Source organism: Anolis carolinensis, chromosome 3 (genome assembly GCF_035594765.1).
Source record: "Anolis carolinensis isolate JA03-04 chromosome 3, rAnoCar3.1.pri, whole genome shotgun sequence".
In the NCBI taxonomy this organism is placed as follows: Eukaryota; Metazoa; Chordata; class Lepidosauria; order Squamata; family Dactyloidae; genus Anolis; species Anolis carolinensis.
Window position 1 is genome coordinate 107,208,258 of NC_085843.1, and position 144,179 is coordinate 107,352,436.

General features: G+C 40.5%; 1 protein-coding gene across 3 annotated transcripts; it reads left to right on the forward strand.

Annotated features, from left to right (window-relative positions):
• The first annotated feature begins 69,509 nt into the window (after positions 1-69,509).
• On the forward strand, positions 69,510-105,421 carry mxra5 (matrix remodeling associated 5). 3 transcript variants are annotated; one of them, XM_016992365.2, is made up of 7 exons: positions 69,510-69,942; positions 83,791-84,006; positions 85,535-85,664; positions 86,226-86,616; positions 88,667-93,355; positions 94,782-95,682; positions 102,016-105,421. In XM_016992365.2, exons 1-7 carry the CDS (start codon positions 69,857-69,859, stop codon positions 103,922-103,924), a joined length of 8,322 nt encoding a protein of 2,773 aa, XP_016847854.2. In that variant the 5' UTR covers positions 69,510-69,856; the 3' UTR covers positions 103,925-105,421. The 3 variants fall into 3 exon arrangements, with proteins under 3 accessions (XP_016847854.2, XP_003218874.3, XP_008105373.2); XM_003218826.4 differs by having other exon boundaries at positions 69,510-69,938; XM_008107166.3 differs by having other exon boundaries at positions 69,510-69,895.
• The last annotated feature ends 38,758 nt before the right edge of the window (positions 105,422-144,179 follow it).

Below are 144,179 nucleotides of genomic sequence, written 5' to 3' on the forward strand. Positions count from 1 at the left end.
TTCGAGGCAACAAGAAGCAAGAAGCAAGAACAGGGTCCGTGGCGAGGTCCGGGGAACAAGGCAGGCTTGGAACTAGAACAAGGTCCTGGAAACAAGGAACTGGAGTAGCGTAGTCCACACACGATCTCACTCCTGAAGCTGACGAATTGACTCCGCAAGGATCTCCTTGCGGGTAAACACCTATATAGGATCTTGTTTTCCCGCCAAGGAACACTTTCCCTGGGGAACAAGAAGTGAAACCCAGACTGTGTCCAGATGCATGACTCCTTAAGATTTCCCAAGGGAAACAGGCTTAATCAGCTAATTGTCTGGCAGCGATTCTGGCGCTTCGGCGATTCGCCTCCCTAGCGCCTCTATCTCTATTATAATTATCCTTACGAGAGAACGGGGGAGAATTCTGCCCAAGGCTTGTTTGGCTGACTTCTTGAGGGCAAACATCCTGCAGGTGCAGGGACTCCAATTCTGACTGAATCGGTGGGAAACCCAAGTTTTCCTCTTCGTCTGCCACAATAGTACTAGGAACGGGACTACATGGCCCATGAGACATCACAATATTTTTGGTTTATATTTGCTCATTTTTTGTCATAACTGGTGATTTCTGTCCCAACCCTGTGCACTACATTGAACAATAATAAAGGCTAATGGAAGCACTTCATCATACCACACATTTGAGCAAATGTGGAAGACAGAACCAAGGGCTGGGTTACTCCACCACTATCAGTCAGAATACGGTTTGAGCTCAACCTAAGTATAAGTGAACCAGCTTGCCACAAGAATATGTAAGGGCAGCTGGACCAGATCTGTGATTCTAGGTTTTACAATAAAACTTTTCATAACTAATCTTGTTAAAAGATTAGTTATTTTTAAAAATGATTGCTAATAAATTTTGTGGAATGTTCTATTTCAACATGGATATCTGGCTATCTATAGACACTATAACATATGCCCACTTACTTGGGACAAAGTAATTGACAATTCATGCACAGCACTTTCTTTCTGAATTAACAAGCACAGTTAATCTATGACAAAAATCGTATCATTAGTGGCAGCTAGAGTACTGTTAATCGCTCATACCCATGGATTCCACATCCAGGGTTTCAACCATGCATTACTTGAAAATATCCTCCTCACAAAAAAAAAAAAGAAATCCAAGAAGCAAACCTTGCCTTTGCAATTTTATATAAGGGACACCATTTTACTACACCATTGTATATAATGGAACTTTAGCATCAACAGATTCTGATAACCATTCAGAGTCCTGGAACCAAACCTCAACAGATACTGAGGGCCCACTGCAGAGACTTTTAATCAATTGGATTTAGCTACGTTTTAACTTACTATCCAGAAGTTGATTCAGTGGTTCTATTGTAGTGTTAACAAGCAAAATTTGAGTCTATTCCTTTTGCAACAGATCAAAGTATGGCCAAGTTAGTTGTAGAATTGTGTGAGAAATTAGAGAACTTTGAGAGCTGCAGTGATATTTGAGATTTCCATATTTGTAATACTTTTAAAACTAACACATAGGTCAAAACATTACTGTTCAACAAGTTCATTTTCAATATGAAGTTTATATTCACCAAGAAGAGAATAGTTCAGATACTAAGGTAATTTCTTACAAAAATTATAATGGGTTTTTGAACCATCTTTGTTATTTTTTCACTTTTAATTAACATTTCTTCCTCAGCCTAAAATCATAACATGTTTTTTCCCTTTTTCCTTCTGACAAAAATATGGTTCTCCCTCCTTGCCCTCATTATCAAGATTTTATGTGGTATTTGGGAGGCAGGGAATCTTTTATAAAGTTATTTCACGCTAAATACTACTTCTTTAGATAATATAGTTCATTTTTTGTGCCATAATCTCCAGACGCACAGTCTAATGTGGAGACATTCCTGGCATAATTAGCAGCTTTTTTCTGAATTTCCATTTTTCAAAATAGATGTTATGATTCCAGAGTTGCTTTTGATCTCTTTGAGCCTCCTTGACTTCAATTAAAGACAAAAAAAATAGATATTTTTGACAATGAGCTGGCTACATAATGTACACTTTCTTAATTGTTCAGGCTTTTCTAGAAGTAAACATTTGTTTTGTGCTTTGTGAACCATTTTATCTGCTTCATCTTCCTTGTTACTGTGTTCCCATCTAAACATTGCAGTTTCTTTTTCCTGATTCCAGAATGTAGTATGACCCACAAGCTGTACTAGAAGTGTACTTTTTATGCCCAGTTTCTTGTTCTACCTAACCTTCCTGTTTTCTGTTGCCATTTTAAAAGTATGAGTTGCTTCTCTTTTTTACCTAGTTTCCTTATCATCTGATATAATATAATCTATAATAAATTTATCTAGCCGTATGGGTAGGCACTGTTGTTCCAGTGCTGTGGGCATTAGTTTGTAACAACAGATGTCTTATTCAAGAGAAAGTGTGCAAAGCTTCTAAGGGATTTGCTTCAGGAGGAAGGCAAAGTGAGCATTGATCAAATAACACCCCATGTTGGGTGTATCCAACACTATAGATAACATAGGATGCTATGTTGTAATGAGGGAAAACCTGGTCTACCTTGGTTCATATTGTTTAACCTAACCAACAGTAATTCTTCATATTTTCGGGCAGGGCTGTCCTAGCCCTATCTAAAGATGCCAATGGATTTTATTAAGGTGTTTTTGTACATGAATCTTGGACTCTGCTAATGAGCTATGGTCCTATCATTCCAAGTCCTTTAGAGTAGAAATGCCCCATCTATATTACATTTATAGCCAGCAACACTATCTCAAAAAAAATACTGAAGAATCCCAGAAGGAATTAGGAATTAGGAGATCCAATTTTGATGCTGTCCTCTATCCATTTAATCCACCCTTTGAAGTCAAACTCTGCCCTTTTCAGATAAGATCCACCACTTCCTGGGAGGTGCTCTATCATCTCCATAGGTAGGGAAAGGTTTTCCCCTGACATTAAGTCTAGTCGTGTCCGACTCTGGGGTGTGGGGCTCATCTCCATTTCTAAGCTGAAGAGCCAGTGTTATCCAAGGTCATGTGGCCAGCATGACTGCATGGAGCGCCGTTACCTTCCTGCTGGAGCGGTACCTATTGATCTACTCAGATTTGCATGTTTTCGAACTGCTAGGTTGGCAGAAGCTGAGGCTAACAGTGGGAGTGTATCCCACTCCCTGGATTCGAACCGCCGACTTTTCAGTCTGCAAGTTCAGCAGGTCAGTGGTTTAATCCGCTGTGCCACCGGGGTCTCCATAGAAGAGCAGAAATGTACCAGGAAGAGGTTCTTGCATTGCTATGCAATGCAGGACCTTTATTTTCAAGTTCAAGCCTATCAAGACCACCTTATACATAAGGGGTAATGTACTACTACTTCTGTAGTGTACTACTAAGACGTAATGAAACATGCTGGTTTTCCCAGTTCCCCCTGTAATATATAATGAGGAGAGGGGTGAGGTTGTTTTTAATGTAAGTGTGGGAGACAATGTTTCCAAGCTATGGTAAATATCCAATACAAGACATTTTACATTACATCTTACAAAATGTTAACCTTTACATTGGAAGGGTCAAATAAGCCTTTGGGAATTTTTATCCACTTGGCACCAAAGTCACAACTGTAACTGTTGGGTGACAGTACAGTTGGCACCTATGTAGCCACCCTAGAGGCAGAAATCACATGTTTTTTAGAGTTATAATGCACTTAGGAACAGAAGTGAATTGCATTTCCTATGAATATTTTCCAATAAAAATTATTAGGATTGACTTGTTAAGACACCATGAATTTTACATTAAATGTGAGGTGTTGGTTGGCCCTCATTGTTTCATGCCTGGAATTCCCCTGTCTTCTGAGTGTTGTTCTTTATTTCTTGTCCTGGTTTTAGAGATTTTTAATACTGGTAGCCAGATTTTGTTCATTTTCATGGTTTCCTCCTTTTTGTTGAAATTGTCCACATGCTTGTGGATTCCAATGGCTTCTCTGTGTAGTCTGACATGATAGTTGTTAGAATGATCCAGCATTTCTGTGTTATCAAATAATATTCTGGGTCCAGGTTGTTTCATCAAGTGCTCTGCTATGGCTGACTTCTGTGGCTGAGTTAGTCTGTAGTAGTTTTCATGTTCCTTAATTCGTGTTTGGGCGCTGCTGCATTTGATGGTCCATATTTAGACTTGTCTACAACTGCATGGTATACGGTAGACTCCTGCAGTTAGTGAGAGGATCCCTCTTATCCTTTGCTGAATGTAGCATTTGTTGGATTTTCTTAGTGGGTCTAGAGGTATTTACAGTAATGTGTTCCATGTAGGCACAAAACTTTCCTAGTTCAAATATTTAGCTTTTAAAAAAATCATAGTACTTTCAACATTGCTCCCACAGACATTGTGTAGGGTCCAGCAAAGTGAGCAAAGTTATTTTAATCATGGTGGTGATCTGAAAGGTACTGTATTATCTTTAGAAAGTGAGAAGAAGCTTAATCCTTCAGCTTAAGGAAACTCCAGGTTCTTGGCACTTCTTTTCCAAGAGCTCAGCTTGTTTTCCGCAACAAGGCTGAATTAAACTGTCAAGCCATCTCAAAGTACAAAAATAGGAACAGAAAACAGAAAATGCCTTGAAACTTACTGAGTTCTGCTTCCAGATCATTTTAGCCTTAAGGCAAAGTTACATGATACACTTAACAGTTACTAGATTCTGCTTCAGAGTGTAGTGGTAATAACGTTGGAATAGACTTGGGAAATCAAGATTGTATTCTACAAAACCATGAAACTTTGTGGGTAACCTTGGGGACATTCCTTCTCTACTCTTTACTTACCTCACTTGATTAAAAGGATTACATGATGAGAAGGGAGAGCCACATATACCATCATGAGCCCACTGAATAAAAACATGGATCATAATGATAGCAAATTAAAAAATCACACATTTGAAAGTAACCACAGGTTCTGTTTTTTACCAACCTATTCTAGGTGCTAACATATCATTCACATGGCAATTATTTAATAGTTTGTTACAATTATATGGTATAATCAGCAAAATTCACATAATTAACACACCCAACCATTTGGCATTATTCTTGCTACAACTACCATCATCTACAGCTACCACATAGAAATTATGGTTCCCTCTATTGGCTTGATGGGATTGGCGACTGTTTGTCTCTGCCTGACTCTGTTTTTGTCGCAGTAATTATATATATATATATATATATATATATATATATATATATATATGAGCAGGGAAGTCCATTAACTGCATGTATGTGCTATAGACTCAGACAATCCCTTGCTTTGGGCATCATCACATCTGCTTCCCATCTTTATCTGGACTGGAAGAAAGTCAAATTAAAGATGTCATAAATAAACCAAAAGAAAAAACAGAAGAACCTGCAGGCAGTGTAGCACACCCAAATACATGGAATACTTTTGAGGATAGCACATAGTGTGGTGAGGAAACTTCAAAGAAAACTGGTTACTTATTCAGAAAGAAAAGAAGATAAAATTTCATTTTTTCCTAGCTCTATGTTGTTATATGAAACTGGTGTTAAAGATTTACAATGCATTTATCTCTTCAAACAGGCAGCAATGCTTCAAAGTCAAAGTGTTATTGCCACCCTTATCTTTTTAAATGGATTTTAGGGCCCGTCCAGACAGTACCTTTATCCCAGGAGCTTCCACAGCAAAATGGAGGGTGGACAGAAGCCATTCCCTCAAAATGCGGGAGGAGGTGCTATGAAAGGCAAAAACCACAAGATTTTCAGGTGCGGGAATATCCTGGTTCTAAGCCGAAAATCTGCATCTTCGAATGTCTGAATGTCCCTGCCATCAGAAAACACAGGATTTTTTATATGGGTTTCTTTTTATAATAACTTCTTGGGGATTATATTTCTGCTGTAACAGTCAATAATTTATATCGATGAAGAGAATGATTAATTCATTTCCAATTCTCTGTTTACTTAAATAAACTTCAATTTTCATTGATATCAGTGAGAGGTAAGATTTCCAGTGAGAGGTAACATTGAGTATTTTAGCTCAATTGCAGTGTCAATTGTGCATTCACATCTCCTTCACAGAATACTAATTAAGAGAAATTGATTGTGCTTTAATAGCAAACCTGCTTTTCAGAAGAAATGCAGATGGTCTGAAAACAAATTACATTACCCCGAGTTTTCAAGGTACAGGCATGATTCCACAAACACACATTATTCTATTCACGGTTAAATGCACATTGTAAGAAAAAGTATTAAGATTTTTTCTCTATAATAGAAAATCATGCTCTGCTTTACTGGAGCACTAATAACAGTTGGCCTCAAGGGCATAAAGATTGCTTGGCTGAAATGTTAACCAGATGCAGTGATATCAGGTCCAGAAAATATAATAGACTACTTTTGCCAAAGTACTTAACAATAGATTTTAGGTAATGCAATATATATACAGTATGTTTTAAATGTTGGAGTCTGTAAGATGTAAGTATCATCTAGGCACTTTGAAGAAGTGATAAGATGATATCTAATTGAATTAGAGACATTGCATAGAACAACAATTGGAAAAACTGTTTTTATTCACAAAGACAGAGTCATAGAGTCTTGCTTAATCAACTATGTGATATATTGTATTACATTTCCTCTAGAATAGTTTAATAGATCACTTACGTTGAAGACACAGAGCCAGTAGGTCCAGATGGTCCAAGGCCCCTTTTACACAGCTCTATAAAATCCACATTGAACTACACTATATGGCAGTGTGGACTCAGATAACCAAGTTCAAAGCAAATATTGTGGATTATCTGCCTTGATGTTCTGGGTTATATGGTTGTGTGGAAGGGTCCTGGCTTTCTCTACCAATTCCTGAAGAAGACTGATAGATTAGTCCACATTCTCCATTATTCCTTATCAATCATGTTCCCTCATTGATTGCAGTAAAGTAGTCCATTCTTGTGATAAACAGGATTTTCAGGCACCACATATAGCCCACATTTTGGTCCATGATCATTTGAGGGCCTTTATTTATTTATTTGAATCTATTTTTATCCTGCTTTTGTCCTGCACCAAGGTGAGACTCAGGGCCCTTCCACACAGCCATATAACCCAAAATATCAAGGCAGAAAATCCCATAATATCTCCTTGGAACTAAGTTATCTGAGTCCACAGTGCCATATACAGTATTCCAGTTCAAAGCAGAAAATGTGGGATCTTATTCAGTTGTGTGGAAGGGGCCTCAAAGTGGCTATATAACCCAGAATATCAAGGCAAATAATCCACAATATCTGCTTTGAACTTAATTGAGTTCACATTGCCATATAATCCAGTTCAATATGGATTTTATACAGCTGGGTGGTAGGGGCCAAACTCATATTTCTAAGAATTACAGTGGAAAAATAAACTGATGACTTGCAGTGAATAAGTATTTTGTAGACAATCCTACATTTGGAATAGTTAGTTTGGAAAAGCAGGAAAAGAGTGTAAAATAGAATAACTATCATCATGTATTTGTATAGCTTCTGATAATATTATCACAAGGCACATTTTTGGCAGTACATTGTATTCAAATCATTTCATATTTTTCAAAGAAACCTAATTATATTTTACAATGTAACTTTTAAAAAATTAGTTACTTGCCCTTTAAAACATATTAAACTTTTAAACAAACATATGGCATATATCAAAATTAAGAATAATGTGGCTTTCCAAATGTTGCATCACAACTCCCCACAGCCCTAATCAGATACTGGGACCCACAGTTCCTAAAATCCGGACATGCTGAGAAATGCCAATATTTTTCAATTAAAAGGTCACTACGCAAAAGAAATAAGAGAAGCAGTATTTTAAAGGGAAATGTTGTTTTCGGGAAATAAAATATCAAAGATTGGAGCTTAAAACAATTCTTGATATTAGTTTTTAAATATTCCCTATCATCTTTGAATTCCCAGGTTGGCAGTTGATTGATATTTTTCAGATCAGTATGTGTGGATAAAATTTGTTGTAGATTTTTCATTAGAGTTACCATAAAAACATACATTTGTAGTGAGAAAAATTAAGATTGTATCTTGCTATTGTGCAATCATCTGCCACCCACAGTGAAATATTGTTGATGCAAAATATGCATTGCCGCTCTCCTCCTAATAATATATCTTCAGATTGCCTTGTGTTGCTACCTATAAGAACTGAAATAAGAAAGTTTTAATTACTGGGACAGGCCCCAGAGGCAAAATGGGTTTCCTTTCACAACCCTAAACACAGTTTTTAATTAAAACTAGATTTTTCAATAAAAAAGAGCAAATAATCTTAACTGCAGATGTCATTGTTTTGTATTTTCAATTTCTTACTGGATCAGAAGAACAACCAATAACTTCTTTTGAAACCTGACACCACACTGGCATCCAAATGAACAAAATGAACGACCATAATCTGAATGGGTTGAATGGGTCAGAACTCAGCTATGTATTATATGAAATAAACTGCATACATAGGTTGCTGCTGGAGCAGCTGTTGTGGCTTCTTCACACTGCAATGAATCTAGTTATATTTGATTCAGGTCCAGGCTATTTGGCTGACCGCATCCCCTTGTACAAACCTGCCCAGGCTCTTCTCTTAGTCCCACCTCCATCCCAAGCTCAGTTGGTGGGAACGAGAGGGCGGGCCTTCCTTCTCAGTGGCTGCCCCTCGACTCTGGAACTTCCTGCTTCCCAGGGAAGCCAGAATAGCCCCCTCCCTGCTGTCCTTCAGATGGCAGGCTAAAACATTTTTATTCAGGGAGGCTTTTAAAGAAGAAGAAGAAGAAGAAGATCAGTTTGTTCCAGGAAATGTGGAGCCGCAGTTTCTCCCAGGGAATGTTGACTCAGAAAAGCAGGTGGATTTGGGAGCTGAGGATGGCTTGGGAAAAAAGACGGAAGGGAATGTGGAAAGTTCTCAGTCGAGCAAAGATAAGGATGACCTTCTACAGGAGTCTGAAAATTGTCAACAGAGCTCGGATGGGAGTGAGGGGGATGAATGCTTGTTAGATTGAGATTCCAGATTAAAGTTGAGATCAGGCCTCTGTCATAGTGTGAGAATTGCAGGCAAACACGGAGAAACAAGAGTGCACAGGACTGTGTTTATGTCTTGTAAGGAGGGTTAAGAGATGTAATTTGAGAAAGATTCCAGTCAGAGCAGCCTCGCTTTTGGAGAATCAACTCTTGCCTTGTTCAAGCCTCATCTCATGCCTAGAATCTGTGTTTGGATTACTTTTGAAGCTCATGTATTCATGTCATCTTGGATTTACTGTGCAATTTTTGGAATTTTGGACTAATTTATGCGAAATCATTGAACGGTGTTTAAGGATTGCACTTGCAATTGGTTTTTACTTATTTTTCTGCTTTTTAATAAGTTTTGCTATCTTTCTTCATTAAACTGAAAAGACTCAAGCCTGCTGGGGTGGAGTTTGTGTGTTGGAGCAAGGTGAACCAGTGTGGAGGTGTGACAGTATGTGTAACAGCCTTTGCGCTTCTCAAAAATCTTTAAAATTATATATAATTTGGAGTCAATATGATGTGGTGGCTTGAGTGCTGTAGCAAAACACTGGGATACAATGTTTCAAATGCCTGTTCAGCCATGGAAATCCACTGGGTGACCTTGCGCAAGTGACACTCTCTAAGCTTCAGAGGAAGCAATGCCAATTCCCCTCTTAACAAATAATGCTAAGAAAAGGCTTTGATAGGTTCATCGTAGGGTCACCATAAATCAGAAATGACTTGAGCAGAAATGACACTCTGCAACAAATATATGAATTGTATCAGAAAGATTTTTGCAAAAAAAAAGTGTTCCATGTAGCTGTAGAGAATTTTGAATGTATATATAGCATATGTCTGAATGGTACTAGAGACAGTGAAATAACCCAAAAGTAGTAAATGAAGGCATGAGGTGAATAATGAGTGACTGAATGAGGAAACCATCTTGTAGAATGAAAGACAGGAATTTTTCTATTTTCATTGAGTTAATCTTCTAAACATATGGCTGGTGGCAGAGACGTAGAGAACATTGGCTATCCTTATCCTTACAAAAACTCACTGTTAATTTAATCATGAATTATTTTTCTGCAGGTAAGTCTGCATGAATAAATGGTCCTTGATGGTAAGCACAAAAATCAAAGTGAAAATTGAAACTTTATTGAAGCCTTTAATCTGATTTCTTAAATCAAAATGGAAAACACCCAACCAATGAGCCATATAAATCCCAAACTCCTTTATCTACCCCCACCATCTCATCATGATATCAATTTTGGATAATAAATTGTGTTGCTGAATTTAATTGGAAAACCAAGAAATCTGCATTTAAAACAAGTCTTTTTCTTGCTTTAAACAACTAGTAGTTGCTTGCCAACAACTTTTAGTGGCAAACTGGGAGATACCCCATTTAGAGCAAGCAACTTAATTTAATTAAAATTTTCCTGGGATTTGCCACAGAAATTCAGTGATGTGATTTTTTTTTTCTGGAGATCATTGGCATAGCAGTTGAATGCAGCTCACAGCAGGTCCTGGGGAAGAGACTTGTCCCTAAACCCAATGTACTGATCCAACTCTTCCCCAAATTAATACCAATGCAGTAGTTCCTCCACTTTTACAGGTTAAGCATGTGAGATTTAATTATTTACTACCTCCACTGGTGCCCTACAGCTGACCCAAAATATGTTCTCTCTGGGCATTTTTAGGTCTGTTAGTATAGTTCTGTGGTTAAATTTCTCCAAATGTTGAGAGATTACAGATTGCCTAGATGAGTGTTTTTTAAGAAAAAATAGCTCTCACAAGTTTTATTGATATTATGTTTCTTCCACTTTCATGGGGACCCTGTTCTCCTAAACCTCCACAATGTGAAATGAGTATTGTATTTTGTTTTTCTGAAAGAGCACATTCCTTATGGAATGGCCCAAGGTATGATACTGTCTGAAGAAAATTGCACTGTATGGTGTCTCTTCTTTTCCCATCCATGTATAGAAGCTGATTTAATAGAAACTTGATTCATACAGAATAGCTGTACAGAGCTAATTCATTGGCTGCTAGGCATACTAAAGCACATATATTTCTTCCATATAGCTAAAAAGAATGGCAGTAAGAAGTTAGAAGGAAGAATAGATGTACTGCTGCCACTACTGTCCCCAAGCACCTGCTACCTAAGGAGTTGATTCAGGCCTTTTCCAGACTGGCCCAACGTCTTGGAAATCAGCATGAATTGTAGCTGTACTTATATGAGGGTCCATAGAGCATCTCTTCTGTTGGGATCTTTTTCTCATAATTTTCCAATACTAAGCACCACTTTTTCAACTCATGACAGGAAGTCAGAAGGTTTCTGTCCCAGGGATTTCTGTTACAGTGTAGGGGAATATCTGTTGTCTTTGTTCCTCCTGTTGTACTTTTGAAAGGTTCCACTGATGATTATTGAATGTATGCTTTACTTGTATCAGGAAATTCTTTTTTTTTTCTACTGACCATTGTTCCCTTACTACATTTCCAAACATGAGAACAATCAAATGTCTCTTTTTCCCCTTCTTTTTACAGTCCTAAAGTGGAAGGGCATTCTACCAATTTAGGATTATATCTATAACAGTTTTTCCAGAATATGGAAAATAGTGAATATTGAAACTTGGGGAGGGCTCTGGGATGTGTTAAGTTCATGAACAGGAGGACAATGGTGGAAGGAAATCAGGTGTAGTGGTGGGAGGTGAAATTGCAGTTGAAAACAAATATACAGATTGGGAGTAGTACTAAAATCTGCTACAACCAGAAACAAAATAGGGCCCAAACCCTGGTATATTTAACCTAGCTGGAAATGGGAGTGGAAACAACCATAGCAAGGTGTTACCAGATATGAAGTATTGAAACAGGGGACTTCAAAATTTGATTCAACTACTGGCCATCTGAAAGAACTCTCACACTTTCTTAAGGTAGGGCTGATCCTATAACTTTTATTCAGCTGAACCTCTAAGCTGAGTATGGCAAAAAGACATCTAGAGAAACTTGAAGTCAGTATATGGTGATAAAGACTTAGACAACAGTATTCTTCCTTCAGTCCTTGGCACATTGTGCAATACAGTGATTCTGTCACTTTTTCTTGCAGAATCCCCACTCTAGCTATGTAAGGAAGAATTTATGTTTCAGCCCAAGCAGCTACCAAAAGTATGGTGAAAGGCAATTAAAGATCTCTACACCAAGAACAGTTTTCTCCTTGATATACAGCCAGCTGGCATGAAAGCTCTGAGACAAACTCATAATTTGACTCCTTTCCCTCAAGCTACAAAAATATTATTGACTATCAAAATAATATGTCAATTTTGCAGGTGTTTTAAGAAGTACACAAAATACATTTTTTGCTGTTGTGTTCACAGGGAGGTTCAGGTTTGCTTGCTGAATGAGATATGTCTATTCCACCTGGGATCATTACTGAACTAGTGATGGAGAAATGGATAAAAGGTTTGTTTAGCAGACTATGTGATGGTTTTGCACTGGGATTAACTCAATTGATTAGAAATTAAGGAAGGATATTTCAAAGATAAGGATGAGTATATATCCAGGTCTATCTTTATTTCCCTGCCCATAAGGAAACAAAGAACTTGGGCATTTACATTTTTCAAGTGTGGGAGAATAGAAAACCAACAGATTTTCCCATGTCTTGAAAGCTTTGCTTTCCAACATCTGGATTTGAATCTACTGTTGTTTCAGGTACTGTAAACCAGTGTCGTCACCTAGCTCTTCATGCTCATCTACAATGGGAAGTCTACATAAAGTTAAAGTTTAGAAAGAAACATGTGAAACTGATCCCTCTATTCCTATTCAAAACTAAGGTTGAGATACAGATCTCTAGTTCTTACCTAACTCCCCATGCTCCCTGTTTCCTGTCCAAAAATGTTCAAGAAATCATGGTACCTCTGTCTTTGCTCTTCTCAATTAAAAAGCAAATTGAGAAGCAACTCCTTTTTACCTCAATTTTCTGAACTGATTTTAATGGGTTTAGAAAGTACGTTTTCTAAATGCACAACTTAGGGCAAGGGAAGCAGCAAACTACCTGCAGAAACTGGATGAAAGCTTGAAAACCATTAATAGATCCTTGTCTATTCTAGAGACTCTGAAATGTCATTATATTTATTTAGAGAGAATTTGCCACTGCTTTTCTTTAAGGCCGAAAGAGTATGATTCACGCATAGTTCCCCAATGGATTTCCATGGCTAGTAGGGATTTGAACTCTGGCCTCCCAGTGTCCTAAGGGTTTAACCCATTGTGCCACTGCAATGGGTTAAATCCTTGAGCTGGCTGAACTCCTAACCTGAAAACATGTACATCAGTGATTCAAATCTGAGAGACAGGGTGAGCTCCCATCTGTCAGTCCCAGCTTTCCATGTAGAGACATGAGAGAATCTTCCCACAGAATGGTAACACATCCGGGCATCCTCTGGGCAGCGTCTTTGTAGACAGCCGATTCTCTCACACCAGAAACAACTTGCAATATATTCACAATTCACTTCTGACAAGATAAAAAAGATTCAGCACTCAAACCACTTTCCTATGTTATCACACTTTGGAATAGTGTATCATATATATTACTTACCTAAAATCCACGCTTGTACGGATATGGCTAGAACACTACAATTTTTATTGTCTTGTTCTTTTTATTTAACTTAAATATTTATATTCCATTCTTCAGCCAAAAAGACTTTCAGAGCAGTTTAAATAAGAGCAATAAAATAAGGAGTATCCCCGCTCAATGCTTGCATCTAAAAGACACAACACAAAAGGGAAAGAGGAGCAGGAAAGAAAAAGAAAACAAGGAAATTCAAGCACCAGTTTATGAAACATCTGCCTGGATGGCCCATGAGATCTATTCCAACTCTATGATTCTATGATTCTAACCTAGCTTTAAGAAAATCATTTTTGTGATCATTTGCCTTTGTTAGTACTAAAATCATATTGATAGGAGATCCTTTTTCCTTCAATCACTCCCTTTCCCGGAAAAAAAAAGCTTCCAAAGCTTTTATCCTTTTAAGGAAAAATTGGCAGATATATTAGGTACTGCACTTTCTTCTTTTAATCTTTGATTTATGTGCACATGTCTGAGGAAAATAAAGTTTAGTAGCCAGGAGAATGTATTTGCCATCACTGTAATTAAAGTATTTTGCAAAATAGAAACAACATCCCATCAAACTAAAGACAAACACTGAAGCATGAACAATGAAACCTGAATCTGGTTCATACAGCAGTAGCCATATACTAGTCCTATGTATACTGTACTACAAAGCAACATAGCACTCAGTCTATAAATATAAGTGATAAATTCCCTTACTGAATAGGAATATCTGCATGTTTATTTTATTTTAAAGAAATCTTAAGAAGCTAAAACAAGAGCTTCTAAAATATTATGAGCAGTAAGCACTGGTTGTAAGCCACTGAGGTATATAATATTTATATATAACCTTCCAGCTCACAAGGATCCCTGAGGGGCTTCACAAGTAAATAAATTGAAATGATAAAGAAATACAAAGTTTAGAAAATAAATTAAAATATTACTATTTAGAACTTCAAAAACAAACTAAAATACTTATTAAAATAATTTAAAAACAAAACTGTGGTTTTTCAGTACCAAATGTCATGCTGAACAAAGATCACTTTAACTGCCCACTAGATATGCAAATCTGATGGGCCAGCCTAATTTCCCTTGGAAGAGAAGTCCACAATTGTGGTGCTGGCACAAAGAAAGTCCAGCCATGGGCACACACCAATCTAGCCTCATGCATGTTAGGACTTGCAACAGGGCCTCTCTTGAAGACCTCAAACTGTAGGGAGTCTCTTATGGGAAAAGGTGCCCTTTCCAATTTCCTGGCTCCAAGTTGTTTAAAACTTTGTAGATCAGAAACAGTACCTTGAATAGAGCTTGGAAGCTACCTGGTAGCCATTGCAGTTCTTCTAAGACTGAGCAAATTCAACTCATTCTATTTGAACTCACACCTAAACTCACAACTTTCATTTTGAAGAAAAAACAGCTATGTGGGGACCCACTCTAGATCATGCTTTTAATCCAAACAAATGCTCCACCCATTTTTCCCTCTTCAAAATACAAATGGCCAGCTTAACCACATTTGTATTTTCACTCTTCAGCTGTAGAGAGAGGAGTGTCTTCTTAATGCTTCTCTCTGCTGCCAGAACGGAGTCCCATGGAGACCATCACATGACACAGGACAACAGTGGGACTCCATGGGTGGCTGTTTCAGCAGTGGAGGAAATAGAGCCCAGAATGCCCCTGGAGGAGTCAGGTAACACCCATCTCTGACTGACTGTAATATTTTTACATATTTCATGTAACCATTCTCTAACATATATTGTATATATGTAAGTATATGTTTGTAAATTTTAGTCAAATAAACTGATCATCTAAACAAGGGTCAACTTACCCACAGGTCAATACTTTAATAATAATAAAAAGGAACCATTCCTTTCTCTGTAGAAGGTAAAAGGCAAGAGCTTAGTCCCTCCTAGGGAGACCTGACTGCCACAATGCTGCTTCTGGTCTTTTTGATAGATGCAGCACTAATAATTATAAATTTACAACAAAGAACTGATAGACTTGGACTGAGACTCGGAATGTGCCTTTAAATGTTTTAATGGATGTTTTAATCTAATTAATTTAATGTATTATTACTGTTATATTGTAACTGTTTTATATTGGTTGTAAGCCGCCCTGAGTCCCCCTTCAGGGATGCGAAGGGCAGGATATAAATGCTGTAATAAATAAATAAATAAATTTAGAATGGATCTACACTGACTAAATAATGCAGTTTGAATTCCATTACATGGTCGGTGTAGACCCATGTTTTGAGTGCATTAAACTACATTAATGGGTCTACACCAACCACATAATGCCGTTACATTATTTGGTAATGTAGATCCAGCCTTTGAATGCCTTGATGAGAAAATGGCAACAACAGTTATTTAGCATTTCCCTTGAAAAATACACTGAGCGAGTAGAGGGGCTTTGTGTTGCCGTAGGCTTTCATGGCCGGGATCACAGAGTTGTTGTATGTTTTCCGGGCTGTATGGCCATGTTCCAGAGGTATTCCTGACGTTTCGCCCACATCTATGGCAGGCATCCTTGGAGGCTGTGAGGTATGAGGGACTTTGTCTAATTGCTTCAAGCAGAAAGAGAAAGGTCTGGTTTTCTGGTGTCAATTTATGGTCTAGCCTACACACACACACACACAATGACCTTTGCACAAGGGAATCTCTTTCAAATGTGATGGTATATATTCCAGTCAACTTGTAGCTATCAGCAGTTGTATTTTCCACACCTTTTGGAAAACCAGCATCTCCAAAGTGTGACCCTTTTTGGAGATTAATTGGCATTCACACTATTTGGAATAATCATAACCCTTTTGAAAGGCATGACCTTCTTGAGAAGAGTTAAAAACTTATTGGTAAATATTCACTTAAAATATATAGCAGATCTTCAGAAGTGTTATTTCAGTTGGCCCAAAAATATCTACTCTCCCATAAAATATATTGCTTTCAAATCATGCTCTCTCCTTTTAACAAAGTCGACTTTGTTAAAAGTTAACATAGTTGATTTATTTACAAACTTCATGTATTCAGCATACAGGTACATTTCGTATTGGTTAAGATTTTAAACAGTAAGTTCTCTAAGCATTCTGTTTCAGTCTTTTCTCTGTTACATGCAGACTAACACTCTCTTCAGTCTAATATATTACTGAACATTGACTCAACATAAACTGACTCCTCACTGCAGCATGGTGACACTATTTCTAAACCGTACTCTTCTGAGGCAAACTCTAACACATACTGTACTGTACTGACTTCTAAAATGCAGTCTCAGTCTAAATAGTCTCAGATCTAATGGCTTGTACCGTGTTTCCCTGAAAATAAGACAGTGTCTTATATTAATTTTTGCTCCCAAAGATGTGCTAGGTCTTATTTTCAGGGGATGTCTTATTTTTCTATGAAGAAGAATTCACATTTATTGTTGAACCAAAAAATGAACATTTATTATATACTGTACAGTAGTTGTCATCACAAACCAGCATAACCAGATAAACTGTAAATCCTATCAAGAATTTCTTGTTACTACCATTATTTCCATGTACAGCACTCTATGATACGTACATTTCCCAATCTTGCATGCTCTGGTGTTCTGTTTGGCAGGTATGCTTCCAAACAAAAACTTGGCTAGGTCTTACTTTTGGGGGAGGCCTTATATTTAGCAATTCAGCAAAACCTCTACTAGGTCTTATTTTCTGGGGATGTCTTATTTTAGGGGAAACAGGGTAGTACTTCCCACAACCTCAAACAACATAGAGTTAAGGGGAAATTGCAAACCAATATATACATACAATATAGTAATCAATCCCAGTTATATACATAACAAATAACTAGCATAAGAAGCTTGTAGAAGGTTGCTATTTCCAACAACACCTACCCATTAAATGAAATTTCTGATTAAATATATATTTGATTACTCTTGTCATGTCTTTTCCTTTATGACTCATAGTTTGAATATTCCGAGGATACATGACTGTGTTTGTTATGATTGAGCCTCATGGCTCTGTTACTGACAGACGTGGGCGTAAGACTCCTCGAGAGTCAGATACTCTCGAGGAGCGAGAGAGAAAAAGACTGCGAGACATATTTGCAGCACCATCTGACGAAGAGTCTTTCGAGGGGTTTACGGAGAGAATGGAGGAGGGGCTGGTTAGCTCAGAGGAGGATGAGATGGATTGGACTCGGGTAAGGGAGGAATTGGGTGCCACTGGCCATGATGGGATAGAAGATGAATGGGGACCTTCAGGATTAGACCCATGGCTTAGCTGGAGGGATGGGACGGGATCCACAGCTGGAGATGCTGTTGGGCGTAGTCAGAGGTGTTCCAGCTCTGACGAGGAAAGTGATGAGGAAACGCCCGGGTTAAGGAGGACAGCTGACAGTGATGAGGATTTGTAACTGGCATAAAATGGGGCTTGGGAGCAATTGCAAATTGCGTTGGGCAAGGTAATCTGGACAAACGCTTGGGATCTGTGTGTGTGGGACGCTTTCCTGAAGACTGGTGTGTTTTCCTGTGCTGAGACGTAAGTGGTTTTGGAATTCAGGGTCAGACGGCGGGAGGAATTGTGTGGGCATTTGTTTGTGCAAACCTGTGCTTACTCTTATTAGCTTGACCTTCCGTCGTCTTCTTGACGGACGCCATCTCCTGCTTTGAGAACTCGGACTGAACTGACCACGGCTTGTCTTCCCCCCCCTTCTTGGACTTGGAAAACTACAAACGGCTGCTTCTGGCTTTGATCTACGGAACGGAACTGGTCTACTCTTCTGCTACAATCCTTGGCTGATCTGCTCGTGTTGGAAATCCTGTCTGCTGTGTGTGTGTGGGAGCAACGCAAGTTACTCTAAGCACAGTGTTGGCAGCAGAGAGGAATCTGCTGCCAATTAGTTGCATTCTTTGTATCTTTTGTTCCTTGGCTTTCGTTTTGTTTACCTCCAGGCTGAAGCAAGCAGTTTGTTTTTACCCGGATTAAACTCCGGTTTAATCCGGTTTATCTTTTGAACATTTACTTTTGTCCCTTTTTGCTCCTAAAGGCAAATACAGCCTGGCCCTTGTGTTTTACGGGCATTTTTTGAGTTCTGTAATCTAATAAACTCTGTTACTTTGAATCTTGTGGCGTTCTGTCCTTGACAGATTGCCCAACGCCCATAAAAAGTTTATTGCAGCAATAAACCCGTCAGGAAGACGATGGATGAGTTAAGGGCCAGATTTGACCAATTGCAAACGGCTTTTACCGTTAGCCAAACAGCTCATGCTGTGAAAGGACATGTTTTGACTCCTGAACGCTTTGACGGAACCAGGTGCAAGTTGCCAACCTTTTTGGCACAAGTGGAGCTTTATTTTTCTCAGCTCAGTGCTCATGCTTTTCCTACAGACACTAGCAAGGTGGCCTTTATTCTGAGTTTGTTGACCGGTCCCGCAGGACAATGGGCCACTAATTTAATTTTGGGAAATGACCCAGTCAAAGACAATTTGAATAATTTCAAAAAGTTGTTAACTGATACTTTTGGGGATCCTCTCCGCACGGAGAATGCTGGGTGGGCTCTGTATCGGTTGAAACAGGGAAAGGGGACTGTTTTGGATTACTTAAATAAGTTTAACCTGTATCGCCACCAGCTGGATTGGGGGGAAAATGCATTGATGCTTTTATTTACTGCCGGGTTAAGTGATATGCTCCAGGATGAATTAGCACGCTTGGAGCCGGCTGAAAGTTGGGACGCCTTAGTGGCTAAGGTGCTGCGTTTAGACGCAAGGTTCGAGGCTCGTAAACACTCAAAAGCAATGTGTGCGCCACCCATGCATGTAACCAGGGCACCTGTGGTGATGGGGGAAGAGCCTATGGAGCTTGGGGTCTTTAAAAAGCTGTCTACAGAGGAAAAGAGCCGTAGGAGGCAGCTGGGCTTGTGTTTGTACTGTGGGAATGCTGGGCATTTTGCCAAGAATTGTAATGTGAAACCTTCCCAGCTTTCGGGAAAAGGCCAGCCCTAGTGCGACGTGAGTCCAACGCACTAGGGCTCCTCAAGCAGTCAACTGAGGGGAGGAAGCATGTTTTCGTACCCATTACATTATCTGTTGGGGGAAGGGAACTTGTTTCTACTTTGGCACTGCTGGACTCAGGGGCTACGGTCTCTTATGTAGATATTGAGTTTGCTAAGAAGCATGGCATTCCTAGAGTGAGCAAGGCATGCGACGTGTGGGTGGAAGGAGCAGATGGGAGACTGCTGGAGACTGGGGTGGTTAACCATGAAACCTCAGCAGTAATGTGGGAGGTGCAGGGAGTAACGGGAACGTTTGTGTGGGATATTACGAGCTTGCCTAGATATGATGTGATCCTGGGGATGGATTGGCTAGCTGTAGTAAACCCACAAGTAGATTGGGCGACACGTAAAGTGATCTTAAAGAGGCAGGATTGTTGCACTCTAAATGTTACTCATTCTGATATGGAGGGAGTGCCTGCTGAGTATGGGGAGTTCTCTGATGTATTTTGTAAAAGAGAAGCGGACAAATTACCACCGCACAGGCCATATGATTGCGCCATCAAGTTGGCAGAAGGTGCGAAATTGCCAGCAGGGAGGCTGTATGCCTTGACTGTACCGGAAAGGCAAGCTTTGCGGGAGTTTCTAGATGAAAATTTAGCCAAGGGGTTTATTCGCCCATCTAGTTCTCCAACTGCGGCACCAGTATTCTTTGTAGCCAAAAAGACTGGGGAACTTAGGCTGGTCTGCGACTATCGGATCCTAAACAAATACACCATTCGGGATAGGTACCCGCTCCCTTTAATCTCGGAACTGTTATCAAGGGTGCAAGGGGCTAAGGTCTTTACCAAGCTTGACCTGCGGGGGGCCTATAACTTAATCCGTATACGGGAAGGGGATGAATGGAAGACGGCATTTAACACGTGTTTCGGATGCCACGAGTTCCGAGTCATGCCTTTTGGGCTTTGTAATGCTCCTGCGGTCTTCCAGAGGTTCATGAACGATGTGTTCAGGGACCTAATTGACCAATTTTTAGTGATTTATTTGGATGATATCTTGATTTTTTCTAAGGACGAGGAAGAACATCGTCAACATGTCAAGCAGGTTCTGCACCGACTGCGGGCTAATGGGCTTTTCGCCAAGGCTTCCAAGTGCGTCTTTCATGTGCCTGAAGTGGAGTTCCTAGGTCATGTAGTGTCAGGTAGGGAACTTAAAATGGACCCACATAAGGTTGACGCCGTCAACTCATGGCAGGAGCTGAAGACTAAGAAGGATGTACAAAGGTTCTTAGGTTTTGCTAATTACTACCGGGAATTTATTCCGAATTTTGCAAAGCTCACGGTACCTTTGACGCAGCTTCTGCGCAAGAAACAGCCATTTGTGTGGGGGCGGGAAGCTCACGAGGCGTTTCTACAACTTAAGTCTAGTTTTCAATCGGACAACATACTAACCCATCCTGATGTTGACAAACCGTTCGTGGTAGAAGCGGACGCTTCTAGCTACGCGTTGGGGGCTGTATTGTCTCAGAAGGATTCCTCAGGGACCTTGCGTCCCTGTGGATTTTACTCGCGGCAACTAACACCCTTCGAGCAGAACTATACCATATGGGAGAAGGAGTTGTTGGCGATTAAGGTGGCGTTTGAGGTGTGGCGGCACTGGCTTGAAGGGGCACGGCACCAGATCGTGGTCAGATCTGATCACAAGAACTTAGAGCACTTGCAAACAGCAAAGAAGTTAAACCAGCGTCAAATCCGATGGGCTTTGTTTTTCTCCAGGTTTAACTTCAAGGTGCAGTTCGTGGAGGGGAAGGCAAACTTGCGGGCCGATGCTTTATCCCGCAAGCCGGAGTTTAAGACCAATGAGCAGGTAGTATGTCAGACCATCTTGCCTACTGCCTCTCTGTGTGTTGTAGATAATGAGCTTGGGTTACATGACCAGATCCTTGAGGCTCAGAGGGATGATGTGTGGACTCAGGAGCAACTGATGCTGCTCTCAGCAGGTAACCGTACCATACTGCCGCATCTACAAGATCAAGACGGAGTATTGGTACGCAGGGGGCAGGTCTACGTACCAGTGGGGGCCCTCAGGTTGGAGGTGATTAGAGCCCACCATGACGAACCCATGGCTGGGCACTTTGGCAGGTTCAAGACCGTACAGCTTATCACCAGGAGCTACTGGTGGCCAAAGATGCGGCAAGACATTCTGCGCTTTTGTGACAGCTGCGCCGTTTGCCAGCAGAGTAAGACGCCTGTTGGGCGCCCTAGAGGGTTGTTGTCGTCTCTACCTGTTCCGGAGAGGCCATGGCAAATCATTTCCATGGATTTTATTTCAGATTTGCCTAAGTCTGGGGGTTATACTTGTATTTGGGTGGTGGTGGATTTATTTAGTAAACTGGCTCATTTTATTCCTTGTTCAACCATTCCGGCGGCCCCTACGTTGGCCTTACTATTTACTAAGCACATCTATCGTTTGCACGGAGCACCCGAGGTGATTATTTCAGATAGGGCTCCGCAATTTGTGTCACGCTTTTGGAAACACTTCCATGAGTGCTTGGGGACTAAGTTAAACGTTTCTTCAGCCTTTCATCCGCAAACGGATGGACAGTCGGAACGGGTTAATGGGCTCTTAGAGCAGTATTTGCGTTGTTTTTGTTTAGATCAACCCACGGCTTGGGTGAAGTGGTTACCGGTGGCGGAATTTGCTTACAACAATGCGGTGCACACGTCTAGTCAGCATACGCCATTTGAGTTAACTTATGGTTTTCACCCACGGGGAGGTGTGGCGCCGTCGACCAATGTGGTCTCTTCGGACCCTGTGTACCGCTCTACGGAAATGGCTGCATTGCATGATGTTGCCCGTCGCTTACTGTTGGAAGCTAAGGCAACGCAGAAGACTCAGGCTGACCGCCACAGGCAGGCAGGGGAGGAGTTGGAGGAAGGGGATTTGGTGTGGTTATCTTCCAAACATATTAAACAGGCTGGGGGAAAGTTTGCGCCTCGGTATTTGGGTCCCTTTCCTATCGTTAAAAAGATTTCTTCCGTTGCGTTTCGTTTGCGTTTACCGTCTAGTTTAAAGGTCCATCCAGTCTTTCATCGTTCGCTGTTGAAACTTGATACCTCTAGTCGTCGTGGTGCTATAGCGGAGGGTATCACTGCCACTTCTCCGCCATCGGGGGAGGAGGCCTTTGTGAGAGGGGATAGTGTTATGATTGAGCCTCATGGCTCTGTTACTGACAGACGTGGGCGTAAGACTCCTCGAGAGTCAGATACTCTCGAGGAGCGAGAGAGAAAAAGACTGCGAGACATATTTGCAGCACCATCTGACGAAGAGTCTTTCGAGGGGTTTACGGAGAGAATGGAGGAGGGGCTGGTTAGCTCAGAGGAGGATGAGATGGATTGGACTCGGGTAAGGGAGGAATTGGGTGCCACTGGCCATGATGGGATAGAAGATGAATGGGGACCTTCAGGATTAGACCCATGGCTTAGCTGGAGGGATGGGACGGGATCCACAGCTGGAGATGCTGTTGGGCGTAGTCAGAGGTGTTCCAGCTCTGACGAGGAAAGTGATGAGGAAACGCCCGGGTTAAGGAGGACAGCTGACAGTGATGAGGATTTGTAACTGGCATAAAATGGGGCTTGGGAGCAATTGCAAATTGCGTTGGGCAAGGTAATCTGGACAAACGCTTGGGATCTGTGTGTGTGGGACGCTTTCCTGAAGACTGGTGTGTTTTCCTGTGCTGAGACGTAAGTGGTTTTGGAATTCAGGGTCAGACGGCGGGAGGAATTGTGTGGGCATTTGTTTGTGCAAACCTGTGCTTACTCTTATTAGCTTGACCTTCCGTCGTCTTCTTGACGGACGCCATCTCCTGCTTTGAGAACTCGGACTGAACTGACCACGGCTTGTCTTCCCCCCCCTTCTTGGACTTGGAAAACTACAAACGGCTGCTTCTGGCTTTGATCTACGGAACGGAACTGGTCTACTCTTCTGCTACAATCCTTGGCTGATCTGCTCGTGTTGGAAATCCTGTCTGCTGTGTGTGTGTGGGAGCAACGCAAGTTACTCTAAGCACAGTGTTGGCAGCAGAGAGGAATCTGCTGCCAATTAGTTGCATTCTTTGTATCTTTTGTTCCTTGGCTTTCGTTTTGTTTACCTCCAGGCTGAAGCAAGCAGTTTGTTTTTACCCGGATTAAACTCCGGTTTAATCCGGTTTATCTTTTGAACATTTACTTTTGTCCCTTTTTGCTCCTAAAGGCAAATACAGCCTGGCCCTTGTGTTTTACGGGCATTTTTTGAGTTCTGTAATCTAATAAACTCTGTTACTTTGAATCTTGTGGCGTTCTGTCCTTGACAGTGTTTCTCATTTGAGATCATTATCTGTGCTCAAATGTAGAAAAACCTTTGATGGTTTGAATATGTGTGGCTAGAAGCAATGTTATGCAACCTATGAATTCAAAATGTGTTTTTTAAAGCAAAGATCCTGCATTTGCATTTTGTGTGAAAGCAAATCTCTTGCAAATATGCTTTTTAAAATGTAACTTTTGTACGTATGTTTGTTATTTCTCTAGAAATTTCTGTTATTTCTGCAAGAGATACAGAAAATGAATTTATCTTTCTTTTATCCATGACAGTATTAATTTATTAGTAGACTATCAAATAGGTAGTGCTGGCTAACACAGATTTTTATACCCCAAAACTGATTCGAAAAATGGCACCAGTTTCCCCAGTTTTTGAAATACAAAATATACTAGTCACCATCTTCTCACTCACAGATACTATGATGACTATGTATTAAAAAAAATAGAACTATCCAATGTAATTATCTGAATCAGCACTTCAAAGAACCCCAGGAACAGGCCTAAAAACTAAGACACCAATAAAAAAAAAATTGTGGGACTTCCTGATCTTACAAACTATTGCTCAACAATTTTAATTCTTCCCAATACTTACAGTACACATTTTATGTGTATATATTCTGCCTTGAATTTGGTGTACTATGTGGTATATACAATTGACTAAAGGTCAGACTTATGTAAAGGTAAAGGTTTCCCCTGACGTTAAGTCCAATCGCGACTGACTCTGGGGGTTGGTGCTCATCTCCATTTCTAAGCTGAAGAGCCAGCGTTGTCCACAGAAATCTCCAGGCCATGTGGCCAGCATGACTGCATGGAGCGCCGTTATGTACTCCTTATGTACTGCTTCTTAATAGCCTTCAAAGAAAACCCCAAGAACATTACATGGCAATAATCCAATTTGAATGTTGCTAGAGCATGGGAAATAGTTGCAAGGATAGCTTTGCCCAGAATGGTAATATAACACTAGAACTTTTTGCATTTATTATATGTGTTCTCTAACATTGTAAATTCAAGCTTTTAAACTATAAGTATACAATGTCAAGATTTCCCCTACTATTCTGGTCACATTAACATTTGGACAAAACAAAGAACTCAAAACCTACACTGCTGCAAGTGGCAACATGACAGGCAGGAAACTTTTTCTCTTCCAGTAGGATGAAGTTCCTCCTACACCTTAGGCAATATTGTCTGTACAAGTTATAGAAGGACAGAGATGAGATTTAAGGATAACAAACTGTCAACTGAGATGCTGCACAGACATCTTTTTGTCCACTTCAAAAAGTAAAACTTCTGTTTCCATTCTAAAGGTGCAAAGAGGTTAATGTACGGATTCACTGTAATCTAATTATATATATTTGATCTGCTATTTCTAGAGGATGAAAGGTACACTCATTATTCAAAGACATTCTGCCTCTGAATACCAGTTGCTCTGTTTCTGTGTGTTTGTGTGTGTGTGTTTTGGGAGTAATGTCCCATTTCTGGGTGCCCTGGTGGCTAGGGAAGAGACTCTGTCAAGTACAAATGGAAACTCTGACACTATAATCCAGTTTGGAACCAGTTTGAAAGGAACCGGTTTCACTGTGGGTGATTAGACTGACAGGGGCCTGTTTTAGGCCAGGAAGGGGATTGCTTTGAACATTAGTTGTTTGTTTTTTGCAAGAAGCATCATTTTATCTGCAGAAAAGAATACTTCTTGCACAAGATATGATATTTTCTATCCAAAACAAGCACATGCTCACAATTCAATTTGCCTTATCTTTTTATTGGGAAAATATTTATTTATTGATCTATGTGGTTGCACATCTCATGTTTGTTATGTTTCATATCAAGAAATGCAGTCAAGCAAAGTTCATCTGTCTCCTTGACTAAATTCCAAAACCCATGCCAAACCAAACGTGGTTATAAGCTCTGACTATACAACATATTCTGCCACACAGAAGGTGTGACATATCACTAAGCTCACAAAGAGAGTGATCATTCATACCAAGGTTGTTGGGTATGAGATTCCCAATAACCTGATATGCAGGAATTTATTACCACAGTTGACCATAAGTACAGAAGCTATATCAACTCTTGATGCTCAGAAATGACATAATTGTATTGTTGAAGGCATTCATGGCTGGAATCACCCAATGACATAATTATCCAGGTAATCACATGCTATCTGTACACATTGAAGAAACATAAGTATATTGTTATTATATACTGAAGCTCTGTCCCTGATTCCCAACACTAGACAAAACTTTGGCTAGATTTGGCTAGACATAGAATAGTATATGAAGAAGCATTGTTATATGAAGAGGTTTAATTTCTTCACATAAGGGATGACAGTGGTCAATAAAAATTCTAGGTCTCTAAATACATCAATATGCATGTATACCCTTCCACTGTCCCAATTTGGCAAGGACAGTACTGATTAATTCTGTTTCCTGGCTCTTTCAGCTGCTTTTAAAATATCCCAGTTTCCCTCATTTTTTCACACTTTTCCTCTTTGTCTTCAGCTTACTCCAATTGCCATAAACTGAATGTAACATGCAAAAATAGTTTGCACTAAATTAACTCAGCAGAATGGGAGAGGAAGATGGATCATCTTGCTCTTCCAAATAGGCTCTGGAGAAACACAACTGTTCCAACATGTCCTAGCTTGGTTTATTAACTTCTGCTATTTTGACATCATTCTGATGTTGCTGGGCCACACACATCCTGGTTTTCATCTGTGAAATGTTGGTGGGTATGAGGGCATAGAGACTTTTCCTCCATTTGTGAAATGTATGGGTAATGGGAAGAAGAGGCTATCACATGCAATAAGGACAGAGCTTAACTGCACATCATGCATTCTTCCAGCACATAGAGATGGTGCAAATGCCTGTATTAGCAATGGATGGAGCCTTCTTATCTGTGTACTAGAAAACACATCCCAGGTGTTAGTCGAAATATCAACAAAGGAATTCCTTTGGAGATTCCAGTTCAGCACCTGGATAGTTCATTTTAATTGTTGACTTAAACTCAGAGAAGGTTTGCACACATACACATATACATACTCCAAAGTAGATATCAACACCACTTCCCTACCATCTAGTTGTACATCTTTCCTTCTTACAAATAAAAACCTTACAGCTATATACTATAGGAACATGTTAGAGTATTTGGTACAGCAGTCTGTGAGAAACATAAAACAGAGCAGAATATTCCAGTAACCATTAATGATGATTGTGCTAGTGGGAAAAATGTGTAAACCAATATTTAATCCCATGCATCACAAAAGTGTAATCAGACTTGCCATGCAATTTGAATTGGTTTGTCCAGTAAACTTGTTGTGTGGTTTAAGCACTGTACATGACTATAAACACACCCATTCAAGTACTGGAAAAAGATTTCTTTTGATGTGCTGCCAAGTTTTCTATTTACTACCAGCTTTGGTTTACTAGCTTTTTTTTAAAAGATAAATAAATCCAGACATAAATGGTATTTTGATGAAGCTTGCAGATGGGGAGCAAAGATAGCAATGGCATAGAAATGAAAATTTCAGCTTTCAGAAGATAAATAAGCAATGTCAGAAAACTATCTAATACAAATTGTATTAGAACAAAGGCCATTAAAGGAAGAAAACATTGAACTTAATCTGCTAAAACAGTTCTATGCTAAGTGTTTCTCCATGTAAATGTTTGGGATTAATTTTCTTAAGAAATATAATAGATACATGTGGTCAAACCAGATAATACATTTTGTTCAGTGCTCCTTGGAGTCTATGAGTACCCCATGAACATGTTTCCTGGCACTTTATAAGTAAAAGAACAACAGAAACAAGTGGAATACTATCTGTCCATCTGCCTCTGTTTTTATGCACACACATAAACACACAGGGATATTGAAAATATAAATGTATGCAATACAATTGGATAAACATTGTCCAGACAGAAAAACAGAAAGCAATGTGGCATAACATAAAGTAAATTGACAAATACATATAACCAAAATATACGTTATAAAACAATATAAGACTAAAAATTATCTTGGTATAGGTAATCCTCAGGTTACAAACAAGACAGGTTCTGTAGGTTTGTTCTTAAGTTGAATTTGTTTGTAAATCAGAACAGGTACATTTTTCAGTATAACTCCAGACAAATCTATCTATCTATCTATCTATCTATCTATCTATCTATCTATCTATCTATCTATCTATCTATCTCTTTATCTGTCTAGCTTTGGATAGCATGGGGTTGAGGTGAAGGTTTTCCCCTGACATTAAGTCCAGTCCTGTCTGACTTTGGGGGTTGGTGCTCATCTCCATTTCTAAGCCAAAGAGCCGGCGTTATCCACAGACACCTCCAAGGTCATGTGGCCAGCAGGACTGCATGGAGTGCTGTCACCTTCCAGCTGGAGCGGTACCTATCGATCTACTCACATTTGCATGTTTCGAACTGCTAGGTTGGCAGAAGCTGAGGCTAATAGTGGGAGCTCACTCCTCTCCCTGGATGTGAACCTGGCAACTTTATGGTCAGCAAGTTCAGCAGCTCAGCGGTTTAACCCTCTGCACCATCAAGGGCTCCTTGGATAGCATAGGGAAGGGTTAACGCCCCTATGGTGTTTGTTTTGCTTGCCCCCTGTGCCCCCTGTGCCCCCTGTGCCCCCTGTTCAAAAGATTTGACTCACTTTTTGTCCCTGTGATAATTGGATTTTGAAAAATGTGGCTTGTTGTGGAAACAAGGATTGGGGATAAAGCTTCAGTGCAGACAATTTCTCCCCATGATAACTCTGTCAAGAGCAAATTTCCATTCCTAGGAGTAGATTTCTCTCACTTCTTATTGTCTGATCTCCATTCTTAACTATGAATTGTTTATAAGTCAGATGTTTATAACTCAGGGACTCCCTGTACACTAAGACAGTGTGGACAGTGAAAGAAGGTGGCAGGTACGACAACAATGAAGGTAGTAAGATACTGGAGAAATAGGCTGCTTGGCTCTTGCAGATTTTGCTTATTTTCGCTTTACACTGTGGAGGCACCCTGAGAAAAGCATAACTGCTAGCATAGTACACCAACTCATATGGGTGTATGTACCTCCAAGCTACCTGTTGACTTACAGCAACTCCAAGAATTTTGTAGAATTTTCATACGCAAGGAATACGCAGAGGTGATTTTGTCAATTCCATCTTCTGAAATATAGTCCACAACACCTGTTGTTCATTGGTGATCACTTGTGTAAGCATTAACCAGGAATGACCCTACTTAGTTTCCAATATCAAATGAGATCTGGTGCTATTAAGATCATTGGAGAAAGCTGTAATTCTGTACACATTAACATGGAAACTGCCATGCTATAGTGGCTTTGGTGCTAAAAAGAATATAGGAAAATCAAGGTTCTATGGTTTATTAGCCATAAAAACCACTGAGGGATCCTGGGCAAGCCATATTCTCTTAGCTAAGGCCTTGGCAGAACACATCTGAACAAATTCCAAAAGATTCTGGGATATGTTCACCTTAGAATCACGATAAGACAGAAATCATTTTAAGGCACAAAATAGCAACAAAGTCCTTATCCACAATACTTCAGGAAGTACTTTATAAGGTATTTTCATGAAACCATAGAATCATAGAGTAGAACGTATTTCAGAATAAACTAATACATTCTTGTGATACAAATTCTTAGTAGATAATGCATGTGATTTTTTTGAAGATTTCACAGAAGTGGTTGGACTACTCTTGTATTAATTAGGAGAAGTTGAGCCTGTCTTTTAGTATGGGCATAAGGATTATTCCCTTTCCTTGGCATGTGAACTATATAAAGACATTCAGCCCAAGTCAAAGGGATCATTAAACAGTTTCTTTGTAGTCTGTACCAAGTTGTTATAGCATTTTTTCTTTGATATCCATTCTTTCCAAAGCTACACACCATGTGCTGATAGAATGAAATGTAATTTCCTTATAAGTTTCTTCCTTTGCTTTCAAGATGTAAAGGGAAAATATTTTAAAGCTCCTAAAACAGTACTGGAAAAGACTATGACATCATCTGGGACATTGTACAAGATTGTGAATATGGCACTATAAGTTATGTATATGTTGATCTTACAGATGGTGTTTGCAGAAGATGCTGACACTAAGTTTGTATGGCATTTTTGAAGAAATGCTTTTGGAGAAAGAAGAAATGGCAAACATCTTACTAATATGGGAATGGATAATGTTGTCTATTGGACTTGATTACTTATTTTCAGGGTTATGAAGAGGCAGTCCCAGTCCTGTCTAGCAACTCTGGCAGCAACCAGGATTTTAAATATCAACCAGGCCTCAAAGTGTTTTGTAAAACTCTCCAGCCCAATCTGGTTGGATGCAATTGGCTAGTTAGTCTCACTCATTAGTTTTTCATTAAAAGAATAGAAAAAAACCTAACTTTTAACAAGGCAGATCATTAATTCATGGAGCTTTCAGCTGTTTATACTAATTGACTGCACCTTTCTGCAACATCAAACAAGACTCCTCCCTAACCATATCAAAAGATGGCAGAGTCAACCTAGAATGCAAAGCATGTGTTCTGCTCTGTAAAGAAGGATCTATAACTAGCTGCAGAGATTAAGAAGGCTTGGAAAGGACCAAAATTCCAGAAGGCAAAAGCAAGTTTCTATTCAAGAATTCATTCTTGTTTCTGTTTTTTGCATTTACTCAGAAGAGCCATATGGAATTGCACCAGGAGTGGGCTCCTTATTTCTTCGACATACCTCAGAGCGGTGGCATTTCTTCTTGGATGCAAGTAATCAGTCATAACTGACACAAGAAAAAGACTCTGCTGAGTAAGATAAATTTATCCATAGTTGTTGTTCTTTATTCTTTCAGTCGCTTCCAACTCTTTGTGATCTCATGGACAAGCCCACGCCAAAGCTCCCTATCAGCCATTGCCACCCCCAGCTCCTTCAAGGTCAAGCAAGTCACTTCAAGGATGCCATTCCTACATCTTGCCCTTGGTCGGCCCTTCTTCCTTTTTCCTTCCATTTTCTTCAGCATCATTATCTTCTCCAAGCTTTCCTGTCTTCCCATTATGTGCCTCTAATATCCCTAACTCCAGTAAGCAGTCGGGCATTATTTCCTGGAGGATGGACTGGTTTGATCTTGGTCCAAGGCACTCTCAGAATTTTCCTCCACCACAGTTCAAAAACATCTATCTTCCTTCGCTCAGCCTTCCTTATGGTTCAGCTCCCGCATCCATAGGTTACTACAGGTTGCTTTAACTATGTGGAACTTCATTGCCAATGTGATGTCTCTACTCTTCACTATTTTATCGAGGTTGGTCATTGCTCTCCTCCCAAGAAGTAAACGTCTTCTGATTTCCTGGCTGCAGTCTGTGTCTGCAGTAATCATTCTGCCTAGAAATACAAAGTCTGCCACTGCCTCCACGTTTTCTCCCTGTATTTGCCAGTTATCAATCAGTCTGGTTGCCATAATCTTGGTTTTCTTGATGTTTAACTGCAACCCAGCTTTTGAACTTTCTTTATTCATAGTACTTAAAGAAGTACTTTATAAGGTATTGTCATGAAACCATAGAATCATAGAATTGTCAGGGACCACAAGATCCATTTAGTCAAACTTACTGTTATGCAAAAATACAAAATCACAACACTCCTGTAAGATAACAATCCAGTTTCTGTTTAAAGGCCTCCAAATAAGGAGAGTCAAGTCAACCCAAAGCTAATCAATTCCAATGTCAATAAGGGCATCTCTTCCAAGAAAAACCCAAAAAACAAAAAACAGTGTGGTGTATATGCCCTTTATAAACACCCCCAAATTTTAAAAGCTTAAACTAGCGATGGGAATGTACAGCCCAGGCTCCATATTTCACCTACAACCAAACTTTTGTGGCCCCTAAATTCTGCCCACTATGTTGTCCCAAGTCTCTTGATCCCCTAAAATGTATTTTTCTGCACTAAATATACTGAAAGTTCTCCCCCACTTCCTGAACTGCCATCCCTTCATTTTCTATGTTTCCTCTTCAAAATGGTGTGACTGGTGAAGACTGGGAGAAGAAAAATAGACCCCAGCTCCTACATAGTTGTCCACCCCATTTTTATGAAAACTCCCTGCATCTCTTCTTTAGAAACATGGTTGACTTGATCTCAGAAGAAGCAACTTTCTCTGCAGATTTTATCTAATACTTCTAAGATTATTTTAAAATTCCCCAAGATTTTGAAGTTCGCAGTTCCCTTAAATTATTTGAAGGTACACAGACAAAAAAGCCAACAACTACCCACCTATTTGTGTGAGGATTTGTAGTTTTTATTCCTTTCTAAAGATCTTATCACACACCCTGGAGGAAATGCCTTCAGGCATTAAACCCATTGTTTAAGAAGGCTCAATAGCAAGTGAATACATATGCATCCCTTCACACCTGGATCCCCCCTTCCTATATCCAATAAAATAATGTGCCTTTGGCTTCTCACAGGGAAGAAGGATGACTCTTCCCAATCTATGGAATGTTGCCCCATGTCACTATTTCTATCCCCCACCCCAACTTTTTTTGGCAGATTTTGCACAGCCACGCAAGTTCGTGACCTCCATCCAAAAAGAGAAATGCAACTCCACAATTAAAAAAAAAAAACCTCAATCTGCTAAATCATTTTTTTCAATGTGAGAACTACAATCTGCTAAACCACTTCTGGTCATTCAAACACGATGATTGGTTAATTCACTTCTTTCAGTTGGAAATCTAAGATCTGTTAACAGAGGGCGAGCTACCGACAACTTGCAGGCAGGTGTACAATCACACTCCAAATTCTGCACCTCTGATGCATTCAGAGAAATTAAAGACAAGTTGAGTCCATTTCCACCCATCTTACAAAATGTACTGTCAGCAGACCCTTTATGTATGGGTTCTTACAAGTTATCTATTAAACTGACCATGCATCATGTGATGGGACCTGTAGGAATCAGCATTCAAAGGTTAATTTATTGTGCGATAAGGTTGTAAGACATTGTTATGCCTTCACATTTCATCTAAAATATTTTTAACCTCCTCCTCCTATGGTCAATGGGAGATTTTTAGTCTCTCTCTATGGCCAATGGATCTGGACCTGAATTAAATTGGATGATCTCCAAATCAGTCTGAGTGAAAACTGAGTAATATTAGTTTGCACTTTCAAATCACTTAATTAGATGTCAAGTCAAAATCTTGTAGTCAGTGCACATCTCCATTTTACTATTCTATGTATGCTACTAAAATGGAAAAAAAATGGAAACATCTTCACAAGCTTCACAATTTGATCATACACACTCTCAGTGCATTCCTTCACATATTTACTCAAAAGTATTCTGAGTTAAATGGGGCTGCGAAATGTTGTTTTTAGGAAATTACAACACTCAGAGTTGTGGAGGAGATCTTTCACTATGGGCAACATAATAACTTTTCCAAGATCGGGCACTGAATTCAGTGGGACCTCTTCCCATGTACAGTACAAGTCAAGAAAGTTAAGATCATCCGGGGAGGCCCTACTCTCGATCCCACCTGCCTCATAAGCGTGGCTGGTGGGGACGAGAGACAGGGCTTTCTCAGTGATGGCTCCTCGGCTGTGGAACTCCCTCCCCAGTGACATCTGGCAGGCTCCATCCCTTCTGGGGTTCAGGAAGAAGCTGAAGACCTGGCTATGCGCACAAGCGTTTAATGAATGAACTCAGTTAGCATTGACATGGATCGGATTAAGGCTCTTGCACAAGGTCTGATGGATGATTGGCACAAATATTCTGTGCTGCACTGTGTTAAATCTTTTATATATTGTATATTGCTATGTTATTTAACTATTTTTTACTGTTTTAATTCTTATTTTATTGTATTATGATGTACTAGTAGTGATCCTGTCAGTTATGTAAGCTGCCCTGAATCCCCTTGGGGAGAAGGGCGGGGTAGAAATATCGGAAATAAATAAATAAATACTCCTGCAGCTAAATAGATATGTATACAATTTTACAGTTATTGCTGATGATGAAAATAGAAATAACTTAAGTAGCTTCATTTCTCTATATCTTGCAGTTCAGTTTGATTATATACATATATTCCTGCAAGCTGTTCCAGACACTTCTGTTTTCTGACAGAATTTCCAGAGATCCAGAACAGGAACTATCTAAATGGAGGAGTTGTGCATTCAAAGTTATTGGCAAGGTTAGCTAAAACATTCCGAAGATTATTTTTAATATTCAGTCTCACTCACTTCTGGAAAGTACCCCTTTTTATATAACAAGGTATCACTGCGGTTTGGCCATAGTATCAGGGAACTGAAAAAAAGAAACCATTATTCCATTGCTTGAGTCTAAGCAGATTCTCCAAACACTGAATGATTCTTTTAAGAACAACACATTAGTTATTTATACTTTAATGTTCTGACAAAGAAGTATTTTCTGTCATTGACATATATCATCAAGCTGTGAAGTAATATAAAGACCCATCTTTACTAAGCTTTTGATAGCGTTGTTAGAACACATGCAATACAATCTTAGGGTGTTTCCAAATCAGGATAGCATGAAGCTACCCGAAGCCCCTAATTTTGCCCCTAAAACTTAACCAAAATGAGCTGGCAGCTATGGAGCATCTTCCTGACTGTAGCGTTCTCCTATCCAGAGGAAATGGTGACTAAGAAGATGGGGGGAGGGAATCCCAGAGGAAGGTTTTGACCTGCTTGCAGAAGGCCCTAAGAAAACCATGTGAAAAAATTGTATACAAACTGATATCTAGACTATTCATAAGGGCCCATCTATATATATAAAAGGGTAATGAAATTTCGGCCTAGGACAAAACAACAAAACTACACATCCCAGAAACACAAAACTTGGCAGCACAACCCCTCATCTATGCCTCTACGTTCATACAACAAAAAGAAAAGAAAAATTTAGTCCTAATTAGAGGGAGAGGGAGAATTGCCAGTTAGAAGGCTAAGCTCCGCCCACTTGGTCTCCTAGCAACCCACTCAGCCCAGGGGACAGGCAGAGTTAGGCCTCACTTAGGCCTCTTCCACACTGCCTATAAAATACAGATTATCTGATTTGAACTGGATTATATGGCAGTGTAAACTCAAGGCCCTTCCACACAGCTATATAACCCATTTATAATGGACTTAATGTAAGGTAAAACCTTTACCCTTTACCTTAACTACCACCAATTCCTCAATACTTTTATTTCCCATACCACCATACTTCGCCACAGCAACGCGTGGCCAGGCACAGCTAGTATAATATATAGCATTATCCAGATCGTAGTGCACATTTTCAGAAAAACAGATGATGATGTTTGTGTTCACAGGCAATAATAGCTACGTTCCAGACAGGATGTTGGATGCACATGAATATTTGGGAGGAATTCCAAATGTCAGCCCAATGTATTGTCCTTTAATGCTGAAACATTTTAATGGAGGTGATATAAGTAAAAATTATGCTCCTTCCAAAAATAAAATATGTACTTCCAGTTGTTGAGCTTTTGTGCTGTGAGAGAAAAAACTGATCAAAATGATAGCCAAAAAAGATTATGATTACGGCCCTGATTTCCATCCTACTTTCTCCCTCACCTCCCACCCCCTTCAAATTCACGGTTGCATACTCATTAAAAGACCACAAGTAAAAGCATATAAAAAGTTACATTATAAGTGAATTAAACTAAGAATCATATTAAAACATTCCTTTAATGCAAAAGTGCCCCACAAAATGGGTCCTACCAGGATAACGGGGTGAGTAGAGAAGGAAGGGGGAGAGGAGGTCTGTTACCACCAAATGGATCCTACTGAGGCAATAGGGTGAACAGGGAATTTGGGGGCGGGGGGGGGGGGAGAGAGAGAGAGAAGTCGTAAACCACAACATAGGTTCTACCAGGGTGACAAGGTGAGCAGGGAATTGAGGGGGAGAGGAGGAGGCAATTCCACTTCTCCCTCTCCCTCATTGACCTTCCCAATGTCACTTCAGGTTAGCTGAAGACCACTGTGACACAGGAAATGAGAGAGGACAGTAAGTACAGCTGCTGGGCAGTCAGGACTCCTTCCCAGCTCCACAGTGGCCTGGGGGCAGGGGGTACCTGTGTAACCCATCCCAGAGGCAATCCAGTATACACCACACCAGGTCACCCCTGGGATAGTGGGTCAGTGTAAATCCACCCTAGAAAATTTTAAGATATTACAATAAACATGTAAAATAATGCAACATTTACAGCCCCCTTTCAATTCTAAAAGCCTGTTCAGATAAAAAAAATTAGGCCTGCTGATAGAAGGAAAGTGAGGAGGGTGTCATTCTCAATAACCTTGGAAGGGACAGCCACTGAGAAGGTCCTCTCTCATGTTCCCAGTGGTCATACTTGTGAAGATAGTGGGACTGGAGAAGGTCCTTTCCTGTGTATGGGCAGGCATATAGTCTAAACCATATAAACAGGGCTTTATATGTTATAACTAGCACCTTGAAAATATACCATGACTATCTTTAGATATACAGTAGAGTCTCACTTATCCGACATTCACTTATCCAACGTTCTGGATTATCCAACGCATTTTTGTAGTCAATGTTTACAATACATCATGATATTTTGGTACTAAATTCGTAAATACAGTAGTTACTACATAGCATTACTGCGTATTAAACTACTTTTTCTGTCAAATTTGTTGTCTAACATGATGTTTTGGTGCTTCATTTGTAAAATCATGATCTAACTTGATGTTTAATAGGCTTTTCCTTAATCCTTCCTCATTATCCAACATATTTGCTTATACAACATTCTGCTGGCCCTTTTATGTTGAATAAGTGAGACTCTACTGTATTAAGATATACCCTGAGGAACATAACACATTATTGCTTCCTCTTTTAGTATGTGTTTCACTCATTTGAACAATGGGACTAATATCAAGCAGAAAACTACAATTCCTATTAAAATCAAATATTACCATTTGGGATTTGTTACCATTTAACATATCCCAAACCTTCATTTATTGATTGGACTTGTAAAATATATGAAAATAGATGGAAACAAATGTATCTTGTGCTCAGCTGGCTACTTTTAGTTTACTACTTATTCATCAGGAGCCAGATTTGTCTTGAGGCGATGTCTATTCCAATTGAAGAATCCATAAAATTTATTGCTGCCAAGCAGCGACTTGCTCTATTTTTAAAACTGCTTGCTTTGCACTATTTAACATGCTACACCCAGACTTCACATTAGAGAGTTTCATTGTTAAATTAGACAACTCCCTCACTTTGGTAAACCAGGTTTTCTGTTGAGCCATACTCTTGGCATTTCCTGTGCTTTTTATATGGAAAGTATTGTCAGGGCTGGACTGCTTGTTTGCTCAATTATTAGATTTCCATGGGAGGACAATGTTGCATACAAATTCAGTTACCTAGCACATTTAATGATCCTAATGCATTAACTTCCTCTCAGCAATCTCTATTCAGTTTTGCCTTGATTTAGAATGCAGGCTCACCTGAGTTCCTTAAGATATGAGCTGTAGCCTCCTAGCAACCCCTATAAAATCAAGCAGAAAGAAGCCAACGTTGGCAGATCGGTCAACAATCTGGAGTTTTTTGGCTGTACTCATTGCCTTTCCTTGCCATTTAAGCCAAGACTTCTCTGTGCTTAAAGTTTTTAAAATGACTTTATACCATAGCCTTTCTTATATGTTGTCTTTTGCCTAATATCTTTTCCAAAGTGGGCTTTGGATGCATTTTTCTCCAGGGGATCTGTTTTTGTTGTCAAACATATAGTATGTGGGCCCAGAACTGACAACTGATACAGAAGTAATACATAAAATGACAGTGTTTGTTATCGGTTTGTAGATTATTTCATGTGGTACTCTATTCTCCTTGGAAGCTCATTTGCAGTGGGGTAATCAATAATAATAATTATATATATATATATATATATATATATATATATATATATATATATATATATATGTTCTGACAATTTCTGCCTTATAGTAAACAGTGAAACTAAACACCCAAAACCCACGAAACTTGGCCACAAAAGACATGGTCATCCCCACTGTGTTTAGACATTAAAAAAACAAGAAAAATAAAGTCCTAATTAGAGGGAGAGGAATAATTGTTTTTTTCCCATTGCTGACAGAAGGCTAAGCTCCTCCAACTTGGTCTCCTAGCAACCCAATAAAAAATAATAAAAAACACTAAAAAATAATTTAAAACACTAAAAAATTAATATAATAAAATACTATAATAACAGAAAATAACTAAAAATAATACAAGAAAATAATAAAATATAATAAATAAAAAGATAACTTACAATAAAATTAATTTTAAAAATACAAATAACGTCAAATAAAAATTACACAACAATTTTTAACCAATACCACCAGCACTTTGCCACAGCAATGCGTGGCCAGGAACAGCTAGTAATCTTATATTATCTGCTTTGAACTGGATTATCTTGAGTTCACACTGCCATATAATCCACTTCAGTGTTCATTTTATACAGCTGTGTAGAAGGAGCCTCATATAATCCAGTTCTAAGCAGATTATATTAGATTATAAATATACAGTAGAGACTCACTTATCCAACATAAACACCCTGGCAGAATGTTGGATAAGCTAATATGTTGGATAATAAGAAGGGAATTCCAGAAAGGAAACAATCAGGGCCAGCTAACACTTTCCAACAAAGGATTCCCTCAGGCAGGAAGCAAAAGGCTTTGAAGCTGCAAGGCCATTAAATGCTAATCAAGGTGCCTAATTGCAGCATTCATACCTGCCACACCGAGACTTTCATTGCTATTCAAACTGGCCAACCAAAGATTCCGCAAGGTAGAAAGTGGCCAGGCTTGCAACCAGCAAGGCTATTCAGTGCTATTCAACCTGGCCAACAAAGATTTCCCATAGATAGAAAGCCCCCAAGCTCTGAAGCCACGAGGCTACTCTGTCCCATACAACCAGGCCTAGAAAGGATTCCCTATGTAGAAAGCGGCCAGGCTTTTAAGCTGCAAGACTATTTGGTGCAGTTCAAGCTGGCCAAACAAGGATTCCCCTACTAAGGAAGGTGCCAGGCTTCAAAGCGGCTCTTTGATTGAGGGTGCTACTCCAGAAAACGGCCAGGCTTTGAGGCTGCAAGACTATTCACTGCTATTCCACCTGGCCAACAAATGATTCCCATAGGGCCCGGGCTGTGGCGCAGGCTGGAGAGCAAGCCAGCTGAAACTAGCTGCAATGAATCACTATGACCAGGAGGTCATGAGTTCGAGGCCCGCTCGGAGCCTATGTTTGTCTTGTCTTTGTTCTATGTCAAAAGGCATTAAATGTTTGCCTATATGTGTAATGTGATCCGCCCTGAGTCCCCTTCAGGGAGAGAAGGGCGGAATATAAACGCTGTAAATAAATAATAAATAAATAAGCCACAGCAATGCATGGCTGGGCAAAGCTAATAATAATAATAATAATAATAATAATAATAATAATAATAATAATAATAATACCCATCTCTCCTTGCAGCTCAATGGCTGAAAATTTTTAAAGGGTTTTTCTACAAAGTGATCAATGGAATTCACAACCAAAATGTTGCAGTAATGTATAGGCCTATTCAGTGTTTTCATTAGTCAGACACAATCTGTGGTTTTTTTGCCCACATACTGCAAGTGACATCACATATACAGTAGAGTCTCACTTATCCAACATAAACGGGCCAGCAGAATGTTGGATAAGCAAATATGTTGGATAATAAGGAGGCATTAAGGAAAAGCCTATTAAACATCAAATTAGGTTATGATTTTACAATTTAAGCACCAAAACATCATGTTATGCAACACATTTGACAGAAAAAGTAGTTCAATACGCTGTAATGCTATGTAGTAATTACTGTATTTATGAATTTAGCACCAAAATATCACGATGTTTTTAAAACACTGACTACAAAAATGCGTTGGCTAATCCAGAACGTTGGATAAGCGAGTGTTGGATAAGTGAGACTCTACTGTACTTGCATTCAGTCACATCAATAAAACTGCAGGTGATATGTTGTTTAATATAGCATGTCCTGTGTGATGACTCATGGGCCTTGTAGTCCCACTCCTAGTGTCCCTGTGGCAGATGAGGATGAAAACATGGGGTTTTCTCCGGATCAACAACAGCCGGAATCCTTTCAGATGCCCGATGTTGATGTTTTTGCCCAAGAAGCAATTAAAAAAGACCTTGAGCAATCCTCGCCTCCTTTTGCCAGGAGACAGTCCTATACTGCGGAAAGGAGAGAAAGGGAGCAGATTCGCAGGAGTCTGAGAATCGCAGCTAAACAAGACACTGATTAGCCATGCTTCCCTTGGGAAAATCTAGGGAGTCTCACATCTGGAGAAAACTGGGTTTCGTTTTCCGTTCTCTAGGGAAAGAGAACGCTGGACACCTGTTTGGCGGGAAAACGAGACCCAGATATAGGTGCCTGGCACGGTTGGATCTGTGTGGAGTCAACAGAGCAGCTTCAGGAGTGATTTGGTGTTCCAGCCTAGTGTGGACTTCGCAAGTCCGCAACCCCAGCTTCCTTGCCTTGCCAATCCAAGTATTCAAGAACTGCCTTGTCTTTCCAAGTATTCAAGAACTGCCTTGTCTTTCCAAGTATTCAAGAATTGCCTCGCTTTGCTTCTAGCCACGGACCTTGCTCCAAGAATCAGGTCTTGCCCTCGTACCTTGTTGTGGATTTTTACCTTGGACCCTGAAAGACCCTGGACGTTTCCCCACACTATTGCTTGGCAATAGTGTGTGTTTCGGTTTGGGATTTAACTTTGAACTCTAATATCATTTATTGGACAAAACATTTCTGGACTATATTTGACCTCATTTGATAGGTCTGCTTCTGGACTACATTTTCTACTTGTTTTTATTATTCTTATATATTTCCTTAATAAAGATATTAGATAGTTATTGGCCTCCGTGTTTGGTTCTTGGTGCTCCGTAGCCTTGGGCGTGACATCCTGTGAGTCACTGTGTTCATAAAAATGACAGCCTGGTTAAGGTATTGATGTGTAGGCTTGGGCCCGAATCAATCTGAACAAAAATGATTTGTAGTTTCCGGTGGGCCATTTTGTATAATTCCTGAAAACAGAATGGTAAGAAGGGAGATGAAAAACCCAGCAAAATGGATCAAGGGAGCCAGATTTTATCGCTTAGTACTGGAGGATAGAATTAAGTCTGCATGCAATGTACCTGAGGCAGGGATGTGCGCATCTTTTCTCCCTCCTCTCCCTGGCAGCAGCAACAGTATCCACTTCCTCCTCCAGAGAGGGCCAGTGGGAACCTACTTTCCCAGCAGCACTTGCATAGGATGGACATTGAATAGTCTCTGAATCCCTCTTGGAGTTGACGTTCTCTCTCTCTGTTCTCAACCAATAAAAAGCCTGGTGGTGCCCATGCTCTGATTGGGTGAGAATGGGCATAGCTGGTGACTACAATTCCTAGAATCCTGTCTTGCAGTTTGTCTTATTTTAAAAAATGTTATAGTTAAAACTTAAAATAATTCTAAAACATTAGAAGATGGGTGAATTGTTTTGAAACCTTGCAGGCCTGCAGTTGTAAATGGGGTCTAAAGCTGAGGTAAGTTTCATGCAGATGGGCCTTAAAATGGCTGAACATTCAGCCTTTAAAATTTCCCATTGTAGCCAATGGGCAGAATCTTTGCCAGATAAAAACAGCAAAACCCCTCCCCTTTTGAGTAACTTCCCAATAAACACAATGAGAGGTCAGCCGACAATGGAACCCAAAAAGCATGCCTTTTGGCCAAATTGCACACCTCTATTTATGGATGATGTGATACTTTGAATCACAAAGGTGCAACCCTTGGTTCCTGACTGGTATTTTCAGGAAATCCTTTACCAGCAATCTCCTTAGGCCCTGGCAGAATGTTATATTGCTGATGGCTCTGGAAAGACGTTCAGAATTTGTTAGCAATGGAATGGCTTTCTCTAATTATCAGATGGTAATTAGAAGATGTTGAATGAAAATGTACTACAAATGGAATATGTTGTTGGTTACTTGACTCATGTTTTTGTGGAGATTTTCTCTCAACATGATGTGCTCTCCTGATGTTGTCATCAATTATATGAGGAAGATATCCTCACTGAAACAGATGTTGCTTGAGTGTTACAGATGCTGTATATGTTATATATCTTCAGTGATTATCCTGAGGGTGCATCTTCAGTGCAGCATTAATACAATGGACACCATCATAACTGCCATGGCTCAATGCTATGGAATCATAGGAGTTGTAGTTTTGCAAGGTCTTTAGCCTTTTCTAATGAAGAGTGCTACAACTTCCATGAAACCATAGAATTGAGAAATGGCAGTTAAATCTAGCATATTCTGTTTAGTTAAATCATGCAATCACTATCTCTCAGAAACAGAGTTGACAAATGAGCCATGGCAGTTGAAGTGGCATTAATTGTATAATGTAGATGCACCTTGGGAATCTAGGACAAACTTTGGAAGGGTAAAGTTGGTTTGCTATCATCTATCAATCATCTGCCTCTCTATCTCTCTGTCTCTGTCTGGTTCATAGAATCATAGAATCTTAGAATCATAGAATAGTAGAGTTGGAAGAGACCACATGGGCCATCCAGTCCAACCCCCTGCTAAGAAGCAGGAAATCGCATTCAAAGCACCCCCGACAGATGGCCATCCAGCCTCTGCTTAAAAGCCTCCAAAGAAGGAGCCTCCACCACGGCCCCGGGGAGAGAGTTCCACTGCAGAACAGCTCTCACAGTGAGGAAGTTCTTCCTGATGTTCAGGTGGAATCTCCTTTCCTGTAGTTTGAAGCCATTGTTCCGTGTCCTAGTCTGCAGGGCAGCAGAAAACAAGCTTGCTATACTAGTGCTATACTAGTATGGTGCTATACTAGTAACACTGGTAAGATTCATGGAATTCATGAATATGAGGGCAATAAAAAGTGACAGCCAAAAAGGGAATTCAATGATGACATGCAGGAAAGTGCTGTAGAAGGAATGGTGTGGAAGAATCAAGAAAGAGAACATGAAGCCTCAGAACATACAACTTTGTTAAATATGTCCTAAGAATTTACAGCTATTAATAGCAATAAAAGATATCTATGAGTTAATAATCTTTCTCCAATGTGTTGATAGACTCCTTTCATTTGTCCACTCTGTTGCGGAGATATAGTGATGATGAGATTAAACAAAACAGAATATGCTGTATTTAACTGCCATTTCTTGTTGCTATGGTTTCATGGAAGTTGTAGTTTGATAAAACACCAACACTCCATCAGAAAAGGCTAAAGACCTTGCAAAACTACAACTCCCACAATTCCACAGCATTGAGCCATGAAAGTTAAAGTGGTGTCAAACGGCATTAATTTTATACCCTAGGTGCAGTCTTAGGCTCATCCAGACAGGCCCCTAAGGTGGGGCCTGTCCTGGGTTTACTTGAAGCATCTCAATTATGCATCAGGTAAACCTGAATTAATTTGTAATAAATTGGGATTTCCCAGTTTACTCTGGATTAATAAAGCATCCGGAAAGATCCAATCTTAATGTAAAGTCTGGATCTTTCCAGGTATTGACCCTATGTGAATTGACTCTCAGGACCACTTTCGCGATTCTGGGAGTCAATCCCCCCAGTGATTTTGGTTCTTCAGGCTCCTGGAGCCTGAAGGTGCAGGATGGCACCCCACTCTCCCCTCCCAGCTCCCCATTTCACCCCAAAACTTAATGAAGAGCTTAGCTGCATGCTTAGGCCCCTCTGTGGAAAGCTCTTGGCACGTTAAAAGGACACATGGAAAGATTGGGCGCCGGGGGAGGGGTATGTAGCCACCCCCCCAGAGAAAGCTGGAGGTTTGGGTTGGGACTGATGTATAATATCCCAGTTCCTCCCAGGATTTAGTCATGCGTAGAAGGACCCTTTGATTCACTTATAAAAGTTCCCTTAGATCCCACCTGTTATAAGTAGCATTCAATACCCATTTTAATATACTGCAGAAAGTCAATGCTCACTAAATACTGGTAATTAAACATTTTCCAGGAAAATATGAAATGTGTTTTTTAATCATTACCATCACAGTGACAGTCTTTAATGGTATCATTGTGAGTCCGGGTATTCCAACAGGCCAACCACTGTTCTTATAGCCTCAAATGATATACACAGATGTGGTTCCAGCCCTGCAAGTTCCGTATTAGTCAACCAAAAAAATGTTCTTATTTACAGGAAGTACATTTTATTCAGTAAAGCAACAGGGAATAAAAGAACGTTCCAAAGTTCAGCATTATGAAATGGGAGGAGACATGCAGTGGTTGTTTGTGGAGGATAAACTGAGATGAAGAGGTAAATATTTCCAGGGGAGGCTGTTTCTCTTCTTCTGAGAACTAAGAGCCATTGTTTCCTAGTTATCTGAATAAATTACCTATGACTGTACAGGAAAGGTACAGACAACTAGCTCATTGCCTCTTGGGATTTTCTTCTCTCGTGCCTTTTAACCAAATGAACATGTGGCAACAGCATAAAAGAGTTAGTGTGAATTCCAGAGATGCTGTTAAACCAACTGATCCACTCAGAGAGTCTGGAAAGGGTCCAAGCTGACAGATGAGTTCCAAAACAACGGTTTTTAATTTGATTAATTAGAAAACTTTTTTAAAAGGACAATATGGTTGTTCATGTTAATTTCCTGAGTCTCATACTCTGCTTCTGAATAAATGAGGATCAGTATGGCAATAGATGGATACAGGCAGTCCCCAAGTTACAAAGATAGATTATGTAGGTTTGTTGTTAAGTTGAATTTGTCTGTAAGTCAGAACAGTCACATTTTAAGTGTAACTGCAGCCATATCTATCTAAGCTTTTGATAGCATAGGGAAGGGTTAGCACTCCTGTGGTGTTTGTTTTGCTGTCTGTGCCCCTGTTCAGAAGATTTCACCTCACTTTCTGTCCCTGTGATAATTGGATTTTGAAAAATTTGGCTTGCTGTGGAAACACAGGTTGATGATAAAACTTCAGTGGAACCACTCTTTTCCCATGATAACTCTTACAGGAGAGAATTTCCCTTTTGAGGGGTAGATTCCTTTCACTTCTTATTGTCTCACACCTGTTCCTAACTGTGAATTGTTTGTAAAATGGATGTTTATAACACAGGGATTGCCTGTACCAGGCCCATAGCCAGGATTTTGTTTTGGGAGGGGCTGGGATTTTGGTTCGGGGGGGCGGGGGCTGAATCTGAGAGGGAGAGGGTCTACCCTAGCAAACTTTTTGTATCGTTATCCCAATACCCCATGCATATGGGATATATTGAGCATGGTGATCAGATCATGATATGAATAAACATAACAGTTTAAATCATAAATGTGAGGCCTTCTTGCGGACCACCCTGAGAATTTGGGGGGGGGCGAAGCCCCTCAAGCCCCCCCCCTTCCCGGCTACATGCCTGGCCTGTACAGTACGACTGTACTGTTATGCCTGAAATTGTGGATAATAGTGAATCCTTTATTTTGACTATACTTGGAGCAGAAGGATATCATAAAACTAAAGGACCTAGAGGAGCCTACATGACTTCTTGGGAAAATAGTTTTCAAAGCATGGATAAGTGAAACCAGGGACGCTGAATCTATAAATAAGAATGCCATACTGTATAGGTGAATCTGATGGAATATTATAGCCAAAAATACTGGTTCAAATGAAGGATGTATTAGATCAGGAGGCATTTAGCCAACCTCACATGAGGTTGGTTCAGCTTCTCCCAAACGGAATGTCTTATAACTGTGTACTTCATTTACAGTGCAGTTTATTCACCTGCATAAAGTAAAGATCTAGGTGTACACCCTTAACACCAATAACCTGTAATTCAACTTACAATAGGTTTTTAAGTACAATTTAAAAGAATATTGTAAATATTGTCAGACCTCTTTGCAAATTGAGACCGTAGCCCCATACCAAGCAGAAAGCACTACTAAATGTAATAGGACATATATCAGAGTGATCACACACAAGATTGTGATCAAAGAATTATTTTAGTTAATGACAGCTCTAAGAATAGCAATCCATCATACATATCAAATACATATCTAAAACAGTGGCACAAACTCTGCAATTCTGAATTGGGGCCCAGTATTTAGGGACATTAATTTTTTTTCACCATAAATGCAGCAGAGTTAGATTTTCCCTGTTATAAAGTTTAATTAGGACAATCTGGAGTGTTGACACAATTGGCATTCACCAGTGTTACTAGCATATAACCCCCATGCCAGAGTAAATTAGGAAAGAATAGGAAGACGGTTGAAAAATATTATTGTGCTTCTGAAAGATCATTTATGTGTGACTACTACACAGACTTCTCATTTGGAATCCATGTCCTCCTGGCAAACAGAAGGCCACCCCTAAAGCAGATGGTGCAATGGCTCAGGCTAGATAATTTCAGATCTCCTTCACTTAAATATCTACAGAAATGAGCAGAAAGGCATAAGGAGAAAGGAGGACATCTCTTACATCTCCCTCCCCACCACACCCTTAAGAAAAGAACTGCACAGAGCATACTTGCCCTGGGGTTGGTTTTCCTACCGTCATTTAGTGTTCTGCAAGTAAAATGTGTAATAACAACATCAGCAGCAAGATTAAAAACATTAAAGGTCACTGATGGTGAAAGGGATGATAATGTGCCTGGTTTTGTCCTCTGTCTCTATCCACCACCGGTGCTTGTAGACAAGGCAGTTCAGCACCTGTGAAAAGTACTTTGCAGTAATCCAGCATTCTATCTTATACTAAAGGAACTCTGGAGGTTGAGAATGAGAAAACACATTTCTTTATGTTCTAAAATGGAATAGCCTTTTGCACTTATGTAAGCATTGAGCTGTCATCATATTCAAAACTTTTAATTTTGAAGCATTCCTTCATTTCACCCCTTATGGCAATTTTACACTATCTATCTTTGTTGTTGACAAGTCAGCTAGAAGGCATTTATTTAAAATAGGAAGCAATTATAAAATAATAACTGCATTTCCTAATAGTTATTTCATGGGTAATCTCAGAAGTACATTCATCAGATAAATACAATGTCTTATTAGGAAAACTGAAACATTTCTTGTAATATTATTTTAAACACCTGTTTCTAGAAGACCCCATTTTTTTCATAGAAAAATGTGTTGCCACAAGTTTCAGCATTTGCAAAAGTCTAATAAAAGTGTATTAAGATTTAGACTTCTGCCATTAACATACCCAAAACCTTGGCATGCCCAGTGGGATTCATGACTTTCCTTTCCTTTAAATAGCAGAACTCCTCCCCATGTGCCATACCACAAAGTCCTTTGGAAAGTTCCCTTCCCTTCTGATTCCAAAACTAATACACTATGTGGCATGTGTGAGGCATGATTCACCACCCAAAGTCCATGGCCTTGATGAACCAGTTGGTTTAATCTTGGCCAATGATGTTTTTGTTTTTTTTCGCCAAAAAGAATTGGGAGAAAACATCCATTTTACACATTACTGGAGTCCAATCTTATCTCTGTTACTGAAGCAAGGCAACCATCATAGGTAGTAGATGCCGGGTTGGTCCAACATTTTCTTGGCTCCCAAACCATTCTTCTTTATTATAGAGTCATAGAATCACGGAGCTGGATGGGGCCCCATGGGTCATCGATTCCTACCCCCTGCTCAATGCAGGATCTCCACCAAAACATTTCCAGTAGGTAGCTATACAGCCTCTTTTTCAAGAAGTCTAAAGAATTAGAGCCCACCACCTCTCAAGGCAATTGGTTCAATTGCCAAACTGCTCTTAGTGTCAGGGAGTTCCTTCTAATGTTCAGTCAAAGTCTACTTCCCTGTAACGTCAAACCATTAAATCTGGGCCTCCTCTCTGTTACACTCCACAGCTATAATCATGTTACTTTCAGACTTCTCTTCACAAAACTGAACATATCCAATGCCTTCAACTTTCTTAATATGTTTTTTTCTCCAAATCATTCTTGTTTCCCTTCTCTGAATCTGCTTCAATTTATCTATACTCTTCTTAAAATTAGTGGCTCAGAACTGAATGAGGTCTGATTAGTGCAGAATATAGATAGACTATTACTTTTCCTTGAATTGGAAATTATACTTCTGTTAATGAATAATGTTCCATTTATGATCAACAAAACCACAGGTACTTTTCACATGTAATTCTGCTGTGCAACGTAGCCCTAACTTATACCTGTTCATTTGGCTTTAGCAGTGTAAATGTAACATTTTGAATTTCCATCTATTGAATTTCATTGTATTAATTTCTGCCCTATTTTGTAGTTTATTCTGAATTCTGTTTGTATCTTCCAATGTGTTAGCCATCTCTTCTAGCTTTGTGTCTTCTGCAAACATGGTAAAGATCCCCTTCTTCATTAGATATATGGCACATGCATCCTGTCCTGCATCAAATAAACTAGTGGCATTCAGTGAAGGATTCTACGTCATCAGCAACAGGAAAATCAGATCCATCTACCAGTCCAGTTGGCTTCTGTAGAAAGAATAAGAAAAGGATTCCATGTTGTCTTTCACCTCAGGCAGTAAACTGGCTTGGGTCAGTCCGACTGAGATACTTCTATGAAGATTGAATAGCACTAGCATTATTATAGTGCCATGTGATTGAGTAGAAAGAATTGCTAATGAAATGTGTTTTGGATATTAATATTTAAAAAGGAAAATGTATCCCTCATACAAAATATATACACATAGAGGCACAATATTGTATTTGATTCAGAAATCTGCTAACATGGGTAAATAATGAATGACATTTTTAATGGGGCAATGACAGAGTTTACCAGATTAAGAGCCTTTTTCCCCTACAAGATTTATGACTTCAATAATCTTTCATCAAAATATTTGCACACAACTTCACATATAGGGATGCTGATCAATAACAATATGCTCTAGCTGCAATCATAATCCAAAGAGTTAATTGGTCCATGGGCTTTGGTGATAAAATCAGTTAATTCAAAAACTATATGTTAACGAAAAGTGTTAACATTGCCAGTTGTTGAGGTATTTTCCAACTTTAAATGGAAACACTGTTCTCAGAATGTTTTAAAATAGTATACATTATATTTTCCTCAGCAAGAAAGGAAATATTCTCGTTAAGCACTGAGGCATCCTAGCTTGCTGTTTACAGACACAGACAAAAATAGTATTTAATTCCATCTAGACCATCTAGCTGTTGCTATTCTGACTAGCAGCATTTTACCAAGGCTCTAACCAGACATTTTTTCCAGCATTGCTTCCCCAGTCCTTTGCAATTGCAAAGGCATATAGCATCATCTTGTCCAGATTTTGTGGTAGGTTCTGGAATCAAAGTGCAGAAAGCAATTCTAGAGGAATGTTAACCATAATAAATTAAAAACAAGGTGTCTGTTTTGGTCCAAGAGCAAGGGAAAGAGAAGTACCATAGTTGCTAATACAAATTGTCCTGAGATACAACTATCTGGGGAGGGAGGGAAAATGAGGGCATTGTCCCTCCAAAGGAAAATTCAATGGCTAGTTGAATGCTAGTTGAGTGCTAGTTATGAGCCATTTAGAGGATGTTCAGAAATGCAGATACTTGGTTGACCCTCTTTCCTAAACAACAATTCCTTGACAAATCTCAAAGGTTTTACCTAGGGGTCCTCAAACTTTTAAAGCAGAGGGCTGCTCCACAATCCTTCAGACTGTGGAGGGGCCGAATTATCATTTGGGGGAAAAAAACGAACAAATTCATATGCACACTGCACATGTCTTATTTGTAGTGCAAAACAACAACAACAATGAAAGCACAATACAATATTTAAAAATGAAAACAATTGTAACCAACATAAATCTATCAGGATTTCAATGGGAAGTGAGGGCCTGCTTCTGGCCAATGAGATAGTCAAGTTAATTAGGATTGTTGTTGTTGTGTGCCTTCAAGTTATTTCAGACTTTGGGCGAGCCTAAGTCTAAAATTATTTATTTATTCATTTACTACATTTATTTATTACATTTATATCCCACCCTTCTCACCCTGAAGGGGACTCAGAGCAGCTGTATGCACATCTATCTATCTATCTATCTATCTATCTATCTATCTATCTATCTATCTATCTATCTATCTATCTATCTATCTAATTATCTATCTATCTAAGAGTGATGGCATCATGGCAGCGGACAAAACAACAAAAGTAAACACCCCACAACCTCGAAAATTGACAGCACAACCCCTCATCCGTGCCTCTAGGTTGATACAACAAAAAGAAAAGAAAAATAAAGTCCCAATTAGAGGGAGAGGAATAATTGTTTTTATCCAATTGCTGCCAGTTAGAAGGCTAAGCTCCGCTCACTTGGTCTCCTAGCAACCCACTCAGCCCAGGGAATCCTTTACCTTAACTACCACCAATTCCTCAGTACTTTATTTCCCATACCACCATACTTTGCCACAGCAACGCGTGGCCGGGCACAGCTAGTACAATATATTATATTATTAGCACAGCACAATATTAGCATTATATATTACTATATTGAACTATACCACTATACTGTAATATTATATGTAATATATATCATATAATTAATATTATTATATGGTATTATTAGTATTATATAACATTATATTATTATCAATATTATATGTATATACAATATATTATATTATTTAAAATGATATAAAATATTATATTATAAAACTGAGGGCGGGGGCCAGGTAAATGACCTTGGAGGGCCGCATTCGGCCCCCGGGCCTTAGTTTGGGGACCCCTGGTTTTACCCATTGTAGAGACCCTCTGGCATCTTGGATATATTTTCTAGTTCTGCTGTGGAAATCTGCCTTCATGACAGATGAAAGGAGAACACTCCCGTAACTTATCTTTTGTTTAATGTGACATCATTCTGTTATATAACACCAAGTCCAAAAAATCTGTAATAGCTTCCTTTGCATTTGTTTAATTCATTCATTCATTTATCTTTCCACCTTTCACCCAACTAAAGAATCAGGACAGTGCACAACCCTTTAAACAAAGTACAACTAAGAAACAACTTGGAAGTTAAACAAGATTAAACCATAGTTGTGTTTAAAAACACCAAAGCAGTCTAAAAACCATTTTAAAACAACCACAAAATACAGATACAACATGCCTCACAAAAGCTCCATCTGTTGCAACAAGTTAAAAATCAAAAGCCTGTCTAAATAGAGCCTACAGTGGGAACTTCTCTCCCTCCTCCCAGGGGATGTGGGGTGCCAATCATGCTGAACTGGGCCGAGCAATAGAAACACTTTTGCTGCACAAAGACAACTGAAGAAGTCCCTTTCAAGCAACCAAGCAGGCTTGAAACAGCTTGTTCAAAAAAAGGATAATGGAATTAGCTAATGTAGTTGGGTCCATGGAGGATAATTTTTAGGATAGATCTACATAGACCAATCAATGTAGCTCTCAAGCCTGCCCTAAACTGCAGTGGCTAGAAAATGTACACTGCCAAAGCATGCTGTGGCACAAATTGAAGGGTTTTATTCTCTATTGATTTTTTTTTAAAAAAAATCCTTGCTTCTTTTAATATTGTTGCTATTTATTACTCCAGTTTGTCCCACTTTGAATGTTAAATAGAAAGGAAACCTAGAAGTGAATTTGTTGTTGTCATTTATTCCTTCAGTCACTTCAGACTCTTCGTGACCTCATGACCAGTGTTGTAGTTGGGCCAAGGGGCAGTAATGGTTCTATGGGTGAAACAGCTGGAAGGAGAAAAAGGGCTAATAGAGAGCAGGTGCTTGATGAAGAACAACAAGTAAAGAGGGGCCGGGAAATACTTATGGCGCCTTCAGAGGATGAGACGTTTTATGGGTTTTCTAGTGATGAGGAGTCCATGCTGGAGGATGATGGTTTCACAGAGAGTAGAGGAACTAAAAGGTCTACTCGAGAGCAGGAGTCGGATGAGAAAAGAGAAAGGAAAAAGATCCGGGATATACTCACTGCTCCCACGGATGAGGAGACATTTGAGGGGTTCCGAGTTGTTGGGGAGCTCCTCCACCCTTCTCAGGGTGGGGGGGGGGGCACCTGACTCCTCGGCAACTCGGCGTAGCAAGTTCACTCACCATTTTGCAGACAAAGTCGCTCAGATTCGTTCTGACTTGGACGCCAGTCTTGATGCATTGTCAGGTGAGGTAACCGAGGCATCTGTCTGTTCGATCTTGTGGGATTTGTTTCAGTTTGTGCAACCTGATGATGTGGACAAGATTCTTGGAGCGGTGAGGGCGACTACCTGTGCCCTAGATCCCTGCCCATCTTGGCTTTTAAAACAGGCCAGTGGTGGGTTAGTTGATTGGTTTGTGGCAATAATTAATGCCTCTTTGGGGCAGGGCAAATTTCCATCTAGCCTAAAACAAGCAGTGGTAAGGCCTATTCTGAAGAAGGCCTCATTGGATCCGGCCAATCCTTGTAACTACAGGCCAATATCTAACCTACCATTCTTGGGCAAGGTCTTGGAGTGGGTGGTTGCCTCTCAGCTCCAGGGATTCTTGGAAGATACGGATTTTCTGGACCAATCGCAGTCTGGCTTCAGGCCTGGGTTCAGTACTGAGACGGCTTTGGTCGCCTTGGTGGATGACCTCCGCAGGGAACTGGACAGGGGGAGTGTGACCCTGCTGGTTCTCTTGGACATCTCAGCGGCTTTCGATACCATCGACCATGGTGTCCTTCTGGGGTGGCTCTCTGGGATGGGCCTTGGGGGTACTGCACTCCAGTGGCTCCAGTCCTTTCTGGAGGGTCATTCCCAGTTGGTGAAGCTGGGGGACACCTGCTCGGACCCCTGGCCATTGACCTGTGGGGTCCCGCAAGGTTCTATTTTGTCCCCCATGCTTTTTAACATCTACATGAAACCGCTGGGAGAGGTCATCCGGAGTTTTGGAGTACGGTGCCATCTCTACGCAGATGACACCCAACTCTACTACTCTTTTCCACCTAAATCCAAGGAAGCCCCTTGGATTCTGGACCAGTGTCTGGCCGCTGTGTTGGCCTGGATGAGGGTGAACAAACTGAGACTTAATAAATAATCTTGACAAGACAGAGGTCCTCCAGGTCAGTCGTACATCTGATCGGGGTATTGGGTGGCAACCTGTGCTTGACAGGGTCGCACTCCCCCTGAAGGCACAGGTCCGCAGCTTGGGGGTCCTCCTGGATTCGGGGCAGACGCTTGAGGCTCAGGTGTTGGCCGTGGCCGGGAGGGCCTTTGCACAATTAAAACTTGTGCGCCAGCTGCGACCATACCTCGAGAAGTCTGATCTGACCATGGTGGTCCATGCCTTAGTTACCTCTAGACTGGACTATTGCAATGCGCTCTACGTGGGGCTGCCTTTGAAGATGGCCCGGAAATTACAACTAGTACAGTGTTTGGCAGCCAGGCTTCTAACCGGAGCGAATTACAGGGCGCATTCAACGCCTCTGTTTAAGGAGCTTCACTGGCTGCCATTTACTTTCCGGGCCCAATTCAAGGTGCAGGTTATCACCTACAAAGCCCTAAACGGTTTGGGACCCACCTACCTTAGAGACCGCATCTCCCCCTACGAACCCGCACGTTCTCTTTGCTCGTCGGGGGAGGCCCTTCTCTTACTCCCACCACCCTCGCAGTCGCGGTTGGTGGGGACGAGAGAGACGGCCTTCTCCGTCGTGGCCCCCCGGCTTTGGAACTCGCTCCCTAGAGAGATCAGGCAGGCCCCTACCCTCCTCTCCTTCCATAGGAGCTTAAAAACCTGGCTTTTTCAAAAGGCCTTTGATACTTAATTTGGTGTCGGACTGATCTATCTGCCCAATTTATAATAGCCCCATTCTCGAGGTGTTGCCAATGCTATATTGCACTTTGTCAATTTCAACTGTGAAATTACCCTCCCCATTTCAGCCCATTTCGGCACATGTTGCACTTTGCCTGGGTTCTATGAAGTAGTCTCCAGTGTTAATATTGTATGTTTCATGTTGATTTTAACGATTGTTTTTACTGTAATTGATGTTTTTATTGGATAACTGTTTTATTGCTGTGTTTTGATATTTGATTGTTTTATCGGGCAAGGCCCCATGTATGCTGCCCCGAGTCCCTTCGGGGAGTTGGGGCGGGGTATAAAAATAAAGTTATTATTATTATTATTATTCTCTGGGAATGATGGGTCTGGGAGTGAGATGGAGAATGTTGATTGGACTCAAGTAAATGTGGATGATGAGCCAGCTCATGGGGCTGCATCAGGGGATTGGCAAGCCTCTCATACTCCTGGGACATGGGGAGATCTAAGTCTTGAACGAAGATGGAGGGACTGGAGGGATGAGAGGCGAGGTCCACAAATGAGATCAAGATCAGCTGTGGATGATGAGGACAGGGTGGAGGCCTCATCAGCATTGGACTCCGATGAGTAAGTTAAAAGTGGAGTTTCAAGAGCTATTGCCTTGCAGAAGGCAAGGTGTTGTTTTGGGGACATTGCTTTGTCGCTGCCTATTCACCTTGGGTCCTGGCTGTACAGCTTCCTGATAATCTGGATTGAATCCTGCTTCGGTGTTCCTGGCTTCTGACTCCTGTTTGGCTCCTGACTACAACGTTTCCAGTTTGGCGTTTCCAGTTTGGCATTTGCTTTGGCGTTCCTGCTCAGGCGGTTCCAGTTTGGCGTTTACTTTGGTGTTCCTGCTCCGACGTTTCCAGTTTGGCGTTGGCTTTGGCATTCCTGCTCCAGCGTTTCCAGTTTGGTGTTTGCATTGGCTTTCCTGCTCTAGCGCTTCCAGTTTGGCATTCGCTTCAGTGAGCCTGCTTCGGCGTTTCCAGTTTGGTGCTTGCCTCGGCGTCCCTGCTTTGGCGCCCTTGCTTTGGCGTTTCTACCTCAGCATTTCTGGCTACTGAACCCGGTCTGACTCCTGACTACGTCTGTGCTTGCTCCTGGCTTGGCGTCTCTAGTTTCCTCCTTTGGTCTTTGAAACTCAGCCTGGCTTTTGGCTACGCTTCTGTTTGCTGCCTTTTGGGAGCGTTTAGCTCCTCTTTAGCCCTTTGAGCCACAGCATTACGTGGCGTCAGCTTTGGTGGCGTTTGTGTTATATTTGATGCAGATTATCAAGCCAGATAATCCGGATTATCCTTTTGCTCTTGCTTTTTGACTTCTTTTGAACTAAGACTTTTACCTTTTAAAAGGAACACTGCAGTTAAGTGTTTTTTGAGTTTAAAACATCATTTAATAAACATTTAAGAACTTTTATTGTGTGTGTGGCTCTTTAAGAGGCAGCTGTATCATGACAACCAGCCCACGCCAGAGCTCCCTGTCAGCGTTGCCAACCTCAACTTCTTCAAGTTCAAGCCAGCCACGTCAAGGATACAATCCATCCATCTTGCCCTTGATCGGCCCTTCTTCCTTTTTCCTTCCATTTCCCCCAGCATCATTATCTTCTCCACGCTTTCCTGTCTTCTCATTATGTGGCCAAAGTACTTATCTTTGCCTTTAATATCCTTCCTTCCAATGAACAGTCAGGCATTATTTCCTGGAGTATGGACTGGTTGGATGTTCTTGCGGTCCAAAGCACTCTCTGAGTTTTCAGCCGTCAAAGTGGTATCATCTGTCTATCTAAGGTTGTTAATGTTTATTCCAGCAATTTTTACTCCAGCCTAGGATTCGTCATGCCCTGCACATCGCATGAATAGATAGGGTGAGAGTATACAGGGTAGACAGAGTATACAGAGAGTAGACAATGAATACATTAATTTAAATCATTATATAAATGTTCAGAATAGAATATGATCTAAATAAAAAATAAGTCATTTGGCTCTCCAAATGTCTCAAACTTCACCTCGCCAAAGGTTTTAAACAGCAAGGTCCATGATGAGGAAATATACCCAAGGTCCCCCTATATTTATAAAATTCATCCAATCTGTGCTTATCTGAAGCCTAGTTGTATTTATTTTGGAAAAATACCTCTGGCTGCCAAAGTTAGCCAATACCATTGATATTTGAATTTGAGCTGCTAGCCCAGAAAAGGAACACTTCCTTCACTTAACTTTGCAGGTCTGAATTTTTTTTCTTCCCATAGTTTGCTTTTAGAAAATAAAGTTCTGTGAATATGTGGCAAACATATATATATATCTTCTTCTTCTTCATTCACATAGTCGTTTCCGACTCTTTGTGACCTCATGGACCAGTCCACGCCAGAGCTCCCATCGGCCGTCGCCGCCCTCAGTTCCTTCAGGTTCATGCCAGTCACTTCAAGGATACAGTCCATCCATCTCGCCCTTGGTCGGTCTCTCTTCCTTTTTTCCTTCCATTTTCCACAGCATCAGGATCTTTTCCAAGCTTTCTTGTCTCCTCATGATGTGGCCAAAATACTTCATCTTTGCCTCTAATATCTTTCCCTCCAGTGAGCAGTCGGGCATTGTTTGCTGGAGGATGGACTGGTTGGATCTTCTTGCAGTCCAAGACACTCTCAGGATTTTCCTCCAGCACCAAAGTTCAAAAGCCTCAATCTTCCTTTGCTCAGCCTTCCTTATGGTCCAGCTCTCGCAACCATAGGTTACTATGGGGAATACCATTGCTTTCTCTATGCTGACCTTCGTTGCCAGTGTGATGTCTCTACTCTTCACTATTTTATTGAGGTAGGCCGTTGCTCTCCTCCCAAGAAGTAAACATCTTCTGATTTCCTGGCTGCAGTCTGCATCTGCAGTGATCTTCATGCCTAGAAATATAAAGTCTGTCACTGCCTCCACGTTTTCTCTCTCTATTTGCCAGTTATCAATAGGTGTGGTTGCCATTATCTTGGTTTTCTTGATGTTTAACTGCAGCCTGGCTTTTGCATTTTCTTCTTTCACCTTGATAATAAGGCTCCTCAGCTCCTCTTCCTTTCAGCCATCAGGGTGGTATCATCTGCATACTTAAGGTTATTAATGTTTCTTCCAGCAATTTTAACTCCGGCCTTGGATTTGTCAAGCCCCGCACGTCGCATGATGTGTTCTGCGTACATTATGCGTTCTGTGAATATGTGGCAAATATATATATATATATATATATATATATATATATATATATATATAATGCACTTAATTCTTTATTTTACTATTTCCATAGTAAAATTCATATCTCTTCTTTAGTTTTATTTTTAAAATATCTTTCCAATAATCTTTTCTGGTAATTATACTAATTACAGGAGGAGAGAAAAAACTACAGTACCTGGACAATAAATGAGATCCGGAATATTTCAAATTACTTTGTCAATGTCATTTTGTTTTATTTTAATTTGAATTAGTTATTAATCAATACGGATATGAACTCCACTGTAAGTTTACTGTAATTGTAAAGTAACACTTGGATTTAGACCTTCCCTAAACATCCTCTATCTGCTAATGTGTTATTGTTTACGTCATTCTGCAATATCTAAATAGACATGAAAATAGATACATATAGTTATTAAAACAAACATTTTAGTCAACTCATGTAAAGCTAGCCAGGTGATAGATTCAGGAATTTGATCAATTTAAATAAAGATAAGTGCAACAATTGGAGCCTTTAACAATTTTCCTTTTTTATCACATATGTTAACAATCACATATTACGTGATATTATGTGATTGTTAACTAGTCCGGTTTGAAAACGTTACATTTTGGATTATAGGTCTCAGAATCCTCTACTTAAAATGATTTTCAGAGGGTTCTGGAGATAGTTGTACTGAACTATAACTTTTTCCCATCTAGGCCCCATCTACACTGCCATATAATCCGGATTATCAAAGTAGATAATCCGCATTATCTGCTTTGAACTGGATTGAGTCTACACTGCCATATAATCCAGTTCAAAGCAGATAATCTGGATTTTACATGTCAGTGGAGAAGAGGCCACAGTCTCCCAAACAGGCCACTCATTAGCATTCTCCTTTTGACATCAGTGAAGTGGCTACTTCATCTGCCCTCAGATCTTCCTTTTCTCGCTTATTGAACTTGCAGAGTCTTAAAAGCTATAGGAACTGGCTGACTACTTCTTCCAAGTTGTAAAAGAATCAAGGGGAAAAGATTTTTCAAATAGCTGCCTATCCCAAATGTATTATTAGAGCATGTTATGTCCCTTTATTTAAATTCTCTCAATTTTACAAAAATCATTTCCAAAAATGAAAAGTATGTGTCACCATGGATTACTTTTGCTATCAAACTTTTCCCAGTTCTGAACAGTTTTTATGGATGCAGAATCAACTTCCAATTTCCCTGGAAGTGAATGTGGAAAGACTGCATTATTTCTGTCCTATACAGTAGAACCCCCAATATCCATGGTGGATATGTTCCAAGGCCAACACCACAACCCCAAGGATACTCAAAAACATGCGTAATATGCCCATATTTAACTATACCTGGGCAGGAAGCATGCCATAGCATCACACTGGAAGATCTAAAAGGGGGGGGGGGTACCTTTTGAAACTTGGGTCATGAAACCATGGGTATCAAATCCATTGATAAGGGGGTTTTACTGTATTATCAGTTTGGAAAAGTTACTTGCTATTCCATGATCTGAACCACCCTCTACCAGCTTTAAGGAATAGCTAGAAGAACCCCTCCTCTTGCTTGACAGCTATCGAGTCATGGCAGAACCCAGAACTGCATGCACAGAGGTAGATGCACATGTAGGATCTCAACCAGATATCGAGGATTATGTGGGGGAGAAAAATAGGAAAACATGCAGAGAAGGAACCAATTCTTCCCTTCCTACATTTTTAACATTGGTATGTATTTGGAATTGCACTGCAACAATATGAGGATGTTCTTTCCAAACAAAAAGAAAGAGATAATAATCCCATAAAAGAATGGAAAGAGGGACAATTTCTTCTAATTCCCAGCATCTCATCATGCCATGTTCAACAGTATTCTTTTCTAAAGAGTCCCTAGCCATTTGTAATAGATTTTCAGGGTCTACAAAAGAAAAAAAGGGATCAACACAAATTATCTCCCCATGAGTGGACTTCCACTTACAAAATAATCTCTGGAGACATGCCAATCTGACAGTGCCAACCATCTGTTTGGCAGAAACAGAGTGTACAGAAACTTCCAACATGCATGAAGTATCTAATTTAAAGAAATGGGCCAGGTAGGGATTGCAGTTTATTAATTTAGAGAAGCAGTGCATAAGCAGAAGGCAATATAAAATGTCCCTTTGTGAATGAGATTGGTATAATGGTCATTTCAAGAAATATTCTTAATGCCACAAACCTGAAATCTAGAACATTTCCTATTATCTACTTTCTCATCTAAACAAGAATGTTATAAAATTAATTGCATGAACACAAAATAGACAGCGGACTTTCTTCTTTGTTGAATACTTTAGAAGAGATAGAAATATTTATCAGTCTCAACTTTCCAGTACCTGTATGCATATGTCTCAGTGTAGGTGTTAGTTAGCTAGTTAATACATGTCTGTCATTGCAGAATAATAGGTGAGAGACAGATTTGTAAAACCTGGTTGGATTTTAATTGTTCATCAGATTTTCCAATATGAAAGCACTGTCGTCACACATAACAGAGTCATCACAAAGGAATAAGAGCTCAGTAAAAGGATCAGTGGACAAAAACATCAAAAATTGATCTACTGATAAGTTTGAACTTGTCTTTCATATCTGAGCTTCATTCCATCCTGAGAAGGACTAGGATACAAAGCATGGTCTGGAAACTATTGTCACTGATGAAGAAATCCCATGGGAAAAAAGTCACACAGTCAATATGACCCTGGACCAGACACAGCCAGCCTCTTAAAAAAATATCTATGCCTGTGGGAAAAATACTGCATAAACCTATTACCTATGAAAATGAGGATATGACAGGAATTTATGCAATTAGTGATGGGAAGTGAATGACAGAATGTTCAACACAATAATGTGTCTCTCTAGATGCAGGGCACATTTTACTGGATTTACTGGGGAAGAATTTATAAGTTGCCTTCCATTGGTTCATCTAATGTAATATCTCCAAACCAAGTAGAAGTAGTTCTCCATGATATGGGAGAGAGAAGAACAGAGTATTTAAATTACTCATTCAAATTGCTTGAAAATCAGGAGGGGGTGTTACATGTTGGGAAATCCTGGTGAGAAGAATCTTTATGAGCATTTTTACAGTACAGGGCATATTTTGCACAAAATTCACATACTGCTCAATTCAGCTTTATATATACAAAAAAAACCCAGAAAATTATTTTGTTACAGAAAGGTAATATTTAATGCAGAAATTTCCTCCACAGAAAATACTGTGGTTGGGGGTGTATTATGTGCAAAATGTGGGCATAATGTCTGTGCAGGAAACCACTTTTTTGTGCAGTATGACCCTAAATCTGCTGGGGAAACATTCCTGAACTTACTGTGGAAACAGGAAACCATGGATGATAGCAAACCTTACTGAAATGAACACCTTCTGTTGGAAGTAATCAGAGTCACCCCGGGTCCCTGGAGGACATAGAAAATCCCTAGAGAACATATTTTGTCAAATGCAGGTAGGTAAAATCATGAGTACCAGTCTTCTGGGTATGGAGTTCATAATGTAAACACAGGTTTTCACACAAACATGTTTTAAAAGAAAATAGCCCTGAATATGAAACATATAGCAGCACCTGGCCAGTTTCTCAATGGGAGCTTTCATGTGCTGGAACACCCTCTCACTGAGTATGAGCATATATACACATTCACATGTCCCTTCTATAGATGCCAGAGATTTAGCCAGGGACCTTTTCAATGGAATACATGTGCTTTACCATTGAATTTTGCTCCTTTCCATAAGATGAGAAATATTGTTCTGAGGATCTCCATCTTTATCTTAAATATTTTTTTCTGTAACTGCGTGGCAAAAGCACAATAACAAGACAGTCTTTCTCTTGCTGTTTTTGACACACCAATAAAAAGCCAGCTTTGTCATTTAACTGAGCCACAAATATCTACTTTCAAATTGAAACATTATGAAACAGGCATACCATAATTTAGCATTAATTGACACATCTTTGAAAAATTAACTAAGTTATTTAGCAATACTTAAAGACATAACTAAATGGGAGCCAGATAGTAGACAATAATGAAATGGCATAGGGATGAAAACAACAGATCGTCTGTCTTGGATGGCTAACACACACATCATAAAATTATAGTAGAAATGAACCAATAACTGGCAATTACAAGGAAGAAGATGTTTGTAGTGTCAGGTCTCTTCTGAATTTGAAGAGACAGTAAGGATTCTTCTGCTGAAATAACAGGTACACTCATACTTGTCCAAGGATAAATTTAAGCTGTTGTTTTGTTTTTCTCTTCTGGGGATAAGACTGAATCTTTTTCTGAATTGTTCACTAGAGAGCCAAATATGACACTTGGAAATATCAGCCCTCTTCAACCTTCACTCACACCTGCTTCTTAGCAAAGCCATCCCAGGCAGTTGAAGGATATATAGGAATACTAATGCTCAACCAAATGTTTTTTTAAAGGTGTAGAGGCAGAATTTGATGGGGTGGGTGTGTTCATCACTGCTCTCAACATATTCCCAAAACTTGTTCTGATAGTCTTGAAATGACAGTTGCCATTTTTCTCCCAAACAGTTTTCCCCTCTCTCCCTTTATCCAGATATGTGGTGCAATAAGATTACTGACTTAACAATTGCAGAGACGCTATTCACAGGAGGAATAAGATGAACTTTTTGCATCACACATATTTTTGTATATTGTATATCCATGGGGGATACATTCCTGGATTTTCTATGAAAACAACAAATTATGGATAATGATGAAAATTATTTAAATGAACAACTTCCACCAGACGTTACCATAGAGTTATGAAAATAACTTGCTCTGTAAATAACTTTCCATTTTATCAGACAAACATAGATCCATGCAGTCTCTACTTACACTGGTTCATGAGGTCCAACTCTTCGTGACCTCATGTACCAGCCCACGCCAGAGCTCCCTGTCACCCGTTGCCACCCCCAGCTCCTTCAGGGTCAAGCCAGTCACTTAAAGGATACCATCCATCCATCTTGCCCTTGATCGGCCCTTCTTCCTTTTTCCTTCCATTTCCCCCAGCATCATTATCTTCTCCAAGCTTTCCTGTTTTCTCATTATGTGGCCAAAGTACTTCATCTTTGCCTTTAATATCCTTTCTTCCAGTGAGCAGTCGGGCATTATTTCCTGGAGTATGGACTAGTTTGATCTTCTTGCGGTCCAAGGCTCTCTCTGAATTTTCCTCCAACACCACAGTTCAAAAGCATCTATCTTCCTTCACTCAGCCTTCCTTGTGATCTAGCACATCCATAGATTACTATGGGGAATAACATTGCTTTAACCATGCAAACCTTTACTCTTCACTATTTTATCGAGATTGGTCATTGCTTGCTTCCCAAGAAGTAAACGTCTTCTGATTTCCTGGCTGCAGTCTGTGTCTGCAGTAATCTTCACACCTAGAACACAAAGTCTGTCACTGCTTCCACGTTTTCTCCCTCTATTGCCAGTTGTCAGTCAGTCTGACTGCCATAATCTTGGTTTATTTTTATGCTTAACTTCAACCCAGCTCTTGCACTTTTTTCTTCCACCTTGGTGATAAGGCTCCTCAGCTCCTCCTCGCTTTCAGCCATCAAAGTGGTATCATCTGCATATCTAAACCTTCTGGTATGTTTGTTTAAAGTGCCATTAAGAAGGGGAAATGAGGTGGAAGAAACAACATGGGGATGTTTCAGATGTTCATTGTGCAAACTGATTTGCTCTATAAAAAAAAAACCCACCCCACCCTTACACGCACACACACAAACATGCACACACACATGGGAATACAGGCACTTTTTTGTTTCTACATCTCAAAATGTTCCAGAATTCATCACACAATATAAAGGAGAGCCTGTTTTTTTTTTTTTTTTTTTTTTTTAAACCCTTATGGGTATGTTCCCAGCTCTTTTAAAATAGTGCCTAGGAGCCAAAATGGTGTTCTGAGGGGAGTTCTTTTTTGGGAAGCCACTCTTCATGGACACAAGGCCTTAGGCAACCTTCCAAACCATGGAGCCATTAAAAACATTCCATAGTGCATTTCTTCAAAGGCAGTGGCCCCTTCAGCAGAGGCATTCCACAAATGTAAACCCTGTATGAACTGAACTGTGCATTACCTCATATAAAGTCAAAGAAGAAGGCACCACAGTTGAAGGGAGATGTTGACAAGCTGGAATGCGTCCAGGGGAGGGCAACTAAAATTATCAAAGGTCTGGAGAACAAGTCCTATGAGGAGAGGCTTAAAGAACTGGGCATGTTTAGCCTGCAGAAGAGAAGGCTAAAAGGAGACATGATAGCCATGTACAAATATGTGAGGGGAAGTCATAAGGAGGGAGCAAGCTTGTTTTCTGCTGCCCTGGAGACTAGGACACGGAACAATGGCTTCAAACTACAGGAAAGGAGATTCCACCTGAACATCAGGAAAAACTTCCTCACAGTGAGGGCTGTTCGGCAGTGGAACTCTCTGCCCCGGACAGTGGTGGAGGCTCCTTCTTTGGAGGCTTTTAAGCAGAGGCTGGATGGCCATCTGTCACCTGCTTCTTGGCAGGGGGTTGGACTGGATGGCCCATGAGGTCTCTTCCAACTCTACTATTCTATGATTCTATGATTCCAAGGGTGATGATCTCAATGTGGTACACCTCCCTTAAACAGCTATTACAAAAGAAGTGATTTTGTAAGTTTCCTAGAAGAAAAGTTGGGCTAAGAGCGTCATAGTGCAGATGCCAAGCCCTATTCCCTAGGTAGAGCATTCCACAGATGAGATAGCTTAGCCAAGAACAGCATCTTACCAGTAGTCAACCACCTCACTTCAAATAAGGGAAAAGTGCCTGACAGCAATTAGAGCCATAGAGTGATGAGATGTATTCATGCAATAAAAATATTGTTCCTTTATACCACTTGGTCAGTTTGCAAATGGGTTCATCCTATAGGATCCTAGGTTTGTAGTTTGGTGAGCCACTGGAGTGTTCTGACTGAGAATTCTAAATACTTTTCCCTAAAAGGTAAATCCCAGGATTTCACAAGATGGAATCACATGTATACTTCTCTAATGCGAATAAGCATCTAATTTCATAGAATCATAGTCAGAAGTGATTCCAGGGTCATTAATCCAACCTATGTAGTGAAAGCATTAGAGACAGATGGCCATCCATGCTCTATTTAAAAGAGGACTTCTTTAAACACCCATTCAGTTATAATCCTCACTAGATGACTTCAGAGCAGCTGTTCACTGTCTCTCAGGACAGAGGACAGAGCCGGCCCTAGGTATTTTTCAAGTGTAGGCGAACAGAATTTTGGTGCCCCCCCCCAAACCAATCACTGAAAAATAAAAGCGTTGGATAAGTGAAAATGTTGGATAATAAGGAGGGATTAAGGAAAAGCCTATTAAACATCAAATTACATTAAGATTTTACAAATTAAGCACCAAAACATCATGTTTTACAAGAAATCAACAGAAAAAGCAGTCTCAACTGCGCCCTCGTATGTTTTGCGCCCCAAGCGACCGCTTAATTCGCCTCATTGTTGGACTGGCTCTGAATGAGGAGAAAGAAGAGGAAACTAGGATTCGCTTCCCAAGTTTTTCATGGGAAGGGTGAGGTATGCACATAACAAATCAACATTCATCATTTGTGAGACATGGGCATTGTTTGCCATTTCCCCAAAATGCTATTCACTTCTTTTATTTTTTCCCCCAGCATTTGAGTTTTGTTTGCTCAACACCTTTTCTCTCCTCTCTCCTTAAACAGGTTTGCTCTGCAAATCAAAGCCAATTCAATGTGCCACTAGTTTAAACCAAGTTTTAACTTTGCAATATTGCATGCCTTACTTTTGCATGCAATATTGGCATACAGGCAAATGTGTCACAAAGCATCCTAGGGTGTTAACACCATACATGACCACTCTATTGTTTAAGTTTCTTCAAGCTTCCATCTGTGATAGCTGTCAGTCAGAAGAGATTAACTGCTCCACCCTTCCAGGTTTTAGACTGAGATTGGAGCTATCCAGGGTGCTGAATTACTTCCTCAAAATAATTCCAACACCCTGGATACCTCCTTTACAGTTCAGACCAAAACTAAGGGCGGATTCACTCTCTCACTACCCTGCAAAAAAACTTGGGATCTGGCCTGTTGTTGCCACCTTAAAAATTGCTCAAGGTCAGGATGTGACCCAGTGGGAGTGGGAATCCCAAGATTTGAGAGAGGGGCTGGGAAAAATGAAATACAACGTTTTTAGTCTACAATACAGTTGTTTGGGACTGGGCTTGGCCCCATGTAAGCCGCCCCGAGTCCCTTCGGGGAGATGGGGTGGGGTATAAGAATAAAATTATTATTATTATTATTATTATTATTATTATTATTATTATTATTATTATTGGTTTGGGAACCAATTTGTGGGATCAGAAGAAAAGATGGTGTTGCCTGTCCTGCTTGGAGGCTCCCTCCTGAAAAAGATCTAGAGTCACAGAATCATAGAGTTGAAAGGTGGGGGGTATCTAGTCCAACCTCCTGCCATGTGGGGTATCTAGTCCAACCTCCTGCCATGAAGGAAAAGCACAATCAAAGCACCCCTGACAGATAGCCATCCAGCCTCTGTTTAAAAGCCAAAGAAGGAGCCTTCACCACACTCTGAGACAGAGAGTTCCACTTTTGAACAGTTCTTACAGTCTTCCAAATGTTCAGGTGGAATCTCCTTTCCTGTAATTTGAATCCATTTCTTCCAGTCCTACTTTCTAAGATAGCAGAAAACAAGCCTGTTCTCTCTTACTTATGGCATCCATTCACATATTGTCAGGACCCTGGCTGCAGAGCACCAATAACCTTACACAGAGGCCAGTCTCTGTCTAATATCTTTATTTAAGAAATATATAAAATCAATAAAAACAAGTGAAGAATATAGTTCAGAATCAGACCTTTCAGATGAGGTCAAATATAGTCCAGAAATGTATTGTCCAATATAAGATATTAGAGATCAAAGTTTTAATCCACTTGACCGAAATACACACTTTGCCAAGCAATAGTGTGGGGAAATAACAGAGTCTTTAAAGTCCAATGAAGCTTGACAACAAGGCTGAAATAAACTTGATTCTTGGCTAGATCCGTGACTGAAGACGAGGCAAACATGAAGCATGAAACAGAGTCCGTGGTAAAACCATGAGACAGGGCAAGGCTTGAAGCTTGATCCGGGAAGCAAGGAACTGGGATTACGAAGTCCACACACGATCTCTCTCCTCAAGCTGATCAATTGACTCCGCAAAGAATCCCTCGCGCCAAACACCTATATTGGGTCTCGTTTTCCCGCCAACAGAACTCTTTCCCTAGAGAACGAGAAGCGAAACCCAACTCTGTCCAGATGCATGACTCCTTAGAATTTTCCAAGGGAAGCAGACCTAATCAGCCATTTGTTTGGCAGCGATTCTCAGGCTTCTCCGATTAGCCTCCCTGACTCCCCTATCTTTAGAATAATTTTCCCTCCTGGAAAACGGGGGGGAGTTCTGCCCAAGGCCTGTTTGGCTGAATTCTTGAGGGCAAACATCAACATCCTGCAGGTGAAGAGACTCCGGCTCTTGCTGAACCGGCGAAAACCCCATGTTTTCCTCTTCGTCTGCCACAATAGTACTAGGAACAGGACTACAAGGCCCATGAGTCATCATACATATTTATACCTGGCTACACGTCTCCTCTCAACTTTCTCTTCTGCAGACAAAACATCCTCAGCTCCTTAAGACACTCCTCATAGGGCATGGTCTCCAGACCTTTATCATTTTAGTCACCCTCCTCTGGACACATTCCAGCTTGTCAATATTCTTTCTTTCTTCATTTAGAGCATTTATATTTCACCCTTCTCACCCCAAAGGGGACTCAGGGCAGATCACACAACATATGTCGCAAACATTCAATTCTGTTTACACACTGACAAGACAGACAATTGTACATAGAGGTATATATAGGCTTTCCCCATCTTCAGCATCTTTGAGGCTTGTGCTCAATTCTGGTAATGGGGGAGGGGGGTTGCTCCATCTGTCTGCTGAAGAGTTTTGTTTGTTGATTGAATCGCTGGCATTTTTCTGGCATTCCCTTATGGGTGCCTCAAAATATCTCCCCACTTTTAACTAAGGTGTTGGAGGAAAATTCTGAGAATGCCTTGGACCGCAAGAACATCCAACCAGTCCATACTCCAGGAAATAATGCCTGACTGCTCACTGGAGGGAAGGATATTAGAGGCAAAGATGAAGTACTTTGGCCACATAATGAGAAGACGGAAAAGCTTGGAGAAGAGAATGATGCTGGGGAAAATGGAAGTAAAGAGGAAGAGGGGCCGACCAAGGGCAAGATGGATGGATGGCATCCTTGAAATGACTGGCTTGATCTCGAAGGAGCTGGGGATGGCGACGGGTGACAGGGAGCTCTGGCGTGGGCTGGTCCATGAGGTCACAAAGATTCAGAAGTGACTGAACAAATAAACAGCAACAACAATAATAATAATAATAATGATAATAATAATAATAATTTTATTTTTATACCCCACCACATCTCCCCAAAGAGACTTGGGGCTGCTTACACGGGGCCAAGCCCAGGTCAAACAAGCAATACAAAACACAACAATAAAACAAATCATTCAACAATAAAACAAATCATAAAACTAATGAGGTCACATAAAAAGGCATGCTTTGATAAAATCCTGGGTTGGCTCCTGTGGAGAAGTCATAGTTGTTGTGTTTAATTTTGTCTGTTGGAGTATGTATTTGTGTTTTAGATGACAGTAGCTGAAACAGAAGCCATTTTGTTTCAATCCACAGTGGTACGGTTACCATGGAGACGAAGCTGGCTAGCTCATGAGAGGGAGAAGTGGTCGGAGCCAAGGAAAGGAAAAAAAGAGCTGTTTTAAGAAGAGAAGCCAGGGTGAGAGAGGGAGAGTGTGTGTGTGCGTGGCTGGAGGTTTTTCAGTCAGGAAGGGCTGAAGAGACAGGTCTGGCCAGAAATCTTTAGTCAAGGCAGACTAAAGGGAGCCTAATTAAGATCTCTAGTTGAGAAAATACTAGTGATCAGGGATTTGATCGGTATTGGATCAAATTACAAGTTTTATTGTAGTTGGGACATTGTCCACTAAGGAACTTGGCTGAGGTTAGAGTTCGCTACAATTTGTATCATCAGTAGGAGAGTGAGAGTGGATTTACACCAAAGACTACTGTTGTGGTGGTTATAGAGTTATTAAACCACTTGTTTATCTTAAGTGCCATAAGTAAGTCAATCAACCTGCAACCATAAGCTTTGTACGCAATAAACTTGTTGTTCTTTGTTAACAACGGACTCATTTAATTTCATCTGAGTCTGTGGAGCCAAATTTCATCGGTAATAATTCAAAAGCCTCATGTTGGTGGCAGTTACCTGAATAAATCACCTAATTGGGGAAGAATAATAGTCACATTTACCTCAGAAAGGGAACAACAACACAGAAATCCCTAACTATAGAGACAGAGGCTGGGATCTTGGAATAAAGATCACCCCCTGTAATCCTTCCCCTCATATAAAGGTGATATACATATAATATAGAGGGATTAAAAGACTCAAAAATCCCCTCAGCAGTGGAAACAGCATTTACCATTTCCCTGCCTCAGTCCATCTTCATTTACAATTTGGTGGCAGCGGTGGGATCAAAAGGATTCCTCCCTGTCACATCATATTCAAGCAACATCTTTTCATTACAGCTCCTAAAAGGAACTGGGCCAAAGAGAGTGTCAGAAGTGTTAGATACAATCGGGGGGGGGGGGGGTGGGGGGGCAAATTTATCTACATACATTTTCCTTTTGAACCACTAGGTAGGTGGAAGCTGGGCTAAAGAGCAGGAACTCACCCTGACACAGACTTTGAACTGTCAACCTTTTGATCAACAACATTTAATGCAGTTGGTGGTTTAGCCTGCTGTACTAAAGCCCAGCCCTTTTAAATAACTCTTTAAAATTGGACACAGTGTTTTAGCTGAGGTCTGACCAAAACAGAATAGAGGAGCACAATTACTTGCCTAGATCTAGACAGTATACTCCTTCTGATGCAGCTCTCTCCCTCCCCCTCTCTGTGCATGGACACTATAAACATTAATGAAGTTGGGCATGGCTTTCATTGACATGGCCCAATGCTATGACGTTGTGGAAATTAAAAGATCTTCAGCCTTGGCTGAAAGATCCTTAGCCTTTGGTGCTGCACCAAACTACAAAGTTCCCTAGGATTCCATAGCATTGTGCCAGGGCAGTTAAAGTAGTGTCAGGCTGTATCCAGGGCTGTAGGGGTTGGGGGTCAACCCCTCCCCCGACATTTTTCAGATTTAAAATAAAAATTAACTAATTAACCAAATCCCCATGAGTGTCCACTGAAGTTTATCTGTCTTGCGTTTCCACTGAAGTTTATGGATGAAGTCTGATCTCTAAATTATTTTGCATTATGGAACTACTCGTCATAATTCGCTAAAAAAGTTTCAAACCCCCCACCACCCGATTTTTTTTTCTGGCTATGGCCCTGGCTGTAACCATTCTATAGTAGAGATGCCGCCCCCCTCCCCCCCCCCTCCACACAAAGAGGGGCGACCCCCCGACACGCGTAGGAGGCGGCGGCGTGGAGGGAACGGGAGCCTGGCCTGCCTGGCGGGGGTCCCCACGCGGCGCCCCTTCCCTCCCTCCCTCCCTCCCTTCGCCCATCCCGCCTCTGCTGCTTTGGGGCGGGCGCCGGAGCAAGTTCCTCAAGTCGGCTCTTTCGCTCAAGAAACGCCCCCGCCAAGTAGCGGCAAGCGCGCTCCTGCCTCTGGCTTTTCCATCGAGGAGGAGGAGGAAGGCAGGGTTTCTTCCTAGCGCTGCTTCAGCTTCGCCCTGCGCTTTGGATTTACCTCCTCAGAGAAACCCCGTGGGAGAGAGCCCTTCCTTTCGGCAGCCCCGCGCCCTGCTGGATCCTTCTTCCCCGCTCGTCGTCCCTGGAGTGATGAGTTTCCAAAGCGGGGGTCGCTGCTGTCGCAGACCTCCCGGGGAAGGCTTGGCTCCCACCCGACACCTTGGGAGTGGGATGTGAGCGTTTTGCGAGCGAGCTTCCCTGCAGCCAAGACAGGAGCCGCTCGGGGTGTCTTGCGCATGTGGCCCTCCAGCGCTTCCCTCCGCGGACGAGAGAAGGTGGGCTCCGCGGGCCAATGTCCCCGGCGTTTGGGCCAAAGCAGTAGGTACCTTCGGGACAACCTTTCAGGCGGGATGCTTGGTCTGCCGGGCTTCCCAAAGCGGCTCTGCGGAGGGCGGGGAGGCGCGCGTCTCTCCGGGTCTCTGAGCCTCCTGTGTGCTGTTCCTGGGGAGTGGGGACCGGGGAGAGGGAAATGGCAGGCAGAAGCTGTAGGTTATGCTTTTGTTTTTCCTGTGGAAGGAAGGAAAATGGGGGAGGGGGGGGGGGGAGAGAGAGAGAGAGAGAACTGGAGAAATGAATGGTTTTGTTTTGGAGTTGGTTCCCCACCATCAGCCACGCTTTTGTGGGGTTTGCAAACTCGGGATGAACTGGGTTGTTGTGCATTTTCCGGGCTGTATGGCCATGTTCCAGAAGCATTCTCTCCTGACGTTTCGCCCACATCTATGGCAGGCATCCTCAGAGGTTGCGAGGTCTGCTGGAAACTAAGCAAGGGAGGTTTATATATCTGTGGAAGGTTCATGGTGGGAGAAAAAACTCTTGTCTGTTGGAATTACAGACATGAATCAATCAGGGGCAGCTAACACCTCTGAACAAAGGATTCCCCCAGGCAGGAATGAAGCTTGCAAGGCCATTAATGCTAATCAAGATGATTAATCGCAACATTCACACTGACCTCCAACAGACAAGAGTTCTTTCTCTCACCCTGGACCTTCCACAAATATATAAACCTCCCTTGCTTAGTTTTCCAATATACCTCACAACCTCTGAGGATGCCTGCCATAGATGTGGGCAAAACGTCAGGTGAGAATGCTCCTGGAACATGGCCATATAGCCCGGAAAATGCACAACAACCCAGTGATTCCGGCCATGAAAGCCTTCGACAACACTCGGGATGAACTGTTGACTGGCTTTCAGGGGAAAAGATGAAAGTCTCTTTCCCTCTCCCTCTCCTTCTCTCTCTTTCAGTCTCTCCACTCCTCCTGTCATCTCTCTTTCTTTTCTTCCCCTGTGAGTCTACAACAGTAATGACTCAGGGAATTAAAGGGCATTTTCCTGTAATGGGAAGCATGTGCATGTGGAAGGTGTAGCTGGCTCTGGCACAGAGAGAGAGAGAGAGAGAGAGAGAGAGAGCTCCCTTCTGCAACTGCTGTCCTGAACGTTGCTGGTAGACTCATCAGGCTTTTCTTTTTGTTTCCTCTCCGCCTCCTCTTTCCCGTCTCAACAAGGAAACCTGAGGCCACTTTGGGGATTTAAGAGAAAATCCCTAGCCTTGATCCCACAGCCCCTGTCCAGACACATTCTGGCGTCTCACACAAATAGGCTACAGAGAGAGTCTGGCCCCAAAGGGGTCCATCGCTGACCAGACTGCCCTTGGCTTCATCCTCTGGAGACTTTGGCTGCAGTTAGTCTCTTTCTTTAATCATCACCACAACAGGCATACGGCACACACTGTCATTCGTGCACACACGCATATATGTAGCAGGCATCCTGCATATCTGGGCTAATCCCACTGTCCCCCTCCCTGCTGTATGCCCAGGCAATACCTTGAAGCCATCTCTAGAGGGCAGCGAGGCACAATTGCAGTGACATATGGGGCAAGTGGCACTTCTGTTTCTGACCCCTTTGAAAATGTCTACAGAAGGCAATACAGTTTGCTTTCCATATCCACAGATTCTGTATCAGTGGATTCAACAACCCACAGCTTGACAATAATAAAAAAAACAACATTAAAAAGCATGTGGGCAATTACAACAGAAAAGAGGAAACTGTGAAAATGAACAGAATCTGGCTACTAGTATTTAAAAAAAACCTCTAAAACCAGGACAGTAAATAAAGAACAGCACTCAGAAGATAGGGGGATTCCAGACAAGAAACAAGGGCCAGCTAACACCTCCCAACAAAGGATTCCCCCAGGCAGGGAGCAGCCAGGCTTTGAAGCTGTAAGGCCATTCAAGCTGGCCAACTGCAACATTCACACTTGCCTCAAGCAGACAAGAGTTCTTTTTCCCACCCTGAACATTTCACACATATATAAACCCCAGCTGCCTAGTTTCCAACAGACCTCACAATCTCTGAGGATGCCTGCCATAGATGGGGGGCAAAAGTCAGGAGAGAATGCTTCGGAAACATGGCCATACAGCCCGGAAAACTCACAGCAACCCAAAAATAAAAAAAGACTTGCCATTTTACTACACCATTGCATACAATGGGATCCATGGATTTTGGCATCCGCATGGATTCTGGAACCAAGCACCATTAGATACCAAGGGCCCACTGTAATCCTGATCTTAATGTTTACTCTTTTTCATAACCTGCTTGTCTTCTCAGCACTGGAGAGAAAAAGAAGGACATTCTCATCTATCCCTCCAAACACAGAGTGCTTGTAAAGTTCTACTTCATACTCATTGACCTATTAATATGTTGTTTTTGACAGCAAGTTAATTGCCAGGAGCTGCACATTCAGAGGGTTTACTTTTCACAGGAGTAAAATGGGATATAGGGCTTTCCATCAGTCATGATGCATTTATAGCGATAGTTGAATGCTAATCCTCTTTTACCTTTCAGTTTGCATTACTTGCCTATCAGTCCACATCTGTTGTCCAGAAATAATGGAAAGGATATGTTGGTTAATTGTATTTTGATTAAACAGACTGATCAAGTGTAGACTAGATTGTTAGGGCTGCAGGATGAATTTCAAGCTGGTTGCGAAACCATACCCAAAGAGTACTCACCAAACTTTTAATGAGAGGCAAGGTTGAAGTGGGGTGTTACAAGGCTCTGTCTTGGATAAGAAACTTTTCATTTCTTTATTATCATTGTCGTGTGCCTTCAAGCCATTTCAGACCTATGGCAACTCTAAGCCATCAGATGAGTTTTCTTTTCAAAATTTTTCAATTTGACTTCACCTTTAAACTAACTAATAAAACCAAGGTTTCCAAATTATTGGGTCTAATAGTTCCTATGTATAATATTAACTATTCAGACTTCAGATAAAATTTTCCAGTGCTCTATTTTAAGAAGAAAACAGACAAATTTGAACAAGTTAAGAGGTTCAGAACAGAGATGGCCAGGGATATTTGGGACTTATTTGCACTGGCATTATACCTTGAAGTGGACCAGAAGTTGCTCCTAAATGTTTGAATGATTGCCAGGGACTTCCAGTTTTTAATGAAGAATAAACTGAGGGCCCTTCCACACAGCCCTATATCCCAGAATATCAAGGCAGAAAATCCCACAATATCTGCTTTGAACTGGGTTATCTGAGTCCACGCTGTCATATATTCCAGTTCAAAGCAGATAATGTGGGATTCTATTAGCTGTCGAAGGGACCTGAGTTAACTTAGTTTAAGCTTGCATTTAACAAAATGAGGAAATGCCTTGGAGTTTTGCTGAAATTCTGAAGCAGCCCCACACTTTGGAATGAATGTGGACAGTGCAACTGGCTCCAATTTGAACCGGTCTGCTGTCTGCATCAGCCAGTGACACCAGAGGGGGAACAGCAGGCCCGTGTCCCCACCTCCCATCATTGCAACATATGGCCATGGAATTCCAAAGAAAGACCTCCCTCCTTCTCCCTGGCCATGCAGGTGTCTTTGCTGTTGTCAGTAAAGACAATCTGTGATGGCCAGGAGGAACCACCTTGTAGCTCAATGATCATCCAGCAGCAGCAATGGGGACAGCAAAGGTAAGGTGACAGTCAAGTGGGATCAAACCAGTTTCAGCCCAACTGGGTGGTCTTGATCACTGCTACTGCAGCCACCCCCAGAGGTTACTCTGAACTGGCCTTAGATTTTAGTGCAGGTATAGACGAAGCCTAGGAGAAATAAGTCATCTAAGTAAACACTGAAGGGCATGAATCTGTTTAGTCTTGAAAAACAGACAATTGACACACTAGAATTCTTCAAATAATTGAAGGGATGTTACACAGAAATGGGCTAATGCTTTCTCTGTGCTTCATCTGGCAGAAAGGCTAGATCTCATGGGCTCAGGTTACAGGAGGATAGATTTTGGGTGAACTTCCATAGAAATATGTTAGTGAAGAGAGCAATTTCACCATGGATTCAGTTACCTGAAGTTTCATTCTCTCATAGCAAAGGCTTTGAAGAAGATATTGACTGCTCTATTGGGAATCCACTAATTCTGAATTGTTCATGTGGAGTAACAGGGTTTGAAACTGCATTATATGGTCACTTTAGATACATAAAATGCTGTCAATTCAGTTCCAAGCTGCATTATATGAGAGTGTAGAGAGGGCCAGAATTGAACAAGATGGCCTAGAACAGTGGTTCTCAACCTTTCTAATGCTGCGACCCCTTAATACAGTTCCTCATGTTGTGGTGACCCCCAACCATAACAATATTTTGTTGCTACTTCATAACTGTAATTTTGCTACTGTTATGAATCATAATGTAAATATATGATATGTAGAATGGATTTTTTATTCATTGGACCAAATTTGGCACAAATACCTGATATGCCCACATTTGAATACTGGTGGGGTGGGGCGGATTGATTTTATCATTTGGGAGTTGTAGTTGCCGTGATTTATATTTCACCTACAATCAAGGAGCATTCTGAACTCCACCAATGATGGAATTGAACCAATCTTGGCACAGAACTCCCATGACCAACAGAAAATACTAGAAGGGTTTTGTGAGCATTGACCTTGAGTTTTGAAATTGTAGTTCACCTACATCCAGAGAGCATTGAGGACTCAAACAATGAAGAATCTGGACCAAACCTGGCACAAATACTCAATATGCCCAAATGCGAACAATGGTGGAGTTTGGGGAAAATAGATCTTGACATTTGGGAGTTGTAGTTGTTGGGATTTATAGTTCACATACAATCAAAGAGCCCCTTAAACTCCACCAATGAATTGGGCCAAACTTACCACACAGAAATCCCATGACCAACAGAAAATACTGGAGGGATCTGGGAGGAATTGACAGTGATTTATGGGAGATGTAGTTCACCTACATCTGGAGAGCACTGTGAACCTAAACAACAATGAATCTGGTCCAAATTTGGCACAAATACCTGATACACCAAAATTTGAATACTGGTGAGGTTGGGGGATTGATTTTGTCATTTGGGAGTTCTAGTTGCTGGGATTTGTAGTTAACCTATAATCAAAGAGCAATGTTTTTTTCTGATGGTCTTTGGCGACCCTTGTGACCCCCCCCCCTCCAGGGTACCTACCCCCAGATTAAGAAACGCTGGCCTAGAAGGACCTGCTCAAACCTTGTGTTTCTGTAAAATCAAACTACTGTCATACTAGGATGAAACTTATTCATATTGTCCCTATTTTTTGCTTGAACCTTTTTTTTTTACTCTTTGTCCTTTGTTCCTTATTAATCTTTTTTGCTCCCTATTGACTTGGCTAAGAGTGCATCTGCAATATAGAATTAATGCACTATGACATCACTTTTCCTGCCATGGCTCTATGCTATTGAATCATGGAAGTTTGACAAGGTCTTTAGCCTTCTTTGCCAAACAGTGCTGGTGACTCACCAAAGCACAATTCCCACAATTTCATTACATTGGGCCATTGGTGCCAAACTGCATTAATTCTACAGTGTAGATGCAGTATTAGATATTACATTTTTTATATTTCCCAGGATCCTCCAACTAGTAGTTTTTTCAAGCATAGTTTTCAACTGCAGGAACTCTTCCACCTGGCATGCGATCACTATTTGTGTCACAATGGGATCTGCTGCTCTTCAGCGCACTACCTCTGCTCAGACACTTTGCTCTCCACCTCCCTATAAAGCCCAAATAGATCTTAGTGGTTATTGCATACATTTGGCTTCATTTTTTTGAAAAACTTTTTCCAGCGTAGTGACAACACTAACAAGATGAAATGGTCATCAGAACTTTTACATCTTCCAAGTAGAAGTAGGAATGGTACAGTCCTCTAGGTATGGGTGGACTGCAACTGCTAGCCAGCAAAGCCAGCTGCAAAAAACATCTGATGAACTGCAAAATTTAAAGTTTGTATAGCACAGAGAACTTAGGCAATCTGGTTTTGCTGAAATTCATTATTCCAGATGAATGTTTAATAAGATAGTCACCTTTGCACCCTCCTCACTCATTACCAAACTCCTGATCCAAAAATCTGAGCCAAAAGAGGTTCTTGGTCCATGAAATCCTTGTCATTTTCATTAAATATTAGTAAAATATAGTTCATATGATTTTTCTTGTCACATGCAATATAAAGACAGTAGCATGAATTACACCAGCCACTCTTATTTCTATTCTTTTTGCTCTGGATCTGTTAAAATGAAAAGGAAGCTTAACATAGTGATATTCTTTAACTTGTGACTAAATTCCTCTATTCCTTCCAACTATTTTGCAAATTCTGATGGCAAATGAAGATAGGTGTTCTTTTCTGTTATCATTTTCTCTAGGTCTCTTTACCATCTATTCCAACAATAAAGCATGCTTACAGATATCTGGAAAGACTTAAACATTCTTAAATGTCTAATTAGAATGCCTCACATGGTTGGGAATATTGGAAGAACATTATTTGTTAATTGGTGTTGATGAAAACAACAGAACAAGCATAATAATTAGCATATGCCCTTGAACAGTAGGCCATTTAGCACACTTTACTGATTTAAACCTTTACATTCCACCTTGCTATATTGGTTCACTGGAGTGTTTTGTAGTTTCCTCATCAGTGAACATGTGAAAAACTCTATACTGAAAAGCATTGGCTGTGCATGATTCAGACATCACATTGAGCCATGATTTAATCCTAGGTGAATAATCGTGAAACAAATTACTGGCACATACACTCCCTTGACATATTTCCTTCTCTTTTGCCATTATGTTTGGCCTGGAAACAAGACATAAATTAGGAAGCAACTAATTAAGTTGAGCAGATGAGTGGGTGGGGGAGAACACAAGCCAGAGGCTCATTCCAGACTCAGTCACATAGTGCAAAATGTTGCTTTCACGTGCTGTCTGTCTGAACCAAGCCATTGAGTTTGATGCTGCATGAGCTGATCTGACATTTTGCCAACAAAGTTGCTATCTGGTGTTTGCAAAGTGATGTCGAGTAATGTACATAATGTATGGCAAATGTCTGAAAAGTGATGCTCTTCAAAAGGTTTGGCTATCCAGATTATGTAATGGCATTTCAAAAAGAGATATCCCTTTTAATGACTTCCATGAAAGATTGAACTCATAACCAGGATCCTATATCAAAGCGACATAGCCATGATGTTTTAGGAAAGTTCCATCTCATACACTTGTTCTGAAATCCACCTTAAAGGCCAGTTGGCCAACCCTATCAAGAGAGTTCTGTGAGACTAGGCTCCAGGCCCTGCAAGTTCACCACCTGAACAACAGTATAATATAGAGTTACTATAAGAACCCACAACTTTTGCTCTTCATGCTGTCGTTTTCGAATGAGAGAGTTGGTCATGCCATCCTGCAGCACCCTGCTCACTAGCACCACAGAAATCAATAACTCCAAGCTATAATAATAATTTTATTTCTTACCCACCTCTCCTCACGGCTCAAGGTGTGTTATAGCATTGCTAAAACACATAATCAAAACACATAATCATTTAAAAACACTCCATAGAATCACATATTAAAACATATTTCCATACAATACATATTAAAATACACAAAACAAAAGTTAGACATAGAGTGGACGTTTAAGGTTCATCATTAAAACTATCTGGGTAGGCCTGCTGGAAGAGATAGGTCTTTACTTGTGTCTTAAATTCGGACAGCTGATATAGTTGATAAAAGTTGGCTGTTTTATAGCATAGGTTTCAAAAACATTTGCAGTTGCAGTGATGGCACCACAATCACATATGTGAATGTAAAACACTTAGAAGTTGTAAACCAACTTTAGACATCATAACTGCCTAACAAGATGACAGCCCATATTTCTGCTATTTTGTGTATAGTAGTCACATCCTTTTAATAGCAGAACCTAAGCTAAATCTAAAATTGCGCATATGTGGACTACATCTTAATATGGATTACAAATATTACATTTTTATTCATTTATTTTTATATAGCTAGTACTCATTACCACCTGTGAGCAATCTCCATTGTAGCAGGCAGAAGCAGAGTCCCTATGGCAGTTCTCCTTGCACGAGAAATTGTTTGCACAAGAGAGGTGGGCTGGAATAACAATCAGCTGCTTCCTGATCAAAAGGAGAACAGATCCTTGTAGATTGCAGCACAGTTGCTGTTGGGTAAATAGGGACTGGAGAATTCTCACAGTCCCTATGTATTGTGTAAACTTGGAAAAAAATTGGGATCATGAATATGTGAATATGAACCAGTTACAAATGCATAACTCATTTGTGACTGCTGTAGTGAATTCTGGCCACAGTTGTTTCATTGCATTAATTATCTAAACAAATAAATGCAAATGTCTGCAGTTATATTGTCATGCCAATAGATAGAATGACAGTGGGCTCTCTAGCGAAGTAATTACTAGATACTGTCCTGCTATTAAAAGTTATTATTTTCTGTTTGGCTGCATATTTGCTGATGTCCAAAATATCAATAGAAATGGAGAATAATGTGAAAGTATATATTCTCAGTACATGGTATGTTGCTTAAAGGAAAGGAAAGGAAGGAAGGAAGAACCCATGCTGCAGAAGTGAATGTTTATGCATCCTCTAAAGAAAAAAGAAAATATTTAGGATATTCAAGTATGACAACTTTTATTGAAGAAACACTGCTTTATGTACAAGATATAGCTTCTTCGTGATAGTCTGGATTTTGGAGGATTTTTAGACATGTCGTTTAACCCTAGAAAAAACAATCTGGCCACAAACGTTTGTGAAACCACTGTTGGGGTGACGTAATCACTTTTCTGAGTTATATTGGTTTACATATGATAGTGATATGAAAGGCATGACTGCATTGTTGCTTAGAAGTTGAAACAGCTAGATGCATACATACACAGAAAAACTGCATTTTGAAGAAAAACAATGCAGTGTCATGAGGCTTTGTGTTGAACCAGTGGCTTGCAAAATAAGGAGCAAGGATCTTAGCACCACTGTGAAGTTATAGGTTTTCCATTTCCCCACAATTTGAAGTACGTTTATGATGCTGCTGCACTTCTTCTTTCTAGATGTTCCCCTAGATTAGCCTCGTGAAACATACCTCTCTGCCAGCAAACTTCCTTCTCCTTCCCCTTCCCCCTTTTTTAAATAAAACTGACATTTTCCATGCTGGAACATGCCCCTACAGCTAATTACTGGCTGGGGAAGATTGAGGGTGGTTGCAGGAGAAGAAAGAAGATTATATTCCTCTGGATCTCCTGTGAATGCACATGTACTTGCGAGAAATCCACGAGGAAAACCTTTTCTTCTGGCTGTAGACATGCAGCTGGACACTTCCTAAGTGATGATGATGATGATGATGATGATGATTATATTTATTTATACCCTGCTTTATCTCAAAGCAGCTTGACATAAAAGCATTAATATACAATTTAAAATATACAACAATGCAAACATTAAAATAGAATTATACACAAGCAGCATTTTTAAAAAATCCCAGCTAAAATCCATCAAAACACTTAAAAACCACAGCAAGTGATCCTGCCTTTCTACAACTTCTCCAGTATGAAAAAGGTCAGTTGGCCTGCATGGAAGGCATTGTGAACAGAGATATTGCATTTTTTCTGCAATGTTTTAAAAAGACCTCATGGGAGATTATGTCACCAACTGTATTCCAGACATACTGTCAAGTTTCAGTTGCTTAACATGTGAAGTTTTGTTGTCACAAACAAAAGGAGTCTCAACAAAGCTGTTGCATCTGACCTGATTCCCTTTTTTTAGCAGACAAGTTAAACTGACACATATTTTTTTAAAAACCTCCTATGAACATGTATTTTCTTTCACTTTGTGATTGGGCATTACAAATACCAGGTGCTGTAGGCTATATTTCATTGAAGGTAACTGATAAGCTCCACTGAGTTTAGTAAGGTTTTTTGGTATTGTCATGTACCTTAAATTGCTTTCTGTGTTATGGCAACTTAAAAATGAGCCTATCACAAGGTTTTCTTGGTGAGATTTATGAAGATTTATGAGATTCAGAAGGGGTCTGCCATGTCCTTACCCTATGCCAAGAGAGTGTAAATACTACAAAGAAATCAGATTCTCTAAATAGAATACTTGGCTGGTATATTGCCAATGAATACCAGGTGCTATATTTCAGCAGGAATTGACAAAATCTCATTTCCTAAGAAAACTCTATGAAGCTAAGACAAGCATTCTGATGCCACATATATATTATGGAATACCCTTGACTCTGCAGCCATAAAAACTCCAGTGGACATGAGATTTTGTTATATATTGAATACATTGGAATTTTCATGGGTTATAAAAATGCACCTGATTAAAGTGCTCAGTGTTTGTTTTGTTGTTGTTGCTGCTGTTGTTGTTGTTTTAATGATCCCTAGATTGAGAATTATAAAGATTAGCTTGTCATAAAACTCCCTGTTTGCTAATTGTTCAGGAAATAGGTCACATTTTATGAGCTAATCCAAGACAAATGGGGACAGTTCATATATCAGTACTGTTGCATTTATGTGCCTGTCTATTCCATTGATAGACATATGATGAACCTGTTTCATATTTACTTGAACAGGCCTCACTTCTGCCTAAAGAGAGGAGTATTCTATACAATCATGGTTCACTTGCAGCTGTACAGGTTGCTGCTTGCAATATTTCATTTAAAACATACTCATTGGATTTAGATGTTTAAGGAGTAGCTTTTATTTATTTAATGGGCGGCTTTAGTCAAAATAATTTGTGTTAACTGTTCAACTATAATTACATGATACACATCTAAATCTCACCTATTTGTCTCTTTGTACATGTTTAATAAGAAGGTTTAGGATGTGTTGTAGCAGTGTTTCGAGTACTGTAGGTGTATTTTACAGCATAATCTCTTTTGCAGCTTCCAATCAAAGGGAGTTCACATACACTGAAAAGTTTGATGGGTCTCTAATGTGGTCCCCATACTTGATACTGCACAGCTTCCTTGTCCCATCCTTGATTTCCCCACGGGTGTCTGCAGGAAACATCAGGATAGGGACCATAGCTCAGTGATAGACTATACATATAGCCAATCATCAGTGTCTCTGTATTGTAATAAAAAAAGAATCCTGTAAACTTAGAAGAACAGTTGGACTCAACAGGAATGTCTAGAATATGAACTAAGGATTGGGTTCAGTTTAAGATAGCTTCCTATGTTCTTATTAAAAGACTTTCACTTGTCCTTGAACTCTGATCACTTGGGATTCTGTGGATGTAGAAGCTTATGTGCATGGACTTTGTTGTCTCACATATTCATGTCTGCCAAGCAGATATTGGAGAATGGGATGCACAGTGTAGGCTCTCACACAAAACTTTTTATTGTATGGGATGCCTTTATGCAATGAAGAGTAATTACTGTGGATTTATGTTGTCAGAATCATATCACAGTTTCAGAAAATTAGATTTAGCTTGGTTTGGTTGTCAAAAGAAAAAGTTTGCTGCTTCAATACAGAAATTCTTCCTTTGGGTAAAGACCACAATAACTAATACAGACAATCCCCTAGTGACAAACATCTGGCTTACAAATGACTCATAGTTAAGAACGGGAGAGGAGACAACAGGAAGTGAGATAAATCTACCTTTTGGAAAGAAAATTCACTCCTGGAAGGGTTATCCTGGAGAAAAGGTCTCTCCACTGAAGCTTTGTTTCCAATCCTTGTTTCCATAAAAAGCCAAATGTTTCAAAATCCAATTATCATAGGGACAGAAAATGAGGTGAAATCTTCTTTTTTTTTAAATTAGTTTTTATTGAAACAAAACAGTACAATAAAATCGAAGGTAAAAGGGGGGGGGAATAGAAAAAGGAAATGAAAAGGAAAAAAAAGAAAAGAAAAAAAACGGGGGGAGAGGGGAAGGGGGGAAAGTCCAGGAAAAATAGGAAAAAGGGATTGCACTTCCATTCTTCTTCTTTGCAATTCAACTGGAAAAGATTCAACAGATCCAATCTATTGTTTGTTGCTTAGTTGTTACTTCTATTCCGTCCTTCCCCTTCATTCTCCTTCGATCCGGTGCTTTCTAACTTTGTCCTTTTCTTTCTACCTACTGTTAAACTTCTATCCTTTCTTTCTTTTTATTATTTTATTTTTTCATATATTCTATAACCGGTCTCCAGTCTATATTCTTTATATATCTTCCAGTATTTCTTTTCAGTAAAGTCTGTCCATATCTATAATTTCAGTTAGTTTTTCAAGCCACTCCTCTTTTGTCGATGTTAATCCTTGTTTCCATAATTTGGCATAAGCCATTCTTGCTGCCGTTGTCATAAAAAAGAGTAGGATGTCTTTGTTTCTATCCAATTGCTCTATTTCATTGGTCATGCTTAATAAAAAATACTCGGGTTTCAATGGCAGTTTAATTTTGTGAAATCTTCTAAACAGAGGCACAGACAACAAAACAAACACCACATGTGTGTTAACCCTTCCCTATGCTATCCAAAGTTTCATATAGATAGATAGATAGATAGATAGATAGATAGATAGATAGATAGATAGATAGATAGATAGATAGGGGGGGGCACTGGAGTTACACTTAAAATGTACCTGTTCTGACTTGCATATAAATTCAACTTAAACCAACAGAACCTATCTTGTCCATAACTTGGGGACTACCTGTACTGTGCTAACAGTGAATTAAAAAGAAATTCCAGGCATACCACAATACGTATCCATGGATATTTATTGAAATTATTACAAATTATACATTACAAGATATATTGCAAACTGATTCTGTCATCTAAACACTGAAACATGAACACTCAAAAGAAAAAGTGATCCTTAAGTGTCTACAAACACATCACTTCTGATATTAATTGCTAGTCAGCCATTCAAACACAAACCAGGGATGCTGCTGCTTAGTTTCAATGATTAGACAAGATCCGATGCCTTTAGCGTATTTACCTGAAGCATATTGTCTGACTCCCCTCTTGTATGTCAGCTTCAAAACAGAGGAATAATAAAGAATGGCCCTGTCAAAAAGATCAATGCAGTGGGGAGATTCCTCATTCTTACCCACTTGGGTTACACATTGCATTGTTCCATTGTCTAAACCTGCAGAACCCACCTACATGACAATGAAGGGATTATTGCACAAGGGTACTATACACCAAGAAAATGTGAGGCCACCCTAAATGCACACATTTTCAGTTCTGAGACTCCAAACTGTCATACCTCCTCACTTGCTCTTTCTCTTTCTTCCTTGGACCATGCTAACCCTTCCGTTTCCCAGTAAGAAAGATTTCCTCTTCCCAATTTTCTTCTGTGCTTTTCTTGAGCACTGAGCAAGCTGAGTAGGAAAATGGGGGAAATCACTGTAGAGGTTAAGTCAACCAGTACATTCGGCTGTCTGAGAATTATGTATAGCCACAGCAACAGCAGAAGTGAAGCTATGAAGCCTGGCTCTGGTGAAGCTTGGACTTGCTCCTCTTAATGCCTTGATGACACCCCAGCAATGGTTTTACCCAGTGGGATCCACACTTCCCACACACCCCCTACTGACACCAATGTATCAATGGTCAATATGCCATTGTTTTTTCCCTTTTTAGGTTTTAGTTCATATGTTGTCTGACATGACGGCTTTGTTCTAGACCTATATAACCATTTATCAATTCAAGGCCAAATGTTCAAGACTTGATGTCTATCTTGATTCTGCTTTTCTCTGTAACTTATTTTTATCATTTAAAATGATATTCTAAAACTCTTTGTGTGTACATATTTTGAAGGATAGTATTAGTATAATACCTACATTGGCTCATTTTATATCCGTTTAAAAATGAAGTCAATTCAATCTATTCTTATTTCCAAATGCAATAGGTACAGCAAAATGAAGAAACCTGAGAAGATGTTGAAGCAACCCAATTGGGGGGCACTGTCCATGGTGCTGATTCTCTCTCTGGGGCTTCCAGAAGTCTCCCGTGCATGTCCTCGTCCATGTGCCTGCTATGTTCCCACTGAAGTTCACTGCACATTTCGGTCCTTATCAGCTGTGCCAACAAGCATTTCTAAGCATGTGGAACGAATCAATCTAGGGTTTGTATTGCAGTTTTACAGTGGTATTTTGTATTCTTTGAGCATAATATTTATTATTCATATATTGTCTAGTTGTAGCACTGTGCAAAACCATTCAAGCAGGATTATAATTTGATACCATTGCTGTATGGATCAAAAGTCATACATGAAAGAGGAACATAAATGAAACACACCTTTTTAAAAAATAACCCTCTTGTGGTCTACATCTATTTGGCACTTTCGGAAGACTGTGAAATGCCTCCAGATTCCATTCATTTTTATTCAGCATATCATTAACATAGCATGTCAATAGTAAATCTAACAGACATTTGCTTCTTGCCTTCACACTCTCTTCTATCTGCAGTTTAGACATTTAATTTCCATCTCATCTTAGAATCACAGAGTTGAAAGGAACTTTAAGGGCCAACAAGGTCAACCTCCTGTCATGGAGGAATACATAAAGGAACATACATAAAGATACAAGGATCTTTTCCCCAAAATGTAACCATAAGTGATATACTTTCAGAGATTCCTTTCTTATAGAAGTCTATTGAATTTGCTTCTCTGATTTAGTTATTATGTCATTCATCTTTCTTCTGACATTCTTTAAAAAGGGGTTTGTCTATCTAATCAGAGCAACCAGTTTTCATGTAAACTGTCATTCCCATTGGTCAGAGTAATCTCAAAGTGTACAATCCATACTCACATTAGGGAAATAAATCTTAATAAATTTAATTCTCACAGTGAAGAACAGATAATGATCTCCTGTTAGTGTGTTATGATGGTGTAGGTTAGAGTTATGCTATCATAATTCACTTTTATCATATCTATGTAAGCTAGAATTTTGTTAAATTCAATTAATTAATCTGGAAAAAATGACAGGCAATTGTATGCCAACAGTTAAATGACTAACTATGTATTGTTATAGTCTGGAATCCTGTGGATTAGTCCCAACTAAATTAAACCCACTCAGTGAATTATTGAATTATAAGTCCACACATAGATACATTTCATTAATATTATGGATCTATTGAGGTAAGACTAGCAACAAAATGCAGGCCTACCTGTGTAGACCTAGCACTAAAACTAGTGGCAGTGGATTTCTGCTTCCAGAAATAGCTTGGCTTGTATCAATTTGAAAATATCCTCTGCAAACTTTTATTGATTTATCATTACATTTTATTAGAATACTTGCAGGTTTACTGATTTGTCAGTTTCCATCACATAATAGTTTGGATTTCTGCCACTGAATTATAAACCAATCAGTTCAAGAACTTGGAGAAAGGAGAAGCCTGTTCTAATTGATATTTCCATGGAATTAAGTTCCAGCTAAATTGCATATGTTATATTTTATTTTAATTTAATTTATGGTAAAAGAAACATTAAATTAACTTTAGGACCCATATATGAAAAGCCAGCTTGTTAAAATGCTTCATTAACTTGGTCAGCTTGCAGGTATGATTTAAGAACAGGGCAGTTACCTGATAGTTTCTCTCAACACAGAATGATGATTCATTCCATATTACATTTAAATGTGTTTTCTTTTCAGGTTTAACAGTATCCAGGCTATATCTGAAAATTCATTTTCAGGACTTGCAAAATTGGAATTGCTCATGCTTCATGGAAACGACATCCAAAATATACCTAATGGTGCCTTAAAAGATCTGACATCATTACAGGTAAAGCCACTGTGTGTGTGTATGTGTGTGTGTGTGTATGTGTGTGTGTGTGTGTACAAAATTGGTAATAAGCGTGCATGCTTGGATTCTTGCATGGTCCCTGAGCTCTGTCTGAACAGAGGTTGATCAATTCCTTTCATGCTGGGGAAACTCATACAGATAGATGAGCAGAAAAGAATACAACACTGAAGATAAGCTCACACATGTAAATAACAGAGGCCTCTAATTTTAAAATAAATGTATTGATACTTTAAAAAATGTGCAGTAGAGCAGTTATTTTTATCCCTTAAGCCTCCAGAAGATCTCACATCAGTTGAATATTGCAGTTCTTTATTATCAGTCACCTTCTATTTTTGTTTGTTTCAACCCAGATGAAGTTAGCTATATTTTCAACAGCCTCATGAGAATCAGTATCCAAAACAAAGTCCCACTGATTTCAGAAGCACTAAAGAGTAACTTAGTTTTCATACTTTGGGGACAGTGTATTGTGTTACATGTTCTATTCAGTAGTACTGAATTCCTGATAATAGCACTGACCTAGTCATTTCTCTGTCACTTTAGGTCTTCAAGATAAGTTACAACAAGCTGCAAGTTGTAACTGGTCAGACTCTCCAAGGGCTTTCCAGTATAATGAGATTGCACATGGACCACAACCGCATAGAATTCATCCACCCAAATGCTTTTAATGGATTAACCTCCCTTCGACTTCTCCATTTGGAAGGAAACTTGCTTCAGCAAATTCATCCCAACACATTTTCTACTTTTTTGGTCCTTGATTACTTCAGGCTATCAACAATAAAGCATCTCTACTTGTCTGAAAATGCCCTCAGAACACTGCCTAAGAGCATTTTCCAAAAATTGCCACTTCTAGAGAATCTCTACCTTCATGGGAACCCCTGGTCTTGTGACTGTAGGTTGAAATGGCTTCTTGACTGGAATGAGAACTCTACAGGTAAGAGAAAGTCATTCTTTTTTATCCCCCTCTTCTGGAGTATGCCAAGATTTTTGGAATTCTTTTTTTACTTTTAATCTGTGTTATTTATTTCTAAAATACAGTTCCCCACAATTCAGTGTACCAGGCAGTGAACAAACAATAACACCCTTAGATTGTTATTGTTGCTTTTGTATGCCTTCAAGCCATTTCTGACTTGTAGTGACTCAGTCTAAAGTGAGATGGGATCATGGGATTTTCTATGCAAAGTTAATTCAGGCACATTTTCATTTGGCTTCCTCTGAGACAAGGAGACTATAACTTGTCCATGATCAACCAGTGGGTTCTCATGGTTAAGAACCTTGACCTCCCACAGTCACAGTTCAATATTGAAATCAATGCTCCATGCGGGGCCCCACTCTCAGTACATGCATATGAAATCAAATCAAGAGTGAGTTAACATAGCGTAACCATGAAATTTACACCCAGACAAATTGGGCCTTAGGAACTCAGTACACTATAGAAAAAAACCTAGAAGCAAGCCAGATGAAATTCATTAGCAGAATCACCTGACTCATACTTGGCGGCAGTTAGCCAGAGTCCTGGTTTTTCAACTTGGCTGAAACAAGACACATTAACAGCTCATTTACTATGTCAACAGGTGATGCAGTCAAAGTCAATGGTAATGCCTCTCTATAAATTCAGACATGCTATGGTGATTGGGTGATAAAGAAAAAAACATTGCAAGCCAACTTCAGACAGAAAGCAACCAAGCAGTCAGTCTACAGGCCCATCTACATCGAGCAGTTTAGTCAGGTGTCATTGTGCTAGGGAGCAGTTCTGGATCCAACACATTCATGCCAAATCCAGAACTATTGTTGTGATGATTAAGGAATGCAGCCACTCTATTGTGGCAGCACCATCTTGCTTCCTCCATGTCACTGACACCACACCTAACTGGCACCAGAGCTCCATACGAGGTTCTGCCTATCACAGGCACCTCTACTGTCATTAGAATGGGGCACCTGTGCAACCAGTGTGAGGAACGGGGCAATCCCCCTCTTTTTTCCTGATCTCATAGGCACCCCATTTTGACATCAGAGTTGCAGCTACCCTGTTTCCCAGAAAATAAAACATCCCCGAAAAATAAGACCTAGTAGAAGTTTTGCTGAATTGCTAAATATAAGGCCTCCCCCGAAAGTAAGACCTAGTAAAGTTTTTGTTTGGAAGCATGCCCAGCGCCTGCCAAACAGAACACCAGAGCACGCAGGATTGGTAAATGTACATGCCAGTTGTACATGGAAATAATGGTAGTAACAAGAAATTCTTGATAGGATTCAGAGTTCGTCTGGTTATGCTGGTTTGTGATGACAACTACTGTACAGTATATAAAAAATGTTCATTTTTTTGTTCAACAATAAATGTGAATTCTTCTTCATCGAAAAATAAGACGTCCCCTGAAAATAAGACCTAGCACATCTTTGGGAGCAAAAAATAATATAAGACACTGTCTTATTTTCGGGGAAACACGGTAGGAGTCACAGCAGTGGCACAACCACAATCCAGCCTATTCAAAACCTTTTGAATTTTAAAAAAAGAATGATAAGCACAAAGACGCAGTTGACTCCAATTGGTTTTTTGTACACACTCTCAAATAAATCTATGAGCTTGCTGTTCAGGGGCCATTTACAGAGGCCACAAACAGTGATGCTGATCTGAAGCTCTTGATTAGTATTGCCATAGTCCACATAACAATATCATATTTCTAGTTCCCATAGTTGCAGAATTAAGTTTTGCAAACCACAGGTCTGTTGCTGTTTCTGATGGATAGAAGTATGTATAGTGAGCCAGTAATTAGTAGAAGCAAAACCTGTCCTCTTTGTTCCATTCTTTTATCTTTAATTAGAATCAGATTTTCAATCATATTCTTTAAAGCAGAATAAATCAGATGTTAGTTGCCTACCTTCTCCAGAACTTGCTAATGAAATTAGTTAGGCATGAGCACTATATATTCAACTAGTTTTTTTTAAATAGTACTGAGTTATATAAGAATGCCTTTTTGTTCTTCCAGGTGTCCTCAAGTGTAAAAAAGACAAAGCCTATGAAGAAGGCCAACTTTGCCCTAAGTGCACTTTCCCAAAACATTTCCAGAAACAAGACATTCAAAATGTAAAAGATATTTCCTGCACAAAGCCCATCATACAATCTCCTCTGAAACAGAGTATCAGCTTCAAGGAAGAAGAGGAAGAAGAAGATGACAATTTTGAGCTTCCTATGGAAGAATTTCAGCTGTCTCCTTGGAACATAACCTTGAACCTAACTGATGAGCATGGAAACTTAGTGAATCTGAACTGTGAAATCAAAAAACCAACAGACTCTACCAAAATCCAGTGGAACCAGATCTCTCCTCGGGAAATTGAGATTAATGCTACAATTTCCCTGGATTTAGAATGCCTCATGAGCCGAGACAATTATGAAAAATTGTGGAAGCTTATTGCTTATTACAGTGAAGTGCCTGTCAAGTTAGAAAGGGAGCATGTGCTGAGCCATGAACCAAAGTTAAGCTATCATTACAAGCAAGGTTCTGATTATGATGCCCTTTACTACACAGGTGTTAAAGGAAGGATCCTTGCTGAGCCTGCCTGGGTGATGCAACCATTGATACACATTCAATTAAACAGACGCCAAAGTACAGGGACAAAAGTGGTGCTCTCCTTTTCTACCAGAGTTTCTCAAACACTTCAGACCCAACAAAACAGACAGCAGAGAAACAGCTGGGTCATGATAGAGCAAGACGAACATACAAGGGTTGCTCAGAGTGTAGTAAAAGGATCTGATGCTCAACTGAGTTGCAATGTCAAAGCATCAGAAAGCCCTTCTATCAAATGGATGCTTCCAGATGGGACTAAACTGAAGGCTCCATTCAAAATGGAAGACAGCAGGTATTCTGTCCTCAGCAGTGGTCAGTTAGTTATCAGATCAGTGACCTATGCTGATTCAGGTATATACCACTGTGTTGCTCAAGTGAGAAATGATGTAGACACAATGTCCTACAGAATTCAGGTACAGCCTCCAGTCATTCAACCAGCTGACTCTGAGACAACAAAAGTAGAAAAACATGTGGGGGATCCCATACTTTTGCCTTGTAGTGCAATTGCAATACCAGATGCATATCTAAGTTGGATACTCCCAGACGGCCATGTTCTTTATGATTTATCAAACTCATCCAATGCATACCTGTTACACAATGGCACACTGTTAATTCCTCACAGCCATATCAAGGACAGTGGCTACTACAGGTGTGTGGCTATTAATCAACGAGGATCAGACCAATTCTCTGTTAAAGTATCAGTAAAAAAAATAGTATCTGATAGATCTCCAAAAAGGGAAAAATTTAAAATGCACCCTGGTTCAAGGATCTCTGTAAAAGCAAGGGAGAAGACCATAGAAGATGCTGAGGGATCAGGTGAAGAATCTGATGAGACTCTAAGCAAAAGAATCCATCTGAAGGATCATGAAGTATCCCTTAAACAAAAAAATGACAATATTTCTCCTGCCCAAATTAAAAAGAATAAAAAAGGAAAACGCAAAATGAAATTATGGAAAGGCATGGACAGGACGGAAGAAATAAATGTTGCAGAGGGCCGTAGGGTATTTGAGTCCAGAAGGAGAATAAATATGGCAAACAAACAGATTAATCCACAACATTGGGCCAATATTTTGGCAAAAGTCCGTGGGAAAAATCTTTCTAGACCAACAGAAGCAGCAGTTCCTTCTTTAAGGACAGCTACAGAGACTCCAATGGTACATCAAACCTCCAAAATTTCTCCTCCTCCAATTGCCAGTCCCCCACTAAACAGTGCTGTAGAAGTAAATGAAGATGAGTCATCTGCAGATATGCCACATTTGAGTGAGGCAGAACTATTTTCAGTCACTTTTTTTCCCAACTTGAATTCTCAGGATAATCATCAAGAACAAACACATTCTCAAACAGCGAGTACCATGTCCTCTGTAGAATATGAACCTTCCAGCACTGCAGAAAATCAGTACAGGTTGGAAACATTTGTCACAAAGGATACTCGGTTCTCTCCAAATGGACAGACCCAGACCTGGGATCACAATGAAGTGAACACAGATCAGGTGGAATCAGCAGAACTGGAAAACATAGATACTTTCACCCAAGAGTCCTCATATGAACAAATAATAACCAGTTTACCTTATATTCAAATCCCTTTGGTAACAATGGACAGTGGACATTCACCAGTGACTCCTTCCCATGGAAATGCCCATTTTTCTGAAGGTTCAGAAACATATTTCCAGCAAAAAAATATAAATGAACTAGATAATGCTGCAATCTCAATGCAGTCTCCAGTTGATATTAATGTTAAAGCTGCCACTCCTTTTCTTACTTCTGCCTCTCCAATGGTAGAGTCTGTTCTTGAAGAGGCGAGTAAAAATTTCTTCAAGCAAGTAAGAATTTCTTCAGACCCATTTGAGGATTCTGAAAGTATAATTCTTGAAAACACAAATACTCAAAAACCAGAATCCACTTTTAATCTAGAAAATACCAAAAAGCAAGAATGGAGATCTACTACTGCTCCTACCAACAAGGTGACTACTGTATCTATGATTACAGAATCTGAAAGAAAAATTACTACTTTTGAGCCACAGGTTATCCAGCAACCCCGAAGGAGAACATATGGAAGAAAGAGATTTAGGCCAAATAGGTTCAGGAGACCAAAGCTTATCCTTCCTACAGCTATTACTGAAAAGGAAATACCAATTATTCAAAAAATATCTAAAACAGAAGCTGCAACTGAAAGTTCATATGGTTCCACTTTTGGAGACCATCAGAAATCTGGCGGTGAAACACAACAAGCAAAAGAATCTTTGGAAGTCAGTTATTCTGTTATTCCTTTACAAAGGCCCACCAAGGCTCAAGACAATGAAATGGCTTCAACTCTTCAACTTTTTACTTCACTACCTAAAACATCTGTAATTCCTTTTAATCGTATCCAGGAATCTGAAGGACACCACGTAGTATCAACACAGGATTCACCAATGACATTTCCTATGAAACAGCTAGATTTATCTCATCACTCAGAGCAGGTGAGTGATGAGATACCTACAGATGATGAATTATTCAAAGTTTTGGAAGGTAATAACGTTAGAGCAAATAATGAAATCACAGAGGCATATAGAACAAGAACTTCAACTCCTATACAGAGTTTTACCAGCTCACTGTCACTCTCTGACTTGAGTCCCTCGATGATTCCAGAATATGCTGAAGAATCTCTTCCTATTGCAGAGGAAGTGCATGTTTCAGAAAGTCCACCAGTGACTGCAGTTGCAACATCTTTGCCTCAGAGAGAAACAACTTCATCTCATTATAGTACTTTGAGTGATCACCTTTTCATACCCACTGAAATAAAAGAAATCATTAATCCTTGGCAAAGCAGAACATCAATATACCCATCTTCAAAGGAAAATACTGCACAGTTTCATGATCATCATGATCAAACTGCTGTATACAGTAGTGAGAAAAATGATTCTCCAGTTTTACCAATTGCATCTGTACCTTTAGCCACTACTTTTCTTCCGATCATCCAGAGAAATCTTACTTTGTTCAATCGTTTTTCTACAAAGAAAAATCACACATCTGGCACGGCAGCACATCCAGACAACAACGGACCCACTGTTGACAATGCTAGAGCAAAATTTAGCTCAAGACAGAATGAACTTTTCACTTTCCATTCTTACCACAACAGAATAACCACACAACAAAAGCAAGGACAATTGAAAGAGCCACATGGTGGCAAATCATACAATAGTCTCAGTCCAAATATTCCTAGACAGCAAATACCTATTTTTAACCAGCCACATGCTTTTGTACCGCCAAAACACATTCCTGTAAGGGGGACCATAAGAGCTCCTTATCTCATGGTACCAAGCCTGTTTCATCATTTTGTGACTCAGCAACCCCCCCTTCACTATACCAACAAACCTGAGATTACAGCATATGCAGCACAAACCACACAGGACAGAAAAAACTCTTCACAGAGAGAGACATTTCCCACTACAACAGCTGCCCCTTTATACAGACCAAAGGTGCATACTCCAAACAGATATGGCAATCAGGGTGAAACCCGATACACCATTCATTCCAGACTTTTTGCCAATAACTATCTCCCTGAAGTCAGAGATAAGTCTGGAAAAACAATAAATCAAGCTGTGCCACAGTTTACCAATCCTAGGATACCATTCCTGATTAACAGAACCAGGGTGTTGCAACACTTAGGAGTAAACTCTAAACCTGTGATGCCAAACATGCGCACCCCATTGAACACCACTGAGAAGAATGTTCTCCCACCCACCAGGACTATAACACAAAGTACCCCTCTAAAAGCCATAGCAATGCCACCACCTCCCATTTCATTGGTTACTGTACCACCAACCACAATAGTCACTCCTATATTCCTGACTCAAAGCACTAGATCTCAGGCAATTTCAAGTGTGCCATCTTCCAGAAACATCCAGCATAATAATCAAAATGTATTGCTTGTGCCTAAAATGGGAGGCGTTCTACCACTGAATACCAGCATCATGCAGTCTTCACAATTCAGGGCACAAGGGCAAAGGCCTAAGATTATAGTCAAAACGTCAAGCAGTTTATCCATCCTTGCTGAATCAGATGCCATTATCCCATGCGATGCTACAGGGGAACCTAAACCAGTAATTTCCTGGACAAAAATCTCAACAGGTAAGGGTTCTGATGCAGACACACCACAACATAAAAGCTATAACTTCCATTTCTCCCTCCACTGCTGCAAAAACAGTGCATTGTATTGAAAATGTATAGGAGTGCTGTGCCTATTTCCTGATTATTTTGGTATGTACTGATTTCTTTTAACTTAATTTTGGGGTTTAACTAGATATATTCTGTCACAGTTCTTCAACAATCTCCAGGGAAAAAGAGCCATGCTTCATACATACACATAGTGTTCTTTGTGCATTGCTCATGCAGAACACGGATGTAGGTCTGGATGACCATTCTCATATGCACTGTGATGCTTACTTAAGCCCTATCAAATGGGTTAGATAACATATCGGCAACCTGACACCTGTATATGTTATAGAATAAAGCTTCCTTAAACCTAGTTGGCATGTAGAAGGGTCAGGAGTTCTTAGGCGATACCTCGTAGTTCGAGGATGATGGTCCTCCATTTCTTGGAAGAAATGTGTGATTTTTTTTAGTGTGTGGAGGTCCCAGCAGCACTGGGGTCCCAGCAGTGGTGTGATTAACACAACGAGAGTGTCTTCTCAGTCTGTTGCAGCCTTCTTCCGCCTTCACAGCCATTGTAACATGTACCATTGAGGTCTTTGGGTCTTCGGATTGTTCTTGGTCTGGATCCTCCCCTGTGGCCACTCCTGGGAGTATGTGACTCCCGTGGTTGTGCCCTCAAGTTCATTGGAACACGCAAACCCCCTCGCCACGTCAAGGTGACAATCCATCGAGCAGGGTCAGGAGTTAATCCTTTCTGGTGTATAACAAGTTAGCTGTGGGATTATTATTACTTTTTAACTTCCCAGGAGTTACAGTGTTTTGAAGGCTACACAAACTACTGACAATTCCAGTGGTGGTGAATGGGACATGGACATTCAGATTTTGTAGTTTTTACTTTTATCAATCAATGCTCACTAAACAAATGAAAACTTTTGCCCGATATATCAATTGGAATAAAAAAGTAGCAAAAAGCAATACATATATTGGCACTTTATTGTCTCACCTGGGTATTTTGTCTATTCTATTATACATATCAAGTAATTGAAAGTAAGAGTATTTTGAATAATACTATAGGTTTAATTGCCATGAAATGCTTACTTTATAGTTACTTGTTAATTTTTCAACAAAGCATGATTTTGTAGACTAAATCAGTGGATTAAGATTAAGGAAGGTGTAGTTTATACCATCTGGAAGATATCAGCTTGCCTACATTGGGACAAGGTGTTTCTTTTGATAAAAATAGGAAGGCACAATTGCCTCCATAGTTACTAAGCATTTTAGATACTATCTAAATTTGGTTTTATATCAGCACATCTTCTAAATAGGAAGGTTTGTGGGTTGTTTAGATGGAGGAAAAATTTAACAACTCATTTTTTTTCTCCCTGTTTGCTGAATCTTGCAGGAGCATTGATGACAGCCAGTACAAGAATACAACGTTTTGAAGTCCTGAAAAATGGTACATTCATTATTCGTAATGTTCAGCTTCAGGACCGTGGACAGTATTTGTGCACTGCTCAGAACCTGCATGGCACTGATAAAATGACTGTCTTGCTGACTGTCTTAGCCTACCAACCCAAAATACTGGGTCCACGTTTCAGAGATGTGACTGTTTATTTTGGAGAAAAAGTGGCCATGGATTGCCAAGCCAGTGGAATCCCAAACCCACACATTTCTTGGATTTTTCCTGATCGGAAAATTTTACAAACTGTGATCACTACAGAGGGAAGAGTGATGCTGTATGAAAACCGAACCTTGTCTCTCAAGGACACTAACTTCTCGGACCGGGGAGTGTACAAGTGCATAGCCAACAATGCTGCAGGAGCTGATAGTATTGCTGTAAGACTTAACATAGCTGCTCTGCCACCTATTATCCAGCAGGACAAAGTCGAAAACATTTCCCTCAGTGTGGGGCAAAACATTAACATTCACTGTAGTGCCAAGGCAGCTCCTTTGCCTGGCATCCGCTGGGTGCTTTATGACGGAACACAGATCCGAACCTCCCAGTTTGTCCATGGAAATCTGTTTGTTTTTCCAAATGGAACACTATACATACGCAACGTTTCACCCAAAGATAGTGGGAGCTATGAATGTATTGCTGCCAATATGGTTGGTGCAGCCAGGAGAACTGTATGGCTACAAGTCAAAAAGCAGTCTATGAATGCTAAGATCACTGGGACCTCTCCTCAGAGAACAGATGTGACATATGGCAGCGCCCTCCGATTGGATTGCAGTGCATCTGGTGATCCCTGGCCACGAATACTCTGGAGACTCCCCTCAAAAAGGATGGTGGATTCTCTACATAGGTAAGAGAGATAAAAATAGAATTTTGATAGTTACTCTTTTGTAATATAGTTTCCATAATCCTCCAGCGCACTTTGCAAATGTCCCAGCTGAAGCAAATAAATTTTCTTAAAGTAATCATACTTCCAAGTTCTGGGAGAAAACAAATCTACTGCTTAATGGCTCACTATGTCTTCATTTTTAAAAAGGATTTTCACTCAACAACTCTACACATTACCATGATCCTTCAAGTCAAACCAAATATCTTTGTTTCATGCTCTATGGTTAGAAAATAATGAGCAGTTTAATAAGTGTGTGTGCATGCCCATGGGTATAATGCATGCAGTTTCAGAATGAAAATTGAATATCAATAGTCATATTTACATTTCCTGTAGCATTTCACCTTCCTTCCATATGGCATTGGATTGGCATATTTAGGCTTTAGTGTTTGACATTCGATTCATGTTTCTTCAAAAGTTAAGTCTCATTGCATTCAGCATGTGGTCCAACAAAGGATGCTATATAATTATAGCTGAATATTACTAGTTTGCTTATTTTTTATTTGCCAAGGAATCTTGAGGTTATTAGTAAGTTTATCAGAAGAATCTCACAGAGATCAATAATTGCAGAAAGTATTCTTAACTGACTTAACTATTGCTGTTTCCCTTCATTTCCAACTTATGGAGACCCTATCACAGGGTTTTCTTGGCAATATTTCTTCAAAGGGAATTTACCTTTGTATTCCTCTGACACACACACACACACACACACAGAGTGACTTACATCACTCTTCATACAGCCATGTTGTTTCAACAAAGCAATTTGGAGGCTTAAGACGCCATGCTAACTATGCATGTGTTGCTTATGAAATGATTATCTATTATGTACTACAATGGAAATCATTCCCTAAAAGCAGAATATTTGAAAACAGGAATGCTGGCACTATATCTCAAGATGAGCCATCATGGTGTAGTGGTTTTGTTGTGGAATTTCATTTGGACACAGGTGAGGAAAGCAGACTGATAGCAGAAGTTGTCTTCAAGATAATTTACTTTTGTCCAATAGCAGGTGACAATGTTAGCTAATGCCCAGAAAATGCATTGCCTCCCTTTGCCTGCAGTGGCTTTCCAATTTATAGAATTTTACACAAGCATGCACATAGAGCTAACTAACAATGGAATTTGCTGATTATTATAATCCTTTTGGACATGCATAATTGCCTTGTAACTTATATAACTCATTACTCACCACATCAGGTGAAGTGTCCATAGTTTATTCCACGTATGCACTATCCTCAGGTGACGTCTTTATAGTTCATCACACATATGCATTATCCAGCAAGCCAAATCGTTATTACATAACCTTATCTTGTGAGCAAAGAGCAAATGTCAGGCAGAACATGTCCTGTCAACACTTTCATGGAAAAAAACAAGATTTTGAGTAAGGGCCATCCACCGTTTTTCCCCGAAAATAAGACATCCCCAAAAAATAAGACCTAGTAGAGTAGAAATGCGAAATATAAGATATCCCGCAAAAATAAGACCTAGGAGGAGGAAGCCACTGTCACCAGAGCCTGTGGTGTGAAAGAGAAGGGAAAGGTGCCTGCCTTACCCTCCTTCTCCTTTGCCTTCCTCGGTGGTGGAAGCAGCTCCCTCCTCCTCCGCCTTCCTCGGTGGGTGGGTGCTGTGCGAAGAAGGGGAGATGGGGCTGAGGCCTGGCATGAGAGAGAAGCCCGACCCACAGTGTTTCTCACCAGGTAGATGCCCCTGCCACTGAGGGGCTCAATGGCGGAGAAAGACCCGACCATCCGGCCCCTTCCCTCCCTCCCCCGCTCCCCGGGAGGCCCTTGTCCTCGCCAGATTTCACCCAAGTCTTCATCCACTCGGCAGGGAGTGCCATCCCTGTTGCCGCTGCCATCTTCCCCCTCTGGTGCTGGAAGCACCCGAATGTACGAGAGGCAGCCAGGCAAGCAAGAAGGGGCCTACCGCACCTTCCTTGACGGAAGGCCCCAGGGACCATCCAGTCCAACCCCCAACTGCCATGCAAGAAAGGCACAGTCAAAGCATCCCAACCCCTACCCTGAGCGGTGGGAGGGAAATAGGGTTTTGGAAGCAAGGAAGGTGAGGAAAAAAGGCTTTTGGTGGTGAATTAGGGGGAGGAGTAGGAAAGGGGAGGGAAATCTTGGGGGGAACTTGGTGGGGGAGAGGGATTAGGAGCAGGGGAGGAAGGGCTCCTTCCAAATTTTGAGAATCTCTGACAAACTGAATAAAGAAAGTATCCTCAGGCCAAACCTTTTTCTGTATGACCAAACCTCCCTGCATTCTTGAGAGAAGGATTTTCCTGTTGATTGCAGGGAACATAGCTATGAATGGAACACTTAAACCATGGGGACTTAAACCTGTATTATGTTAGTTGGATTATTGCCATATTTCCTGAAGCAGGAGTATGAGATCTGTTATATGCATGTGTATACAGTTAGCCAAATGCCAAATGTTTCTATTAAAGTGATTATTTTATTAGTAATATAAATACAATAATTTGTTGTGTTCCGGGGGTTCAAGTGTTCCAAGAGGTTTGGCTTTGATTTCTGTTTATACTAAGGTTTCTTTACATTATACCAGAGCTGGCAATGCTCTTTTAAAACATATATTGCCTTATGTAAAAAATACTCATTTTTATTAATGATGATTAATGTATTTGCTAATATAGATTGAACAATTTGTAAAGGAAAAATAAGTTACTTGTTAAGGGCATTACCTTTTAAAAACAAAGCCAGACTGTTGTATACCGGCAGCCATTTAATGGCCGGCATCCTGTATGTCTCAGCATAGCATGGCAGTGAAGCCTATGGAACTAGACTGCAGATGGCCATTCATTGTCCTCTGGATGGTGCCCCCTGGGCTATAATATACCAGCTCTCTCTAGACCAATGAAGCTCCATAGTCACCCTATATCTGGTAAATGCCAAGGAGAAATGTTTAACTCTCCCTGCAGCCAGGCACAAAAAGAGTAAATCTTCCACTCGGGTCCTCCTGCATGTAATCATTTTGCCTCTGACTTCAAAAACAAAACCAAGCACTCTCCAATCTCTCCTTGATCTTTAATAGGCATGGGATGGCCAGGGAGAGTGGGAAGAGGTTGTAGTCTCTCTACAGAGGGATTGTGGTGTACTATAGACCAAGAATGGTCTATAGTGCAATATTTCCAGGGGAGGCTTTGAATGGTACTAAGGCATACCAAACAAAAATACATATGCACTCTTAGGATCTCATCACATGGAGGTCCTAAAACTGGGGGACAGCAGGGGAATCTGTACTGCCGTGGGGCAAATCCTTTGGGCAATGGGGGAAACTGGTATTAAACGGCCCGCATCACCCACATCACCCTCTTCCCCATCACACGGGAGAAACCGTTACTGCTTGGCTTCCCCCCGAGCTGTCCCCAGCTTAGGTAATGAGAAAATGAATATCCACCCATGTTCTCAGAGCTCTGTCCTACAATGCTGCCATCCTGAAAGCGTCGTAGGACAGGGCAAAAGCACCATGTGATGAGGTCGAAAGAGTGATAGCCAATGTATTCTTTTTAAATACACAAGCCATAGGGAACTATAGTAGCATGACTATGGCAAGATTTTTATCTCTTTGTGGGGGAAAACTGAATGAATTAGGCTTATTAGTTAAATGTATTTTATTTTCCCCCAAAGTAAACAGAACATTTGGAGCTGCCTTCTATCTGATTTGTATTCTGACCACCCTACTTCATATATACTGAAATCTCCATATGGTATGATGTTGCAATGCTGTGAATTCAACATGCTCTAGATCCTGTTGAGCTAGATAACGGCATCAAAGGCTGCCATTAGTGAGGATGGAAAAGCTTGTTGTATGATGGCATCACACCATATGCTTGATTATATTAAAAGCTTTAGAACAAAATTGAATACAGGGATGTCCTTATCTCTGGTAACCCTTTACCTCTCCAGATATCTAAATTTTGAACTGTTAGTGTTTGGCAGGACAGATCCCATAATCATGCTCCTTTCCTGGAATGTTCAAAATGCAGAGTGTTGTCTTGGTGTAAGTATTTGTGCATGTACACATGGGCACACAGACAGAATGTGTTTGTACACAGTATAATGCCAATGTATTAGCATGATCTCCCTATCATGGAATATTTATCTGGTAAAACAGCATTGTGGTTAGCTAGAGAAATCTGAAATGGCTTTAGAAAGAGACAGAAATGAACACATTACACCCACAAGCAAGACAAGACTATTAATACAGGAGTTTCCAGGAGCCTCAAGCACCTTAAAGTCAGTAATACAGCTCTAATTGTTTTTGTTTTTTTCACACAGGGGGCAGGTCTTCTGTCCAACTAATAGACTGCTGCTATCATGTTATTGGTCTAGTGTACATGTGTCAAATGCAAGGCCCGCAGCCCACATTTGGCCCATCATGTCATTTTGCGTGGCCCATGAGGGCAACATAATTCCATTTATCATTTTACATTTACAACCGGTCCTTTGAAGGCAGCCATAAGGCTTATGTGACCCTTGGTGAAAATGAGTTTGACACCCCTGGTCTGTTCAAAGTACTATGACTTTTAGTTCACACTAGTTTGGTTAAAGATCCACCCCATAGTGCCATCACTGAAACCTGATCCTATGAGACAAATATTGTTGGGAGTGTATCACATGGGATCTCACAAAAGGGTCATATTGGATCCTGCAATAAATCCAGTACTTTTGTATAAATATGGACCAGTGTTGCAGCATTTATATTATTTCTCTCATCTTTTGTATCCCTGATGAGCTTTTGCAAAGATCATTGTTCTGCCAAACTGGAGGAGGAAAGTAGAGGATGGGCAGCTGTGCCTCCTTCCCTTTCTGCATCAAATTGCTTTCCAGTGGAAGAAGCTTAAAATATTTTACACTGGCTTTAGTAGAGAATGAAAATTTATTAATTTCATAGTACAGGACTGGGTCACAGCTCCACTGTTAAGTAGAATGAAACAGTGGACAGCCTGCAAATACCAGGAAGTAGCAGCAGTGTGTTAGAGGAGAGTTCTGTGGGACATGAGAGGTTCTCTACAACCCCTAAGGGGATCTTTTGTCTTTAGATACAGAAAGTTATCTTTCTATATCCAAATTCAATTGCCAGTCAAGCTGTTTATTTTTATGTGGATTTGATGGGGACATATTCTCCTTTGATTCAGGCACCAAAATGCCCTGGGCCAGCCTTAGCTTTAGTTCATGGTGGAGAATGTGTGTGAGATAGAAGGTCTCTGGTTCAGTTGATAATATCTCCAGTTTCCTGGAAGCAGAAACAGGGGGGAAAATATTGAAGCCTCAGAGGACTTGTGTCAGCTAGGAATCAAATGCATAGTCAGACCAAATACACAATCACTTCTACATTTGTGTCTGTACTTCATGTAGTATTTGGAGGGGAATATTTGCAGGATGAGGGGCCAAAGTTTTCCTTTATGCATACTCTATGGAACATGCATGTAACATTGGATTCATTCTCCCACATCTGAAAATAATTGGGAGATGAACATACATACAGGATCAACATCCAAGGCAATCATCATTTGCCCAAAAAGGCAGAACAATCTTATATAATGCCATGGGTGTTTATAACAATTTAAAATAGATCATATGTTTTATTGTTGCAAAGGGAGTTATATCAGTTTCCATTAAATACTCTGACTCTATAAACTTCTTAAATTGGTGCACATAAATAGGTCACATACTGTTAATGGATATGGTACATTTGTTTCCTCTCTTAAAATGCCACAGCCCATTATTATGTTACTTTCAGTACAATTCAGTACATGTTTACTCAAAAGTAAGTCTTATTGACTTCTAAGAGTTTTATTTCCAGTTATGAGCATGACAGAATGCAATCTGACTATGGCTAATTTATACAAATATGTTTCATATTTGTATAATATGGACTGCTTATAATGATAGCACTGTTATTCTCTGTTGAATAACATTCAACATTAATAAATGTATGTGTATCTTGTCTTATGGAATGTATTGTCAATATCCTGCTCATCTTATAAACATATCTGTCTATGCTTATAAGACAACATGGTAGTCTTCTATGTGGTATATATATGTAGGAAAAAAAATTCCAGTGTAAATTTCTGTAAATAAAATCTAGAACTTCAGAAGAGCAGTATAAAGTAAACAAAAACATCCTTGGATTAAAGAGAGTTAATTTCAGGAAATAATTTTTGCTTGGAAATGAAAATAATTACTTCTGATTGTTTTCTGGCTCAAAGTATGATTTATGAACATAAACTTACAGCATATGCTTTGTTCTTCTCTTCCCCCCCCCCCCCCACATTAGTTTGGACAGCAGAATCAAGGTATTTGGAAATGGAACTTTGGTTGTCCATTCTATCACCGACAAAGATGCAGGAGACTATTTGTGTGTAGCGCGCAATAAGATTGGTGATGACTATGTGATTCTCAAAGTAAATGTGATGATGAAAGCTGCCAAAATTGAACACAAGAATGAGAATAATCACAAAGTGATCTACGGAGGAGACCTGAAAGTTGACTGTGTGGCTACAGGCCTACCAAACCCTGAGATCTCCTGGAGTCTTCCAGATGGTAGCATGATAAACACCTTCATGCAGTCAGATGACAGTGGAATCCGTACCAAGAGATATGTGGTGTTCAACAACGGGACACTGTACTTCAACGATGTGGGGCTGAGAGAAGAGGGAGACTACACCTGCTATGCTGAGAACCAGATAGGTAAAGATGAGATGAAAGTACGAGTAAAAGTAGTGGCTGAACCTGCCATAATCAAGAATAAAACCTACAGAGTGCTCAACATACCATATGGGGATGTGGTGTCTGTAGGATGTGAAGCCAAAGGGGATCCCACACCAAAAATAATCTGGCTGTCTCCAAGCAACAGGCCTATCCCACTTCTTTCAGATAAATACCAGGTGTACAGAGATGGGACCCTTCTCATACAGAAAGCCCAAAGATCTGATAGTGGCAACTATACATGTGTAGCCCGGAACAGTGCTGGAGAGGATAGGAAAGTTGTCTGGATTCATGTCAATGTTCAGCCTCCCAAAATCAATGGGTATCCCAGCATGATCACTTCAGTGAGAGAAATGGCTCTGAGAGACAGCCGGAAGTTAATTGACTGTAAAGCCGAGGGTATCCCCTCTCCAAGGGTCATGTGGGCTTTCCCAGAAGGGGTCATCTTGCCTGCCCCCTATTATGGGAACAGAATCACTGTTCATCGCAATGGCACACTAGATATCCGTGGTGTGAGGCAGACAGATTCAGTGCAGCTGGTGTGCATTGGTAGGAATGAAGGGGGAGAGGCCAGACTGATTGTCCAGTTTCAGGTTATGGACCATGTGGAGAAGCCTACCTTCAGGGATCCTACCACTGAAAGGATCACTGCTGCAGCAGGTCACAGCATCAACTTGAACTGCTCAGTCCATGGGAACCCTCAACCCAGCACAGCTTGGATCCTTCCAAATGGCACTGAACTGCAGAAGGGCAGCCATTTGCAGAGGTTTTACCACAAGAAGGATGGCATCCTGCACATCAGTGCCCTGTCTGCAACGGATGCTGGGACTTATCGCTGTACTGCGCGAAATCCTGGGGGTTATGTGGAGAGGATGGTCTTCCTCAAAGTTGGGCTGAAACCAGAAATCAGCAATCAGTATAACAACCTGGTGAGCATCATCAATGGAGAGACCCTGCAGCTTCACTGCATCACACAGCCCAGCCAGAGGGCACGCATCACTTGGACTCTGCCCAATGGAATGAAATTAGACAGTCCCCAAGCTCATGGGAGATTTTCCCTGTCAGAAAATGGCTCTCTTACTGTGCGTGAGGCATCTGTCTTCGATCGAGGGACCTACCTATGCAAGGTGGCAACTGAATATGGCTCTTCCCTAATGAACGTTCCAGTGATTGTCATAGCCTATCCACCCCGGATCACAAGTGAGCCAGCCCCTGTCATTTATGCAAGGCCAGGCAATACAGTCAAGCTGAATTGTATGGCCATTGGGATCCCTAAAGCAGAAATAACATGGGAACTCCCAGACAAATCACATCTGACAGCAGGAGCTCAGTCCCGTTTGTATGGAAACAAATTTCTTCACCCTCAAGGTTCATTAATCATACAGCAGGCTACACAAAGAGATGCAGGCTTCTACAAATGCACTGCTAAAAATATACTAGGCAGTGATTCAAAAGCAACCTACATACACATATTCTGAAGTTCAAACAAGTGCCCTTGAATACACACAAATATCTAAAGTTCCCACCAAGTAGGCACTGCTAGGGAAATACAGTTGCCAAATGAAGCCAGTTGTATCATGAAAATGAGCAGTTGTACCAGAAATGAAGGTAAGACATAGTTTATATTCAGGAAATACTATTCAGGTAATAAATCAGAGATGACCTCTGAACTATCACTATCATGCAATTGGTTGTCTTGCCAGTTTTCCTTAGAATCTGAGACTAGAATTTGTGGAGGAAGGCAGGAGCATAGGAGTCCAGCAGTATTTCAGGACAAGTTTGTGTACCTCTAATATTTTCAAATGTTGCCTTTGAATCTGGTATGTGTAAACAAAAAAATCATCTAGCCAAAATTAATGACTGAGAAATGCCCTAAGTGGTCCCTAACAGTGGCAGGATTGTCCACTGTCAGCTTTAAGCCATTCTCTTATGGCTTCACTATATCAATTTGTCCCATCTCATGTGTAATTTATAGAAAGAACCACATCATGACACAATGGCAGCACATAGTGAACTTTTCAGCTCACATTCTGGGTTATTGGGTGCCAAAAATAACTGTGGTAGATCTTAAAATGTGGCTGCACAATGACAAGTCTAGGGAACCTGTGATTTTCAAGATGAAAATTAACCACTAATTTTATTACATCTTCCCATTGGCTAACCTACAAAGTCTGGTGGTCCAAGTTGGAGTCCAAGAAATTCTGAAGGGAAATTGTACTATATGGTTATTTAAGACTGCAATTTTCAGGAAAAGTAGGGCAAATAACAAGTGCTTCTAGCATAAGCCCAGTTCACAAATTTAAATATCAGATTTACACACCTTGTGGTATCTTGAGATGTTGATTGGAGAGAGGGGAAATTAGAATATGCAAATGTATCTTTTTGAAAGCAAATACAGAAAAAGGAATTGGTTAATTTTCCTTGCTTGAGCCAATTTTGGTGGTATTTGCAAGTGTGGGATCTAAAATTCTCAGCCTTCAGATTGTCCACATCCATTCTTTAATGCAACAAGCACCTTCAAATAAACCAAAGTGGTATTAAATCCAACACAAGAGCCGAACTTTGAGAAGTTCATTTTCCCCTGACATGAATTAATATAGTCAAGCCTCCATAGCCAATGATTGCTAATTACTTTTTGTCCATTCTTCTGTTAACTCTCCAAGATCAACTGTTCACTTTACAAATTAAAACAAAAAAAGAAAAGAAAATCCCTGATCTTATTCCAGCACAAGTTAGCAATAATTACTGTAGCAATGCAAATGCCTCACAGCAAGGGAATCCCTGGCGGACTTCAGTTATTCTTTCTGTTATATATGTGTGTGTGTTTTCAGACTATGAGACTGGAAGAATAACAATGACCTGTGTCTCAATGTATAAATTATTGGTCTTTACAAGACTCTGATTTTTACTGTGTTTTATATAACATTAAGATCAGTATATTGTATGTTTTATAATAAAAAGTATTTTCCACAGAGTATTTTTGTCACATTGAGTTTTCTTGATAATAAAACTCATCAATAAAGACAAAATCCTTCAAAAACATCCTGGAAAAACTGCTTTCTGGATTGCAACTTCTAAAAACCCTGACTAGCCATGTTGGCTAGGGGATTCTTAGAAATGTAGTCAGAAAAGTGACTAACAGCCGTCTAAAACTTGAGATTTGATCAAAACCACCAAATACGGTAGATAAAATCCTGGCAGTCAAACTTTGAAAAGGCCTTAAGATTGACTACATTTCAATCTGTCCTATGGATTTCAGCAGGTCTCTTCTGACTACATTTGAGTTTGTAATAGAAATGGGATTTTGAATGCATGAACATGTGTATCGGAAACTCTTAGAACAATACCAAAAGTTGGAGTGCGAGATAATGTTTTGCTTTTCTTTTTTGGGAATTGTTTCCTGTTGGGGTTAACTCACAATTTGCATATTGGACTTATTTCATGTCTTTGCTAATTTAATTTCAAACAATCAGCATGCATTATTTGAGGGCGGGGGGCATATCCTGTCCAAATGCTTCTATGTATCATCAAATGAGGCCAGATGAAATATTTTTGGTTTAGTTCCACTTCTTTGTATTTTTCCCTAGCTGTTTGATAACTACTTCAGGAACATAATGTTTTAAATTTAAAGTGACTTGACATAAAAACCCATTCAAATACATGCTATCTCTCTACAAAACCTTTGAAAAAAATGTCTGACAAATAGAATGGTTATATTAAATAATGCACAATTATGCTTATCTCAGTTTCTGTTCTGAAGATAAAGATCATAGGCAGTTAAAAGTGTGCAGACTATAACAGTTGTCTCTCCATATCCATGGTACATGTATCCCTGGGTGCAATCATTAACAGCTTGAATTAAAAAAAAATTACAGAAAAGTCGTAAGTGACATCATTTTACTATGCCATTGTGTATAATGGGACTTGAGCATCCACAGGATTGGGTATCTTGGAATCAAGGCCAGTGGATACCAAGACTGCACTGTATACTAGCGTCTGTCTCTATGGTAAACAAACAGTTCTACGGTGAGTGTTTTTACTTAAAAAACAAAACAGTGTTAGAACTGCACCTGGAATACTTTCCATGCAAATAAGTGCTTTAACCCAAACCTATGTGAATGGGATGCAGCTTTCCATACATGAAATACATGTTTAGACTTGGGTCCCATCTTCAAGATATCTCATTTTGTACATGGAAGTACCTTTTAAAAAACATTTTTTTTAAATCCAAAACACTTCTGGTTCCAAATATTGTGAATAAGGGATTCTCAACCTCTACAAGACAATAATTAAAACAGAACAAATATGCTGGCCTGAATCATTTTGATAATCACAAGTAAAGTAGATCCTCTGAATCAATAGGCTATGTGTAGGTTTTGTCACCTTTCAACATTATATTTAATGGATCTATCCAACTTTAACAACAGGGCCTAGGGCCCTACACTCTTGGAACACTTAAGATGCCTACATGAAAGAAATTGTTCATAACATTTTTAGTCATTATTAACAATTTCACCTCCCATGTAATGCAATGAGGAATGATGTCTTTTTTAGTCAATCATATTTAATTTGTTACCTGAAATCAGCCTTCAGGTAAATATACGCGTAACTACAATAAATGTGGTACAAATCTTCCTGTTGAGAAGTTTAATGATCTGTCAACACGGTATAAACACAAGGTAGCTCACAAAATATTGAATACATTTAATGTTTGAAATGAATTCTGGTTTTGTTTATGTATCTGAATCAGTACTTTGAAATTCAATAAAACTTCAGAATAGCCTTTAAAAGTGGTCAGAACACTGATTACTTTTCGGGCATGAGTCACACACATAAACTGGTCATTTTCAAATTGTTTACTGGTTCAGACTTTAGTACCACATCTGGGAAAAAGTAACCATCAGTTTCTCTTTCAACTGTATAGCATGAGCACTTAACATATATTTAATCAGTTGTGAACCTAATCAGAGATGCTTCATATCTATAATTAGCTGCAATTTTCAGGATTTCTTCACTCAGTAGATCTTAAACATATTGAAGCATCTAGCTGCAATATATGTCCAGCCCTCTTTTTCCTGGGTGCTGATGCTGTGACCTTTTGTGTTGCTGCTACAACAAGACCTGGATATGCCCCTCTTCATCTTCATGTTCTCTGGCAACTTGGAAACAAACAGCTATGCAGTTTAATAGGTAGGAATTGGCTGATAACATTAGAGATGCTAAAAGATGTAGCTATATAGCTTTACAGGAGGTAGCCACTGTTAATATTAAAGCAGCTTTGGTTCCCCCGAAGTAGCACCTTTTCAGCCTACAGCTTCTTCTACTAGTGCTAAAAGTAAAAACTGTTTTATTTCTGTTTCCTGTTTCTTCCTCACCCCAACATTTGCATTGACACAAATTGCACACTTCAACCCTAACTTACACTTCTCTTCAGGTATTATTCACGATGAATATATGCAGTCATTTTAATTTGAAAGCCACCTTGAGTTCTAATATTGGTGAAAAAGTATATTATAATTAGAATCTGGCATTTATGTTACAGATGTATAACCTAAAGTTAAAAATCCATAACTGTATTCACTAAGACTATTTAGTAACAGTTGCAGCACCATAGCCATGATTGTGAAACACCCTCCCATCCCACAGCCAGCAGCCATTTCAAGCAAACGATATCTTATTCAGGTGCTGACCAGGACACAAAGGATGACATTTCGCTGAGTAGCTCTCTGCAGAAATTCTTTATAACAATCAATTTCTCTACTGACTCTATGTCTGTGTGTGTGTTTGTTTCACTATTTGTAAGCTACTGCATTCTCTGGAACTGTGTTTTTGAGCATCCTTAATATAAAAATAGATTTTTTAAAGGGAAAAACAATTTACATTTGATATAAATGCCATATTTGTATTAGAGTGGTATGAAAAATGTGTTTCATATGATATGAAACATGGTGATATGAAAAATGTGTTTTATAATTAAATGTATCAATCTGGAGAGCAGGAGTCTGAGTTTATTTACTGACATTTCTGCCTGGGATAAAGAGAAGCAGTTAAACACACACTGTTGTCATTAAAACATCAATAGTTTTCAAAATGAGAAACTTATCGAACTGCATTTTCCACAGCTTTTGAAAGACAGAAGGAAACGGGGGCAATATTGATTTTTCTTTTCTTTCATTGACTCGACTCCAAACTTTCAGTACCTTAGTGAATTTTCATAACTGTTCAAGTGGAAAGGAACATTATTCTAGATTCTATAGGCAGGTCATCTCAAAATGCTGAAAATGCAATTGCATTAAAATACCCTGGTGAAATTGACAGCAATAGGAATACTGGTAGCTAGCCAGCATTAGCTTCAAAAGCCAATTCCGCTCTTATGGAAAGCTTTGAGTGCCTTGAGAAATACAGTAAAGTGTACACATATAACAAAGGAACACTTGGCCTCATGAACTTATGTTGGATGTCTTGCTTTTGCATTTCTCATTGTATTTTGATCCACAGAAATTGTTCTCACTGTGTTGAAGATCTGGGGACAATAAAAGGTTAAGGGGAGTAGGAGGAATTTGTCTTTGCTTGCATACTATGCTACCCTTGCACTGGTAAGTGTATAATTGTATGGGTTTGGGAGATGTAAATGATCTCCAAAAGCACTGAAAGGTTGATATGTGACATATATGATCCAAACACTGGGAATCCAAATTGTGATATAATATATGGCTTTTGCCTATGAGGCATTGCAAATATGATAGAATACAATGGTGCATCCATTGGAATTACACACACACATCAGACATTCCATTTTATTCCAGCATGAAAATGTTCATTGCCATAAGAGTAGACATAGATCTCCTGTCCATCAGGTATCAGGCGGATTACTGTAAACATTAATTATTCCCAGTTGTAAGAGAAAACCTTTATTCTCACGTTAGTTTGTTATAAATGGAGACAAGTTGTGTTGGGTTATCTAAGCAATCATGCATGCATTTTCAATGTGGGATGGTTTATGTAGTTAGTTATGTCTGTTGCTTAGTAACCTGACAAGCTGCATTCCAGAGTTGATGACACCATTTAGGGGGTTTTGCATATGAAATGGGAAATGGGAGTATCCTTTCTGGGGACACACAGGAAGTGATGTACAGATGCCTCTTCCTGTCTCTTCCTCTTCGCTCCTGGCCATGCCATGCTGATGTTCCAGTCTGTTAAGAGATATGTAGTTTCCTGAACTGTTTTTCTTTGGAACTAAGATGTTTTTGCCTGTATGACCATCATCATACAAGATTGTGAGTAAACATATTTTTGCTATTTTATTTGATGTCTCTGATGCTTATTTTATGCGCATGACTTTTTAAAGGGAAAGGGAGGCTGGATATTTTGTCTTATTGTTTAATTTCTTTTTACCTCTGCTCACATAAACCCCTAGTCTTCTGCATTTTTACTGCTCTGCACTAATATTTAACCATATTGGAATCATAATCTTAACAGGTTATTAAAATATATTCCTATTAAGTTGGGATTTGCACTTCATACGGTGTTAATATGACACTATTCCCATGTACGTACAATTGCTATATGAGAAATTAATTTCTTGAAATTCTCTAACCAAAAATACTAAAGTAGAGAGACAAAAATATATACTTCTCTACGTTACTAACCATATTTTTGTCTCTCTACTTTAGTATTTTTGGTTAGAGAAGATTCTAGGTGTCATGATGAAAGACAATGTGCAAACAAACAATTACCATCCGGTCAGCCTCACATCGATACCAGGCAAGATTCTGGAAAATTTCATTAAGGAAGTGGTCTGCAAACACTTAGAAACAAATGCAGTCATTGCTAGTAGTCAACACGGATTTACCAAAAACAAGTCATGCCAGACTAATCTGATCTCTTTTTTCGATAGAGTTACGAGTTGGGTCGATAAAGGGAATGCCGTGGATGTAGCGTACCTAGATTTCAGTAAGGCCTTCAACAAAGTCCCTCATGACCTTCTGGCAAACAAACTAGTAAAATGTGAGCTAGACAAAACTACGGTTAGGTGGATCTGTAATTGGCTAAGCAAACGAACCCAAAGGGTGCTCACCAATACTTCGTCTTCATCTTGGAAAGAATTCACGAATGGAGTGCCGCAGGGTTCCGTCCTGGGCCTGGTTCTCTTTAACATCTTTATTAACGACTTAAACGAATGGTTAGAAGGCACGATCATCAAGTTTGCAGATGACACCAAACTAGGAGGGATAGCCAACACTCCAGAAGACAGAAGTAGAATTCAAAACGATCTTGACAGACTAGAGAGATGGGCCGAAACTAACAAAATGAAGTTCAACAGGGACAAATGCAAGATACTTCATTTCGGCAGAAAAAATGGAATGCAAAGATACAGAATGGGGGGCGACTGGCTAGACAGCAGTACATGTGAAAAAGATCCTGGAGTCCTTGTGGACAACAAGTTAAACATGAGCCAGCAATGTGATGCGGCTGCTAAGAAAGCCAATGGGATTCTGGCCTGCATCAATAGGCGTATAGGGAAGTCATGCTCCCCCTCTATTCTGCCTTGGTCAGACCACACCGGGAATACTGTGTCCAATTCTGGGCACCGCAGTTGAAGGGAGATGTTGACAAGCTGGAATGTGTCCAGAGGAGGGCAACTAAAATTATCAAAGGTCTGGAGAACAAGCCCTATGAGGAGAGGCTTAAAGAACTGGGCATGTTTAGCCTGCAGAAGAGAAGGCTAAGAGGAGACATGATAGCCATGTACAAATATGTGAGGGGAAGTCATAGGGAGGAGGGAGCAAGCTTATTTTCTGCTGCCCTGCAGACTAGGACACGGAACAATGGCTTCAAACTACAGGAAAGGAGATTCCACCTGAACATCAGGAAGAACTTCCTCACTGTGAGGGCTGTTCGGCAGTGGAACTCTCTCCCCCAGACTGTGGTGGAGGCTCCTTCTTTGGAAGCTTTTAAACAGAGGCTGGATGGCCATCTGTCGGGGGTGCTTTGAATAAGATTTCCTGCTTCTTAGCAGGAAGTTGGACTGGATGGCCCATGAGGTCTCTTCCAACTCTACTATTCTATGATTCTATGCTACATGAGCCACAAGTTTGATCCAGTAGGATTTACATGATCTAGCAGGGCTCTTAATAAAAAGGCAGCTTCCTTTATCCCCTTGACTGCAACACCAAAGAGCACAGATTTGCCTGAGATCTGATTAAAGCACCCCAAATAAATCAGTTTTGGGAAAGCCCTTCTGCTTCACCAGCACAGATCATTTGATTTGATTATATGATGTTAACAGTGAGAGTTGTGATAGTGTGTGCCATGTGGTAGAGCTGACAAGAAGAATTACAATCAAAGCATTGGCCCATAGATTAAATTTGTGGTACATCAGTAGCTCTGGAAATATCGTATTCTCTCCTCATGCAGCCTGTAGATATCTCCCATAACTTATATCCTCCCCGTACCATATCAAGGAGCCAAAAGCTACAACAGTCCCCTGGCACATATTCATCTGCTGACAAACACATTTCCCATTGTGTAATACTCTAGAAGTCTGAACTGAAATTTCCACCACTTTGAAAGAAAAAAGGAGCTATATAAATATTAGTCTCGGTTTGGATGACTTGTCCTCAAACAAATGAGATCATAGCCAATCCTGATATATTTCCAAGACAAAAGAAAAATACTGGTTTCTCTTGGGGTCCCTTAAGCTAAGGCCCAGCAGATGCTGTGACCCAAGAATTCAGTGCAAGGACTGTCTTGTTGGTACCTGCTCAAAAGCCCACCGCTATTTGTTTCTTCTTTGTAATGGTGTACCCTTCTGTTTCTTCTTAAATCCCTTACAGGAACACATCATTCTTCTATGTGGGTAAGGGAGGGCAAATACCAGGGCTGCCAAAACCAACAACTAGCCTCCTTACTGTGAGCCACTGACTGTCAAGCTCCCACAGGCTTTGCTGACTTGGGATATTTATACATTATTCTTTCCCTTTGCTTTTAAAGTAATCCGAGCAATAGCCTGGGAATGTTAACCACCAAGATGACAAGACATAACATGCCTGATACTTTGAAAGCATCCAAAGACTTATAACTGGCTTATGACTGCTTAATGGTATAGTCAGATGAGTGGCCAAGTCCCCCATGGATCTAAGTTCAGTGCAATTACCCAGACATAAATTAGCATTGGTATGACAAAATATATAATTGTTGATGTTAATAAATAGGATACCACACCTTGTGAAGGAATTAAATATGGCCAAGGTTCTGATGCAAAGCAAGTTATACATATTGCTAAAGGTGATGATCAGAGCTTGGAAAAGTTTAATATGGGCTTGCCCCAGTGAGCATCAGCACAGGCCACAATGGCTGGGAAATTCCTGGGAACTGTAGTTCAAAGCTCTGATGTAGGACTGTAAATCTTTTTTTCCCCATTTAGTTCTTGAATATCAGGAGAAGAAAAAATGTTATCTTATTTCCCATTAGTTGGGATTACAAAATATATTATATATTTTTAATCATTTTTGGCATTTCAGGACTTTTCTGGAAAAATATTTCAAAGGGATTTTTGAAGAAAAGGCACCTATATATTCATTCAACTCATTCAAAGGGATTATGGAAACCTTATTTTTGTAAATAGTGCAACCATATTATTTTGCTACAAAGAAAAGCCTCCTAAGGAAGAGATAACATTGGTCTGTGTGTTTTTGTTCTTTTTATCACTTTTGGCTACTGGTGCTGGGTCACGTTGCTGCTAAGAAGTTACTCTGCTATACATTTATGGAGAGGGCCTTTTGATAAGAAGCCCACTTGCCCAACACCTTCCAGACACCTCAAATGCCCACTACTATTGGATAGTATGACAATGTAGTAGCATTTGTACAGTTTTCCCTTTCCATTCTCATTTTCCCCCATAAGAATGATGTATTCTATTTAACCACATGAGACACTTTTTTCTGGCATTATTGAGTCTTCTCACCTTGCTTAGAAATAACATTCCTCCCCACATATACATATACACCTCCTGTCACCGCCTATGTAAGTTGGCCAACATAATTTAACACTTCATACTTCTAATGATGTGGACTCTGTTCCAAGAAAGATTATGTTAGAATTCCCTTTTTATCTCTAAATATCTTGGGGTGCTTTCTTGTTTTTGCAGCAATGGAATAAGAAAGCTACTTTTGTGGAATTTGTCACTCTATAAATGTTATTGTTACCGGTTTTGTTTTTCCTTCTAACTTTGCTATATGATCAGTGTACTACCATCTCCTTTCTATTTGCTACCATTAACTATATCATACACCAGTTTCCTGGAACTTCCATCCTTACCAACTACAGTTACTACACAGGATGGGACAATTCTATTGCAATATATGTGAAGGTTGCTAGGTTGGGAAAGGCTGTCATAGACTGTGCAAACTCAAAGCAACATTGTACTTTTGGAAAATGTGGTAGGAGGCTTTAAGAGGCTTTCCAGTTTTATAACTGTGCAAGTCTTGGTGGCAGTTGCACCACTGCAGAAATTCTGTATTGCACACCACTGGCATTTTGCAACTTGCTGTTGGCTCAGTAGGGGATCACTTTCCATAACACTTTCTTTTCTGGTTCCTTTTTTCCTGCATTATTTTTGCTCTGAACATTAAATATGGTCTAAGATTGTGTTTTCTAACTTTCATTAATATTTTATCAAGACTTCACTGTAGTTATAATAATCTGTTACATAAAATGCCTCCTGAATACATCTTAGGAGAAGGAGAAGCATTTTAGCAAATTTCCCAGCACTCTGTAATCTCATGAGACCAGTTATATCATGTCATTTGGGAGTCTCAGAAGAACATAAGATGATTTTTTAAGCAGGCTATATATTGGCCCCCGGTGGCACAGTGGGTTAAACCGCTGAACTGCGGAACTTGCTGACCGATTATAAAGAAATGGACTATAAAGAAGTGGGACTATAAAGAAATGGACTCCGGTGATGGGGAGCACAACGGGTAGAACACTGGGGAAAAGAATTAACTATGAATTGTAAAGATTTTTCTTTCTTTTGTAACAGAATGAATAGAAATGTAATAAAAATTTATTAAGAAAACAATGAACTTGCTGACCGAAAGGTCAACAGTTCGAATCCGAGGAGTGGGGTGAGCGCCTGCTGTTTTTTTTTTTTTTTAATTTTAAATTTTATTACATTCCAACAATTAACAAAATTTTAGCGATGCATGTCTTATTTCAATATACATAATACCAAAAGTAACTAATGCTTAAATGACATTTTAAACGATCCTTTGGAATGTAACTGATTATACAGTACCCTTCAATTGTCACAATTTGTCAGAAGCAGTTCTCATTAATCCTCTATCATCCCAATTTTTTAAGATATAGTCATCCCTTCAAATCTACTGAGCATCCATTGTATCATATTAAGCTTGCTGACCCAGACAAAATATTCATATCTTTCATATAGATAAAAAGAGGACTCCACAAAAAAAGAAAACAAGGCTTCATTTTAAGGTAGGCACAACTTATGCCTGCTTTTAATTACAGGACACTTGGTGCCAGAGCAAGAGTCCAGCTCGTAGTAACAGCAAATGGGAAACATATGAATCATTCACTATATTTGGCATTGCTTTAGAAATTGCACTACTGTAGCTGGCAGAGCTTCATGTATGTAATAATAAAAATCAACACTGCAATTGTCAGAATACAGAAAATAACACAAAAAGCAAGCCTGATAACTCTGGCAATTTTACATGTTACTCTCAAAATGTTTTCACTTTATCCTTGAATATTGCTAATACAAGATAGCAAGCAAGCTGAAACTGATTTTTTTAGAAACTGTAAGGTACAACTTTTAAATGCAGAAAACGCATTCATCCACTTAAGCACCATTTAAAAGCAACTGACTAACTTCTTTAGAACAGGGGTGGGCAATTTTGGCTGGTTCAAGAGTTTCCTTTTTCCATGGGATCTTTTGGGGGCCTTTAGATAACCAAGTATTTCACTTTAAAAAAAAAGTTTTGAAAAATAACATTTTTTATGCAAAATATTCAGTGGGTATTGAAATTCTGTCTAAAAGCTACTTCTGTTCATAGCTAACCTTTATTTATTTATTTATTTATTTATTTATCACTATTAGGATTTTAGGGTCAAAATTCCCTACAAGAATCAGACTTTTTCTGATCTTAGAAGCTATGCAGGGGCAGCTCTGATTAGTACCTGGTATCCAGTGTTATAGGCTATATTTCAGAGGAAGGAACTGGCCAAACCATTTCTGAGTACTTAGCTACACAAGTTTATTTAACAATACTCATTGTACAGTCATTGCTAGCTTTCGCCATAATGTCCTGCAATTTCAGGTGCTTATTGTAGGGTAAAATAAGTGAATCCAGATTGTTCTCTCTCACACACACACTTTACTCTCTGGTAGTGCTGGCACCTCTGATGGTGTCAGGCATGGGGTACCTACCTGCAGCATTCAGGATCTCTCATGGAGATCTCTGGCTGTCTGGTAGTAGCAATGGCAACACAAATGGGAAAAAGTTGGTCCAGCAAAGCCAATGCAGTCTCAGCCCAAGTAGTCCATCTGGACTCTGCCCATCACAATCACAGTTTGAAGAGAGCGTGTATGGCTCCCTTCAGGACCTATATGAAGCATTTCTGCTCTGGACTGAGCCCAGATTAGGTAACCCAGCATTTCTTGTTTAATAAAACCTTGTGAAATTCCTTTGGTCACCCAAAGTTGACAGGTGACTTGAAGGCATATACTCTCGCACACATTCAGAGTTTAAACTTATTGCAGTCAAGGAAAAAGATTGCAACTTCCCAATTCATCTAGTTAGCATGGTCTTGGGAGATTCTAGAAATTATACTCCATGATAGTAACTTTTGCAAAGTCTGCTATTGTCTCTATTCACTCTACTGGGTATGCTATCTCCCAATGAGTCTTTCAGATAAACCCTGTTAATTTACCAATATATTTTCTTTCAGTTCACTCTGTTGCTCTCATCGGAAGCAGGGATTGACACTAGATGAGCTACCCCCAAGCTGAGCTCTCCCTGTGATCCTTAAAGCATATATTCTGAAGTTTATATTGCCCAGCTTCCTGTGAACTCACTGTCCTGAAAGAACAGCCCTGCTGTCAGCGATTTTGAAGTAGATGTTATTTTACTCACTCTGAATTCTTTGTGTCCATTATCTATTTATTCTCATCTGAAAGCTTCATTAGAGCCCCTCTTTGAAATTTGTTTGGATTTCTCTTACTGTGACTCCCTGGAACTTGCTTCTCTTTAGGTGGCCAATGTTTCATTTATACTGTTTCAAAATTGCCTTGTGTGTCAAATTCCAAGTAACTTGCGTGCAGGATTTCATACCAGAGGATTTTTTGCTAAAGACAGGGCTTTGGTTTTACTGTACTTTAAAGGTTTTCTTTTTCACCAGCATGGATAAAAATGGGAGTTCTCACAGATAGAATGCAATAAACCAGACATAATAATGTTATTATTAATACTAATAGTAATGCTAATATTTCTCAAAGCTATGAATTGGTTTAGCCCTAGGTTCCTATTAAATTCCTTTGCATTCCAGCAAATTTCTTACCACGCATAAATGAATATAACACAAGGCCAGATTTTTTTTAAAAAAAAATTGTTTTCATATTTGCTTCTCTTTCTTGTTTTATCTTAATATCTACAATAGAATTCCAAAATCTCAGGCCTGGTCTTTAGCTGTAAAGCCTGAATCCCCTTCTCTGGTCCTAAGCAGAGGGGAAGAATCCCAGGACAGCTTAATTTTGCAACATCATCCTTGCAACTATTGAAAAACATGAGAATTAGTACTTGGTCTCTCAAGCACAGTAACCAATCTTGCAAAGCGGAAGCACATATATACAAAGAAAGAGCATAGCAGAGAAAAGTCATTGGCTTAGGCTTATTTGTAAAATACATACAAAAGTAGCTTTGTTTAAAAATACTTCTGGACAGGAAACTATATGGAGGAGATATTAAAACATGTTTTCAGGCTAGAATGATGTAAGAAGAGAGGGACCGACAAAATATGCAAGAAGACACCATAGTGTAAATTAGTAATTAGTAAGTGTATGCATGCTAGGGTAATTAACTGATAATCACTTTATCAGAGATTAATCATGTGACATCACTTGAGACGATACCTTTGTCTTAAGTTTTAATTTTTAAACGACTTGTCAATCTTTCAACTTCATCAAATCTTTTTGGCAGCATACACCGCTTCACCCTCCTTTTTGTGACTGAGTCTGCTGGCTCTCATCCCATGACGTAGAGCTACTTCCGGTGGGGCAATGTCACAAAAGAGGAGTTGAGCTGGCGTATGTCACCATGGTGGCATAGAGACCATGGGGGGAAGCTGGGTGGCAAACACTTCCCCGTGAAATGAGATAGGGAAGAAGCTGGAAGATGCGGGGCATGGAGCAACGAGTTCCCCATGCCTCATGCCAGGCACTGCCGGATTCACCATGTGTCAGGACCCAGGCTACAGAACACCAATAACCATGCACAGAGGCCGGATTCTATCTAATATCTTTATTGTAGGAATATATAAAGTCAATAAAAACAAGTGAAGAATATAGTTCAGAAGTAGACCTTTCAGGAAAGGTCAAATATAGTCCAGGAAAATAATGTCCAATATGCGATATTAAGGTCCAAAGTTATAATCCAATAACCGAAACACACACTTTGCCAAGCAATAGTGTGGGGAGATGACAGGGTCTTTTAGTCCATTGAAGCTTGACAACAAGGCTGGAAAACAAACTAGATTCTTGGCGAAACAAGACTTGGTACGAGGCAAACAAGAAGCAAGAACAAGGTCCATGGCGAGGTCCGCGGTCAAACGTGAAGCAAGGCAGGCTTGGAACTTGGTCCGGGAAACAAGGAACTGGGATTACTAAGTCCACACACGATCTCACTCCTCAAGCTGACGAGTTGACTCCGCAAGGTCTCCTTCGCGGCAAAACACCTAAATAGGGTCTCGTTTCCCGCCAGAAGAACACTTTCCCTAGAGAACTAGAAGTGAAACCCAACTCTGTCCAGATGCATGACTCCTTAGAATTTCCCAAGGGAAGCAGACCTAATCAGCTAATTGTTTGGCTGCGATTCTGGCGCTCCGGCGATTCGCCTCCCTAGCTCCTCTATCTCTATTATAATTGTCCTTTCGAGAAAACGGGGGAGAATTCTGCCCAAGGCTTGTTTGGCTGACTTCTTGAGGGCAAACATCCTCCAGGTGCAGGGGCTCCGATTCTGGCTGAACCGGTGGAAATCCCATGTTTTCCTCCTCGTCTGCCACAATAGTACTAGGAACGGGACTACAAGGCCCATGAGACATCACACCACGATACGTGGCAATTCCGGCTGTCAGTATGAGGTGGTCCCAAGTCATCATAATTTAGTAAACTAAGAAGTTATAGCAAGCATGAGCAAGCTTTGACCCTCCAGGTGTTTTGGACTTCAACTCCCACAATTCCATATAGCCTACCGGCCTACCGTCTATTTGGAATTATGGGAGTTGACGTCCAAAACACTTGGAGGGCCAAAGTTTGCCCATGCTTAAGTTATAGTCTACTTGGCCCAAGTCCATCTTCTTCTAGTTAGGCAGCGATCTTTTCCCTTGAAGACCAGCTGAAAAAGAAATAAATGTATTCTTCCTTTGTTTTTTTAACTTTTTATTATCACTTTGAAGTTTGCTTTCTAACAGAGAAACCAAAAGAAAAGTCCAGTTTCAAAGAACTTGACATTTCCACTCTCTCTTAAGCCTCACCTACATTGACAATTTAATGCATTTTGAAGCTAGCAAGACAACAAACACCCATTAAAGAGCATGAAATGAATCCCTAAATCCATATCAGTGCTGTTTGGCTTGGGTATCACCATTGAACTGGTTCCAGGATTTCCTATGTAATCAATCTATGTAACCACTTCCTTCAACACCAGTTTGAAACTGCATTAAATGGCGAGTGTAGATATTCCTCCACTCCGTCTCTTTCTCTCCCTTCCTATCTTTCTCTAAAATATTGTTGGGCTTGAATCACAAGCAAAAAAAAAATCACTTTCCATTATGACGGATTAATGAAAAACAGCTTTTCCAAAAATGATGTTGTCTCTAAAATATAAATACACAACAGAAAGCAATCCAAAATGGATATCTAATTTAGTTATATATTAAAACTGGATAATATTGTGAAAAGATGGGAATTATTTGCAGTTGTCAAGTAGCTCCAACAAATGAGCTAAATTGCCAGTTTTTAAGTGTTTATTATTTCATTCTATCTATTGATGAATTCATGGGGATAAGCCAAAAGATTAGTAATGTTGTAACAGTTTGTTGTCAGACATCTTTTCGTATGAGGATAATGGTGTGATCAAGCTTGTTTAAGTGAACCATGCTTCTCTAAAGACCTCTTCACACAGCCCAGGGAGGCCATGCCATTGCGCTGGCAGTTGCTGATGAAAATGAAAGCATGTGAGATGCTTTGTGGCACTTTGTGTGCCCTCCCTCCTTCCCCCATCACATGGTGAGGGCAGGAAAGGGCACAGCTGTCCCCATCATATTGGAGAAAGGGCAGCAACACACATTGCTCCACTGCCCTTTCCCCATCATATGGGGAAAGGGGGAGGAAAGTGTGGGTACCTCTATCAGAGCTACCTGAAAAACACTTTCCTACACGTGGTGGAGGAGGAAGTACCTTCTGACGCTTTCCTTCCACTTTGGGAGGAATGTGGGAGTGGCCTATCGAGCATCATCTGATGGCGTTTGGTAGTCCCCAACCAAAAATGGCAAAACAGGGCATTTAGCCCCATGTGAAGAGATCCTAAAATGAGGATGGAGAATGTTAAAATACAGTACAGCTCCCATCAGTCTTAGCTAATGGTGAGAAATAATAAAAGTTACAATCTAGGAACATCTGGTGAGCTGCACTTTTCTATGGTTTGAATGCTTGTTGAAAGGTAAATCCATAATCTAATTATCTTCAATCCGCTGCAGCTGTTAAGAAACCAGATTTTATGCCAGTTTGGGGGCTGAGAGCATGAGGTTTGGTTAGTCTTTCCCCCTCCAAATGTGAAACTTGGAGCTAAACATCCACCAGCCTCAATTTTCTAAAAATCCCATGTTGGTATAATCTGGCCTTGTTTAGTATTCAGATTGAGCCCTTATAGTGGGCATTGCCTTAATTGACACTATAGAGCACAAAGAGGTATACTCTCCAACTGGTTATCAACTGATTTGGCAGGGACAGTCTCATTTTTAAAAAAGCTTTCAAAATGTCCCAGGTTCTCTCTCCTCCTTTACCTTTTGTCCTCAGCTTTCTTCATTTGCTGCAAACTGAGCTCAAAATAAAAATGCAGTCTGTATTCAATTAATTGAGTGGGGAGAAGAGGAGGAGGTGGAATGTTACAGCCATATGGCCTATATGTAGTTTTCAAAAGGTATAGGCACAACTTTATACACTCTTAACTTCATAGTAGAAGTACTACAGTGCCCTCCGAATGAATTTCAAATGAATCAGCACAACAGCAAGATCCATTCTGCAACTGTCTCATATTGGCAAGAATGTTCCAGTGCACATTGGTCTCTATGAATACACATTAGTAGTACCTTGTCCAAATGGTATCAGGAGCACAAGTCCCAAAGTACAGTAATCCCCTGATACATTGGTCCCAAAATACAACCACTGCTTTGCTGGTGCCCTTACAAAGAATAAAGTAATGTCACAGTGGCTTGAACACTGTTCCAACCCTAAATATCTTGGTGTCACCTTAGACCAAACGCTAACATATAGGAAACACTGTGCAAACACCAAGCACGAAGTAGCTGCACACAATAACATCCTCCAGAAACTTACTAATAGTGCATGGGGTGCAGACCCAAAATTAATAAGAGCATCAGCCCTGGCCTTGTCTTACTCAACTACTGAGTATGCCTGCCCTGTCTGGCATAAATGTGCTCATGCGAAACAGCTGAATATAGCACCGAATAAGACATGTAAATAATCACAGGCTGTCTTAAACCTACACCTGTTGATAGACTCTATAAACTAGCTAGTATTGCCCCCGAGTATCTAAACTGAGTTTGGAAGCAGCTCCCTTATCTCACGTTTGTGCAATTCTATGTTATATACAGATGATGGGATTCAAAGGAGACCAATACTAACTAGAGAGGGGGGTTATTTATGGTTATTATTTATGGCATTTCTATGCTAGCTTTCAGATATATACAGTCCACTCAAAACATAAACCACAAAAGCAATAGACCAAAATAAAATATGTGTTGTCGAATGTTTTCATGGCTGGGATCACAAGGTTGTTGTATGTTTTCCTGGCTGTATGGCCATGTTCCAGAAGTATTCTCTCCTGACTTTTTGCCCACATCTATGGCAGGCATCCTCAGAGGTTGTGTCCAATCTCCATGTGTCTTGGATCCATTTCTCACCATAGAGATGTTCAATGTGTTGTACAGCTCGAAAAACATACAACAACCCAAAATAAAATAAATAAAAATTCAATTCAACAATACTATCCAAAAACAAAAAAACAAAACAAAACAAAACATAATGACTGAAAAGCAACAGCAGCAAAAATCCTGGACAAGATTCACATTAATCAGGTAAATGCAGATGTGAACAATCAAATCTTCAAAATTCCTTGGAAACAGAGAGGGAGGTATAAGTAAATTTCCCATGGGAAGGAGTACTATAGAAATTGACCTGTGAAGGATGAAAATAGCATAAAGGAATGTCTGGAAATTAACGTACATGTGGACAGTAGCCAATTTTAACCTTCTGTGACCATTCAGTGATTTTGATACATGCTGCAATGCACACAGGGTTCTATCTCACATCCACGTGCCTTCAATTTTGTGTTTTCTCCACATAGTTAAAGAGTAAATAGAAGTTGTGTAAACAGAGTGGAGTTTATGAACTGACTGGTTTATCTGCAGATCATATAAATTTTTTGGCTTTTAGTAAGCTGATTTTTTTAATAGAAGCATTTTCTATTAAAAAAAATACTATAGAAATATATCCTTACAGTACCTCTGTTACTAAATTCCTCACAACTACCTTGAAAGGCAGACATTGCCTGATCCAATGGATTTTGTACTCTTTCAGACTCTCATTTACCATGTCATCACAAGTTTTTCATTTCACCTTTGAAATTTTCCTTTTCATCTGTCTCTGCTTCCCCTTGAGGTATTTCTTCCTTCTTTTATCAGTGCCAAGATTACTTGTCAAAATAAATCTCCCACTAGGCCAAAACAAACTTTAAAAAGAAGAGTGAAAATTATTATTTAGAAGTGTCCTCCTTGGCTGAGGAACAGCTCATATTGCACAATGAAGGTTTTTATGGATTAGTCACTCTGTGATTTATGTTGTTATCTCCCTATAATAAAAAGCACAGCACTTTCATCAGAATATAATTTGCCTATCTTTTTATTCATTACTTATTTGAAAATTACACACACATGCAAACACAAACATACCAATAAAGACATCCACATTTTCAAAAAGCTGTCTATTTTGCACGTGCTACAATAGGATGAAGACTCTTTCATGGCTTAGTGGCCAAATTCCAGTTTGGGTCATCATTCCAATGGTGGGTGGGGCCCAAAAACCCAAGGCGGAGCCAATGCAAAGTGGGTGGGGCCAAATATTTATTTCCCATTTGAACACATTCCCATGAAGCATGTAAACAGTTGCATTCTGTGCAGGACTATGCAGAATAAGAGCAAACGTGAATGCTAGGCTGCAAACCAAAGCTCACTTCCATGTGGCACTTCCTTCTCATATTTATTATATGCTAGCTTGGGGACCCAATGATTCTCAGGTTATTTGAAAAGGGCATTGTTTGTTTTTGGATGTTAGGTATTCTCTCACAATCGTGGATGAATCCTCCCTGAATGCTGCCAGAATTCAAAGTTGGCCATTTTGGGTCTGTGTGCCAAGTTTAGTCCAGATAGGTCATTGTCTGGCTGCAGTGTTCTCTAGATAAGAGTGAACTAAAGCTCAGTACGTACAACTCCAAAATGTTTAGGCCAATTCCCCTCAAAACCCACCAGTATTCAAATTTGGGGCTACCAGGTAAGCATACCAAGTTTGTTCCCAATCCATAATTGTTTAGGTTCACAGTGCAAATCTCTCCAGTATGTTTGTTGGTCATGGGGGTTCTTTGTGCCAAATGTGGTCCAGGTCCATTGTCAGTGGGGGTCACAGTGCTCTAACTTAATGCAGGATGGATAACTTCCATTATGTGGAGTCAATTCCCCCAAACTCCTCCAGTATGTTTAGTTGCTGCTCAGTTCTGCTCTGTTATGCAGACAGAGTAGGAAAAGGCTAAGGGAGAGGCAGTGGGCGAGGTCATGCAAATTCCACACCATTGGAGAGAGAAAGAAAAACACTGGGATGCCTGCCTGTGGTGGAGGAAACACATAAAATCTGGGATGAAATGGTCCCTAAATGAAAGCATTCCTTGGGTGATGGGCTGTAGTGTTTGAGGAGGACATTGGCAGGGTTTGAGCTACATGTTCATGGTGGTCACTATAACCTGCAATATCAGTGGAGGGAGCGCATTTGGAGGCTTCTCAGCACTTGGAACTATCGCTGTTTGTGGAGGCCGGAGGCTGTCTGTGTAAATGGACACCTCTACCTCATACACACATACATATTTTCACTTTTATTTTGTGGATAGATAGATAGATAGATAGATAGATAGATAGATAGATAGATAGATAGATTACCTACACTGACATATTGTTGCTGCTTATTTGGACTAAAATGTATATGCCATCAGTTCACACTAGCTTAACATCAAGATAGCAAACCATTTGTTCCATTACCAGCAAAAGCAGTAACGAAGAAATACAATAAGTAATCAACATTAACAGAGCTAGTACTGCTAGGCTAAACAAACTAATGTACAGAAATCACTCGGCTAAATCCCATCTTCCTAGAAAAAAATGCTCCCCAACATTAAAAGATGCCAGCAACTAACCTGGCCCATCTACTCTTTCCTGTACATGAAGAACTGCATTCCCGGATGAGTAGCAATAAATCCCAGGCACTGCTAACCACCAAAGGGTGGTTATATGTCCCTTTCTTGAAAGAGAACGGTGCTGCAATTTACCAATATACATATATATTTCAAATTGTGTGTGTGAATTAATTAGATGCAGAGCTTGCCTCCAGGGAATGTAGGAAAATATCTGTAGCTCATTTTTGAGACGCAGTATTTGGTCAGGAAAAAATACAGTGGACGAAAGTTAGCTAGTAAGAGATTTTTCTTAAGAACTCAAAAAAGACAACTATTTGTGCTGTCCCTGCAGTGCACACATATAGTGATGTGAATGCTGACCTTTGGGGTATATAAAATTAAAGCTAAGTGTAATTGAACTCACTGGAGTACCCTTAAATGTCTTGCCTTTAAAACACGATAATCTGCAAAGTTAAGATTTCCCAGCTGTCTCCCTGCCTTTTATTGTTAAATTAATGGATGTGAAAAATAGAGACTGAGATCAGGATTTTTTTTTTCTTTCAGCAAGGACTTAAAATTTTGCAGTCCTGCAAATGTTGGTAAACTGAAGCTTCCAACATTCTCATCTTCACCTATTGACAAAGACCACTGGAACATACAGTCCAACACAGGGGTGGTTCAACCGTGAGGCAATTTAGGCAATTGCCTGTGGTGCCATCCTCTAGGGGGCACAGTTGAGGAGCTCCCACGTGCGTGCGCATCCATGCATGCGTGTGTGCGCATCCCCTGCCTCCTCCCAGGATCACTCGCCTTCGAGCCTTCGGTCAGACCACACCTGGAATACTGTGTCCAATTTGGGGCACCACAGTTGAAGGGAGATGTTGACAAGCTGGAAAGCGTCCAGAGGAGGGCGACTGAAATGATTAAGGGTCTGGAGAACAAGCCCTATGAGGAGCGGCTTAAAGAGCTGGGCATGTTTAGCCTGCAGAAGAGAAGGCTGAGAGGAGACATGATAGCCATGTACAAATATGTGAAGGGAAGTCATAGGGAGGAGGGAGCAAGCTTGTTTTCTGCTGCCCTGCAGACTAGGACACGGAACAATGGCTTCAAACTACAGGAAAGGAGATTCCACCTGAACATCAGGAAGAACTTCCTCACTGTGAGAGCTGTTCGACAGTGGAACTCTCTCCCCGGGGCCGTGGTGGAGGCTCCTTCTTTGGAGGCTTTTAAGCAGAGGCTGGATGGCCATCTGTCGGGGGTGCTTTGAATGCGATTTCCTGCTTCTTAGCAGGGGGTTGGACTGGATGGCCCATGTGGTCTCTTCCAACTCTACTATTCTATGATTCTATGATTCGGCCGTGGGCCCGCCTTCGGGGCCTGTGGCTGCCTTTGACCTGTGGCTGCCTTTGGGGCCTGGCCCAGGGCCAGGCCTGCCTTAACCCACACATTGACAGGCATCCTCAGAGATTGTGAGGTTTGTTGGAAGCTAGGTAAGTGGGGTTTATATATCTGTGGAAAGTCCAGGGTGGGAGAAAGAGCTCTTGTCTGTTTGAGGCTAGTGCGAATGTTGCAATTGGCCAGCTTGATTAGCATCTAATGGCCTTGCAGTTCAAAGCCTGGCTGCTTCCTCCCTGGGGGGCATCTTTGGTTGGGAGGTGTTAGCTGGCCCTGCTTGTTTCCTGTCTGGATTTCCCCTGTTTTCAGAGTGTTGTTCTTTATTTACTGTCCTGATTTTAGATTTTTTTTTTAATACCGGGGGCCAGATTCCCTTTCGGTGGCCTTTTAATTATCTGCCTTGATATTCTGGGTTATATGGCTGTGTGGAAGGACCCTCAGGGCTCTCCCACACAGCCATATAACCCAGAATATCAAAGCAGAATAACCCACAATATCTGCTTTGAACTGGGTTATCTGAGTCCACACTGCCCTATATCCCAGTTCATTGTTTGGTGCTAAATCCGCAAATATAGTAATTCCTACATGACATTACCATGTATTGAACTGCTTTTTCTGTTGATTTGTTGTAAAACATGATGTTTTGGTGCTTAATTTGTAAAAATCATAATGTAGTTGGATGTTTAATAGGCTTTTCCTTAATCCCTCATTATCCAACATTTTCACTTATCCAACGCTTTTATTTTTCAGTGATTGGGTTTTTTTTTGGGGGGGGGACAAAATTCTGTTCACTTACACTTGAAAATTACCTAGGGCCGGCCCTGGTTCAACACCAACTGAAGGGCCCTATGATTCCCATCTTATTCTAAGGGCCCTTTCATACAGCCTTATCTCATAATAATCTGTGGACTCAGATAAACCAGTTCAGATATTGTGGGATTTCTGCCTTCATATTCTGGGATATAGGGGTATGTGAAAGGGTCCTAAGTCATATAAAACATGAATACAGGTTTACTGGCCAACTTATGTGTGCTAGTTTTCAAAACCCCATTTGGTTAACTAATGAAAGCATTACAGCTTCAAGGACTGGAATGTATTTGTCTCTATTCCAAAGGTGATTTTGTGTGTGTGTGTGTGTGTGTGTGTGTGCTTTGGATAGCAGGGGGAAGAATTAACATCCCTGTAGTGTTTGTTTTGCTCTCTGTGCCCCTGTTCAGAAGATTTCCCCTCACTTTCTGTCCCTATGATAATTGGATTTTGAAAAAAATTGGCTTGTTGTGGAAACAGGAATTGGTGAGGAAGTTTCAGTGGAGAGTTTTCCCCCATGATAACTCTTTCAGAAATGAATTTACCTTCCTTTGGAGTAGATTTCTCTCACTTCCTATTGTCTCACCCCCATTCTTAACTTTGAGTCGTTTGTAAGTCAGATGTTTGTAATTTGGGGACTGTCTGTATAGTGAAATAGTTAGATATGGCTTCCTCAGCACACTGGTAGCCATCTAAGCTTGACATGGCAAAGCTGCCCAAACTGGCCCAATAGAGGTGGCCTGTTTAGATGTAGCTGCTCAATTACTTTTCAAGTTTTTGCTCCAAAGTTTTTTTTTTCTAATGAGAACCTTGATCCTTCAAAAGATCATTATTGTGGAGAAACCAACATCACTAAATGTGTCCATGTGATCATAATCCATCTGATCTAGATCATTACTTGCTTACTGAAGTTCATGTGCTTTTAAGTGAACAAAACTGTCTTTCTGAACAACCTGACTGGAAATTGCACCTCTGGTGGGAATAAAGTGAGACACTTTCCTCGCTGCAAATCTACAATAAATGTTTTGGCTGAATAAGAGGAAACATCTGGATTAAAACATAATTCCCAAATTAGATCACTACCAATCAGTAGTAGATGTAGGACCATGTTCATTATAATTGTTTCCAGAAAGTGCTGTAAAGGAACATTCTTATTTCATACAAATGGAATGCTTTACATTAATTTGCCTTATTTGCATGTATTACTTTTCTCTAAGATTTGGTTTGATACCCATCATATTGTAGAAGATCACTTAAACATGTGATTGTAAGACTTTATCAATAACTGAGAAAAGGCTTTCAAAACAAGACCCCTAGCTATGAAACTAACCTGTTCACATAAAATTGAACATATAGGACTCAACAGTTTTTCACTTTCTAACACTAGAGATGGGACAATGTAGTATAAAACCTGGTCATATTTAAGACATAGAGAAAAATCTCTCTGCCTTCGCCACACTCTCTAAATATAATAACTCCAACATTTTGTACGAGTTCTTTGTTCCTTGCACAACTTCTGCATCCTGCATGAAAGTTTATGTTAGAGTAAAATGCAAAGCATTCTGAAAAATTCTATGGAAAGGGCCGGCAGGATGAAGACCTGGACAACTGATAGATATCTGGATGATCCATTGTAATAGTACAATAGTTTTTTTTTATTCTTAACAGTTTAACAGTAATAACAACAAAATAATTCCCTACACAACACATGCCCATTAAAGTAGACTACTATAATGAAGAAAGCTCAGGACAGATAAGGTGTGGATGTTCTTGTGGAAGGACTGGGACCTCTGCTTGGTTCTTCTTTTCTGAGGTGGAGGCTCCTTCTTTGGAGGCTGGATGGCCATCTGTCAGGAATGCTTTGATTGTGCTTTACTGCATGGCCCATATGGTTTCTTCCAACTCTATGGGTCTATTGTTGAGGCCAGTGCCCAAAATCTCTAATATCTATATTCCAATCAGAAACTAGAGACGAGGAGATTTTAAAATACAATAGTTTTCATCTGCAGAATAACACTTGGGGGGTGCAATAGAAAGAGCATCACATTAGACTAATTTGCATCATAGATTTTATAGTTGATCAGAGTAGACACATACACAATAAACCTCTCCCGCTTTTACTTCTTTTGCACTTCTCCCAGCTTCTGTCCTTCACTTCACTGCCTCTCTGTTCCTCCATATTCCTAAACAATCGTTTTTTCCAAAACTATTCTCTTGCACTTCACCCTTTCCTGCGCTTCATTCTCCCATTTTTCTTTCAGGTCATTCTGATCTTTCTTCATCTTTCACAAACATCTTTTTTTTCTCTGCCTGGCAACATTATCTTTTCCACCTGCTATGCTCTTTTCACTCCCTCCTCACCTCTTTTTAACTCATTCTCAAAACTTTATTCTTATAAAATTAACACTTATAAAATATTTGTCTCTTCACTATGATTTTATGATAGTCTTAATAACTTTCTGGTCTGATCACTCTCTAAGCTGAATTGCATTCTTTTTATTCCAAGCTATGGCGTTGTTGTTATTATTCATTTATATCCCACTTTTCTCTCAATAGAAGCCGGTGGGGTGCAATAGCTTGAGTGTTGGATTATGACTCTGGAGACTAGGGTTCAAATACCCACTCAGCCATGGAAACTCACTGCATGACTATGGGAGTTTGCAATAATAAGATGAATATAAAGCTTTCAAAAACAAACAATAAAGTTGAAACATTAAAAGACAGCATACAGACCTAAAAACAGCACTGCACAGCATTGAAACATCACTCCATTCAGATTACAAAAACCTGATAGCATAAAGATTCCCTAACTTGCTGACAGGAGGAGACCAAGGATGGAGTCATCTTGGCGTCAGCAGCCACTGTCCTTTGCTGTGTCAAAACAAGCCTGGTCATCTACAACACTTTGAATTTGTGCCCAGAAACAAACTAACCAGCCAATGGAGCTGTTGTAGAAAGGGAGGTGCACTCCCTGTAGACATCCCCAGTTAACAATCTGGTGGCAGGTCTTTGAAGTTTCTGAGCATTTGTCAAAAGCAGCGCAATAGAATGCATTATGGAATGTAATCAAAGTATGTGTTACTATGGCCAGATCTGACTTTTCCAGGAAACAACATAGGCTATCAGTCATGACCAAGTATTATTGTCTTCCAAGGGTAGGATCTTGGTGGTGGGTCAGTAAGTGACTGTGGAGACCTATTCTAGATCTGCATGGTCTTTTGCAATGAAGACATAGATTTCCAGATGGAAAGTGATCCTGACAAGGGTTTGCTTGATACACCTTCCTCTTGGCACTTTTCTCCTTATCACCCTCTGTTCATGCCTCTTGAAAATCCATTGCATAGTTGGTAACAGCTGACCTCCAGTTAGAACACTCGAGGGCCAGGACTTTCCAGTTCTCAATGTTTATTCCACATTTTTAAAAGTTAGCTTTAAGGCCATCTTTACATCTCTTTTGTTGTCCATTGGCATTCCATTTTCTGTTCTTGAGATGAGAGTAAAGTAATTACTTTTGGAGATGATGATTGGGCATTCGGAACGTGGCCAATCCAACAAAGTTGATGGTGCAGAATCATTCCTTGTGCTGGTGGTCTTTGTTTCTTCCAGAATGTGGCTGTTTGTCCACCTGTCTTCCCAAGAGATTTTCAGAATTTTTCAAAGCAACGTTGATTGAATCAGAGCAGAGAAATTGAGAGTGATATTTGTAGAGGGTTCATGTTTCACAGACGTATAATAAAGTTGGGAGGACAATAGCTTTATAAACAAGCATCTAGGTATTTCTACGAATGTCCTGATCTTCGAACACTCTCTGCTTCATTATGATGATGCACTCGCAGAGTTCAGACAGTGCTGTATCTCCAAGAATTGATGTAGTTGGAACACTAGCTTTAACTGTGCAAACACACTCCTGGTCGCTGTTGAAACCTGGTCCTCCAGGCTGAATCCAGGCATATCCCCCAAACTTTAAATCTGCTTTTCAGTGTGAGTATAATCCCATCTAACACAGGATGAATTCCTTTTCTGTTAAAAGAAAAGAAAAAAGTACTATTATACAAGCCTGCCTTCCCTCAACCAGGAGAGACATAAGGCTCCATGAAACCTCCTCCCCCCCCCCTCCTCCCAATTAATATGTAGAAGAAACACACACCTAACAATCCCTTTGTTTGTAGTTCAGCAAGAAATGAGAGTGTTTCCAAGGTGGAGCCAAAGTGGCTAGACCTTCCATTATCACGTTATTTTCATGTGGTCACTATTAAAAATGCTAACTGGTGCTATATGGCATAATAGGAACATACTGATTTGATTGGACACTGCTTTTTTATAATTCACCTACACATTTCTGTGAAAGCAGGGATATCATTTTTTGGCAGTTTTCCTAGCATGCGTACCTGATTGGGTGACTATGTGAGAAGTTAAACAGCACCTTGGATTGAATCCTGCTGGAATATTATCTAAATTATATGTTGTTAACCTGTCAAAATGGTCCAAGGATAACAGAATAAACTAGCATTCTTGTCAAATATCTGTCTTAGTCGAGATTATCATAATTAAAGTATGTTGCTGCCGGGCCAACTGAAAATCACATGTGTAAATTTGTCAGTGATGTACTGGATACTTTCCAAAAAAACTGGTTATTTTTTTCCAACTTCTTACATACACATCTTAAATAGAACATATTGACTTAGGAGTAAAATGGTTGCAAGACTTGTTACTATATTACTAACATAAATATGCAAACTAGAAGCTATTTTCATGTCAATTTTGAACTGGATTTCACTCCTTTACCCGCTTCTGACAGTGATCATTGAATGTATTTCTAAATTTTATAATGATTTATACAGCTCTTATGATTTCTTGCAGAACATGAAAAAAAATCACTTTTTAGTTATAGTTCCCAGAATCTTTTAGTCACTATTTCCATGGGAGTTGCAGTTGAAAGGTAACCTTTCCAAGCTTCAGATTCCTAATCCATGTTTGAATGAATGTTTTGCAATTTGCAGTGCAAAATGTTTAAACTACATTTTAAATTATTTTTCTTAGTTAAAAAAACAAAGAGTGGGAATAGGAACTTCACTATTTCAGCATTTTCACATTTTCTGATAATCGTAATACTGTTCCTGGTACTATTCAATGCATCAAATACACATGTAGTTGTGTATTTTGAAATATAAATATGCATTTAAATATGTATGAAAATAGGTAATTGAATATTTTTGAGACATTTTTAAAATGGCAGATTCATAGAACAGAAATATGCTTTAAAATATGAAGAAAATAAATGGCTTAAAAGTAGAGATTTATCCATCTCTAAACAATAATAGACTCATGCAGAGATAAGATCTATAAAATATTATTTGAATAATTAGTGGAATGTATACCATCCATGGAGCAATACTAACATGTGGTTTTTAATTTAGTTAATAGAACAGTCAAGGAAATCTTGGGTTATGATCATAATCATAATAGAACTAATGTTTTGTTGTTATGTGACTTCAAGTCATTTCCAACTTATAGTGAACCTATCACAGGGTTTTCTTGGCAAGATTTATTTCTTGCTTTTGTCTTTCTTTGAGGCTGAAACTGTGACTTCTCCAATGTCATCCAGTGAGTTTTCATGGCCAAATGGGAATTTAGACCATCGTCTCCAGAGGAATAGTCCAATAAATGAACAGCTACATCATACTATCGTTTGCCATAAATAACCATGGTCACTGAAGCGTTTGTTTTAAGGCCTTTTGTCTACAGTATATTATGAGGCTCTGGCCTTAACCTCAAAATCAGGTATTGCTGAGAAAATGAAAATTCTGACACTGTTCTAATAAGGAGTTTATGGACCTGGGTGCAGGGGCGGTTCAACCACGAGGCAAACTAGGCAGTTGCCTGTGGCGCCATCCTGTAGGGAGTGCCATAGAGGCAACTCCTGCCTCCACCGCCGCACCTGCCTCCACAAGGAAGGAGGTCGCTGCTTTGGGGTGCAGAGAAACACTGCTTCTCTGCTCCCCAAAGTGGTGAACGCCTTCCTTCTTGCCCCTTCCTCGAGGCCAGGTCTCCGGGCTGCCTGGCCATATTCCAGAAGCATTGTCTCCTGACGTTTCACCCACATCTATGGCAGGCATCCTCAGAGGTTCTGAGTTCTGTTGGAAGCTAGCTAAATGGGGTTTATATATCTGTGGAAAGTCCAGGGTGGGAGAAAGACACTTGTCTGTTTGAGGCTAGTGTGAATGTTGCAATTGGCCAACTTGATTAGCATTTAATGGCCTTGCAGTTCAAAGCCTGGCTGATTCCTCCCTAGGGGCATCCTTGGTTGGGAGGTGTTAGCTGGCCCTGATGTTTCCTGTCTGGATTTCTCCTGTTTTCAGAGTGTTGTTCTTTATTTAGGTTTTTCCTAAATCCCTCCTTATTATCCAACATTTTTGTTTATCCAATAGTTTTATTTTGGTTTGGGGGGGGCAAAATTCTGTTCGCCTATACTTGAAAATTACCTTGGGCTAGCCCTGCCTGGGTGAGATCATCTGTAGGCATGGAGCCAGGTGTTATCAGCATGCTGACACCCAAATATATTTCTCCATGTCTTCAAAAACAGCTTCAGCTAAGGATAATGCACCACCTCTGAATTAATGTTTAGAGGACGTATGGGCTAGATGAGAAAAAATAAATTGAAACTGAATCCAGACAAAACAGATGTGCTTGCCACCAAGGGTCCTAATCTAAGGATTGAAGTGTGTCAGCCAGTTCTCGATGGGGTTACACTCCCCTGAAAGACTGTGTTTGCAGCTTGGGAGTGCTCCTGGATCTGTCTCTTCAAATGTCAGCCCAGGTAGATGCGATGGTCAGGAGTGCTGACTATCAGCTTTGGCTGATACGCCAGCTGCACCCCTTTCTAGATTTGGAGAACCTTAAGATGGTAGTGCATGTGATGGTAACCTCAAGATTGAACTTCTGCTATGCCCTTTACATTGGGCTACCTTTTACCAAGTTCAGAAACTCCGGTTGGTTCAAAATACAGCAGCCAGATTGGTTGCAGGAACATCTAGGAGTGAACATATTACACCTATTCTAAAGTCACTCAATTGGCTGCCAATTAGTTTCCGGACAAAGTATGGTATTGGCCTTTAAAGCCCTGCATGGTTTGGGTCCAGGTTACCTACAGGATTGCCTTCTCCCATACAATTCACCCTGAAAATTGAGGTCCTCTTTTGGGCGTCTGTTTCAGCCAGCCAGAACCCAACTGGCAACTGCCACCCAGAGAATCTTTTCATCGACCACCTCACAACTTTGGAACAACCTACCAAGTAGAGCTCCGAAGTTAGCTCAGCTGTCAGAATTTAAGACACAAGTGAAGACCTGTCTCTTCCGGCAGGCCTACCCAGACAGTTTTAATGACTAATTTTAAACTTCTACCCTATGTCTAACTTATGTTTTGTGTGTTTTAATATGTATTTTATGCAAATATGTTTTAATTATGTATTCTATGGAGTGCTTTTAAATTATCATGTATTTTAGCAGTGTTGTAACCCACCTCGAGCCATAAGGAGATGTGGGTAAGAAATAAAATTGTTGTTGTTGTTGTTGACCTAATCCAGGTTGCCCAGGATACTTTCCCATCTGAGAGTGTGAAATATCATAAATTTCATCATAGCCAGCCAGTGATACAGGACTGGATAAAGTAAGAAGCTACAAAAAGAAGAAGTCTGGGGACATTTAAAGGAGGAACATGGACAAAAGCTGCCTTGGGGACCACAGCACAAATGTTTGGATGCATTTCCAGTCCCACTTTCTGCCGCATCATGTAATGTGGCAGATAACGAATGGATATCTTGTGTCCATTATAAGGGAAGGAAGCGGATCTTTTCTTTTGGTGGAGAAAGTTTAGGATTGGAAAGTTCAATCATCTTTAAAATGGTGAAGTTAAATAACCATGAAAACAAAAACAGGGAACATAGGAGGCATAATATAATACCATCCAAGCTCCTGGGGGAATACAATTTGTGGAAAAATAATGGCAAATAGCAAAAGAAATTGGAGACAGACACTAGCTAAAAATGAGGGAGGGAGGGAGGGAGGGAGAGAGTAGAAAACTAGTTAATTCAGAAGTTGAGCTAATGGCTCCAGATATGGTTGGATTGCAACTTCCATCATCCTTCATTGTTACATATATTTGCCAAAACTATGAGAGCTCCATTCTAGCTACTTCTGCACATTCACAGGTAAACTATTATGATGTTACAGTAAATAGCAGCATTCTCCAATCTAGTGTTCTCTAGTTTTGAACTTCAGTTGGCATGTTGCATCGCTATTGGCCATATCACTCCAGCCTAGTGGGAATACAGTCTACAGTCTGCTTTTTTGCACAAGTTCATGACCAGCCCTCTCTAGTCTGATCATGTCCTTGTCCTGGTTACTGGTTGTTGAGTTTGGTTTGATATACTTTTAATGATTTTTTATACCCAGCTGGTTTTTCATTGTTTTAATTGAACTGTTATTTGCTATTATGTTTTAACTGTGTTTTACTTGGTGTATTTTGTTGTATGTTCTGGGTTTAGTCTCGCTTGTAAGCTGCCCCGGGTGCCTTCAGTGAGATGGGGTATAAAAATAAAGTTGTTGTTGTTGTTGTTGTTGTTGTTGTTGTTGTTGTCATTGTTATTATTATTCCACTTTAAAGCGTCTGGAAGGCTAATGTACAGAATATGGAATTTGATGCAATTGGTCACTTACTGTATGTCTGGATGTTATGCTTCTCCATCCTTTAATAGCACACAGACAGGCCACTAAAGAAGAAGGAATTTGCTGTTTAATGCAAGTAACCCATACTCAAATTATAATTAGCTTGATTCACAGAATGAGAAAGCTGAGTAGAAGGTGGCATTGAACTCAAATACCATAAAATGATCTACACATTTGTGGTTGTGCAACTTCAAATTGTTTCCAAGCATGGCCAAGCAAGGAGTTGAATCCTGGTCTCCAGAAACATAGTCCAATGTTCAAAACAATAAACTATATAGGCTCTTCCATATGTAGATTCAAGTTGAGATCATTTATCCTGGAACTATTTTACCTACTTTATTCTGAAGCAAAACTCTTTCATTTGATGTTCACAATGAGTGAACGATCAAATTGTAAACATAAGATATAGGAATCCGGAAAGTCACTCACAAAGTAGTTCATGCTGAAGCTCTGCTTATTTATTCCCACATATTTTAGTATCATTTTTTAGGGTATTAGCAGAAGTTTAATGTGTCTCTTGGCCTTATGCCTGGATAGATGTTCATGCTCTGGAGGATGAGAGGTTTGGAACAGAAAAAAAAAGTTGATGGAAATAAATATTGCTCAATATTATCATCAAGAGATTTAAGTATGTATTTAATTGAAACAAATTGCTGTTCCCATGATTGCCAAAAAACGAAGTGTGATGAGATTAGTTTTGTCTTGCATGTACTACTGAACTGGAGTCATCAATAAACTTTTCATGAGTTTTACTTTATTCATTGCAAGATTGCATTTATTTGTTAGAGCAGTTGACCATTGGATTGTGATGTTCTTCAGATGTATTAACGTCAGTAATTTACTCCAGTGTTCTGAACAGCTGCAACTATTTCCATGTCTGTAGTAGTTAATAAAATTCATTTTAAAGGTGGATGTACAAATCTGCTCAATTTCAGCAGGCCTATTCTGAGGAATGCTTCTGTTCTCTGGCATGCTGAAACTGAAACAAACACACTGGGCAATAGCTTTCTTATGTGGAATAAAGAAAACTCACAAAACTAAATGGGGTTTACTTTGAAGAATGCTAGCAATAAGAAGTTGGGCATACAGTGTTTGGGAGGTAATGAAGAAGATATGACTATTTCATTGTATATTCATTCAGCAGTTTAGCTCAAATACAGACTGTTCAGAAGCGCTCCATAAATCTGACTTAGTTGGGTTACATTGTACCCTTTTCACACATCTCAAACATGTACACCATATATGTAAGACAGGACATAATACTGGCCAATTCTGCTCATCTCTGACCTATACACTAAGTGTATCTATGTATAGTAACTCCATCTTATTCCCATAACACAGTTATAACATAACCCTTTCACGTTGCTTTGACTGCCATGATTGTATCATGGAATCCTAGGATTTGTAATTTGGGGAGACCCTAGAGCTCTCTCAGTGTGATGACTCATGGGCCTTGTAGTCCTGCTCATGACATTGTAATGCCTGATGAAGAAGAAAACTTGGGTTTTTTACCTTCCCAGTCAGAACTGGAATCTTCTCAGCCAGATCTTTCCCAGGCAGATCTGGGAACCTTGCACCTGCAAGAAAGTTGTGTCCCAGAAGTATGTCAAACAAACCCTGAGCCTACATCTCCCGTGTTCTCTCGCCATGAGTTTTGTAAACAACAGAGGGGTTTGGAAGCAGCTTCGCGCAGGAGTGCTAGAATAGCAGCTAAGAATGTAGCCAATTAAGCCTGCTTTTCGTGAGAATCTTTAAGGAGTCAAACATCTGGTCTCAGAGTTTAGCTTTCGTTTCTGGTTCCCAGAGAACTGCTTCGGCGGGAAAGTTAGACTCTATATAGGTGTTTTACCCGCGAAGTAACTTCGCGGAGTCAATTCGTCAGCCTCCGGAGCGAGTTGTGTCTGGACAGCGCGCTCCGTTTCAAGCCTCGTTCCTGCTCAAGCCTTGTCCTTGTTTCCAGCCTTCGCTCCTGTTTCCCAGCCTTTGTTTACCTACGGACCTTGCCTTGTTTCCCAGGACTAAACCTTGCCTTGTTTCACGGATTTTACCAAGTTATTCCACGGACCTTGTTCTTGTTCCTCGTTACCTTGTTCCACGATTCAAGCCTTGTTTCAAGTATCAAGTTATTTCCTAGCCTTGCTCAAGTTCATGGACTAAAGGACCTTGTCATCTCCCCTCACTTTGCCTGGCAAAGTGAGTGTTTCGGTTATTGGATTACAACTTTGGACCTTAATATTTTATATTGGACATTGCTTTTTTGGACTAATTTTGACCTTTCCTGAAAGGTCTGCTTCTGGACTAACTTTTACATCTGCTTTTATTAACTTTATATATTTCCTTAATAAAGATATTAGATAGAATCTGGCCTCTGCGTATGGTTATTGGTGCTCTGTTGCCTGGGTCGTGACAGTTTGACTCCGCCACCCATAAGCACCAATTAACCAAGGCCAGAATGTCTACCGGAACTGTGCCGGGTGGGCAGCCGCTTACCTACACCATCGACAAGGATGAGGTGGACCGAATCCGTGATAAGCTCAATGCACAGGATGGGGAAATAAAGGGTTTGAAGGAACGCGGAATCCGTCTTCCGGCCATGGCGTTGCCAACCAAGTTTACTGGAGAAGCTTCTAAGGTTCATGTTTTCCGTCGCCAATGCCAAGCTTATCTAGAGGCCCGTGCTGCCGAGTTTCCCCAAGAAGACATCAAGGTGGCGTGGGTTTACAGTCTCCTAGACGGGCCAGCGGCCAACTGGGCGACGGCACTGTTCGACCAAGCCTCTCCACACCTAAGATCAGCGCAACGCTTCTTGGACCACCTTAAGGAGACTTGGGGAATCGAGGACAATTTGGAGGCAGCCGGTCACAAACTCCGCCGCCTCTTCCAAGGAGACAGACCCATGTCTCAGTACATAGCCGAGTTCCGAGTGCTGGCCCACAACACCGGCTGGAACGATGTTGCCCTCAGAGGACAATTTCGGGAGGGTCTCAACATTGAAATGCTGGAGGAAATCTCCAAGGTGGATCCTCCCCAAACGCTTGAGGCACTCATCGATCAATGTTTACGGGCTGAAGTCATGATTGCCAACAGGAAACAGTGGGTACGAGGCCAGAGCGGTAGAGCTGGGGCAAAACCCCCCGCTCCCGCCAGCGTTCAGCCGCGCCCAGTGTGGAGACCCCCACCACCATCCCCATACCCCAGAGGGGGCGAGGAGGTGCCGATGCAGTTGGGCAATGTGCGTCCCAGATTAGATGCCGCCGAGAAGGCCCGCCGCCAACGCCTAAATCTCTGTTGGTATTGCGGAAATGGGGGCCACTTCGCCAGAGAGTGCCCAGCCAAAGGGAAGCCCGCCGCCCGTCTTGCGGCGGCGTCCTCCACGGAGACGAAGGTGTCTGAGGCGGCTGGCACACAGCCGGCGGGGGAAGCCAACGACCGGGCGTAGAGAGGCTCGCCAACCCGGTCAAGAAACCCATTCAAGAGCCGCCAACCGGGGTCCTGTTCCTTCTAGTGGTCACCTTATGGTCAGTAAAAAGGGGACCCGTCATGATCCACGCCATGATAGACTCAGGAGCTACCAACAATTTCATTGATAGAGAGTATGCCGACTCTCTGGGATTACAATATCATGACTTCAAGAATGCCCGTGTGGTGCAAGCCATCGATGGCCGCCCTCTCAAGACGGGCCCCGTAAGCCAGTGGTCGGAACCCACCAGGATGTGGATAAGGGAACATATGGAAGAAATTTCCTTCTTTGTTACCGAGGTTCCCCATTTCCCTGTGATTTTGGGGATTCCATGGCTGACACTTCACGACCCAAGCATCTCCTGGACCAACAGAGAACTGCAGTTTGCTTCAAAGTACTGCCAAAACCATTGCCTCGTAGCCAAGGTCTGCCATGCCACAGACACCGAGCCCATTATCACCTTGCCAAAGAAGTACTCCGAGTATTGGGATGTATTCAATGAAAAAGAAGCCGAAAAATTACCCCCACATAGACCTTATGACTGTGCCATCGACCTGGTGGAGGGGGCCCCAATCCCGCGAGGGCATCTATACTCCCTGACTGAACCAGAGCAAGAAGCTCTCAGGGAATTCATAGAGTCAAACCTTCGTAAGGGATTCATTAGACCCTCTCAATCCCCAGCCGCCTCCCCAGTGATGTTTGTGAAGAAGAAGTCAGGGGAACTACGCTTGGTGGTGGACTATAGAGCATTGAATAATATCACCAAGCGGAACAGCTATCCCCTGCCCTTAATCTCGGATCTACTAGACCGACTTCGAGGAGCCAAGGTTTACACCAAGCTGGATCTTCGGGGGGCTTACAACTTAGTTCGCATCAGAGAAGGGGACGAGTGGAAGACCGCCTTCCAGACTAAATTCGGATTATTCGAGTCCCGAGTTATGAATTATGGATTATGCGGAGCTCCCGCAACGTTCCAGCATTTTGTCAATGACATTTTTCAAGACTATCTAGATAGGTTCTTGATAATCTACCTGGACGATTTTTTGGTGTTTTCTAGATCACAATCAGAACATGAGAACCACGTCAAAATGGTGTTACAACGATTGCGGGATCATGGACTTTATGCCAAGCTGGAAAAATGCGCTTTTGATCTACAAGAGGTAGATTTCCTTGGATACCGTATCTCGCCTCTAGGGCTCTCCATGGATCCAGCCAAGGTTTCAGCAGTATTGGAATGGCGGGCGCCAACTAACAAGAAGGAGGTGCAGCGATTCTTGGGGTTCGCGAACTATTACCGCAAGTTCATTCCAGATTTTGCCCGCTGGTCTGACCCAATCACTAGCTGCATCCGTGGAAAACAGCCCTTCCGCTGGACTGATCAAGCAGAGAAAGGGTTTCAGCAACTAAAGAAATTATTCACGTCCCAGCCAATCCTTCAGCATCCAGATCCTGAAACCCTTTTCGTGGTGCAAGCGGACGCCTCTGATGTGGCAATTGGGGCTGTGCTCCTACAACCGGTGGGAGATCACCTTCATCCTTGTGCCTATTATTCTCGTCAACTAACCGCACCAGAGAGGAACTATACCATTTGGGAAAAGGAACTATTAGCCATAAAGGCAGCTTTTGAAACTTGGAGACATTGGCTAGAAGGGGCCAAATTTCCCATTGAAGTCCACACTGATCATCGGAATCTAGAACATCTAAGAACTGCCCGCAAGCTAAATCAGAGGCAGCAACGTTGGGCTTTATTCTTTGAACGTTTCAACTTCCAGATTCATTATGTGACCCCAGCCCAAACCAAGCAAGCAGACGCCCTGTCACGTAAACCGGAATACGCTGCAGGACGTAAGGAGACCCTTGAATCCCAACTATTACAACCCGAGAACTTTGCCACGCTCACAGTGGGGAACACCAAATCCACTCCCATTGGTTCAACTTCCTCTACTCCAGGACCCATCTGTGCTCAAGAAATCAGGGCTAGTCAGCAAGCAGATGCCTGGGCGCAGGACCAACTTCGTCAAGGTCTGCATTTTCCCTTTTCGCTTAAAGATGGACTGCTTTGCTATAGAAATCATGTTTATATCCCACCCGGACCGGGCAGGGAAAAAACACTTCGTCTGTGTCATGACTGCAAACCAGCAGGGCATTTCGGACTATTTAAAACCATGCATCTGATCCTAAGAGATTTCTGGTGGCCCAAGATCCGCAAAGATGTGGAAAAATATGTCAACACCTGCCCAGTATGCCAGCGCTCCAAGATAAGAAGGGAGAAGCCCTCAGGGCTTCTACACCCCCTTCCTACCCCATCTCGCCCATGGGAAATAATTTCTGCGGATTTCATCACTGACCTACCACCTTCCTGTGGATTCACCACGATCCTAGTGGTGGTGGACCTTTTCACCAAGTTAGCCCATTTCATTCCCTGTGAAGGCCTCCCCACGGCCAAAGAGACTGCAGATCTATTCCTTCAACATGTTTTCAGACTACATGGATTGCCCAAGAGTTTGGTCACAGACCGTGGATCTCAATTCACCTCTCGTTTCTGGAAGGCACTACAAAAACTATTGGGCATAGACTCTCGTTTATCTTCAGCTCATCATCCCCAAACAGATGGGCAAACGGAGCGCACCAATGCCACTTTGGAACAGTATCTTCGCTGTTATGTAAACTACCAACAGGACAATTGGGCTTCTCTGTTACCACTGTCAGAGTTTGCCTACAACAATGGAGTTCAAGCTTCTACAAAAGAAACGCCGTTCTTTGCAAACTACGGCTTCCATCCACGTTTCTTTCCCCCTGTCATTGAAACTTCAGAAGTTCCCGCAGCAGAAGATTGGCTGCAGGAACTCACAGCGGTGCAACAACTTTTGCTCCAACAACTAGACCAAGCCAAGGAGGACTATAAACGTCACGCGGACAAACATCGCCAACCGGGCCCCGAAATCAAGGTAGGAGATCGGGTTTTTCTGTCCACTCGCTTTTTGCCCTCCCATCGCCCTTGCCGGAAGTTGGATGCCCGTTTCATTGGCCCCTATCCAGTGGTAGCGCAATTAAACCCCGTGACTTTCAAACTCCAACTCCCGCGTTCAATGCGCATTCACCCAGTGTTTCACCGCTCCCTGCTCCTTCCGGCGGATGGTGTGCGTCCTGATACAGACCAACCGGCCCCCCCTCCTGTTTTGATGAATGGGGAGGAGGAGTTCGAGGTTGAGGACATTTTGGATTCTCGCTTTCACCGCCGCCGCCTACAATATCTCATTGACTGGGTGGGTTTTGGCCCTGAAGAACGCTCTTGGGAAGACGCCTCCACAGTCCATGCTCCTGATCTAACCCGTCGCTTTCATCAAACCTATCCCGCCAAGCCGTGACCTCGCGCCTCGGGGAGAGAGTCCCAGTTTGGGAGGGGCCTTGAGGAGGGGGATAGTGTGATGACTCATGGGCCTTGTAGTCCTGCTCATGACATTGTAATGCCTGATGAAGAAGAAAACTTGGGTTTTTTACCTTCCCAGTCAGAACTGGAATCTTCTCAGCCAGATCTTTCCCAGGCAGATCTGGGAACCTTGCACCTGCAAGAAAGTTGTGTCCCAGAAGTATGTCAAACAAACCCTGAGCCTACATCTCCCGTGTTCTCTCGCCATGAGTTTTGTAAACAACAGAGGGGTTTGGAAGCAGCTTCGCGCAGGAGTGCTAGAATAGCAGCTAAGAATGTAGCCAATTAAGCCTGCTTTTCGTGAGAATCTTTAAGGAGTCAAACATCTGGTCTCAGAGTTTAGCTTTCGTTTCTGGTTCCCAGAGAACTGCTTCGGCGGGAAAGTTAGACTCTATATAGGTGTTTTACCCGCGAAGTAACTTCGCGGAGTCAATTCGTCAGCCTCCGGAGCGAGTTGTGTCTGGACAGCGCGCTCCGTTTCAAGCCTCGTTCCTGCTCAAGCCTTGTCCTTGTTTCCAGCCTTCGCTCCTGTTTCCCAGCCTTTGTTTACCTACGGACCTTGCCTTGTTTCCCAGGACTAAACCTTGCCTTGTTTCACGGATTTTACCAAGTTATTCCACGGACCTTGTTCTTGTTCCTCGTTACCTTGTTCCACGATTCAAGCCTTGTTTCAAGTATCAAGTTATTTCCTAGCCTTGCTCAAGTTCATGGACTAAAGGACCTTGTCATCTCCCCTCACTTTGCCTGGCAAAGTGAGTGTTTCGGTTATTGGATTACAACTTTGGACCTTAATATTTTATATTGGACATTGCTTTTTTGGACTAATTTTGACCTTTCCTGAAAGGTCTGCTTCTGGACTAACTTTTACATCTGCTTTTATTAACTTTATATATTTCCTTAATAAAGATATTAGATAGAATCTGGCCTCTGCGTATGGTTATTGGTGCTCTGTTGCCTGGGTCGTGACACTCAGAGAAAATTCTAAACACTTCACAAAACTACAAATTCTTGATCTGAAGCCAGCGTTTGTATAGAGGAGGTTTTAGTAGCAAATGCAATGGTAGAAAAAACATAGCCATGTTATGTACGAAGTACAGTCAACACCCACTGATTTAATACATACCTGGAATATAGCACTTAGATCACGTCTGAGCATTGAATCTGAAGTCTTTTCAGAACAAAATACTAAATGTTATTTGTGTTGATAAAAACAAATAAGATTGCAATCTGTTTGTTCAAACAGATTGACTCCACTGCAGACATTTTCAGAAGTTTGGGGATGAGAAAACCAGAGATGCACAAGATATGAGGTGTCTTCTTTCTTTCAAATCACTATCCAAACTATTTCATATGCAAACCAGGTATTGTTCTGTGGAGAGAAAGCAAGTGAAACAATAAACAGAAGCATAGTATAATCTTCTCTTTCAAATATTGTGATTTTGGCCAAGTTCATGGGTAAGAACCAGAAGGATTCTGGAGTGGCGGCTTTCCACACTACCCACCAGGAACCCATGGTTTCACTTATGCGGGACGAATCCATGGACCTTTATGATAAGGTCCTTACAACTACCGTGTTTCCCCTAAAATAAGACCTCCCCAAAGAATAAGACCTAGCAAGGGTTTGGGGGGATTGCCAAATATAAGGCCTCCCCTGAAAGTAAGACCTAGCAACTAAGGCTGCAGCAGAGTTCCATTGGGAAGCATGGCTGCAGGGCAGAAGCAGCACTCATTCATACACCGGAGGGAGGGAGGGAGAGAAAATGCTTGCTGGCCTTGCCTTGCCTGTCCCGCAGCCTCCATGGCTACTGCTGCGCTGCCGTTTCTTCCTTCCGTCTCCATTGTGGCCATGCTCCCTTCGCCCCCAAGGCTTCTGATTGGCTCCTGGAGCCAGGGCAAGGGAGGGTGGGAGGGAAGGAAGAGGGCTTTCCACTCGTCCTGCT

Coding starts and splice junctions, on each gene's coding strand:
- mxra5 (XM_016992365.2), top strand. CDS start 69,857: ATGTGGCCCTCCAGCGCTTCCCTCCGCGGACGAGAGAAGGTGGGCTCC. Junction 85,665..86,225: donor AAGATCTGACATCATTACAG/GTAAAGCCACTG, acceptor CTGTCACTTTAG/GTCTTCAAGATAAGTTACAA. Junction 95,683..102,015: donor ATGGTGGATTCTCTACATAG/GTAAGAGAGATA, acceptor CCCCCACATTAG/TTTGGACAGCAGAATCAAGG.